This window comes from Blennius ocellaris (genome assembly GCF_963422515.1).
Source record: "Blennius ocellaris genome assembly, chromosome: 1".
In the NCBI taxonomy this organism is placed as follows: Eukaryota; Metazoa; Chordata; class Actinopteri; order Blenniiformes; family Blenniidae; genus Blennius; species Blennius ocellaris.
The window spans coordinates 11,724,244-11,859,407 of NC_137650.1; the positions used below are offsets into that span (position 1 = coordinate 11,724,244).

General features: G+C 42.4%; 3 protein-coding genes across 3 annotated transcripts; all 3 read right to left on the reverse strand.

Moving 5' to 3' along the window:
* Positions 1–10,128: 10,128 nt before the first annotated feature.
* On the reverse strand, positions 10,129–64,035 carry cskl (c-src tyrosine kinase-like; the record flags this gene model as incomplete). The annotated part of the gene is made up of 13 exons (XM_080500407.1): positions 63,795–64,035; positions 33,071–33,154; positions 28,452–28,565; positions 27,232–27,344; positions 21,581–21,800; positions 16,097–16,190; positions 15,480–15,545; positions 15,242–15,341; positions 14,952–15,042; positions 13,337–13,410; positions 12,446–12,641; positions 10,677–10,763; positions 10,129–10,311 (listed from the first exon to the last, which is right to left on the reverse strand). The coding sequence occupies exons 2-13, from the start codon at positions 33,083–33,085 to the stop codon at positions 10,129–10,131; spliced, it is 1,353 nt and encodes a 450-aa protein (XP_080356533.1). The 5' UTR covers positions 33,086–33,154; positions 63,795–64,035.
* Positions 64,036–69,352: 5,317 nt separating this feature from the next.
* Positions 69,353–93,998, reverse strand: LOC308149173 (enhancer of mRNA-decapping protein 3-like; the record flags this gene model as incomplete). Its single annotated transcript, XM_080520843.1, has 6 exons — positions 69,353–70,998; positions 72,188–72,405; positions 74,198–74,351; positions 82,918–83,274; positions 93,348–93,529; positions 93,835–93,998. The coding sequence occupies 6 exons, from the start codon at positions 93,996–93,998 to the stop codon at positions 70,664–70,666; spliced, it is 1,410 nt and encodes a 469-aa protein (XP_080376969.1). The 3' UTR covers positions 69,353–70,663.
* A 2,761-nt stretch (positions 93,999–96,759) lies between these two features.
* cyp1a (cytochrome P450, family 1, subfamily A) lies at positions 96,760–100,163 on the reverse strand. The gene is made up of 7 exons (XM_080507400.1): positions 100,062–100,163; positions 98,786–99,658; positions 98,563–98,689; positions 98,375–98,464; positions 98,149–98,272; positions 97,908–97,994; positions 96,760–97,750 (listed from the first exon to the last, which is right to left on the reverse strand). Exons 2-7 carry the CDS (start codon positions 99,623–99,625, stop codon positions 97,459–97,461), a joined length of 1,560 nt encoding a protein of 519 aa, XP_080363526.1. The 5' UTR covers positions 99,626–99,658; positions 100,062–100,163; the 3' UTR covers positions 96,760–97,458.
* Positions 100,164–135,164: the final 35,001 nt, after the last annotated feature.

The following is a 135,164-nucleotide window of genomic DNA, read 5'->3' on the forward strand; positions in this document are numbered from 1 at the left end:
TATTTGCATGCTCTTGTGAGCTCATTACATTTGTTTAAGGATGAAATGGCAAATTTATTTCTGGCCACATAAAACCCAATGTGACGTCAAGCGGGACAGACGAGAACAATGATTACACAACAACTTCTCTTCCTAATGTTTCTTGTGTTGTTGTGCATTAAAACCATGTGATCTCAAACGAATGAATCAGAACCACGAAGAAAAGTCAAAGTGATTTAGTCTTTTTTTTGATATTTACACTTTGCAAGGTCGTCCCACATGCAGGGACAGGCCCCCTGGTGGGCTGTTTTCAGCACTGGGGTCGTATGGTTGACACCCCTGGTGTGGGGCGTCAAGCTTGTCTGACCTGGAGCAGATCTCCCACACTGAGCCTCCAGAGAGAAATCCAACCCTGGGCGAGTGACGTGTCAAACTACAGTGCAACATTCACTGTCCTCTAAACCATTGTGGGGTTCATCGCATCCATTTTCTGTGTACAGCGTAAAATCGCCCATACATGTAAACATGGATGTCCCAGTGGGAAATACAATGAGTTTATTTATTTGGTATTTTTTAATCATCAAATGTTTTTGTGAATAAACGTCATGTACCTGCTCCCAGTAGATGCTGACCACTGGTGTGAGTGTGCATAAAGGCAAATGTTAGAAAAAAATGTTTTAAATTTGAGGAGAGTTGGAAAAAAAAAATACCCACCACATATAACTGAACTGTTTATTCTCGTAACAATAATGGTAAAAGTCCCAAACGGGTTGTTCTTGGTAAATGTGGGGATAAAAGGGGAACGACTGTCCTGGAGAACAAACTTTATTCATAAATGTTGGAAATCCCTTTTTCACATTTAACCCATCTGCTTCCCAAACCTCGGGAACTACTACACCCAGTGACTGAAATCTCACAAATTCGATTTTAGCTCATCAGGATTTTCTTGTTCAAAAAATCTAAGAAAACATTATAGTTCTACGACTTCATTGAGGCGTTAGGAAATGTGACAAATAATAGATTTTTCAGGACCAACTATCTGTTTTAGAGGTTTTCCTGATCCATCATAGAGATTTACAGTTCCTGGGCATCTACCTCAGGATGTGTGTCTCTTTTCATCGTACAGGTCAAAGTTTATTGGCTCAATCTTACAGAAAAAGTTGCAACAGCATAGTTACTGACTGGTCTTTTTCTTAGGCACCACCATGTTTTGGTTGGTGGAGTTACTCAGAGAGTGCAGCGCTCCAACAGGAAGCCAAGCCGTCATAAAATGGCAGGAACACGAGTTCAAGTGCACGGACGTCCCCTTTTCCACTGACGTCACAGTGTGTGAACTCTCCGGTCCAAAGGATGTGATAAACATGGTCGTCCAGGCTGAGGTGAGATCCAGATTTAAAAGCAAATTTTTTTTTTCCCCTTACCATTGCACACAACCAGTGGCAGGCTGTGATGCCCAGTTTATCACGGGGAAGAAGAACAAGGGAAGTGATAGCCGGGGTGGACCGACGACCAACTGACACCTCTGTCATGGGAAGCAAATTGGGTGAGAGACCCGAGTTATCCGCAGGAAAAGGAGGGCACAGCTGCTCACCCAGCGGCCGGCAGGCGGGCGGAGATGAAGCGCATGCTGGCGGGAGGAGCTTAGGAGGAGAGCAGCAGGAAAAGAGCAACATTTTCACGCTCCTAATTGCTACAGTGAAAACAGTGATCAGTCTCGACGATGGCTAAATGAATCTCCTCATCGACTTCACTCGCTGAGACACCGAGACGGACGGAAAGGGGCCTACGTGAAGCGCAGCGGTCTCCCAATGGTGGCTGAGCCCCGGGGGGCCATCAGGCCTTTCGCCCCCTTCCTGTTGGAATGTATGTCGGCACAGGCCACCCCACGGCGGGTAGCTAGCCAGCCAGCCAGGGGTGGGGGTGGGGGTGGGGGGGGGGTGAAATGTCAAGAGATAAATGCAAATTCATTTTGACAAGCGTTGCAAGAAAACATGTTCCCCGCGACTCGGGGAACCCTTGATATTTCACAAAGTCAAATGAACATGTGGAGCGACACTGCGGGGCAGCCGTTGGGTTATTTAAAGAGGCGGCTGAGAAAGCGGGCCGGCGTTACGTCACGTGTTTACGTGCAGCCCGGAAGACGACGCTCGCCTCCGCCGTGGTCGTTATCCTGCTTCCCCAGCCTCCCCTCCGTCTGGGAGACGTCATGGCGAGACGCGACGAGGGAGGAGACGCACACTGGTTCACATTTCGCCAGCCGCTGCGCTCTGGCCCACTGGGCCCGCCGTGGGCCCTCGTTCCTGTGTGTTATCTGGGCGGCCCCCAGCCCGAGCTTTGATTAGCGGCGGGACACCGATCAGAACGCTCAGGTTGAACAAAGGCTGCACTCCGGCTGCGAGACGCCATGGATATGGAGACGCAACGAGGACGGCTTCGCTGGTTGCTATGCCAACCATGCCTTTTCTCCCCAAAAATGTTTTATGACTGTTTAACACTTATATAAATATAACACCCTCTGCTGTGAAAATGAGAGGCGCAATCTGCTCTAGCTCCTGTAAAGACATTCACACTTTCTGCAGAATGGATTCATTCGGTTTCATGTTTTCGCCCTGCAGCTCCACCGGGAGCCTGACATGTCTGGTATTTGAGTGAAATATGTGAACAACCACCGAGGAGCCGCTCATCAGTTTCAATGACACATTGACATTCAGAATGAGCCCCCGTCGCACACCTTTAATCCACAGTGGACGCCTCCAATCTGCCTTGTCGAGTTTTTCGTTGAATTTTCACAAGTTATTTTTACAGAATATGAGGCAATGAACAGCTGTTGGGATTCACAGGCAATAAAAAGCAGAACTCCTCTTGTGTGACTCACCACATTCATGCACGTCAACCACACGCGTTTCCCATCGGCTTTCTCTGTTCTATGTTTGCCCAGAAACTTCACCGCTCATCGTGTAAATCCAGGCGCGGTGCGGTGGAGGCATGTCAGAGTGGTGTTGAAGTGTCAGATGAAAACATTAAAGATCAAAATATATCACTTCTCCATGTGCAGCTTGCAACTGTCAGAGCTGACAGTGTTCTGCACGGCAGCCTGATTTGTAATTTTGATATTTCCATGTCAAACATACAACAGTTATTAAAGAAAATTTGAGCAAAGTGACCTTTTATACAGTGTCTGCAAATTGATAAATATGACTTTTCAACTCACTCTGAATGTTAGATGAACAAGAAACACAGAATTTCGAGAACCACAGTAAAAGTATGATGGAATAGTAGGAAAAATCCCATAAAGGTTCAAAGGATCAAAAGCCTGTGTGGCATTTTTGTTCAAATAACTACATGAAGTGTGAAAACAATTCCGATTGGATATGAAACCTGAACAGAATCCTGTGTGCAAAACTTTATCTGCCATTTCATTCAAGATGCTGGAGTTAATCCACGGCAGACATAACAAACCGTACAGGGAGAACATGCAAATCACACAGAAAGTCCTTGAATTAAAACCAAAAATTAAGAATTGCAGCGCTTATTGGCAGTGCTCCAGGGGACCCCGCCGTCTCCGAGGTGAACCGACGCCAAAAGAACCGTTGATCTAAACCAGGAGAAAAGACACGTACGCTTTAGCAATTACATGTGTTTTCTTTCAGCTCGTCTTTCAGGAGGACTTGGCATCCGAGCACCAGACACCTTTCACACGTGTAATCTTCATCGCTCTGGGCTGAACGGAGTCAAACTGCTTTTGTTTTAGTGCGTCACTCCGTCTGTTTCCTCCTCTGTGACTCGGCAGGACACCAAAGTCCATCAAACTACAAAAGGGGGGAACTTTGTGCTAAAAATAGTCATTCTGGAAGCTTCTCTTTTAACACACACTCCTGGAGCTTCATATTTCAGAGTTCAGTGTTCAGAGCTGAATGACTTTGGCTCCATCCGTCGTGATGAAACGCGTTCTCTTGCCAGGATCGGTTTCATTGCGATGGAGGCTCGTGGATATCGTCTGAAGCTGAGCCGCAGTAAGAGTGAGCCGATCTCGCACAGAGATCTCAATTCGCGTGTGTGAGAAGGACAGAAGCTTTTATTTGCGCGGATGTTTTTAAGGGTCTCTGATGACGCCCCGACCGCCTCCGAGTGCTTGGCTCCCTCTGCGAGGTCAAGCCTCCTGCAGTCAGACGTGAAAAACACGGCGGCGAGCAGAAAGTCCACGTTGACACAGAAGACACAACACGGCGGCGAAATGAAGAACATATGCCGCATGCAACCGTCGGGGAGGTTGATTCAGGCAACGTCAGACAAGACGCACAATCGGCGTCGCACACGAGGGAGGAGGGGGGGGGGGGGGAACAAAAAGAGTGGCATCAGCGTGTGAAAGGTTAACATCTCCGTCTGTGCCAGCATCCCCAAATAGAAGCTAATTGCAGCAGGAAACAACACATTTCCCGGCTCTTCAGCAAAGTGGCGAGGAGCGAGCAGGAGAGAGGCATGTGATGCGAGCAGGCGATTTATCCATGTGAAAAGCTTTCTGCCACACATTTGACACAGCCGGCCGCACGTTGGCCTGATAACGTCAATATCATTTCCTTCATGTGCTGTCAGCTCGACGCCCGCTCAGCGTCACCGAGACGGTGGGAAGACGAAGGACTCCCACGCCATGCGACAGTGCTGCGGTCGTCTAAATAAACCCCTCGCTGTCAGTAATTCAGGGGGAGCCAGTTTCCAACCTGCAATCTGCCGCGTCTCGGACAATTGTCCTTTGGTGGAACAGTTGGGAGATAAAGGTAGTCATGACACCAGTGCAGACATTTCATAAATACTTGTGGTGAAATATTGGTTTTTGGTTCGACTTGTATCGTATGAAATAGAAATGCAGTCGCATGTCACTCCATCGCAGAGGAGAGGAGGTGAGCGGGCTCGTTTCATCGTGAGAAGCTTGCATGTTTCTTCACGCGTGGTTGTGTAGGTTTGCTCCCGGTCCAAAAACATGCAAACTGCAAGAAACCCAGTTTAGTGTTCAGAACGAGAAATAAATTAATAGTAAACACTGAAACTGATTTACGCCAATTGACTGTTGGTTGGCAAAAAAGTTATTTTTCTGAACTTTCAACACTATTTTAGGTGGTGAGTAAAGTGCAGCTAATGCTAATATACGCTATGAAGCAACAGCTGATATTTAACATTTGTGACCGTGTTAATCTGTCCAATAGAGGTGAACGCCTCTCTGCTGGACAAACTGACGTTGGTGCTTATTTCGGTCTTGCGAGAGGAAAAGCAGACTAGAAGCAAGAGAGAAACACGCGACACCAGACAGGAGAAGACTGATTAGTTTGTCGGTTAACTTTGGTTGATCTGCGTCACAGAATCGACGTCTTGACGGTTTATTTTCAATCATAGCGTCCACGTCTGTAAGGAGGGGAAAAAAAAAAAGCCAGAGCAAGTCAATATATGACTCACTTCTGTCACCATGTATTGAAACTTCCTTGAGTAATTCCTGCAGCCCCCCCCCCCCCCCCCCACCCCCCCCAGCAGCCGAGTAATCCAGGCCAGAGAGGCCACGCAGATTTAGTCACTTCCAGAAATCCACCGTTACTTTAAAGTTAAAAGAAAAAAAAACAAAAAACTAAAACCTGCAAACGTCACCCTCATTCTGTCACACATGCAAATCCATCAGGTGCTGGTTGACATGCAGTAGAGGGGAGATGACACACACACACACACACACACACACACACACACACGCACACGCGCACGCACGCACACACTCATCTTCCTCCAACTTAACTCACTAGGGAAAAAAAAAAATAGTATGGTTGGTGTAATCAGATTAATTCAGGAGCTGATGTGTTACAGTGGGCTTCAGGCCGGCTGCCGGCAGCAGCACAGGTCCATAACTTATCGAAAGCTGATTAATGCATCAATCCTCCTGCTCGTCCCGGCTCAGAGCGCCGAGCCGCACGCTTGTCAGGATTACTTAAGTGTGAACCAAAGACTGAAGCTCCCCGACGTGCAGAGCCGTGCATTAACTCCAGGCACTCCAGCGCTTCATGTTACAACAGACGTCACAGTGATTTCCTCCATTTTAGAACATTTTGAGGATTCACTGTTCTCTGACGCAAAGGAAATTAAGGCCCGGTGGAATTAAGAGTCACAGAAACAGAGGAAGGAGCCTCTGAACTCTGACCTTCATGTTGAAAATGCCAAATGACCAACACCCTGCGCCTCCTCGCAGCTCCTCTTCCTCTCTTCAGAATCTCAGACTAAACAAACTGATTTTCCTGAGTAAACTAAAAGGACAAACTTGAGTCAGGGGGTGGGGAAGGAAACCTCAGCAACAGGCCCGTCTCGTGCAGCGCAGGCAGGCAGGATGGGTAAATTAGAGCTGGCGTGATCGGTCCTGACAGCAGCACAGCCTTGGCCATGAGCGCGAACTGCCTTGCTTACGTAACCAGCCCATTGTTACCGCCCTGTCGCTGCCATTAAAATTCATAGGACTCACATGAAAGTCGCTCGCTGCTGCAGCTGCACAAGACGCCAGAAAGGCAGAGTTTGGTCAAAGTCAAAAAGGTGACACTCGAATGAGCTTAAAGTGCCACAGGCGGGGAAATAAGACGGAAACGAGAAGAGACGTGAGCGAATACCACTGATCTCCACAACATGGAGCCCTCATACTGATGTGACACCGAAAGTGTGAGCTTGATGAAGGAGTCAAAGGCATCTTAGTTTTATAGTTATTAAAAAGACACTCAGGCAAACTGTCTTCCTTATTCTTTGTCTCAGCTACAAATGTATATAAGCGAGTTTGGGACTGGAAACTCATCCTGCAGGAAAAACCCAACTGTGCCTTGAAACGTGCAGTTTAAGGTTACAACTATAAACAGGATGGGTTAACGTGGCAAGGGAATTATTTCTCTACAAGAGGGTCAATGAAGTGACTTAAAATCTCAGTGGCGTGTTACCACATGAGCTCCAATATGTACGAGTTAAAAGTTAGTCATGCCAAGTAGCAGGAAACTAGTCTTCAATATCGAAATACTTTTAAACTTTCAAAACAAAAAAACCTCCCCCAAAATAACACTTTGACATGAAAACTGAACCAAAAGCAGGCATAGCATCACACGTTTCGATATTGATCTTGAGCAGAGGTGAGTGAAGCTTCCACCACTTTACACCTTCGAGGCTGCACTGACAGTCCCCCGCCGGTTTAGAACACCTCCGCCACGGAAGCAGGAGGAGGATATATACAAGTTGTAGCCATGTAACAAGTCAGTAGGTCACAAGTTCACACTCCCGTCTGTCTGGTTATTCTTGCCACACTTCCATTGCCATAAAGTACGTCATTGCCGGTCGGGCAGCAAAGCCTGACGAGACATTTCGGTGACAGAATGTGATGCAAAATATCAAATGTGTGGATCTACTGTGAACGAAATGGCAGGTTAGAAAACAAATTAGATGCAGACACTGCTGATAGCAACTCGCACAATATGCAGTTAACGAAATTACAGCTGCAATTGGAAAAAGTGATGAGCAACCTTCGGTGGAGTTAAACTCCGCCGGGCCGCCGGGAGACGACGCCCACTTTGATCAAGAGGACGTAAGAGGTGAGCAGACCGGGGGGAAATTGACTGATGGCGTGTCGTCAGGTCAGGGTCGGGGTCGGATTTTTGAAGCAGATCAACTGAACATGAGCTGGTTCTCTTACATGGCGGTTCTTCTTGTAGAGCCCGCTCACGTCAGCTCAGAAAAAAACCAAGGACCACATTATGATCTTTGATTGGACAAAACCTTAGTGAGGCTGAACTCAGGTCGAGAACCACACGTGTAGTTTGAATAATTCAATATTGGTTGTGCATTTGTCAAAAATACCCGTTTGAAACTAAATCTAAAGGTGGAGCCAGCAGTCAGTGAACCATATTAAACAAAACGAGAAAGCCTGGTGAGTGTGCAGAGACGTTAACGTGCTTGAAGACCCAGCGGCGAGGCAAATGACACAAAGACTTTGGTTCATCCACATAAACATCCACCCAGTTCACCTCTGAATATTGGTATTTATTGTTCTTAAAGTTCACTCGAGTACTTTTGTAAATGGAATGAACTTCTCTCAACATCCCTCACAACAATAGCAAATGCATGTTATAACATTTCAACCAATTCATGTGAAAGTCTGACTTTATACTATTTTGCTCTTGTGGAAATAAACTACAGGAATGTGTTGGGGCACAACATGCTTTTTGTTTTTCTATAAACGGTTTTTGAAACCAGATCATGGCCCATTCATCAGACATTGTCTTTCATTTTTAAACCTTAATCTTTGCTTTTCAAAATATTTGGGGCTGACCTTTGGCTGGGAGCGAATGAGTCAGGTCTCTGAAATACCTGCTCATGAGGATATATCGTCAAACCAGGTGAAAAACACATGACAAATACAAACGTTGTTTGTGATCTTATGGTTCGGTTATAAACCTGGAAGCTCCACCAAAGTCTCACCATGTAAAACTAACACTCAACTATCATCATCGTCATCAAAATGCCCTTGAGCAGGATGTTTGCATCTTATCTGCACGTGTGTCGTGGAGCCGCTGCCGGACGGCGAGCTCCATGTTGCTCATTACACAAAAACAAACGCCGTGTAATTCCATGAAAGCCACGGCGCCTGAAACCTGCATTAAAGTGTGCATTTTAATCAGCTCGTCACACTCGCACACATTAGTGAGTCGAGGGGGGAGGAGGTGTGTGTGTGTGTGTGTGTGTGTACTCACCCCGACACACCTCCTCTCAATCACACGGGCCGATAGAAAGATGCAGGTGTGTCCACACTGTTCAGATGGAATGATTTATTCATAATCATGGTAGCATAATAAAACAATGAACATTGAAAGCACTGACAGTTGAACCCAAGGCCTCTCACACACAGCATGCAACCCCCCCCCCCCCCCCCCCCAAGCGTTCACAGAGACACTGAACGCCCCCTAACGACGCCGAGGTGATCCCGGCATCAAGTTTGTCACGCTCCGTCTTTAGTCAGTTTTCTCCTTGTTCCTTTTTTTTTGTTGTTTTTTTAATATTCTTTAAATATATTTTGATATAAAAACAAGCCCACATATGATGAACCAACCATGTTTGTGAACCCCCCCCCACCCCTGAAATTGTCCTGCCCCCCACCCGCCTCCCCCTCCCCTCCCCACCGCTCCTTTGGGACATCTTGGTTGGAAGGTGAACAAGACACTCCCCCTCCGTCAAACTGAATCCGTTCTCGTCCCGTTCTCGTGCTCTTCATGAAAAAAAAAAAAAAAAAAAACCTAAACACCCAGTCTGATGTGGGGGTAATGTTGGTGGGGGAGACAGAAAAAAAAATGGTTTAATAACCTCCCTGAAAAAAAGAAAGCAATAAAAAAAGATTGTTTAAAAAAAAAAAAGAAAAAGTAATAAAAAAAAAAAAAAACTGAAACCACAAAAGTCCAATTAAAAAAAAGGAGTTGGAAGGAAGTCTGGAGCTCTGTAGACTGGAGGCACTTTGGCACAGAGCGAAAGCCCCACACCTGACACCGCGGCCGGGGGGGGAGGAAGAGGATGGAATGATGTGGAGCGGGGTGGAGAGGCATGCAGGGCCACACGGTGACACGGACGTCCAGGAATGACTTAAAAAAATAAAATAAAAAAAAAGTAGAGGTGGTGAGGAGGAAAGAAAGAGCACCTGACAAACATGGAGGGAAAAGGCCAGCCTCCCCTCCAGGTAATGCCGTGTTCAGGAGAGGAGGAGGTGGAGGAAGAGGAGGAGGAGGTGGGGTGGGGGGGAGAAGAAGAGCGCTATGGGAGGAGGAGGAAGAGGAGGAGAGAGCGATGGCCCGTGGAGAGAAGAGGAAACTGTCCAGCAAAAGCTATACAACACAAACAGGGAGAACAGTCCAAATGTGGCGGCAGGAGGAGCGGCCGGTGGTGGGGGGGGGCGGTGGTGGGGGGGCGGGGGGAGGGAGGGGCAGTCCTACAGGTCAACGGGTGAGAGAAGGCAGGGGGGGGGAAGGTGGCGAGGCACCCCTCTTCCTCCTCTTTTTCTTCTCCTCTTCCTCAGTCATCCTCCTGCTGGGCTGCATCTGACCCCCGGATCCCCACCCTCCCTCCATCCCTCCCTCCCTCCCTCCCTCCGCCCCCGCCTCCTCTTCACAGGTAGAGCTCTTTGGCTCTGATATGCTGCAGCTTCTCCCTCAGCATGCGGAAGGAGGGCCGCACCACCGCGTCCAGGGTCCAGCACTGCTTCATCAGGTCGTAGACCACAGGCGGGCAGCCGTCTGGGGCATCCATCTTGTACCCCTTCTCCACCCGGGGCACCACCTCTTTCAACGGCTGAAGCACACACACACACACACCGAGGCTCACATTAGATCCTCCGCATCAACATCTCAACATGCCAGGGAAAGGTTACTCCACATCACAAACAACCAAACGTGGACTAATAATGAGGAATAAAGCGTGCAGAAATAATTAAACCCACGTTTTCCAGAACATTTTAAGTCACATTTCATCACCTGCTTCAGTGGTTTAATGGCATAAATCTAATTATTCTGAGGTCAGCGTGGAGAGGAACACACAGGGGGGAAAAAAATAGAAATAAATAAATATATAAATAAACAAGCAGAGGTCCCTGTAGTAAATCCTGCCATCTGCTGGTCTACCTCAGAGAGACACAGGAAGCTGCTGAGGATACTTACAATTCTTGGGTAAGGCACACGCCCAAAGGAGTAAATCTCCCACAGTAAGATGCCATAACTCCACACGTCCGACTTGGTGGAAAACCGCTGTCAGACAGAAAGAGAGCAGCAAGTTCAGACATGAGCAGTCGAGTGCATTCAGTCCAATTAGTCTATATACAAGACGAGCCCCGTTTACAACCTGGAGGTGGAAAAATCTTGTTTTTGTGAAAACTAATTGTATTTTTTCTGAAATAAAGACGATTAAAAACAAAACAAAAACAATTTTTCATTCATGAACACTGGTAATGTGAGATACAGACACATGCACATGCATAACAGGGATGTATTTTCATTACACGGTTATTTACAATCAAAAATCTTCAGTGTTCCTCGTATAGACTTATTGGACCGATAAGTCAAAACTAGAATTGTGTGGCCTTTGAGCCAGCTTCCCCAAAACAAACTCTTTGAAACCTTTTTTTTTTTTTTTAGGTTCAGGTTTTAAACCCAAAATAAAAACACTCCAACCATAAGGTTCATTTGAGTTACTGACAAAACAAAGGAAACGCTTGTTACACCTGTTACTGTAAATCAAGAACGACACTATAAAAACAGGCCCCAATCTAAAAGTTTCATGGGGATACACAACTTTACCCATTAGAACACTGTTTTTTTGTAAATACTCCATTACCAAATGTATTTTCTGAGTCGAACAAAAAGACCCAAACCTTTCCCATGTATGCTCTTAAGAGTCTGTGTGCGAAAGAATAAAGGGAAGGTTGAATTTGCAGTTCAGCTGGTTTGAGTTGATTGAGCCAATTCATACCTGAATATAAGACGACCTCAAAATAAATACGACACGGTCCAGTCTGTCATTTTCATCACCTTTTCCAATCCTTATTAAATAAATTATTATTAGTCTGCCCTTGATTGGACCTTCTTTGGAATAAGATATTGGAGGTGATCGGCAGGTGTAGGAGGTTGTTTAGAAAGCTTCCTTCAGCTCCTCAGTACTGTGGCGTCTCATCGTCCTCTTCATTCTCAGCGGGGTTTTCAGGTCAGGTCGACTCTGCAGCTCAATCAACACTTTTAATGGGAGTCTCTCCTCACTGCCTCCACAGATCTGCCTGCTTTGAAACTGGCAGGGTTGGATTGTGTAGTCTGGATCTATATCTGTCTGTGCTGCCTCTTCATGCTCTGACTGCAGCCTCAGTCTTCTGCTTGTGCAGCGAGTTCACCTTCTTCAAACAGCTTTGCTTCACGGTCTTTCTATCGTCCGTGCTGCTGGTTTGTCTCATACTGATCCCGACGCAGCGATTTGTAAGGTTTACACTGCAGAAATAATGGGACGTATTCTAAAATACTCTGCTATTTTTTTGTTTTGGGGAGATCAAGTTAAAACCAAGTCGGTCGTTGTAGAATAAATGCAAGAATTAGGACATGTACACATTTCCCTTACATATTTAAATAGTCTTTGTGTGAATTGCTCACCTTTCATATAGAACAGAATATTGTAGCTTGGTGGTGCTACGAGTGACCGAGTGATGGAATTATTACCACATAACTTTGATACGTTCAATAACAACACTGTGTGCTGTGCTAAAAGCATTGATGGATTATCGTGGTGGTATTCCTACTTCCTGAGCGCCCAACTGCATCAGTGTTTGTTGGGAAGCAGGCCGACGTCTTTTCAAAGGTCTTAGTTTGACAGAAACCAAGTTAGGAAGAACGCACAAACACCACAAATTTGAAAAAAAGACAAAAAAGCTTTCTATCCCCCCCCTCACCTTCTCTCTTAGCGCTTCAGGGGAAGTCCACTTGACGGGCAGCTTGGCAGTGTCCTGTATGGAGGAGGCCTCCTTGGTGAGGCCGAAGTCGCTGACCTTGGCAATGTTGTCGTCGGAAACCAGCACGTTGCGAGCGGCGAGGTCTCTGTGGACGAAGTTGTTGGCCTCCAGGTACTCCATGGCTTCACACACGTCACTGAAGCAGAGACGTGAGGTGAGTGACGACGACCAACAGGTGACAATTAACTCTTAACGCACCTAACGTGTGCGTGTTCATCCCTACAGCAACCTGCTCTTGTAAGGACACGTCAAAAGAATAACATTTTTTTTTTAATAAAGACTATAATTATCTCCAAAGAACTGTATTAAACTTGATCATTACTCAAATAGCAATATATCTTCTTTACCTGCTTAATAATCATGTGATCATGCGTTAGAGTGTCTCCTTCTTCTTCCTACACAAGTTTAGTCAAGCATTACATGACGCATCCTTAAAATTGAGCACAAATCATTGTGGATTAATGCATTATTGCTTCAAGATCTCATGTTTTATGTGGATTTTATTGCTCCATTCACAGTAACTTGTGCTGGATTACAAAATGAAGTAATTAACTATTGGATTTCAGAGAAATATAGCCTTTAAAAGCCTCGACTTGCAGATAAAGCAGTCATTTATCAAGGCAAACATCCCGCTCAGTTGCTGCTCTAGTAAACAAGTGGTTCCTTTATACTCGCAGTCACGTCTGTGACACACTTCTTTTGAAGTTCAGTTGAAATCCTGACATCTAAAGCGGCCTCGTTTCAGTTCTGTACCCCAAGCTGCGCCGATCAAACACCTCGCTTTTCTGCAAATCTAATAAACCTGCGAAACAAAGATGGAAAAGGACTCACAGAGAGAACTTGAGTAAGCAGTCGCCACCGAGAACGGTCCTTCCTCTGGAGCGCAGGTAATCCACTAGGCTGCCCTGTGGAGAAGTTGATTGAGAAACTTTACATCACTCTGTTCAGTGACATTTTTAGCCTGAATAGCTGAGAAAGAACTTCTCTCCCAACAGGGATAATAATCCTCAACTGAGTTAAACATGTTGAAAACAAATACCGAGAAGCACTCGGCTTCCAGAAACTACTGCGAAAAAGATCATATTAAACACGGGAGCGTCACATTTCCACACACAATCGCATGAGATATGCAGCAGTTTGATATAAAACATTCATGTTATATTATTTTATTCTGAAAAATAGTGTAATAAGCAGCTTCAGCTTTCTTATGTTCCTTCTAAGACACACACTTTAAAGAGATCCTTTCTGTGCACATCTTCACCACCATTAACACAAGGATTATAAAAAACTTATTCTAAGGCTTCTGCTTAAAAACTACAAACCTCCATACATCACTTGAGAAGTCTCTGTTGCTATTTGTTGTATAGTTGGTGTGTGGTATAAAAAAGTAAAGCTATAGAGGTGTTAAGTCTTTTGTTCCTCAGGGCACTCAATCTTGCAGACAACAGATGAGGTATCTGTTCCAGTGTTTTCCTATTACACAATTATTTTGTATGTACTTTATTTGTTCCACACTGTACACTCGTGTCAGATTTTATTTTGTCGTTTATGTCAGCATATTCACTTTTTGCCTGGCTAAGCTTGGTCGAACGCTGAACTGAAATAAAGTTCTTTGAATCTGATTCGTAGATTATCTTATTCGGTTCAAGGCAGAACCTTCAGTTTGCGTGAGGGAACCTTGTTTGTAAATGTTTTATAGTTCAAATTAAGGTGCAAAGGCCCTGTTTTGTGTGGGCAGACTAAAATCGGTATTTTAAAGTGTTGTGAATGCTTTTAGTGTAAAAAGACCCCACAACTGTCAAAAGAGCTTACATTTTATGCCCCTCACATGTATGTTCATTTCTACTTTTGCACTTTAACACAGTGTTGTCCAATTCCAATTTACCTCTCCCAGCTGAAACACACCCATTTGAATCATCTCACCCAGTTATGTCAGTTACATTGTTATTCTCTATGTCATACACCAGTGGTGCCTTCAAGGAAATAAGTAGCATTAACAGAGAACGGTGACTTTATTAACGTAGCAATGGGAAATTGCTCAATTTGGATATAAACGGAGGATCTTTTTAGCTCATTGGGGTAAAATCATTGGGTGATTTTAATCCACGATCAAGGCCATCACCACAGTTGCATGTCTTTTGTCTGGGAAGGCCAAAGTCACACAGTGTTAAACCTACAACATTTCATTGTCTTTTTGCACATTACACACTTTACCTGTCATACAAGTGCGGCTAACTATTAAAGAAGTTATGATGCGAGACTTGCAAGCTTAACTTTCTGAAGTGTCAACATCCTCCCTTTACAAACAAATTACACGTCGTGTTTACCTTCTTTTCGTAACTATGTCTGGCTGCTGTTGGCATTTTCCAAAGCACGGTTACAAATCTTCTATTTGCTTCAGGATTTTATGTTCAAAGGAAAAAGTGGGCAATCCAGTGTGACTAACCTTGGCCATGTATTCTGTAACGATGTAGAGACTGCCCCTCTCCTCAACAATTACCCCTAGCAACTGCACCAGGTTGTTGTGTCTCAGTTGCCTGGGGAAAAAAAACAGAAAACAATTAGAATGCAGAGGCATCAAAACACACTCTCCTCACCTGCTCCGACACACAACAGAATAAAGACAAATAAATGTTAAAAAGCAGCCGCCGACAGGTTGAGACTTCACACGTCCTGTGAAGACAGCAGCGTAATTTACAGGTGGTGTGGAGGACGACGGTTGCAGTCGGATCTTACGTCATCACAGAGGCTTCGGCGATAAAAGCCTGCGCTGTAGCATCGTTTTTGATGCACTTGACCGCCACCTTGGTCCCTCTGTAGTCTCCAACCATCACATCTGACAAGGACACACACACACACACACACACACACGAACAGACCAGGTTTTATTCCCTTCAAGTTTTAGTAGGCACTTCAAGATGACCTTGAGTGCTGTGATTACAGCTCTGATGTAGAGGAGATGAAAGAAAAATACCTCCAAACTCCCCTTTGCCAATGGTCTGGAGGAGTTTGAGCTCCTTTCTGTTCAGGGCCCAGCCGCCTATACGGGGAGAAAAGAGCAACGCGTATAAGTCTAAAAACATGCAACGACGTGGCGATGAGGACAGAAATCTCAATGAGTCGATTACTATTATTAATTAAAAATTATGTTTCACTTTCACGTCGGCTTCTTCTTTTTTTCTTTCCAGGATGACATATGAGCGAGAAAAATTCTTGATTCATTTCAACAGTCAACTTTTCTCATTTCTCAAGTGTAAGAATTAGCCGGGTCAGATGGACGCATGAAGAAGAGGAATGAAGACAGACAGAGGAGGAAGGAGACCCAAATTGACCTTGAAAGCTCGTGAAGCCCTGCAGTCATTTCCCAGACGCACAGAGATTAATCACTCTCAGTAGATTAATGCCATTAGGGACTGCAGTGACAGCGAGACCTTGTAGGAGATTCAGACTTTGTCTGTGTGTGTGTGTGCATGTGTGTGTGTGTGTGTGTGTTAGAGCCTTATTCTTGAGAGGTCAACGCGGTGGAGTTATAAACATGATGAAATGTCCCAGAATCCCTGTAGAGCAGTGAGATGAGTTCTGTGTGCTTACTCCTGGAGAACTCGTCCTGCGCTGCCACTGTTCCCTCCATCAACTTGGGTTTAATAAGCCGGGTACAGAGGCCGTCGGCGTCTTTGGTGTAATGCTGGAGAGACGGAAAGAGAGAGAGAGAGAGTTTGGGAGATTTAGCCACAGTCAAACAAATCACAATGGACACCCAGGCAATCTTTATTGAAATTATATATAAACCTTCAAAATCTTCTCCCGTTTCTACTTTCACGGTGGGCTTATGCTCACTGGAGCATCCAAATATTAGGAAAAAAACTGACCGTTTGTTTAACTTGTTTGTGGAACGAATTCATGATTTTAGAACGGCCAGGATGATATCGCATGAAGGCACAATTGGAAATAACAAGAAATAAAAATAACCACATTACTTTAGTTCATTAAACATTGAGGAGGTCAGGCCGAAATGGGAGCAGAGTGCTAAAACATGCACGGCACGCAGGATGGCTTTTAGTTTGAAATGAAGGGTTTTCTATTGAAGGAGCTCAAGGAAGTCGGTCAATCTGTTGTGATCCAGCATAAGAAGCCACCGTTTTTCTTATTTATATGATCAATCCAGCTGTAGACTTTCTTCAACAGCTTCAGTCCAGATGTGGTAGCTGTTTACGAGAAGACCATAAATCCCTTCAGATGTTAAAATCTCGACACAAGCTTTTTGATATGCGCAGCAAAGGTAAGCTTGATGTTTGGTGCATCAACAGGAAAACATGAAAAAAGCTTTGAGAAATTGATGCTTGAAGATCTGATGTGAGGGAGCCCTCCGTCCACTAAACGGACAGGTTTACTTTTAATCAACATTTTTCACTGGTGGAGAGGAGGGGGTTTGTCACGAGGGATGACAGGATTCCTGCTTCATTTCCACATAAAAGATGCAACAAAACGAGAGGAGCCGACAGCATCAACAAGGTCAGCGGTTTGATTAAAGTTTAACAGCTGCTTATGGAGTGATTTGAGAATGTTGCCCGTCCTCTGATCTGAGAAAACCACATATTTTGCTTCCATGTCTGCTGTTGAAAAGCTGTACCTACCAGTGTGGATGAAACGATTCATTCCATATGATGTTGGATAAAATAATGTTTTTCTAAATGGATACATCCCGTATTTTTTTTCCACACCTAACTAAATATACAGTGGATTTACATGTTTCCTGCAAGACGATTTAGTCCTTTCAAATTACTCGTGGGGTTGATGAGCGCAATCATTTGACAGGCAGCTGCAGCAGTGAAAGAAGCACATGTATGAAATGAATGCACCTCTGCTGGAGATTGAGTGATCTCCATGAGTGATGTCATCCCAAACTGAAGGATCGGATGTACAGGCTGTGCAGTGGCTGCTGGGAGATGTACAGTCCGAGGAGTGTTTACCGTGGGAAGCACGAGCAAGAGGAGGAGTGTGTGGGTGTGAGAGAGGTCAGCGCATCTGACCGGTCACCCTATAGACCCCCCATCAACCCCAGAAACACAGAAAATTGGAGTCGATTTCTGCTCGTCGTGAAATCCCTTTGTGGATGTGGATTCTCTGCTTTGATGCTCCAAATGTGAAAGACGGGGGAGAAAGGTGTCTTCCTCGCAGCCGGTTGAGGTAACACGGGATCAAACGAGAAAAGAAAAAGCTCCGGCACCAAACAAAGCCATCGTTACACAACTGCAAAGCTGACAAGCAAAGGACTGCAGGTTCTCACTACGGCCACCAGGGGGCAGCGTGGTGAAGGGAGGGTGTGTGCCTGTTATTATACAGCAGTGAGCCTGACTGAAGTGGCCACACAGGTAAAATAACAACAAACACACCCATTCAGATCACATCCAGCATTCGTGCTCGATGCAGTTAATGCGCTGTAATGTCTGCTTTAAATGGAATTTAATTATTGCCGATTATGCAACCAAATGCAGTTGCTTAAATTGTATTTAAATGTATATGATTGTATTCAGAGTAGACAGCTATCGTAACCAAATGAAGATCTTCATTTGGTTCCCATGTCTGATTAACACAGACGGTAACACACAAGCACTGTCGCAGACTTGTAAATACCAAACAGAGCTTTCTTTGTTGATTTAATCACATGCTTTGCATCACTGTGGATGCGATGACTGACAGTAGGCAAGCCTGTTTCTGTCAGTGTGAGATTATGCATATAACGTGTAGGTAAAGCCTCCTGTGACCAATGAGAGCAGAGCAGACAGCCGGAAAAGCGTTCAAGAATGTGAGGAATCCTATCATAGGCCATTAGCGAGAAGGAGAGGACATGAGGGACTGCAGACGGGCTCCAGGATAAAGACGGAGAAATGGAGGGAGAGAACGACAGGACAGGAAGAGATTGAGATGGATAACAAAGGGAGGGCGGAAAGCAATATGCCAGGTAACCACTAGGGAGCAAGGCCAGGGACGGAGATATAGAGGAAGGGAGGTGGAGAGAGGAAGCGAAGGCAGGGCCGAGCATGGAGGGTGTGAACGAGAGAGGAGAGGTGAGGCGGAGAGAGAGAGAGAGAGAGAGAGAGAGATTGTGGGCGGCCGATAAGGCGAAGGCACAGGGGATGTGGATGGTCTCTGGGCCAGCTGGCGCATTCCCGGGGTCCACTTCCAGTCTCCCGCAAGGCAAAAAGATGAGGTCCAATTAAAAGCGCGATAGCCGCCAATCCGGCTCATCTTGTTATCCGACAGGATGAAAGGCCCTCTTGCCATCTCCCGTCCTCTCCGCTCTTCCCGCGCTCTGTCCTTCCTCTGAACCGCTTTTCAGATAACGGTCAGGGAGTCAGAGGATCAGACAGCATTGGCAAGGATGTGAGAACTACGTACTAGAGTCCGATTTTTTAGGGAAAAGTCCAGGGGAATACTCTGTGTGTGTGTGTGTGTGTGATTCCAAGCTTTCAGTGTTACATAATCATACTGATGCACGATTAATCACTGTATCGCTAGCTTGTCTTTAATATTTGGAAGGGATATTTTAATATTTCGTATGTGTAAAGGATAAATTAAAGCCAGGTCTTGATGATTTATTGATTCTGTATCACGCCGTCTCATGAGATTTAAAATATTTTCGTAATATGGATATTACGAAATAATAGATCATCAAGTCATGGTATAACTGCTTCTCTTGCAGGCTTTAAAAGCTGCGTGCACAGTAATTGTAGCTATTTATGAACTAACTGTAAACATGTTTTGAAAGCACCAGTAGACCTTCATTCATCACTGCTGAATTATTGATACCAAAGAGCCGACGACATTTGATTTTGTCTATACTTTACCATTTACAAAGGAAATCTGCAGCATGTGAGACAAGTTGCAGAGTAATAAGTATGTTTTACCAATAAAAGAGATTGAAAAAGCCATAAATGTCTCGATGCTTTATGTAATCTTTCTCCAAGGAGCTGAATCGTGGTAATATTTTGGCCCCAGCCAGAAATGTCTTTCTGCACAAATGGGTAATGGATAAGAGAAAATGATCAAACCATTTGAGATGACAACTTAAGTGAAAAAATAAGCAGCAGAAGATGAGCTTCTGGTAGCAGCACAGTGCTGCCTGATGAGCTAGCTCAATGAGCCGGTGTATGAAGGAGCTGTTAGCGCTGTAATCGAGTGATTCCCGCCTCCGGCTCCAGATCAACTGCAGGGGGAAATGCAGCGACACACAGTCGATGGAGAGAAAATACTGCAACGGCTCACCTAAAGCAAAGGAAGACTGCATCGACTTTCCCCAAATAATTCGCAACTTCTAGGGGCGTGTTGATGCGTCAATGGCAAACGAGGGAAGACTGCAACATTTCATGAGAAACAATAGAAAGTTCTACACCAGAGGTGTGCAAAATGTGGCCTGTGGGCCAACTGCAGCACACAGCGCAATTATTATCGACTCCACTTTCTCAGAACAATTTCCAAGAAAAAGATCAATACAAGTATACAGCGGGCAAAATAAGTATTGAACACATCACCATTTTTCTCAGTAAATATATTTCTCAAGGTGTTATTGGCCTGGAATTTTCACCAGATGTTGGCAACAACCCATGTAATCGACACAAACAAAGAAATCAATCCATAGATGTCCATCAATTAAGTTATGCATAATAACGTGAAATGTGACATGGGGGGGGAGTATTGAACACACGACGGAAGGTGAGGCGCAAAAAAGCCTGGAAAGCCAAGACACCAGCTGAAATCAATCAGTAATTAGAAAAGAACCCTGGATCCTATGGATAATGATAAAAAGATTATAGAATCACATTAAATAGCTACCGTTGACTGTCTTCTCAGAACAAGTTCCAAGAAAAACAATCAATACAGTATATATATTTCAATCTTGAAGATTTTTAATAAACAATGTTCAGTAATATTTAGATACCGAGTCTATAAAGGCAAATGACAAGACAGCTTGAACGACGACAATCTGGTGAGTTCTGAAAATGACAACACGTTGCATCAAATTAGCCTCAAAACCCAAAGCAAATATATTATTTGTGCCATAAAGAAACTGTAGTCACATATCAAGATATACTCGACTATCACTATATTGCCCAGCTGTTTATTCAACCCCACAGGGATTTTTTATGTGATTACTTTTGGCTCAATGAGGCCCCCCCCCTCGCAAACACATAGAAACCCATCTCTGACTGAACCAGAGACATTTTCTGTATCATATCAATTTAAAAAATTTTCTCACAAGTCCCTTCTCATTAAAACGGTTGTATATTGCCACCTACTTCCCAGCCATAAACAAAACTTTGTCTCATTTGTTAATCGACAAATGTAATATCAAGCATTCATCAGTATTTAAATTGTTAAGCTTAAATATGGCATGATATCTGGTGACCATGTATCGATTAACAACAAACACAAGTTGCAGGTTAAGTCTTAGACTTAACTCATCTTGGCTTCCTGTTTCAAAGACTTCTTTGGATGAAACCTCTGGGGATATATAACAACACATTATATATAATTAGATCTAATATTGGCAGACCTTTACTAATATAAATCTCAAGCTTTGTCATGCAAGACAAGCAGCAGATGGAAAAGCAAAGAGGGGAGCATTTCTAAATGATTAAAAAAAACAACCTAGCCATTAGTTTTGCGCTGATTTTCTTCTCGTTTTTCAAACAGCTTACTGAAAAAAACTAGTATCCTCTTTCCATCAGCGATTGTTTTTGAGAGAAGCACATGTCTAGGAGCCAACACCATAAGCCATCTCTGACTCTTTCTTTTTTATGTAAGAAGTATTTACGAGCGCATGAAAAACGAGTGACATTTATAGACAGTATCAGAGAGAGCGTGTAAATAAATAAGTTCTTCTTCTTTTGGGTTTTGCAAGAAAGGGAATTTTTCTGAATCAGCCTTTTTGTTCTTTCTACGATTATGCCTTATTGCACACGAGCCAACTGGCAATGAGTGACCAATTATCCTTTTGAGCTGCCATACTGAACACCAAGGGCAATGGGAATATTGAGGATATTATGTAATGGGGAAAAAAAACAAACAACCCACCTCCACCAGCTGCATGAGGTTCTCAAAGTACTCCTCCTCGTCGATGGTGAGCTTGCCGTTGTGGTAGATGATGCGGTAGTGCTCCACCTTGCCATCGCAGCTGACACATAAGGTGTAATCGCCGGGATAGTTGGTGCTCTCCCTCACCAAAAACAAACCCGTTTCCGGGGGATAGAGGAGCCGCTCGGCCTGCTCCCGGGTTATCTTCCCGTGAAACCAGCTAGAGGGAAGAAGAGGAGGAAAACAAGCGGTCAGAGCGGGGAAAGGAAAGAAAACTGATCAGGAGATTTACCACGAGCACATATAAACAGTAGTGGAGTTTCATCTGTGGGCAACAACACCACACGTCGCTTTTTCTTTTTCTTTTTTCACCCCCTAGAAAAGCACCGAGAATCAACACTAAGAGCGTAGGACAGGCCGACATCCTTCAACAGGCACAGGAAGAGCGCCATTGATTTTCATTCCCACCACAACTCATTTGCAACTTCAACCAAACAGAAGGATGCACTTCCACGTCTGGCAGCCTACCGCCTCGCTCTGAAATCAGAAGTGAATAACAAAACTAGGGCGTTGAGGGGAAGCCGGCAGCGGCACTTCCATTCTGCCGGGGTTCGTGAAGGGGCGGGGCCATCTCATCTTGGGGGAAGTCGGTGAGAAAAGTACCTGAACCCAAACAACAGGAAACACGGTGTGCGCGCGCACACGCGCGCGCACACACACACACACACACACACACACACACACACACACACACACACACACACACACACACACACACACACACACACACACACACACACACACACACACACACACACACACACACACACACACACACACACACACACACACACACACACACACACACACACACACACACACAGGGAGTCTGGGGGCAGAGTCGGAAACTGACACACAGGCACTGCAATAACAGGAAAATACTAAAAAAAAAAAAAAAAAAAGGCTCAAGTGAGTAGGATAGAACCGAGTCACCATTAACGAGGTCAGCGGGACTAAGATGGAGTGACCCTTCACAACACACTGTGGTTAAAGGAGGGAGAGAAAAATAACACTGTGGTTCCTCGTAAGCTGAAAAGCTGGTCAGAGTTCTGCTGGTTTTAATGTGCCCTGACACTTACTAAAGCTCTTGCTTCCTGATTTAGACACTAGCGGTGTAAGCCTGCTTCACACTCCCCATATGGCCTCGTGGACACATCTATAGGCTACTAATGGACGGATTAGATGGCCGTATCACACCGTCATCTGCTACTTCATAACCGCTGAAAGGAAAATTATGTAATCTTCTGAAAAAAGTAATAACACATTTCGCCGTGACATGTTGAATCACTCTAGAATCTCGTTCCTGCACAAAAGAAACGGCACTTGGTAGATCAAGAACGTACAAAAAAAAAAAGTATTTTTGTTGCCTTTAGTTAGTTGTTAAAAAGCGCTCGAACAATTACGTGAGGCGTCTGAACATCACATTAATTTACTGTCACTAATTTATGGATCAAAGTGCATCGCATGAATCTTACATGCAGTAAAACAAATTATTGCCTCAATTTTTTCAACTCTTGATTGTTTGTTAGCTTGATTTGTTTATCGAACCATGTTTTGTCATTCCTCATGGGTTTTTTTTCACCAAACACTAGACAATTACTGAAGATACGTGTATATAATTTTTTTTCCCCCAACCAATTCTAAAATGGCGCTTTTTCTCTTGTATCTACTCGGACCAACTCATCTCGCATTGCCTCGACTCTACTCGTCTCAGTTTCATTTGTTTTTTCATTGCAATACAGTACCAGCGTGGCGTGGGAGGAGTCGTCAGAGCTTTTCAAAGTCGTGCACAAGTAATCACAACCGATGCAATCTGTACCCCCTGATGGGGAGCGGACATGCGTTTCGAAGTGGAGTTACATGGATACTTGGATATCAACTCAAGGTATTAATATAAAAAAAAATTTGGATTGTTACGAACATGCTTCATTATCAAGATGTGTTTCACTGTCTGGTGTTTCGGTTTAATTGGTGGCCCTGTTAACTGGTGACTTCTGCCGCCAGCTGTTAGCAGCAGCTGATGTTATAATAAGACAAAGAAACGGCATGATGCTTTAAAAGTTAATGGAATGCAGTTAAACAGCGTTGGCCAGGAGAGCTACAGATCATCTGTGTACTCATGTGCCGGCCAATCAGCTGCATGCTGACTACCGACGTCAGTGTCCAAAATGCAATGGAAAAACCTAAAAGGCGAGGAGAGCCGAGTAGTGGTGGAAAAACGTCAAAAGACAACTTTTCCAAGCACACAGCATACATCTTTTATGAAACGGTTTACTTCATTCTCAACAAAAAAACTGAGTTTGAGATTTTATTTTAACATCTTTAAAGAAATCCTCAGGTCACGATACAGCTAAAATTAAAAAAAGACAACGAAATACACAAAAGTTGCCCTCGATAATAAGCATACACATAATATTAAAAACTGCGAAACTGATGTCTGAGTGAATATTAACAAAAGTGGATGCGATATGTTTCGGATTTGATCGACGCCCTCGGCAGCCAATGGGGCTGCGTGTGTTACACACCACGGCCAGTAGGAGGCCATCATCAAAGTGAGTGCAGCTGTTGGTGCAGAGACGAGCTACATAGCTATTCCTATTGGATGAAGAATTAGGAAACACCCTCCAGTCGAGGATGAGACATCAAAAGACGCACGCACCGTCCCCGGAGTATTCAGAGACCTTTGCAGACTGTAGATTTGTTTGACTAAATTTATTGTAGTGTGGGTTAAAGCTGGCTCATAAAAGTCACAGTGTTTTGTATTGTGGTTTTCTCTATTCAGCTGAATTGATGGTGACAAAAGCTAAAGAGCCACAGTAAGTCAGGAATTTATGATGCTAAAGGTCAAATTAACATTCAATTGTGGAAACGCACAGGGTGTCTTCCCCACATGTCGACCGGTCAATGAGCAGTAATTGTTGACTAAATTGATTTGGCGAGTTTTCCCCAAGGCTGCCTCCATCACTGCCTCCTCCTGCTCCTCGCTGCCCGAGCTCAGCCTCTTCAGACCGCAGGAGCTCCTGTGGCAAAGCCAGCCTAATACGGGTCGAGTTGATTAGATCAGTGCAGGCAGCTTCTCGGATGGACAGCAGCTCTTTAGCTCCCAGTAATCCAGGAACAGGCGCCAAGTGTGGACAGCTCCAGGAGGAGCACACTGGTCTCCTTGCTGAGCCACACTTCCTGCTGAGTCCCGAGGAAATCAACAGCAATTTTCAGAAATTACATCATTTCGACATGAAAGAACAGTCACAAAAATGTGGTAAACAACTCAACGGAGACATCATGGGAGGAGGAAGTTGCTGGCTTGTCTCTGGGGTGGCGTTGCCATGTTGGGGCAGATATTTGCCACACGGGGGCAGCAGATAGAGTTGGGTGCCATTGAGGCACTGCAGAGCATCAACTGGTCGGGGTGAGAGTAGCAACAAAAAGACCACAGCTGAAGCCTTATGTAACGCAGAGGAGAGGGAGAGGTCTCTTCTGAGACATCTGTTCGTGATTCATGACGGAATCAACAAGTCCCAGAGGGCTACAGCTAACGACTCCGGAGGACCGACTTCTGATTGCTCCCACTGCGCCGTGATTACAAAGGCAGCCGTGGAAACATGAAGCCAAAAAGTGAAACAATTCAACATATTCAAGAGCCTAATTATTAATTACAACAATGTCAAAACAATGGTAATGAGTAGCTGAGAAGTTGAGTCATTTTGTTGTGATTTCTTATTTGGAATTTGGTAAGAGGTGCTGTATACAGCTGGTAAAAGGATTGTATGTAATACAATTTTAGTGCACTGGGTGACAGTAGTGAGTCAGAGGTTTTGCCGTTAGCTGCACGTCAAATGTCTAATTCCTACATTTGTTATAATCTGTGGCTTCTTTTGTTGGACTAAATGCTGGAATTGCAATGAGTTGGAGCGACTCAATGCACCACCTGGTGGTAGAAAGTGGATTTGTCGTTGGTTGACTTGGTTAAATTTAGGCACTTCCTCTGCTACATTTCGCATTATTGTTTTGGTTGCTTTCGACTAATAATTCACAAAGTGACAGGACAGATTTTCAAACAAGTTTACGAAAAGGTTCGAGACACAAGAAAGCGCTTACTTACACATCTGGTGAACACATTTTATTCAAAATAAAACCAACTGCATTTGTGATTGTTAAGCTGGAATTTGATAGCTCAAAAAGCTTGGAAATTTCTAATAAACTAAAAGACAAAATAAGTTTAAAGTTGATATAATCAGTGAAAGGGAGACGTTTTACCAAGTGCTGTTTAACAAACACTTATTCATAGCTGCACAGAGCTAATTTAAAGTTGCCATCTGGCCTGCGACGTGCCACACACGGCAACAACATGCCAGAGCTGTGTGACACACTGACCAAGTTCAACGTGGTGTGGATAGACAGGATGAGAGGTGGCATCAGGAGAGGTTAAAGCTTTCAGCAGCAGCTGGTGGACCGAGACAAAGAGGGTCAAAAGGCCATTTAAATGTTTCCTCCCAACCAGACGTTAGTGTCATGCCGCCAACTGCAGGCCAGACAACACCTCTGAGCATTTGATGATCGATCCACTGGCCGATCACGTGATGTTTAGAGATCCCAAAGCGCCTTCACAGTGAGAACAGTTCAGGACAACAACAAAAGTTAATAATTCATAAAGAGGGCTTTCTGTGCTGCGATACAACTTTTAGAAAAGTCAGCAAACAAATGTTTCACATCAGTGCAAGTCTTATAACCACTTCTTACTTTCTGCTGATCTGTAATGTCTGAACACTTGTTCATCCTCTACAAATACTTTGGCAGGTCCCAGAGCTTTCAACATTGCAGAGCTATGTCCTGATACTGTAGCGGGAGCAGCGGCGAGGCTTCGCTGTCTCCGTCAATTTGCATATGCTTCTCGTTAGGATTTCCGCTATTTTTTTTTTCCTGCATAGCTGCAGTTTCAAAGCCACTGAAATGTCACTCAAACGTAGCACACAGCTGGGCCTGGCCTCCGTGGCAGTCAGACACAGACAACAGAAGATGCAGTAAAAAGGCAGAGATGGAGAGAAAGAGCCTCCACCTTTTGAAGCCAATGCTTCACTTCCCCTCGCTGCAGGGGACAGAAGCGAACGACGGGTGCAACAGCTTGTTTGCTCTTAAAGATGCAAAGCAAACGTGGCAGAGATGCACGACGACGGCAACAATCCTCTTCTCATTACTGCTGCATGTCATCAGGTTCTTGCACAACGCCAGACATGGTTTAAATATTGATTCAAAATGCTACATTTTTGCAGAGGAAGCACATTAAGTTCTACTTTGTTATTGTATTCATACTGTGTGTGTGTGCTTGTGTCCATAAAAAGTTTCAAGATCTCATAAAAATGGGGTAATGTATGTAAAAAATAAAAGGATTTTTATCTTTTCACTTAATTTTGTTGAATTGGTACTTTCATTAGTTTTGTTTTTACACAGTATCAACTTGACATTTTGTGATCATAAAGTTCCACATTTACAACGCTCTACACCCATTAAATCAACAAATATTCATGCAAAATCAAAAAGCAGAACACAACAGACCCACAAAACTGAACATCCACTGGTCGTCTGGTACTTACGGCATGAGACTAAGTTTCCCGCCTGACTTGACTCCTTCCCTTTTCTGCACATAGTTGGCTGGGATGGTGCCTTCCCGTCCCACCGTGTTCCTCGCTCTGTACCAGTTTGGGTCCTGGAAGAGAAAACGGCAAAACAAACTGCATTGTCACTCTATACATTAAAAAAAAAAACAAAGTATTGAGGCGTGACACCCCACGAAGGAGGAGAAAGGCAATGCCACAAACCAAAAGTATACCGTTGTAGTGAAAACAAAGTTTAACACCTCCACTTTCTGTGTGCAGTTTGCATGATCTTCCCGTGTGTGTGCAGGTTTTCCCCGAGTCCTGCTTTACCTACTGAAGTATTGCAGGGTGTTCCAAGGTGACTGTGGCTGAAGGCAGGGTGAGACCCTGCACACATCACCAGACCGTCATGAGACAACCAACAGATTGTTACCAGTTAACCGCACTGGTATTGGACCTGCACGCACACGGAAATCATGACTGCTCTTCATGCAAAGGCCCCAAAAGGCCCCCCGAGCGCAGACTTGAAACTGAGATATTTCTCACGTGAGACAAGATTGTTAACCAGTAAACTGCCATGCAGCCCGACTCCCTTTGACGGGTATTAAGTTCCAAACAAGGTGGTATTGTTCAAATGTTTGATTACGGTATTGGTGGGGTGGGGAAGAGCAGTCTGGACTGTTGATGACCAATATCTTCATTTGAAATCACAACAATTCAGTTGCTTTCAATTACTGATCTAGTAGTACTGGACTACAGTTCCGCACCCCAAAGCCAAAACCTGTAACTACTGTTTGGTGCATCAATTATTGAAGTTTAGCTAAAGTTAGTAACTAATGAAAACCCGCACCGTTTCATTGTATTTTAAAATAATCTAACTTTTTGGAAAAGGTGTTTTGTGACAACCTTTTTCATGGACATTTGAAATATAGTTGAGAATGCACTTCTTCACAATTGTGAATGGCACTCATTTGGCAGAAATGTGTGTATTTATACAAATAGTTCATATTTATAAAAAGCACTGCGGCAAATCCATGATAGTAAAGTAAACCTGATCCAAAATTTTAAAAAAGGCATCACCCCTAAATTGAAAGCCTTTAAATATTAGCCAAACCGATTTTTGGAGTAGTAACTTAAGTCGTATCAGAGCTGCCTTCAGGGTGCACGTACAATGTGACTTGTTTACAACAGTAATCCATAGAGCTCTTGTTGCTTACCCTGGTGACTCCGATGATGGTCAGTACATCTCCTTTACAGAAAGGCAGATCCTGTTCGTTGGCAGTCTGGAAGTTATACTTGGCGACACACTCCGTTCCAGTCGACCATGGCGCCTGCGTCACAGGACATAGAAAAGACCCCCACATGAACCACTGCCGGACCAGTTTGAATCGAACAAGGAACAACATGTATATGCATTTTTGTCCCTCACAAACACCGGAGTATGATTGATTAAGTGTTCATCCAGTTAGGCGACTAAAAAATGTACAACCAAGCAGAGTATCTCAAAATTTTTTAAAAGGCGGGGAGGCGGGAGATGCACAGCAGGTGTGGCACAGATTCCAGGCAACAATTTATTTCACTTGAGCTCTGCATGCTAACATCATCCACATCAAAGGCAGAGATTAACATGCCCCAAGGTGGTGACATGAATCTTGGCAAAAGGTTGACGAAGACTGCACTGCCTTACACAGAGGGAGCAGCAAATATTGAAGCGAAGCAAGTTTTCAGGCCAAGATGCCGGATTGCTTAACATAGAGAAAGGTCAGCACTGAATCGCCACGTCCCCCAAACAGGTCCTGTTGCACTGGTTTCAAGCCCCGTCAAGATGTGGTGCAGTGGTGGGAAATGTATTTTATTACACAACATTGTAATGTCAGAGTGAAGTACAATAGTATTGCTTTATGATTTTCTACTTTGGTGCATTTCTGTGAGTTGTTTCTTCTGTTAAGTCGCATCATCAACAGCGGTTTATGTAATTTAAATGTGCGCGCACAACGCATACAATGTCACGTAAAGCAGGTCGAAATGAGTCTGTTATTAACTTCACTAGTTTCTTTAATGGAAAGCAAAGCATATAGTTTATAATGCAATACTTGTGAATATCAGGTGCTATTTGCACTTATCTATACGTAAACTGTCAGGACCTCCTGTTTTTTTGTTGACCAAAAAACCCAATATTTACCAATCATAATGAAATATGTAGTAGTTTTACATATTGAATGATAAATAAGATAGGCAAAACAATTGTTTAATAAAGTCTCACACAGTCTTGTCTTTATTTCTGATGAGAATCAGTTTCAGGGAATCAGTTTCCTGTGACATCGTGATCACATGATCCGCTACACCTTCACCAGCCATCAATAGATTCCCTGTCGAACATTGACACGGTATCTTAACTAAACCTTTAGAGCTCAGCGTTGTAGTTGGATGTGTGTCGGGGAGGGAGGGGGGGGGTAAATGACAGAAGCATGACAGAGGCCCAGTGTATTCCGTCTCTAATGCTGGATCAGCACAGCGCTGTGATCAAATCAGTCACATCAGTGGGATGAAATGACAAAGCCGCGGCACAAAGCAGCAGGTGTGAGCGAGCGACGGGACACGGTCCTTGAACGAGCTGCGTGATTCAGAGTATGGGACTGAACGTGTGTGATCACACTCAGTCAACAGTAGATCTAATCCATGGCTGATTGCTGCTGCAGCAGGTTAGGAAAACACTGAAAATACTTAATTTGCCAGTGTAATTAATCTCCATTTATATATATATATATTTTTTTAATGACTTTTATGACTTTTATGACTTGATCCTTAGTAAAGTGGCATGGTGTAACGTTTAAGACAACAACTCGTACAAAGTATAAAAGAAAGAATCCCATCGTAAAACCATCGCAATCTTAAAATGCATCACGAGAAACATCCAGACTTGAAGCAGGAAAAAAAAGATCCATGAGTCATGGGACAATACTTCAAGTGTGGTTGGAGTTTAAGAGCTTCACTGCCTCTGGATACAAGCTACAGTTTAGGTGTGTGGTTCAGGATTTGAGCTGCGGTGTCTTCTCCATGTGGAGAAGTCTGTTTTGGGTGGGTGGGGTCTTTTCTTGATGTTTAATGCTTTGCTTCTACGTCTGCTGCCATTACTTTTTCCAAGGAAGGCCAGCAGCAGTTGGTTATGTTTTGGGTGGATTTATTCACTTGTTGCAGCACCTTTCCTGTCAGATGAAGTGCAGGTCCCATACTAGGTGGTGATGGGGGACGTTAATCTGGTAGGAGGAGGTCTGGACAGCACTGCTGAGGCCAACAAGCCCTTTTGTGAAAGAGAGGAGCTAAATAGACCTTGAAGGAGGTCATGAATGAAGACGTGTGTGGCCAGGTATTTAAAAGTGACCACATCACAACTGCTCCTCTCTGTCAATAGACAGAGGTTTGTGACCTCGACTCTTTCCTTAGTCCACACCCAACCAATCTGGTTTTCTCTGCACTGATGCAGAAGACATTTCCACTGTTCCAGTCCACCAGATCTTCACCTTTTGTCTGTACATGGAGATCAGTCCAACCGCAACTGTGCTGCCAGAAAGAAAAAACCCCAAAAAACTATATAATATCTTGGGTACAATGCAGAGCAATGAGTGATCAGGACAAAGTTCAGGACACAGTCCTGTGCGGCGCTGATTTTGAGAGTGAAGAGGAAGATGAGACGTGGTAGAACTTGATAAGACTGTGACCCGCTTGTCGAAATGTTGAAGCTCCAGGTGCACAAAAGAACATTCTTTCATCCAGCCGCAGTAGTTTGTGGACTGAAGGCTGCAGGGTGATTATATTAAAGCAAGAGGTGAAGTCAAAGAGAAGCAGTCAGACATAAATCTCTGCTGTCCATGTGGGTGAGAGCAGAATGAATGAGAGCAGACACTGCGTCAGACAGAGACGGGAGGACAACAGTAGTATGTCTAACCTTATGTTACAGGCAGGATGTACAGTATTATCCTACTCGAGTTTATCTCCCGAACTGCATTCATGTGTCTTTTCGAACGCTCATAAATGCACAATGCTGCATCAATGACCTTCTGTTCTCCAGAGTTTAACATGAGCAAGAGGTGAAGGCGCTGCCAGTCTGAACATCGCATCCCACAACATCATCTATAGAAATACACCATCTTTTCTGTGGGAGGATATTCTAATCCTTGTTCTAATAAATAATTTGGCTTGGGTACAATAATGTGGAAATGACTCAAATCAATGTGTCTCAACAGTCAGTGGTGCTGCAGCCTGTTCAGCTGTTACTCATGCTTCATTTTTGCGGAGCTTTAGCTCTCAGGGACTGTTGACCAGGTCACAGCGAGGACAGAAGGAGATTTGTTGGTGTTGAGCACTCCGACTCACAAAAGGTGCGGGTTTGACTCGATTCAAAGAAGATCTGATCTGGTGGAAGTTGGTGGAAGTTTGTTGTCAGACTTTTAAATGGCTCCACGCTGCCATTATTGAGGATAACGCAATTCAATTTAGAAAAAAACTATATATTCTTCTATTGTTGCTTTATAATTTGTCTGCACCAATATCAGAGAACTGTAATTATGTTTATTCAGGTTTACATGGTAAGAATGACGAAGACTCTGAATAGTGCAGAGCATATCCAAACAAAGCTCAGATAAGACGTCTGCATCGACCATATAAAGGATTTCACATTTATCTCAGCTGCTATTCACTAAAATATGTCTTGACTCGTCTCAATACAAATTGAATCAGGTCAACTGGACATCGGTCGCCTGTGTTGATGAACGTTTTGCTTCTAAGTGCTTTCATCAGTTTTTTTTTTCTTTTTTCTTAACATAAACTCTTGGTGGGTTCCCAACAAAGAGAAGATAAGTGACCTGAAGTGAGCCACTTGCACAGAAGAGCAAAACAAAAAACAAAAAAAAGGACCTTTTGAATACGTCAGTGAAATATCGATGCTGATATTTGTGTTAATTGAGTTTTTAAGTCTGCACACGTCTGCGACGCTGCGGTGACACGTGGCACAAACAAAGGGACCGAGGTTTAGTGTCAGTCTTGAAAACAGATCTATCAAATCGAATATGATAACGTTCTGACAAAAGCTTTGACAGATCAAAGAAGGCTGTTGTACAGTGCTGTCTTTAGAGCTCAGCTACACACAACAGTGACTCCTGAAGACAGCTGCTGATGGCAAAATATTAATCTCCAGCAGGGCCAGGAGCAGAGCTCCATCAACAATGAAAGCTATTAACACGTTACGTAAAAAAAAGGACCACACATTTAAAATGCTTTCTGTAGTTTCAGCAGATTATGACGTTATTCCACCAAACATATAACACTTGCTGGCATTATGATTTAATTCATTCCTTCACAAGTAAATTGAGCAGTTCAGCTCAAAAGAATGATATTAGATTACATTTCCAAAATGCAAATACAAAAGGAAAGTACATTTTTCCAACGGTTTAATTGAATCAGTGAAACTCCAATATAGTTTAGGTTTATTATACATAAAGTATATCAGGGATTCGTGTTATTGCTGTAAAATACTATTACAATAGCAACACAATGTTTTTTTCCATTTGTTTTGACCAGAGGCCATAATTAACACAAGCAACATTTCGATAACGCTTGAAACATTTTAGTTTATGTTTTCAGTACAGAAATAACCGATAAAACAATGACAATTACATTCCAATGTTATAAGATGCTCATGCAGTTGTACACCGTTTATCAGTTTTTTTCTGATTGACGATATTATACTCCAGTCGGAAGCTGAAGCTGCACATTCAGAAAATGAATTGGTCTTGTTAGTTTTAAGGAAGGAAAAACCAAAACAAAAAGTCCAACTTACGTGAATCCCAGACATGATGATGGGAGTTGGGCAGCAGGTGTCCTCAGGCAGGTGACGGTCACTTATGAGCTAGTACCATCAGAGCTGAAACGCACACAAAAAAGAGGCGTCAGAAACACAACCGATTTGAATAACACGCGGACAAAGTGTGAATTTACTGCAAGCATGTTCCTGTCCCCAGACAACCGGTCAGCACCAAGTTCCATTATACGTTAAAGACCCATCTTCTATGAGCCGTTCATCCTTCAAATTGTCTGTGAGACATTAGCACCTTGCAAATAAAGGACAAGTAATGCGGAGTTTCGTGAAACAGAAGTGAATAAAGCCAGAGTTGTCCTCTGCAATGGTGTGTTGCATACAGCAACATTTGGGACACATTTGCAGTTAAGTTTTCACAAGGCCCGCACATTATAATGTATATCTGCAAGCTACAATACAATATTATCACAACAAGGTATATGTGCTATATAGTGTGCTCTATTATTATCATTAATACAAGACCCTACGGTGCCATAATTGCACTGTTTTGATTCAGTTTGCAAATTATGGCCTTTTATTATCAAGGATATTCAGTTAATACCCAACTTTTACAGCTCCAGGCGAGAAGCATCAGGCGACACTTTGCCGTACGACTGTATAGTGCAGGTTAAGGATTTTTTTTTTTATACATGAAGATGGGATGCCATTTTCAGACTTTGAACCACATCGCGCCTCCCATGCTGCATCAGGCTTTTCATATTATAAGATATTATTGTTTCCAGCAGTTGGCATCTGTATGCAATAAAAATCATATCTCGTTTGGTAGTTTCCAACAGTTACACTCAAGGTTGTACACACGTTTATTTTGTAATTTCTCTATATTACACTCGCATTCACTGTGGTTCTACGGAGCCGTTTTCAAAAGGTGAAGCATTTTTTTTACCATCAACACACTTCATGCTTGGACAAGGTATCCCTCGAACTGCTCCATCATCTTTGAAAACCACTGGTTTCGGCAATTTGACAATAAATACCTTCTTGAGCTCCTGAAGCCATGCTGCTGTACCTTACCACCTGCTGATCTCTCCCCTTTGTTCACCCGACGGCTTTAAATGGTGGTTTCCTTTAGCACACAATCAAACTCTCTTTTTAACAGCGGCGGGCAGCTGTTCAGCTTTTTTTTTTTTTTTTTTTTTACAGCTTATTGCTAAGCGAAGATCTCATGGTAATTCCTTTTGTTCACCTGAAGAAGACTAACCGACAGGCAATGGTGCAGTGTAATGTCTGGCTCATCCTAGCACAAAGCTGCACTCACACACCTTCAGTATTACATTAACCATGGACAGTTCTTGAATCGACAAGCAGACGGGAAATTGGAAATACTCATTGAACACCACAGCACAAATCAGAACTATAAGGACTCTCAATGGGTGGAACAGCAGAAAGAAAAGAAAGGAAAAGAATCTGATCCAACAGCGACGTGTCAGTGTGTCTCTGCAAACAGGATAATAAATGCAGACACACGTACATGCTGCTTCGGCAGACTGCTGGAGGATGTGAAGGTAAAATCACAAGAAATTGTTTTTATACCTTGCAAATTTCTCCCAAAACACAATTCCCAGCGTTCTGATGCAGTGGAGAGGAGCAAATGTCACAAAACTTCACAAGTGAAACATCAATCACAGCAAGAGGGCATTTATCTCGAGCAGCAAGCTGAAAATGAAAAAAAAAAAAAAAACGGAACATGGTTTCCACATTAACATACGTGTGTGTTCTTCTCTGAATGAAAGCCATTCGAGGCAAATCTAATTCAGTTTTCAGTTTTCAGCATTTAACAGAGCCGATTCCCGAGATACGGTGAATATCGTCTCCCCTCATCCGTCCTCCCAATTTCTCGTCTTGCGTTATTTCCTTTAACAAATGAAGTTAGCCCCTGATAAAAGCCTCCTTTATCTCAGGTCCGACGATGTGGTACCGTAAACAAGAAGGCTGCTCTTTGATACGAGCCAACTGTGTTGCGCATCTTGCTTCTGCGGCCATTTACTAGTCTTTTAAAGGTGACCTTGATGCTGTGACAGAGAGGCGCGAGTGAGAGAGACAGACGGATGAGTGCAGAGAGAGAGAGAGTGAGAGAGATTGGGGGAAGAATGAGAAGGAATGAACTAAAAGGTGTTCAGCTCCATCTCGAGTTTGCTCCTAAACAGAGCTGATGTATGGCTTGTATGGAGGATTGTGAGTGTTGACATATTTGGGTAAATCCATTTATACTGTGCTGGTCTTGCTCGGACACCATGTGTGCCTAAATAACTCGTATGTGTTCGTGGTCTAGTGTGTCGGGGGGGGAAAAAAACAAACAGAAAAAGCGGCTCCATAAATACAATGAGACCTTTTCTGTTCCAACACAATGACCAATGAGAGGCGGCGTGCTGCAACCCAAAATCCTATATACACTCCAAAATCAGACACACTTCAGGGAATGGCCTCGTCGTTTCTTCTTTTGAGCGGTTAAATTTAACACAACTGTATGAAATGCAGCTTGACTAAAGACAGATCGCAGGCATTTCTTCAGGGCTTCCTGTCTTTTCCAATGAATGCAGTGATTTGTCCACATTCTTTGGGATTTCATCATGTAAATGAGGTCATCAAAAGTATTTAGCAATTTCACTAAAAAACAGGATTCTTGAATGACTGAACTCCTTGTATGTATTTCGTGAAAGAATGATTTCGTGATTGGTTCAACATCTTAGCATCCTGATGCAAATTTCCCAAGCTCGCTGTGTCATGTCACAGCTTTTCCAGCTTTGACACGACTGGGTGGAATTCAAAATTCAAAATGAACGACTGCAGCGAGCAAAGACAAAAGGATCACGTGTTGAAGCAGCTACTTCATACTGCTGTACAGCCTCAACCCACAAATGCATGAAGAGGCTTCACAACAGTTATGTAGCAAATACTGTTTGTAAAGAGATAGTTGTATGGATTGTGCCAAAGTAAGCTGAATGTTATCTTTTAAAAAGAAAATAAACGTTTCTTCTGTTTCCAACGTCTACCAATTGGACTTCAACTATTATTCATTAAATACAGGACTCATATGAGTCGCATATCAAAAGTCAAAACCTCAAAAAGTCCCAAGATTGAAAAACGAACAGAATAAAGACTCCCACATTAGCCTCCATTCAAAACGCCATTGTTCCGTCCAGTCTGGAGAACAGGAAGTTGAAATGGGGAGGGTGGAGCGTGGGGAGGAGGAAGTCGCTGACGCATATTTTCCAGTGCTCCGTAGGAAGGAGGGAGGGGTCGGATTTGGAGCTCAGTGTGAGCATGGTTCGTCTGGCCACTGAGACGACATACAACCACTTTTTATGGGGTTTGGTCACAAGCTATCGGCATAAACAGAAAACAAAGCAACGTGAGCAGGAATTGAAGGTTTAAAATGATCTCGCCTCCCTTTAAGTTTCACTACATAACAAGTCACTTTTAGTTCTCTTGGATCAAAAAACTGAAGTTTTGTGTCCCGAATGTGAGCCACTTGTTTTACACCCAACGTGTAAATTTAGCATTTTGTTTAACTTTAGAGCCACGACAACAATACACTTTGTCCGGAGAATTGGGCTCCTGGCATTCTCTCTGAGAGCATCTATGGCCGAGCTACAGAGCACCACCATATCCTGTGTTGAAACAGGAAACAGCCTAATTGCAGGCCAGGGCAGATCTGCATGCACACTGACAAAGCCAAATATATCCGAGGCCGAGCTGCTCTGGTGAACCCAGGCTTTTTTTTTTCCTCCCCCCCCCCTTCATCTCCCTCTTCCTTTTAGCCATCCTTTACATAAAAAAAGCAACACTGCTGGAACCGAGCAGCACTGCTCACCAACCCACAGCCACACTTGCAATCCAATAGAGGACAGACAAGTGAGTGCTATTCTTATCTCGCTCCAGCGCCGAGGAATGCCTGCGAGCTATTCAAGAGCTCCAGCATCACACTGCTCACATCACTCTCCTTAAGTTAGTCAAGTGGCTCTTGGTGAGAGGCTCCGACTTTTGCAATTGAGTTTTCTGTAGTGGACTGCAGAGCAATGACGGCACACGCAAGCCGACACTAATGGTTCCCTGCGCAGAGTAAAGTCCCGATACTGACACGGAATGCACTGGAATACCGTAAGGTGTTGGATACTTGGCGTCTTGCTACTGTGCAATGCGACTTCACTTAAACAATCAGAAAGCACAACTAAAGGAGTTCCTCCAACTTTTATCATGACCCCCCCCCCCAAAAAAAAACAAAAAAAACACAGCTTGTATTGTAATTCATATCTCTTACATTGACTGAAATTACATGGGTATGAGTAATATGACTAAATTTGTTTACGATTGGCCCGACTTGTTTGAAATAATCAAATTTGAGGAGGTGGTGGGAACCCTTGTTTGTAATCCAATCCGAGCTCAGGACTTTCGTTTGCATGTTTATTATATGTGTCTCACCACCTGATGCTGCATGCTGTGTTCAGAGAAAAATTATTTCAACTGGTGGATTCAGTATAAAACCGTGACGTCATCAAACGAGGCACTGCGATGTTTGTCTCATCTTCAGCAGTTTCTTTGGTGGCGCAGTTTCAAAAGAAATACAGAACGAAACACAATGAGCTGAATTAAGCTGGTCACCAAATCTATCTTCAATACTGGCGGGCTTCCAAGGACAAGTGCATGTGAGATCATGTGTGCATGTCACAAATAACAAACACCAGAGTGCAAAGCATTATGGGATTGATCCTGAGACTGAATCAGACTACTTCGTAGGTGCATATAAACCTAAACAATCGAATCACTCTATTCAGTGTTCATGTCAATCGAAAAGCCATAACTCTCATTAGGACAAATTTCAGATGAACAAAAAAGCTGTTTACAAAGCTGTTTACTCTCATTTAATTGTCATTTTTTTCCTCAATACAATTTTACTTCAGTGCATAAACTATGAATTTCAACTCATCTTGATCTGCTCCAAAGGACACCACATTTCCCTATGTGCTCTTGTAGATATAAAAATAATACTTCAGACTGGTTTCTAATAAAACATGGAAAACTGAACACACAGCATAAGGTAGTACTGCACTCCAAGATAACCACCAATGCCCCTTTGTCAGTACCACAAGTCTTGAACTGTAATATTGTAAAAAAAAAAAATTGTAATAGTAATCAAACCTTGCCTATTGAAGCAGACTGGCTATGAGGGAACAATAGCCAGGGGAAGTTTAGCAAAGCTAATTTGGTTAGCTCCAAGTCAGGATATCGTTCTATCAAAATATTTATTTGTGAATAAATTACAAACTTACACTACATTTACAAAATTACAAATTAGCACTTATAGTCTATAGTATCTCAAGGTTATATATAACCTTGAGATACAAAACACTAAGCAAAACAAAATACTACGATAATATTAATATAGTACAACCTGTGTGGGTTAAGCCGTTATAAATTCATTACCTGCAGCACGGTGTGAAGAGGATTTCATAAACTTGGTTACAACAGTAAGTTTGACAGGACCATGACACTACCTACTTAATCAGAGGTCACAATGACATTGGTTAACCTGAGATGGGCTGAAATTGCAGTCACCTCGCAGTGCAAATGATGAAAAGTACAGAATGGCCAAGATATGAAGCATAAAACACGACTTGCCATGAAATAGGAACTGTTTCCTATTCGAGTATAAAATTATGGCAATCGGTGACAGTTGCGAGTGTTGACCCGATAAACACAAAAGGCTACGTTGTTTCAATATCCAGCAAATGCTACAGCTATATACATTAACCCAGCTTTGACCTAGAAGACGCTAAACTACACATTCAACACAATCTCGCCATTAGATTATATTCATGTCAGATTTAAGTGTGAATTTAACCCTACACACACACACACACACACACACACAAATTCAAATCAGTCCCCTTTCAATATTCTTCCTCCTAATTGTCTTTCTGTGCGCCGCGGGCTGCTGGTGAAAGTGTCATGGCAACACACGAAGTGATGTAACATCCCTCCTTCAGGTTTATTCATTTGCTGGGCCAGATGACAGGAATATTACTGCCGTTTTGTGTCCTGTGCCATTTTTGTAATAACCAGCATTGTGCTCCTAATCGCGTTCGTCTCGAGCCGTCCACGCAGGGCTTTGTGATCGTATCAGCCGCCGCCTCCTCCTGCACTTTGATGAATGGAGATTAAAGGGATTCTTGTGAATTGCAGAGATGCTCATCAACATCTACTGTACGTCTGTATGATCTCGTTTCACCACGTTAATATTTCAGCGTGCTGTGCCTCCAGACATGTTTTCTCTCTCTGAACTTGGAGAATGAAGTGATGTTGACTTGTACAGCACCACCATCCAGCAAACCAAAGCCGCGTTGATCTGTTGACCGCAGGACTATCAAAAATGTCCAGGGCTTTCAAGGCTTTGTACAAGGGAAGCCCTTACAAAGCTTCATGGGGGATTCATCCTACACTTGTATAGCAGAGATAAAGCCATCTTAGTGGCTCAGAGATGCAGGAGGCAGATCAAAAACAGGCTTAAGAATAAATAACAATAGCTCAAGAACTGACAGAAACAGAAAAGTGAAAGGCACTCAGGAGGTCATCTGATTAATTCACTCTTCTGCTTGTTGCGTCATTTGATCGCACTTCACCACTGCTTGCTACTTTTCACTTCACGTTGCTTTAATTTGGCACACGTGCAGTTCGGTAATTTCACACAGCTCTACGATGTCAGCAGTGACTCGAGCCATTGACTGAACACAGGGAAAAAAAACAGTGATGGGCTAAAAGCACATTTTCTAGTTCACAGTTGTCAGCAATGCCATGAAATCAAGCAAGATGTGAACGCTTAAATCATCAACCAGTAAAAGCACAAATTATCTCCCACTTTCCTGTCAGCTCCCAGAATGATCTCTTGATAGAGCCAAGACCCGCATGTTTTATTTTTATTTTTTTCTACTACTTTAGCAGCAAGTAACAATTTCAGACATTTATCTTACCATCTAATCCAAACCTGATTAGCCGACACCCAATCCGAAGCCACAGCACTGCTGGTACTGCACACCGACTGAGCGCAAGCGACTGTGCAAATGTTTATCCAGGAAAAGCTGACGGAGCAACAATCGGTAAAATAAAAGCTTCAAGAGAAATCTCCAGAGAAGGCCCGGGTATAACTCGGACTGCTGTTGTCGGTTTCTAAAACTAATGTGACAAAAGCCTTGGGTTATGTAAACAGAAGTCTCTGGACCAAGTAAGGCCCCAGGCCACGGATTACGGTCTGATGCTGGAGGCGGGAAAAGTCCACTTTAACTCGGTGCGACATTTTAGCTCAGACCCAAAGTATGACGGCTTAAATCAGGATGTCATTTCGCCTCCTGAGGGAAATTCAATTTACAGAGATCGCACTAAACAACAGCTCCGATCACACTCAACAAAGGAGAGCATGGAAGAACTTTCCCATTGAATACCAAGATTTTTCAGCCATGGATTGCAACCTGCGACACAGAGACCTCCATACACAGGACACTTAATGGCTTTAGTGTCCCATATTTGTCGTAATGCTGTTAAGTGATGTGTTCCAGAGAAAGCACGCCGTTTCCCTCTTTTTGGAAATCCGTTCACATGTGCATGGTCATGGGAGCTGGAGATTTACTCAGTTCACACTGCTGTGTGTTATGATCTCTGCTTTTCACAAAGAGATGCACAACAACTGCAGACAAGCCACTCCACCTACACAGAGATGTGAATTTACCAAATCGCCTAAACGGAGGATGTTTCTCAATTTTTTGGAGGAAGCCAGTGATCCCAAAGCAAAGACAGAAAAGACCTGCAATACAGACCTTCTTGCTGTTAAGCGGCAGCACTGCAACTTGATACTTGACAAGAACAAGCCAAAAAACTACGTTTTTGGAAAACTGGCACAACCTTCCCTCTTGTTTTTAAATAATAAACTTCACGAAATAAGTGTAGTCCAAGGTTTCGACAGTGTGAGCTTCAGGGTGTCTTACTGTTGTTGCTCTATGTAGTGAGTGCGTAGTGAGGGAATAGAAAGAGTGCATAACATTTTTGGTTGACGCCGTCTTCCGCTTGGGTACATTTCCTATCAGATCTGCAACAGGTGTCTTTTGAGTTTTTTTTTTTAACTCTTATTTACAAATCGAAAACCACAGTGAGGACAAAAACCAAAATATTTGCTTGTGTACAGTCCTATTTGTAACCGACCGTCTTCCTGCATGATCTGACTGGGCACAGCTGGTTGGATGCAAACATGTCTGGACGCCCCCGCTATTCTTCCCTCTACAAATAATCACAATTTATCCTTTAATGCCATTATGATGCATGCATTTCTGAGAGACGACAGGGAGTATAATGCAAGAGTTCTAAACTGTGCAAGAGGCAATTTCAATCTTGTTAATGTCATGTATATCGAGTGTGACAGGTTTGACCCCACTGCTGATGTGCTGTGGCAATACACAGGTGTGACGCTCAATATTTTATCTTTCGTGATAAAAGCAACAGATTTATTGATGTGTCATAATAACATCATGCAGTTGGCATAATGATTTGATATAACAGTAGTAGGTTTTAGCATGTGCAGTAGACACAAATGTGCTTCATTGTTTGAGTTTTTCTCTGCATTTGTTTCCCACAGCAGAGAACTAAATACAACGCTCTTCAAAGGCTCTTCCATTTTTTTGGGGTCTCATTTAACATATAAAGCATTAAGCAAATGCAGTGTGTGTACTGTGTGAAAGTGAATCAAATAAAACTTGAAATGGGGGTTATTAGTGATTTTTATGCTGTGTTGAAATCTGATAGGTTTGGTCATTGTTCCGTTTTACACAAAGGTTACTGCCCAATTAACATAGATTGTAGTTATGTATGAAAAACAAAGAGCAAAAAGAATGACTTCTCAAACAATATGCTTCATGAAGGATCACACATTATAAGCTAAATATGCAGAGAAGAAACACAAACTGCTGCCAAGTTGGAAGAAAACCATTTCTATTTCTCCATTTTGAAAATACATAAATTAATTACAAATGTGATATTGGTTCAGAGCCATAATATCTAACCCTAGTACAAAACATAGCATACACTAAATCAGATAAAGGGATCTCTTTTACAACTCTTCAACACTCCATATTCAACAACTGGGTCATTATCAAACCTCTGCAAATGCTAACCGTTGAAAGGTGTGGAAGTAGACGCGACAGTGTTTTGTATGTCAAACAGGTCTTTCCCTGTTTTTCATAAGACGAATTATAAAAATATGGACACTGAAACTTAAAAACAGAAAAAAAAAACAATACCTGTGGAGAATCATCTGTATGAGTAAAGTTCATTTTCTGCATTTCTTTTAAACATATTTCCTCGAGTGAATATGAATAAACTGGTTATTTTTAACAGTGACATTTAAAAAAAAAAAAAACAATGTCTCACGTGTCCAAAGGGGAATTAACACACAGCTGAAGTACAGCTCATCCATGACTATCGATCCATGACACCAGCTCAGTAAGTTTGTATTGTTGAGTGTTCTGGCAGCTGGTAGATGGCGGGTGGAGGGTGGAGGGTGGGGGTTATGGAAATGTGACCTACTGGGGATGCAAATATACAGTACGGCCTTACCAAAAAAGCTCACGGGGCTGGAGGCTGTGCAGACTGGACAGCGTGGAACTGTCAACAACAAATGAATCGCGGCAGCATCACATTTCCCCGTATGTAAAGCACCTCACAGCACGGCTGTTTGCACCTGCAAATGATACAATGGCAGAAAAAGTATTCAGCTGTGTGCACGGGGAACGCTCAACTCTGCTCAACGAAACTAATTCAATGTTTCATTTTTGATGAAAACAACAAGTTCCGGTATGTGCAATTTTGTCTTCACCTGCTCAAAGTGTAGGTAAGAGCAACAGGCTTATTTACAAAGGAAGACGCTACTTTAATTGGGCAATGCCACATTCACTGTAAAAATCTATCTATTTTTCTAGAATATTGTCTTGAATGTCAAACCCTGCCATGTATATATGTGCCTATATGGAAAGACTGCATGCAAGAGAGGGGAGGTAGGGACCAATTAGCATATAATTCAGGGGGATGATGTGCCCCAGAGATGCACTCACTTTCCCCCGGAATATATTAAGCCTCAGTGTCCCCGTGTCCTTTTCATCTGGATGAGCTGTCTCCCACCACAGCAAGCAGTCACCACTGGGTCTCCATATGCTCCGCCAGCCACATGGCTCTGACAGACATCCAAGTGAGCGGGGAAAGAAAATCACCATCCAACACAGTTTCGCCAAAGTGCAGGGACAAAGTCGCAGAGTGGCCCTAAAGAAGATCAACGTATTGGACCCGAGATGCCTGTAATGGCAAAGACCAACACACATGGATCACTACCATGGATCTCTGAGCAACGCCTTTAACCCCTAAATGCTCCATAAGCACTGCCAAAAAGGTTGCCAAAGGTTTTGTATTTATTGGTTAAATCCTGAAGAAAAACTGTACTATGCGACAAATTCAGGTTTTTAATCATTTTAATAGTGTTGTAGTGGTTAGTTCTTGTGCCTTACGGTAAGAATATTCCCAGTTAAAGTCCAGGCTTTGGGCCTTTCTGTGAAAAGTTTACATGTTCTTCCTGTATTTGGTGACAGAGGCGACAACATTATCGGCTCCTGATGCTGGATATGGTATACCGGGATGTACCCTGGTTGGATCACCTCGGTGGGAATCCTAAATCACTTGGTGACTCCAGGATATACAGCTCATGATACATCCCTGTGCATCAGCTACAAGGTCAACCCTTATGCTTGATGAGAAATGATATGCAAAGGTAGGTTTACAACCAACAGTTTTATGTAAAAGAAAAAAAAAAAGACTTCAACTACCATGATAAATAAACAACACTGCATAAGTTGGGACACAATACCTCACTACTGTATGCTCTTTAGCATGCACAGCAGACGTATCACGCTATTCTTATTGTAATCCTTGTCAGGCTGTTTCTGTTGTGTGACTGTGATGTCTTTAGCGCCGAGGAGGTGACAAACAGCTACGGAACTAAATATGTCTCCACGAACGCACTGAAGCTGGCCGCGCTATCAGCGGGAACATTTCAGCACAAATCCCGCTACTAGACGAAACCTTTGGAACCGATGGAGATTAGAAGCACGCCGATATTTACAAACATAAGCACAGACGCGAGTGCGGGCCCGGTACTCGCTCTCAAAGGCGATTCCTCGGAATCCAACGTGGGAGGGGAGGAAGCTGGGTTCTCCCTGGCAGACTCGCATACTGCTACTGCTCCTTGCAGGGGGAAGCCGAAATCTTAAGTAGAACGGCGAAACGGGAGGGAAGTGAAGGAAGTTAAAAGGGACTTAGTCATCATGACGATGCGGCTGCCTCTGCCATCTGCCACATAAAACATTTCTAACCATCTTCACCTTTTTCTTTTTTTGTTTTTGGAGCTGCCATTTTCACTGTCCCAGAGAAACTCTCTTCAATGGCAACACAGACTAAGACAGCCACACACTCAGACGCTGAGGTTGTTTTGTGGCCTTTTAAACATTTATTTCACTTGGAAACGCTGCTAACGCAACCGCAGATTTATAGCAGCAACCGGCAGCTGCTCCAGAGAGATTAGACGCGAGTGCCTTGCTGAGGGGTACACCAACAAAGAACACTAGGGGAACAAATGAGTTGCAAATTAGATCAGACTTAAGCAAGAACAAATGAATACAGGCTTTACTGCCACCTCAAACCCAGTGCAAGCTTGATATTTTAAACAGTGATGAAGAAATAGTTAAATTACAAATAAGAAGAAATTCTAAAAGCAGCATGAGAGAAAGATAAAAAAAAGGGAGTGAATCTTTTCTTTGGAGTAGATTAAAGGAGTTGTGTCTAATCCACAGCCGTCAGCCCCTATGTGTACCCAAGTGGATGAAAAATAGACGAGCAAGACGGAGAAACCTCTCCCGCGACAGTCAGTCAGTCAGTTCGACAGACAGACAGGTGAGGAGAGGCGGGAGACGGCGCTCCTGCCTCTCTGACATAACAAGTGACGGGCTCTGGGCTCGCCTCTGATGACAGATTACAAAAGCAGAGAGGCAGGAAGTGGAAGAAAGAAAGGAAGAGGCGGCAAGGAGCTCCCCCACCCCCTTCGAGCTGTGGGAGGCTGCTGGACTGGAGAGCGGCGGCGGCGGCGACGGGAGAGAGGGGAGGAAGGGGAGCTGTGACGGTTTATTGTTCGAGCTCTGTGTGCTGCGGTTCCAGTGTCGGTGCACACTCGCCCAGGCCCCGGCTATTTATATCCTCTCAATATCCATGCAGGCCAAGGCAGGCTGCAGTCGTTTTCATCATCGCATACATTATGAAGACGCGGCATCGAGGAGTCTGCCTGCTGGGAGAGCACTGCTTTTATTACAGGGTTTCCCATTTTCATATCTGCAAAATGTTGGGCGGACTTTTACCCTCACGCACTTGAATACAAACCCAAGTACTTATTCAGCCAATTAAAAACATTTTCAAATTTCCACCTGACAATACCCTTGCAAGGTAAATGCTCCAGAAGTCAATGTAGTACACTGGAGCCAGAGCAAAACTTTCCGTGTCGGGTAATCTGAATTGACATTTTCATTTCGACAGAGAAATTAGTGGCCACCAACATCCCGAGTAGAGATTGGCACCTAAAAAAGCTTGAAGAATAACTTCAAAGCTGATGAAATCTAAATAAATGAGCCAAGGACCATCAGGAATAGCATTAGAACAGCCTTGGAACCCAGCATGGGCAAACAAACTGATATAGTAAATGTTGTTTCAATGCACAAAGGCACGGAAATAGTGTTGCTCAATTTGACGAAAACTGCAGTCTGAGTAAAAATAGATATCCTCCAGATGTTTGAATGGCTCAAATATTTGATTGGCTCTTGTCTCTGCGATATAGTTAGAAATCTAAAAGTACCAGTTACATTGCAAGCAGAGCAAAAGGCAGAAGATAATCCAAGTTGTTTATTTTCACCTTGATTTTAAGTAGAATGACAAATATTTGTATAATATGACTGGCTCAAAAAAACAAAAACAAAAAACAATTATACTAGGCACACCGAGACAGATGAACAACTTTTCCATTTGGAATTTTGATCTGGATGATTTATAGAAAATGAGGCTCAAAATGTCTTGTTAAATACAATAATAGTCACTCCGACTGTGTGCCACCATTAACACAAAGCCTTTTGAAGTAAATAAACAAAAAGAACACAACAAAGAATTACGGAACTCAAGGCAACAACAAACAACTTGCAAAAAGTATGGAATTTGTGCTTCGTAGACGACTTCTTTGTTGAAACGTTTCCAGGCAAACGACATTGTACGCCATCAGAAAGACTTTTTATTTCTTCTTTAAATGGAGCCACATGTGAAAGGAATGCGCATTTGTGGGATGAGCGTCAGAGCTGAGCATGTGAACAATTTGCCTCAGTAGCATGTGAGGGAGAGAAGAAAATACACAGTGCAGTTCATTTCTATAAAACTTATCAGACTTATGTGCCTACTCATGCTTCATGCTCTTAGCATACTGGCCTTTTAAATGTCCCAGAGGTCAGGAAATGTTTATTTTGAACAATGCTCTACCTGTACATATCAAACAGACCTGTTCTGTTGACGTTTTTAAAGCCAAGCTGAAGAACCACTAATTTATTCAATTGTTAAAATATTGTTCTTATCTTAAAATGATTTTAGTACATTTAGTACAGTTTATCGCTGAAAGCATCATTAAATATTAATATACGTATGTATAGTGTAGTCATACAGTAATTAAGTCTTCTCCTGTTCAGTCAGGCTTTAAATGAGCGTGTGCTTGAGGTGGAGTCTGTACAAGGGTTTGCTCTTCAGACTTGGCTCCATGTATTGATTAGCCATTAGTTGAGAGATGAGAACACTAGCTTTCTGGTGATGGCTTGGATGTCATGCTTAAGTGCAGAGTGCAGCCCAAAGCTAAAGACTGAGATTCCAGCAGCGTGCACAACAATATGTGAAGGCAGCGGCAACCGGGAAGCTCCAAATGGTGATGGAAGGGTGCAGCATCAGTCTGGAGTGGGTCTGCACTGGTGTGGTTCACACTGAGGACTTGCATAGAGGCATGAGAGCACATGCTTCGCCAATATGTGCCGTCGCTTACATAGATATGCGTACACATTCCTTAGCCATGAGCTAATGCGTGTTGTCCCTTAAAGACACGCGCGGCGTAAACAGAGGTGCCTCGAAAGATTCCAGGACGCCGAGGTGCGCCGCCTGCTGCTTTCACCACCTCCTTTCCTGCTTTCACGGCAAAGCATTGACAAGTCCTCCATTCAGAACGGAGGACGAGACGAGGAGGCAAAGCACGGGGACGAGGACACAAAGACCGTTGTTAGAAACGGCAACAGCAGGGTGCTGGTGCAATATGGGAGCGTCATAAGTGGCAACCGCAGCTCCCAATCTCTTGAATAAAAGAGGCATTCAGTGGCAGTGGCACTGACACCATGGAGGGGGGGGGGGAATGAGGGGGGGGGGGAACTAAATCAGGATCAGTGGACTAAGAAGGAAGCGCGTGAGGGAGATGGGGGAGCCACAGAGGGAGAGGCTGAAGGCAAAATTCAAATTGCTAAATAACACTGGAATAGTGTGGCACAAAGAAAAGATTATACACTCGCACAGTAAGTATTCACGAAATGAGGAAGAAATGGATTTAATATTTGGCACTCCTAAACAGAAGGTAAATACAGGCAGATGCTGCCTGTGAGAAAAATAACACAAACATGAAGCCGTAAACAAGACATGCAATCGTCAGATGTTTACATCGAACCGCAGCAGTCCTAATGAGAGGTCCTAGAGAACTGATCGGTTGTGTTTGATGTGTCAGTTGACGCGAGTTAAATCGCGATGTTTCTGACGATTATAACCAGGACGCCTGAAACATCTAAACAGTTCGGTGTACAGTCCAAAATTTAGCACAATTTAAAGCCCGTTACTTGATCCACCCAAAGCCATTAATCACAAACTTCAACAACTGTATCAGATTCTAAATGCTGCTAAAGTGAGTCAAAGTGTACCTTCACTCTGGGAGGTTAGCGTTTTAAGACCCAGGATGGAACATTCAGGCTAAAATTATTCCAGTCTCTTCCTGAAGTCTAACGTGAAATGGAATCATATCTTACGAGGTCATTGTTGTGATGAGGGGCGTCATCTTCCCAGACGTGGCAGGATAAGAACTTAAACAATGTTTGGGTTGATGAGGTTGTGCATTGTTCCAATGGAGTGATTGTATGCCAAGTTTTTTTTTTGACAGAGTAAATGCTACCTTGTCTTCACTTTCAAGAAGAACACTCATCCAAAACACACTAGCGCTCTCGCCTCTCAGCGATTTAAATGGCTGGGGCCCTCCCGTGTGGCATCAGCATGTTCTTCCAATGTACACTAGGGCGAGTCAGCTGGGTCCAGCTCCAGCCATCTGCTACCCTGAATTGTATGACGCCATATGGTAAAATGGATGGATGGATAGTTTTAGAAGTATTAATCCGATTACAGAAAAAAAACATCTTCCGTCAGATCTCAAATCAGGTATTCAAGCCAAAGCGTGGACAGATGAGACAACAGAAGAGGCGGGAAACAAAAAAGACTGACCACAGCATGCCCAGCACATTTGCTCGTTGCCCGAGGGCAACCTGGACCTGCTGTGAACAGCCAACTTGAGAATTGACAATACAGCAGCAGGAGTGAGTAGATGCCCAAACACAAAGGGTGAAGCGGGGAGCAGATTTAGAAAAGCAGTGGTAACTGTGAGCTCTCAAGTCAGTGGATATGAAGAATTCCCCCAGGGGGCTAATACCACATATGTACAAGAGATCAAACAAAAATTGCAAAACCACCACACAGATAATCGTTTTCTAACTAACAATGGATAAGCACAATAGGTCTTTGGAGAAGAAACGTCATTCATCAGATTTTAAATTAAATACAGTAATTGAAAATTGAAGCTGTGTGAACAAATGCCAGAAAACGTCTTATGGCTTGTGGTTTTAATGGGGGCGATTGCAATAATATCCATCTGGCTCAAACGGATGAGATAGAGTGGACTCACTAATAAAGCTACATAGATGGAGATGTTAAGAGTAGAATCTACATGTGTGTCTGCAGTGACCACTTTACACCTGATAGCCTTTACCAATTAAATCAGAGGACACGGCTTCACTAAACACCTGTTTTGGTAAGGTTATCATCGGTTTGCACAGATTACATTGAGCTACTGGGATGGGATGTGATATTTATGAGGAAGTGCTTTGATTTTAGCAGCATGTTATTAACATTTAGGACCTTTCTCTCCCTTTGTTACGACTGTGGTGTCTTTAGGGCACATCTGTACCCTCTGCTAGGAAAAAATTAGCTAAAAATCTCAGGATACTAAGAAATTATAAACGTAAAGACGCTTTTGTGTAGAGTATTTGGTTCACCTTCTTTAAAGGGATAGAGTCATGGTTTAGCCAAATAAGTATGGGTGCAACAATGAATCGATAAAATAGATTAAATTCGATTATTAAGAGTGTTGGCAACGAATTACATTATCGATTCGTTGTGTCCTGTTTTCCTATAAAAGCGACACTAAAACGGCCAAATAGTGATTATTGGAATATTCAGACGTTGTGGTGTCAGGAGATAAAGTTTTGAGATGTGAATTATGGCCGCCTCCTGCAGCGCAGTGCTGTGTTGTAAAGCTCCTCTCCTAAGTTTCACTTGCCCTTTCCAGCAGGGAACATAAGGCCCGCGGGCCAAAACCGGCCGTAAGAGTATCTAATCTGGTCCCACAAAGCAAGGAGGTTGTGGAAGATTTATACAAGTTTTTTTTTTTTTGACATTTCATTGTATTTTGCACCAGAATATTTAATCAAAATTGACTTTATGTTGAGATTGCAATCATTTTCAGTACTAACTGTTTGATCTTGCAACAATAGACAATTTCATTCCACACACTGTGACCACAACAAAGAAAAACTTTGAAGTGTAAATTTAAAGGTTATTATCGCAATATTTTACCAGTCTGATTCACTCAAGATGAAACTGGTCTGTATGTGGTCTTTGTATTGGTTCAGTTATGTACTTTTAAATCATCACAACATAGTTGGTGTTTGGTTCGTTCATATTCAACTGATCCTACAATTTGAAATGTTTTTAACCGATTCATCGATTAATCGAAAAAAATAATCGACTGATTAATCGATTCTTAAAATAATCGTTAGTTGCAGCACTACAAAGAAGCAACATTATGCAAGCTTGTTGATTCCTGTTTGTATTATTCTTTTCTCTAAGATAACATAAAGGCAAGCCCAAAACCTTTTTAAGCATCTGTTTGGTTCAAAAAATTATTTTAATGCCATACCCCAAGGTTGCAATATTTCAATCCTTTTTGTAGTGGTATTAATATGCGCATCAAATATCTCTTTTAAGAGCAGATTATCACATTAAAGCAAAAACTCAAGTACTGTAGAGAATAATAACTCAGACGGCCATTATTTCCTCTTATTGTTAGGGAACATTTCAGGCCCAGAGGAACAAATGGGTTTTCTGCTGGGCCATATTTCTTCTGCTGCGAAGTTGCAAGCTTTTGTAATATTAGAAAGACGATCTGAAGTACAATCAAGGGTTTTGGAGAGCCGCAGTGAGATGAAGACGGCGAAAGACGACGCACAGCACGATCAGAGACACTCGGAGGCGCGAGGTGCTTATAATACTAAATGAGAGAGAAAAGGAAGCGCACAGATGGAGAGGACAGAGATCAGGAGAGCAAGGACACTGTGAAAAAAGAAGGAGGAGTCAGAGGAGCGGAGAAGTGTGGGGGGTGTTGCTGACAACACGATGGAGGCAAGGAGAAGTGCTAAAAACTGCCCGCTTTCTTGGCCGGGGACTGTATCTGCCGGTTCCTTAATATTAACAGCAGTCATCTGTCGGCTCCAATGCCAACCATGAATAATGGAGGCTCCACCCAGCTATGCCAGCACTCTGAATTATTAATTCACAACCACAGACTTGCATTAGTGCGCACAGTGGGGCGCGGGCACATTTGCCTGCTCGAATTGAATCGTGATGTGTGTGCTCTCGCTCACACACATGCAGGAGAGGAGGTGTGTTCGCGCAGACGTTTTGACACAAGCGCACACACATTTTCACCCAGTGATGGGAAGCAGAATTATAAAGCATCTCGCAGGTTTTTCCTTAGAAAATCTCACCTCATTGCAGGGTGGCCGATTTAAATTTTTTGGGGCGACGGCAAACAGTTGTTGTGGAACAACCATGTCATGCGAGAGTCATGCCACATCTCACTTTCAGATCCAATGATTAATAAACATTGAGAAACTCAATTATTGGTCTTTTCAATGCCAAAAACGCCCCCCCCCCCCCAAAAAAAAAAATATACCAATTTAAAAAGCAATTCAGCATGTGCTCTGATCTTTTGAGTGAGGAACGGCTTAGATTATACTTCATGTGTAGGGAAAATTAACCAGTCAAATATCAATTCAGCCACAATAGTACAACCCCAAGAGATGATATTAACTAGGTCAATGGTTTCTTTTCATAGGCTCGGTTAAGAAATGAAGCCCAATTAGCTGAAAAGAGACCTGACAGATTTAAGTCAGAGCGATGCCACTTAGACTCTAGGTTAGTGGACGCGTGTGTGTGTGTGTGTGTGTGTGTGTGTGTGTGTGTGTGTGTGTGTGTGTGTGTGTGTGTGTGTGTGTGTGTGTGTGTGTGTGTGTGTGTGTGTGTGTGTGTGTGTGTGTGTGTGTGTGTGTGTGTGTGTGTGTGTGTGTGTGTGTGTGTGTGTGTGACAGAAGGGGCACCACTGGAGCACATAATGTCACATCTGATCATATAATAATGCCCCACTTACAGCCCAGCTATACGCAGCACGCACGCAGCCAAAGTTCAGAGTCGTGTGCGCAGACGGCTCTTATTGACTTGGCTTGACGCTCCCCAACACCGGAGGCTGCTCCTCCTCTGCTCCACAGCTCTAGTGATCAAAGCACAAAACAAGTCAGCTTCCACACAGGCAGCCAACAAGACCTGCCAAAGCAGTCTCCGCGGCGAGGAAGGAAAACACAACACAGCGTCAGCCGAAACGGAAAACACGACAAGAAGCTGACGGAGAGCTAATTCATGCCGACTGAAAGAATCTACTGCGTTAAAAGAGTGGGAGTGCTTTCTGTAAATCAAGGTGGAGGCCACAAAAAAAAAAAAAAAAAGTATATATTCGGGTAGAAGCGTTAAGAGTCTCTTTTCAACTGTGAGAGAGAACGAGGGGTGAGAAGGTGACGGTAATGGAGTGGGAGAGAATAACACAGAGTCGACTTTCTGTTAATGCAGAAGCCCAAGCTTGCAGAGGCAGCAGCTGCAAATCTCGCCTGCAGAGAGCAGAGCTCAGGGATTTCTTCAGTAAAATTCATGAAAGCCTGACACGCGCTTTGCGCAACGATAACCCTGTTCAGAGTCGCAACCCACAAACAGACGCAGCCTCAAACACAAGACTGTGTAGATAAGCGCTGTGCACTACGACCCTATATAGAGTATATAGTCATGTGCAATAGATTCATCACAATGCGATGTTGTGCTTGTAGAAAACCTCCTGACCCGACTGTTGTGCAGTTTTCCAGTGGAGAAAAGGACCCGCAGCTGGTGGCGAAGGTGGAGAAGTGCATCGTATACTAGTAACACAGACTCCCTCCTCTCAGACATTTACACTAATGTAAAAAAAAAAAAAAAGGAGCTCAGTGATTCTCCCTGCTGCCGTCTGGAAGGAGATAAACTGTTTCTATCTCCAAGCAGCTGTTCAATCTTAAATGTGATCGGTTCCAGTAATGTGTCAACACAAAGGGTGCTGTCAAAGTAGTCTGCAATGGGTTGTTTTGTTTTGTGATCCACAACTAAAATAGATCATATTTGTACACATTGCATAAATATCACAGCGCACCTTGTAAATTATGTCAGGAGACTGTTTGAAATCATGACTAATGAAAAAAATGTGTGGAATCCAGGGACCACACTCAAATCTGTGATTGTGCTATAACTCTAGCTGAGTCTCCAGGAGCATGTCTGGGATGACCCAAACTGTCTTAAGGAGTAATTATGGGTCGGGAGTGCTTGATCTGAGATTACATCCCAAGGATCTTCGCAGTGCCAGAGTCATCCCCTCCAGGCTCTACAAAGATGAAGCAGATGAGAAGCACACCTCAGGGCATGCGTGTCAATTTCTCCCGTAACATGTCCCCAAAAGACGCTGTCAAAATCTAGTTCTGCCACGGCATTAGGAGTTGTCTGAGGGAGAATATTCAGAGCAAACAACCTCACCTGCGGACTGATGCTTATTTGGTTTTATCGTGACAAATTACCCACTCTCCAAGGGTGAGCCCTGTGATAAAATTCTCCAAACAGCCATCATCAACACAGCAACCTGCGACTTGATGGGGTGTATGTCTGAGATGAAAACAACATGCTGCTGCACATCTGCCGTACGAAGCCTTCGCGCTACTTTTAATCTCTACATTGAAAAACATCATCTTTGCTTAGCAGTGAACTACAAAGAGCATTAACAGCTGCCTGACACTAGAAGTGAGACGTATAAGAAGAGTGAAGCCCCCCAATTACAGGCTATACATGGACAAATAGAACCAATGGGTGAGATCAGTTAACCAAGCTTAGATATTAAAAGGCTGAAGCATTTGTACATATCTTGCACTGTACATGGATAGTGAAATATTTCATTCATACGGCTATAATGCTGATCACTATAATGGTGGGCAGTTTCACAATCAGTTTATCTCTATTAATAGACACTTCCTACACACACAAACTATGTAATCAAAAATATTAATTTTTCAATTCAGAATGGAAAACAGACATGTACAGTAGCTTAAAGAGGTCACATTATACAGGTTTTCAACAATTTCACATGGGTCCTGTTGGTCTCTGATTTGATTGGAGCGCAAACCTTTTAAAAATTGAAACAGAGTGAGATGATAGACTTTCTTCACCTCTGGGGCGTCATTCCCAGGTATGGGGACAAAAAGCATTAGAAAGTGAATTTTCCATAATATGATCCTTTAAACTCACTGAAAGTCTTGAACTTGGGAGAAAACGATCCCGAGCGTGACATTGCCACTGGATCACTGAGCAATGTAACTATTTCAAAAAGGAGTGACAGCCAAGTTTAAATCAGGTTGTCTTGATCTGACCTTTCTGATTGCACCCCATGCGTGGCGACGTGCAGTAACAGGAGACAGGAAGGAACAGCAAAAGACACACCACAGGACCCGGAGCAAACATCCTGACTCCAGATTATAGTTCAATAAGAACAGTGTGTGAAATGCTCCTAAAAAATGCACCTGCAAGAAATGGACCGAGATATACGGCCACGACAGGGTTCAGAAATTGTCGCGAAATGGCATTTTACAATGAATTATACCCGCAGTGGCATTTTGTTCTTGTGATAACATCACAGTGGCAACATGAGGAACCTTGTATGCCAATAACAATACACAATCCTCTGGTTGCGAGCCCAAGCTAAAGGCAGGAAGCGTACTTGGCAAAAGCCATGAAACTAATCTACAGCCTAACATTTGTCCAAACTTTCCCTTGACACAATGAGGTTAACACTGAAACAAGTCAAATTAATACTCAAGGAGGGCCGCGACTAACTTTGATAGGTGCAATATACTTCCCGGGAGAGGCAGGAAGGAGCTTCGCAGAAAAATGAGGCAGGTGTCTGAGCGTTACTCAGATATTGACCAACATGGTCTGTTACTTTAGCACAAATGCCTGATGATCTTTGCGTATAAGAACCTCATCGTGTGTCCGAAACTCAAATATTTGATCATAGTCATCCACAAACTGAGCTTCATTCATGTGACATCATATTGCACCCATTTTAACAGCATTTTTACAAAGACACGACTGAATATTTTATGTCGAAATAATTGAAATGAAGACGCTAATTAATGTGATGCACTTCAAAGTAACAACACCGCCCCTAATATTTGACTTAACATGCAACATTAGCACTGAAAGGCTACATCAGAGCACAGCAACACTTCTAAATGACTATTTTTGAGTTATGAAAGTAATACTGCGGAAAGGTAAAATGGCCACATAATTGGGACACAACCAATGATTGTTCAATTAAACAATCCCAGAATTTGAGCAGAAAACAGAAATAAAAGGAGGTGGGACCAGGATAAAATATATGAGCATTAAAAAAGAAGGATTTAACAGGGTCATACATTGTGAACAATAAGTTTTATGGCAACAAGTAAGCAGAACTGTATATATGAAACATGTGGCTCCTCTTTATAGCAATGACAGACGTTCAGCCCCTATTGACGTATGTTCAGCATCCAGAAATTACTGGTCCACATGTCGAATAAGACTGTTAGAGGGAAACACTTTTGAAACTCAAGGAGAAACTTGTGCATTTTAGCCTTTTTCCATTATCAGGTGCAGCACAAGGATATCAACCATTTCCTCGTATCGGCACTCAGAAGAGGTGTTGTTGGCCTTCCAGTATGGTAATCATTGTTGTGCTCCCAGGATTTTTCATACATGGAAATCAGTGAAGGCCTATTTATCTGCCCGCCTCTAAATCCCATCATTATGCATCTATTATGAATCTCATCCATCCAGCTACCTTACGTCTGGGTAAATCGCTTCAGTCAATCATCTGCGGTTGTATCAGAAACATGGCCAGATGTAGGCCACCGTCAACAATTACCATCGCTACACGGCACAAATCTTCTGGCTTAATCTCGCATTGGAAAACATCCGGAACAGAGAAATGCTGCTTTTATTAAGTAGGAAAAGCCTGAGGGGAACACCACACAAGGGAAAAAGATCAAGTAAAAAAATCTTCTTTTGAAAAGAAAAGTCTGCGTGAAAGTAGACGCAATTCAGGTCACTTAACTCCTCAACACTCAATGTGACATCATTAAAGTGGATGTATTTACTGGATCTTTGGAGTGCATCAGATACCTCAGCTGCAAAGAAACTACTGTGCTTGAAGTAGTTAAAAAAAAAAAAGAAAAAAAAATACAGGAAGCTCTGGAGCCTCCCTGCTGAGACATGATTCTTCACAGTTATCATCATCACTGATTCATGTATTGTTGTCAGGACGACGCGCAAACATGGAGGTAGAGTTTAATATCTCACAAAAGTCTGCTTCAGACAAGCAGCATGGCTTCATCTTTTATTAAATGGGCTTGAAAATGTGACATTTCACTAAACCGGGACAGAGGTGTTGTAGGCAGCAAGACGGGCTGATTAAATGGTGATTGTAACCTTGTGAACTCCCGAATTACAACGTCACAATGGCATCACATGTTTTTACAATCCACTCAGTAGTGTAGAGTATAAGAATAAAGGATAGTATAGATCTGGTTTAATTCTGGGTGAGGGATAGTTCCTGTGCATCTGTGAGTACTCCAGCATGTGAGCAATTTTTTGATTGATTTGTCTAAATTTTGTCCAATGGCGGCTTTGTTTCACTCAAAATCCTACAACCCCAAGTTTGCTATATTGGGTGTAGCAGATGGACAAGTGCTAATACAACAGTTGGCTTGGAGTAACAATTAAAACTATTCCAACAAGACACAAATTGCATCACCCGAGTCCTGCCGACACTAAACTGTAAACACAACGCACGTGTATATTTACAGAGGAGTGTGCTGCTCATTGATGACATTACATTGTTGGCTATGGAGTTGTGTGTGCTATTTACACACAACGGCAGAATGGTTAGTACTCTTAGAGATGAATTTTGACCGAAAGTCTTTCTGCGAAGTGTCTTTGCTCTGCATGTGTGGTTCTTCTTCAGTTACTGCGGGTGATTGTTAGTCGACTTTAAACTGGCCCCGTTTGTGCATGAGTGATACTGTGCCTGTGAAAGATTGGCCACCCATCCAGCGTGCCTCCTGCCAAACATTAGCTTGGGATGGGAACATCTGGCTTTGAACAGGTGTGATGAATCTAAACCATTTCATCACCGTGTCTAAAAAAAAAAAGGAGCAAACCGAGAGAAAGTGGAGTCACCGGCTCAGGTCTTATAATAGGAGAGGCTTTCACTCATAAAACGGAGCATGACATCAACAGTGATAAATCTGCTCCTGGATTCTTCTGCTTCATTCCACTCGAAGAGGAAATGTCCCACTGTTCCCCTCATCATGCATTTCGCACCCTTATTATTTCAAATCGGCTTTGGCAAAACCCAGAACCTGTGTCACCAAAATGGCATTTAAATATTAAACCACTGCACTGTGCAGGTGAGTTGGAAGACAACATGAAAGATCATTTTAATGGTGGCCATTTCCCCTCCATTTTACTTTCTTAGAGTTCAGAATTTTTTTATTTATTTTTTTCCTGAATGATCGCCTCAGGTTGAAAATGTTTATGTGGATGATAAAACATGTCCACTGCGAGTCACGCAAACTGGTGGGAGCCATCAGACTTCTATTATGATGCAATTATCTCCTAAATGTACGCTGCCATACAAAAAAAAGAAAACAGAAATGACAGTCGTACGTTGCAGCGACATTAAGCGGGGGATCCAGTTAAACAATGTCTTCAAACGCCATGCACAGTTCCAGTGTTAACACCTGAACGGAGGAACTATATAAGAAGCGGTCTGCAGTGCTCCCAAAAGAACCTCAAATGTTGGAATAGCATTATGCCTTTTGTCAGGCGGCTCCCAGTGGGAAATCTCTGGAGCCTGTGGGCGTAGTGAAAGACTGAGGCATGTGTCAGGCCTGCAGCACTCCTCATTGCCGACATTGTGCAGGCAGCCAGCAGGCGTGGCGGCAGAAGCCTCCCAGCCGTCAAGGAGTTGTCCAGCCGCTGCCCAGATGGAGAGGCCCCCGCCGAGTTTGCACGCAAGATGGCAGCCACAATGCCGCTATTCTGCTGGGCAACGTGATCGCGGGGAGGGGGTGCGGGAAGTGGGGAAGTGGGGAAGTGGCTTCGATCACGGCTCAGCAGGTGCTGGACAGTGAAGAAGATATCGAAGTGACAACACAGCAGGGGGAAAGAAGGTCTTGGAGCTGAAGATGACAGAGTTTCCCCCCCCCCCCCCCCCTCTATCATTTTAAGAAGTGTTGCTGGTTTTTTTGTTCTTCGCACATTGATTTTATATTAGCAGAAAAACTTGACCTGAAAAAACCTCACATATCGCACAGACGCACCTAATTCATCCATAACAACTATGCAAAAGATAAACAATTTATTCCTAAAGCGCTGAGCATCTTACAGGCCACATCTTTCCAATTCTGATTTTTTTTTCCTCACGTCAGTCCTTCATGACAGTAGCTCATTGAATTTGGCTTATTTAGGAATTTAAATTACGATTAATGAATGAATGAATGAATGAATGAATGAATTCAGAGTATGTCATGAATTCTTTGCCATCCTTGACATTTCCTGTACCATTCAAGGAAGGTATGAATCAAGGTAGAAAATTGCAGAAAACAAAAAAGTAAGCTCAAGTTAATTCATTCAAATTTCTGGACTTGTGATTTCTGTGAAGTAGAGAGTATGACGGGAACACAAAGATCTGGTAAAGCAAACTATATTTGGTACTGTGCCTCTAGAGAGGGGTCATTCAGTATGTTGTCTGCTATGCGACCCCAAAAAAACCGGGACTTCCGATTTTGGTCCGGACCAATCGTTGAGCAGTGTTTCTTCTTTATTTCCTCTCTGGTCAGTGTTTGCTTCAGGTGACAGCGCCCCCAAACCAGCAGCTGTTGTAATTGCATGGCATTTTCCAGGCAGTTCAAAGGTGAACGTGAACGCCACCCGAACCAAACGAAGGTGTGAAAGTGAACCTGGTCCTGGACTATCCGAATGTGACAAGCCCCTCCAATACACTGCTGTGACACTGACCATTCACTGACTCAAACGTCGGCACACTGAGTAGGAATGACTGATACTCTCAGCTGCTCTGTGGGGGTTAATCCAAGCAGATCAACTTCGATATGAGATTCCACGAGTATTTATATTTGCTTAAGAATACCGGCAATGATCTGATAAGGACTATGATAAGCAGTCAGAGCAAGACAATCTTTAACAGCAATGACCCAGTAATACCGTCATGTCTGATCTCTACACAACTATCTGGATCACATGCCAAATGAACGGCAAAAAACATGTTGTACAACTGCATACAGTAATAAAGTTGCAGTATCGTACTCGGGCATTTAAAAAGAGGAAGAGGTGCCCTCTTACAAGTGGACACTGACATGACTTGTTTCTTTGCACTATGCAAAATCCCTCATAAAAGTGCAAAACTCGATACATGCACACATCAACCCACTTTCACACTGTGCATTATGTGTTTCAGTAGATAGATTTGTGTGCTGCTCGTCTTCCATGTGAGGCCATGCTGTCGGAATGCAAACAGCCGTGAAATACGCAACGCCGGCTGCATCTACACAGAGCGGTGCAATACAGCCTACTGTGCAAAGTGTGTCTTGCACCATCTGTGATGTCCTGTTGCTCACGAGCGCCGGTATACGGTTAAGCTCTGCACCAAAGTCACCACAATAAATCCCTCCTCTGTTATTGCACTTGCTGATTAAAGAGACAGCAGGCTTCGGGCGGAAGAGTCTGAAGGGGGAAGGCAGGGAGGACGAAATAGAAGAGAGAAGAAAAAAAAAAAACTAGCTCAACACGGTCATTGTGTTGAGGTCAGCAGGCCCTTGGACGGGCTTCAAAAGTGCAATGAGATGGTCAGTGTACAAGACAGAGGAGCCATTACTTCCCTGCTGAGTGCATAAGCCCCGCTCAAAGCTCAACATGAGACAGTAACGCTGCTCCACGCGGCTTTAAGGATCGACGAGACAGCATGGCGTACGCCTCCCCCCCTCCTCCCCCCACGCCAACCATAACTCATCACTAAATAGAAGACAGTCGACGTGCGGCCCGGGCCCGGTGACTTGTCCTGCCACCTTTGGTCCTCGTCAAGCTGCACCTCGATTAGACCACTCCTGTCCAGCCATCGCTCACTGAGATGGAGAGTGCTACGGAGAATGGGGAGGATAGGGAAGCATGGAACTTTGGCCGAACGGCTGCATTGATGCGGCGTCTACGAACTTGCGAGAAGACTTTACAGAAGCAGCGCAAACTGCACAGACTCGCCTCTCAAGCCACAGTCACATCAGAGGACTGGTACATTTACAGTGCTCAGAGACTTAGGGTGCATCCACACGATGAAAATTTATTTATTTTTTTTCTCCCCAGCCATCTCCCCAAAAAATTCTGTCCGCATCTCACAATGAACACAGCTCAACATGAGGCTTCAGGACATGTAGTACACATGCCAGGCCTTTAGAGGCACTGTGAGTGACCAAGCAAACCAAAAACGCAGAAGACAAAGCACATAGAAATTCAGAAGTAGATTCCTGCTCATAAACCTCTATATAATTCTAGTCCGGGTTTTAAAATGTCCCCACTCTGGGACCAGTGTTCAAAAAAACCTGTATTTGCGCTTCTAAAACACCACCTCATGTGGATGATAAGCGAAAAACAGCATGTTTAGGTTAACCAGTTCCATGGTAACGACAGAACCGTAGCTATCCAGTGAGCTCATATATTGCTTTATTATAGTTTGGATTCATGGGAGTCTGGAGATGATCCCTCCACAGTTCATCACAGAGCAATAATGCATCTATGGGTCAATCCAACTGCCAATTAATTTTGCAATTTGAAATGTGGGAGGAAACCTGCAGAGAGAGCCTTAAGCCTGGACTTAAACCAGGAATATTAATTTGGTTCGACAAGAGTGCTAACTACTACCCCACTGTCAGACATAACATATGGGTCCCAAACATGTTGCAGTGCAGTCTGGTTCACCAGATTCCTTTGGGGATAATGAACGCCCAGCCTCCATGCCCCCACCTTACTGCAACCAATCTCGGTGACAGATTTCTCCAATAGAAAAGCCCAAAGCTGCCTTGTTGCCTCGTGAGCACTCTGCACTCATTTTAGGCTCTCCTGCAAACTCAGACGCGAGGACATTAGAAAAGTATGACTGTCAGAAGGCTGAAATATCCAGCCAAAATGGCATTCTCACTTATTTTCAATTGAAGCCATTCGAATTCCAACATTTACAAATTGATGGTGGCAACTGATTGCAGAGGGCTTTTCCCCATCCGTTAAAGAGAGACTTCAGTTCCCCCCGCTTCTAGAACTGGAGTGAAGAACCGTTGAAAACCATGAGGAACACCCGGAAAGATGGAGGAAAGTTAGAATCTCATTGTCCAACTGGTCTTTAAAGCTGATTTTTTTTTTTTTTTCATAGTGCAGAAAGCACCTCACTTTTGGGGTTTCTGTTGAATTCTGCAATGGTTCCTTGACCCAATTCAACTGAATTTGCATTTTGCATCACCGTCTTGACCACAAGATTAAGCAAGCCAGCACGTGTGCGGAGATGTGCTGTGCTCATTGTGAGCGTTGTTTGCACTGTGAAGCTGTATTCAAGAGGGCCTGTGGCATTAACATTTTTATTGACTCGTGATTGTTTTTCTGTGCCGATATGGGAGTTATTACAATATTGTCTATGTGGAGGAGGGCCCAAGGCAAAAACCATCTGACATTTTCTAGAACCTAGAGAAGATGTGGTACACTGCCTGCTGCTTTAATTTGTCATTGGGATGGAGTGTGACTAACAGTGTTCACTTGCTTGTTTTGGATATTCACACCCCCCCCCCCCTTTTTTTTTTTTTTAAAGGGGCTCTGCAGCAAACAGTATTTCTCTGTGGCTTAAAGTCATGCGGGTGCATCATTGAGAAAAGCTTGTGAAATTCTGCGGCAGAAGACAAATTTACACATTCACGAAGGTGTTCTGGAAAGTGACAACTGACTCCAAAACGTATTTTATTTCAACAAATATTTCTTTGCAGTTGAGTAAGAAAGTGGAAATATCCAATAAAAGGAGTTAAATGAGTAATGCAACCATCTGTTCAACCAGTTCCCATCCCGGTGTTTTTATCCGGATTATGGCACAAAAGCTCACCACTGGTCAAGCCTGCTGAGGCAATCACTTTTTAAAATAGGCAACACACACGCTCCAGACAGATGATATCACCTATTTTGAGCCACAGCGCCTATAACAAGTCGCGAAATAAAACACTAGTTGTAAGATAAACTCCATGAAACCAACCTAAGAGTCGAATCTTGACTGAATACATGTGTAACAAAGCAGAGCAAAGTCAAGTAGAGTAACGATGTGCTACAATGCAGACCTGCTTTTTGTCGATCATGCCACAGCTTGCAAAGGCATGTCGTCCATTTCAACATTTGAGACCGACGGGTACCTTGGAGCACTGAGCGAGGAGACAACAAACAATGGGCACGTAAGTCAGTGCATCTAATCAACCCGCAGCATTTTCTGTCGCAGGTGCCGCACAACCTGCAACAATTCAGATATGTCAAGCACCCACTGAAGCCCTACCAACTCAAAGGTGACTTGGTGAAGCATGCCCTGACCTCTGACTCCCCTGTCAAGCCATGACAGAAGAAAAACAAGTTTCCCTGTGGGACAAACAAATCATCACAGGACTTTTTACAGTCATATGTTGTTGTCATTGTCAACAAGACAACTCTTTCCCCTACAGTTGTTTACAGAGACTGCATTCCCCCCAAAAATAAAATAAATAAACACTGTTAAGGATGATTATGGCGTGATGAATCGAGGGATGTGGACCATTGTTCCCTTAAGAAAAAGGGGCTGAACCCCTACTCCAGTCCCTGTGTTCCAAGTGCAGCGCGGAGGAGGCTAAACCCTGACTCCATTATCGGACAGAACGATTCAATTGTATTACTGGTCTTCACCGTCCACCAACAAGTTGAAACTACCAAAACAAGCGAGATGACAATGTTTTGACACGTCTGATATGCACATGGTTTATTGCGTTAACGGAGCTGAAGCTCCGGTCAATTCCAACAAGCAGGAAAACTCAAACATCGGAGCATCTGCCGTCCGTAACACAATGTTGCTCGGGTTCTTGTTACAGTCGATTGACTTATGATAGAGCTTCCTTACGCCAGCAGGATAACGGTGTTAATAGTAAGAATAAAGTCGGAAAAAATTAATCTGAATCACAAGAAGGAACGTGGGTGTCCGACAATGGAACCATGTGGACGAAAGGGGGGTGACTCGGAGATTTTGGGCACAGCCGCAAAAATCAACAAACAACACACACACAACGATGTCTACTCTGAACCAACAAGACACTTTAAAGCCCTGGTTTGCTGTTTAAAAGTCAGAGATATGTTGCTGAAAGCTGCCATTGTTTTGCGGGATGGGATGGAAGGAAACAGCAGAAAATGTTGTGGGGGGGGGGTGTATATTGTGTCCGATAATGGATCTAGTGACGTTACACTGCTCGTTAACTAGCCGCTAAGGCTAACTCTCCGCGTTAAACGTTAGCACTGCGAGGCGGCTCGCGCTAAAAACAAAGCGCGTCCCCACGAGCAGCGGCGAGAAAAACAAACCGGGGAACCCAGACTGGACCGAAAACCCGGGCCGCCGTGACACTTCACTCCGGCCCCTGCCCCGAACCTCCCACTGCCTGGACAGAAGGCGCTGCAAGCGGCGGACAAACCCGAGACAAAACAGAGCCAGCGGCGGTGGGAAGTAGCGGCAGCGGCAGCAGCAGCTCACCCCAAAGATCCTCCGAGGTGTCGACCAGATGTGGCTACAGATCAGCGCTGAAGGCCCATCGGGATGCGTCCTGCGGTCCGGGGGCATCCAGGTGTCGCGGTGTTAACGTTAGACAATCCCAAACGTGGCTCTGCTGCTTTGACGGGTTGTGTGCGCTCTCCCCGCATATGTGTGAGTGTGTGTGTGTGTGTATGCTTGCATGTGTGTGTACGTGTGTGTGTGTGTGTGTCGGAGCTTTGCAGCGAGGCCTGCTGCCGCTTGCTGGGAGGAAATGGTCTCCGCACCGGGGCGCATGCGCAAGGAGCGCGGCGCAACCACGGGGCTCGCGGTCTGTGAGCACAGCCGTGTGGCCAACAGGTGAGAGGCAACCGATGGACGACTTGTTACAGCCAAAGGAGCCTGGTGCACCGTATGGGTGGACTTAGGGTCACAAGAACCTGCACGGAGGACTTTGAAACCATCATTTCAATGTCTATGTTCAATCCTGTACTGTCTGTTTCACATGATGACATCATAATAAAGCTTGTACAAAAGCCTGATATGGAGCCTTCAATGCAATCAAGTGTGTTGCAACAGAGACCCAAAACATAAAGAACAGTGGTTATTTAGATCTACACTAATAATGCCTATTTTAGGGCAAACAAATGCAAGGCAGATTTATTTGTATAGTTTATTCAAGAAGCATTGCAATTCAAAGTGTTTAAATAAAAGCATAGACAAATGTAAATACAAGGAAACATCTATCTATCTATCTATCTATCTATCTATCTATCTATCTCCAGACAAACAAAGTTGAGGGGGGGCAAAAACAGGCAAAGATTAAAACAATAAACAAATAATAATAAATACCCTTGCCTAGTTCCAAAAGACTCAGAGTTGGAACTATCCTGCAGTTTTCAAGGAGTTTGGATTTTTGGATGATGGGGGGGGCAAACTCCACACAGCATAGTCCTCTAACCCAGTGTTTTTCAATCTTTTTTGAGCCAAGGCACAATTTCTTCTTTGGGAAAATCTCGAGGCACACCACCACCCGAAAATGTTAAAATGTGAAACTCTGTAGCCAATATTAACTATATAAAGTCATTCTCATCAATGCTTTATCAACAGGAATCAAATAAATGCAGAAAAAATCATTTCTTTTTTTTTATCCCGTTATGATGTTCCGGTTGCGTAAATGTATGTTAAAATAAAAGTCACTGGTGTTCAGCTGGCAGAGGAGGATCTCGACTCAGAGCAATACATCCGCAGCGCTCGCCACAGTATTTATACACGATTACTCTGCACACTGCTCTGACAGCGGCTGTGAGAGTAAATGTTATTATTAGAAAAAAATTGAAATTGGATAATTTCCCACGGTACACCTCGCGATGGTTGAAAAACTCTGCTTTAATGTATTTCATTCACTGTGGTTGGTGTCACCAAATGTCACGTGTTGAACGGAGGTCGCTGGATTTTTTTAATGTGAATTTGACAGGGGAGAAAAATAAATTTTGTAAATGCAGGAAAGATGGTAAATAGAAATGTCTGAGATGTGAAAACTTGACTGGGTTGAGGAATGAGATCTCCTGTGTTGGGACACATAATTGTTTGGTGTCATCAATATGAAAAATTCATTTACAGAAGGTTGCGTTGTATCGTGGTAACCTTTATCTAGTCTTTATCTAGTTTTGGTTAAAGTTTAAAGAAGGCAGCGCTTTTTAGCTGCACGTATTGCTTAACCCTAAAAGAAGGGATTTTTCAGTGTGGCTTGATGATTCTTTAATCATTAAACTGGTGTTCAGCTGGCAGAATAGAATATCGACTCAGAGCAATTCTTCCGCGGCGCTCGCCACAGTATTTATACACGATTACTCTGCTCACTGCTCTCACAGCTGGAAGCGGCTGTGAGAGTAAATGTTTTCTTCGAGAAAATGTGAAATTGGATAATTTCCCATGGCACACCTGACTATATCTCGCGGAACACCAGTGTGCCGCGGCACAGTGGTTGAAAAACACTGTTGAAGTCTATATTAACAATATAAAGTCATTCTCAACAATGCTTTATGAACAGGAATCAAATAAATACAGAAAAAAAGTATTTCCCAATTTCTTTTTTAAATTTTTACTCACTCAGTGTGAAACCTGGACCTGATGGATGAACACAGAGCTGACATCCTGGTTAAATTCTTCCTTTTCAAAAACTTCTCCATCACTGTCACTGACACAGTACTTTGATACAAGATGGGAGCAGCAGGTGGTGGTGATTAACCAGACAGACCTCTGTTAAGTTTCATTCCACCGGAAACGCTCTGTGCTGCCATCTAGTGGTGAAGAGTATTGTAGCGATCACGGAGTTGGTCGCTGCAGGGCATGATGGGAGTTCAGGTTATGTGTTGCCGGAGGTTCTTGATGGTTATTGTTGGGGTTGTTGTGTGTGTTGATTTGTGCTTGTGTTGTGTTTTTGTTCCATCTAGTTTGGTTTGGTTTGATGGAGGTTGGTGTGCAACCATGAATGAGAAATGTGTGGTGTGGAGTTTCATCCTGTTATGAACTTCTTGCATGTGTTCATGTCAGAGTAAAAGCTTCTGGTGTTCAACTGGTAGAATAGAATTTTGACTCAGAGCAATTCATCTGTGGTGCCCTTTGAGAGTAAATGTTTTCTTAGACAAAGTGTGAAATTGAATAATTTCCCACGGCACACCTGACTATATCTCGCGGCACAGTGGTTGAAAAACACAGATCTAGTCTTTATCTATTTTCGGTGAAGTTTAAAGAATACAGCGATTTACAGCTGAACTCATGTTAATTGAAGTCGCTACAGAGCATCGAACCATGTGCGACAATCGAACAGACGTGCTATGTTGCGCTAGCAATGGAAGGTTTCATCAAAAACCTGACTTCTTCTGGACTAGTTTGAGTAAAAAATGGGTTTTACACCTTCGTCATTACGCAAGAACGTGGTACGAAAGCAGGTTAAAGCGTTGAAAAAAAGAACTGAATTTCTCTATTGGGGGCAAAAAAATGTGTGGCCTGTATGGGGATCAAACCCATGACCTTGGCATTAGTAGCACAACACTCTAACCAACTGAGCTGAAAGGTCTTTTTTCAGGTGGGTTGTTTATATTACGAGTTGTAGTTAATTATTTTGTCTAGTTTGGTTTGGTTTGTTGAATGTTGGTGTGCAACCATGAGTGTGCAATGTGTTGTGTGGAGTCTCATCCTGTTATGAAGTTCCGGTTGCGTGTGTTCATGTCAAAGTAAAAACCTCTGGTGTTCAGCTGATAGAATAGAGTTTTGACTCAGAGCAATTCTTCCGTGGCGCTCACGCCACAGTATTTAAACACGATTGCTCCCACAGCTGAAAGCGGCTGTGAGAGTAAATGTTTTCTTAGAGAAAATGTGAAATTGGATAATTTTCCACGGCACACCTGACTATATCTCGGCACAGTGGTTGAAAAACACTGATCTAACCATTAAAGCGCCACTATAGCACACATGTATCTTTACCTTTCCCTCCTCACCAAGTCCTAAGAGTTTCAACATATAATTATTGTCTTTTATATCAACTCAGCAAATGTATTGCCCATTATTCACTCTTGAAAATAATCTAGTTTCTGACTAAAACTGTAATTCAAGTCTGATCTGTGTTGTCAAGCATCGACAATGTGTGTATATGACTTCAGTGCCGCTGTCCTGCCAAAAAAGGTTCAAGATGCATTAAAAGTCAGCATATCAATACAGTTTCATGTCATCTTTTTGTTTTGTTTATTAAGTAAGTTGCCCTACTTCTACTTAAGTAGAGATTTTGATTACTTTTGCCACTTTAGCTTGTTGTTAATCTGTCTTTTTTCCCCCTCATTCATATTCGTTTGCATCTTAATTTGACCATTGTTGTTTTTTTATGACATTTTTTGTGCAACTTTAGCTATTTTTGGTATTTTATTATCATGCTGTATTGTATTTCTTGCAGTTTGATATACGTATTCATAGCTTTTTGTTACATTGCAGATCTGTTTCCTTACAATTTTGACACCTTTGTAGTATTTTTGAGTTCTCTTGCAGCGTTGTCGTCATTCTCTGTAACTAAGTTGTGGTTTTCTCACCTCTTTATAGTCACTCATGTCATTTAGCACGCCATTGTGGTCATTTATTTTCTCTTTCAATGTCAATCTTTTGGCAGTGTTTTGTCACTGTGATTTTCCACATTAATTCACATCTGTGTGTCTTTTTTTTTAATCATTCTGATTCTGTGGTCTGTGGGCACTGTGGGACTTTATTGGATCTCTGTTGTGTCAATCTGTTTGGTAACTGTGTGTCTATTTGCAGCCACTTTCAGCTTGACATTTTGCTAAATTCTTTGGTGGGCCTCTTTCTGGTGATTGATTTTCACTCTCTCTGTTCACGCTGTGAGTCTCTTTGGTTATTCTGTGACCTTTATTATTAAATATTGTAGAATTTTGTAGCCCCTCTGTACCGTATTGTGCTGATATTGTTGTTTGCTCAGCTTTTTAGCAGTTATTGGTACATTTTGGTTTTTTGCGACCTTATAGCTCTTTTGTTTCTTTGTGTTGTTTGAGGCCCTTCAAGCCTTTGGACCGATGTGTCTTTTAATCCCTCTGTGATAACTGGTATTAGTAGCACTTATCATGAGGAGCAGAGTAGACAATGTTACAGTAATTCCACTCCAGGTGTTTCTGAATAACAACTACAGATTGCAGAAAAATGAAGGTGGAAGAGGTCCAGGAGGAGGCCCTGTTCATCTTCTCAGAACATGAATTTATGTCTTCTGTTTGACTATATAGTGTTGCTGTGACACATTAACTGAGCTGTCAGTACCATGTAAGCCTGCCTAATTCTGGACATTTACATTTCATGGAATGAGAGTAAAACTAAAGCCACTGTTGGCTCAAGGAGGACAGAAAGATCCTGCATGACAGGGGATCATTTGCCCTGCAGCTCCCTGAATACGACGCTCCCTCCCTGACCACCTGAGAACATAAATCTATTTGGAAATTGCCAATTTCTTTTGTTGTTTTTTTTTGCTTCCATACCTTTCATTTACTCTCTTATACATCCATTAACCACTATAAAAGGTAAACCTATTCAAATAATCATTAAGATAAATAGCTCATGATGCACAACCAAAAGTTTGACTCAATCTTACAGCATCACAGATGCATCAGATTACTGAAATGGGGAGAGGAAAAAAGTACACAAACTACTGAGGAAACACAAACTCTTGTAACCACTCGTTACAACGGAGGTCTGCAGAAGAGCGTCTCTGACTGCACCAACGCATCGAACATGAAGCAGCAGTGTCACTGCAGTTGAGTCTCCATTTCTGCTGCCACGTTTGTCCGTCCTCATGTTTTGAATTCCACATCCGTCGCCTGAATTTCAATGTTGATATACAGTTTCTGAGTAAAACGTGTCCGTGCTCACATCTTCAGCTTTGTAAGAAATGACGAGAGAAAAACAGACGATCAATTCAATTGCATTTTTATTATCTTGTTACAAATATTCTTGCTGTGGACACCAGTCAATCGGGGGAGTCCTCCCCATCATTGGGACACATCTGAAATGTTTTAGTCGGTTGTTTTGTTGTACAAAAGAGAGGACAGCCGGCAGTGGTTCTGAGAGACGCAGAGTAAAAGTCGTTGTGGCAGTTTTCACCTGTGAGGAGGAGTTCAGGGGAATTCAAAATATTTAACGTATTCAAATCTCTAATTGGAGTCTCTTTAAAGCCCTAACCCTAACCCTGATGACAGTTTCTGGTTTGGCTGAAATCTCTGTAGGAAATTCTAACATTTCTCAGAAGAAGACATTTGAAAAGATTTATTTTTCTCCACCATAAACACCTTGACTGTCTTCTTATTGTTGGCAACATAACTACTAAATGAAATCCAACCATCCTATCAGACAGGAGCAAATAAGACGGTCAAAGGAAAGCAATCCACGGACCCGGAAATAGAATTCAATAGATATAGAATGAAGAAAGGCCTCGTAGTTTTCCTGTGGATATTTCAAAACAAAATGAAGGTCACCATACAAAAATCGAGGTGCTCTCCCACAAACATGTCTTGTATAATTTCAAACGTTCACAGCTTCTGATCTAAAAATAAAGATCATATAATGACATTTTAGTAACTGTAACTGAATCAGGCCTGACTACATCAACTTTAACTGCAATAGCTGAAGAAGCTTGCTCGCTATGAATTTCTGTCTCTTCTACACAGATAGGGACATCAATCCACTGATAGCTTTGTGTTGAGACATCCCCTTAAGAAAATGAAAAAAAAAATGGCCTTTTTCTTTAATTATTCCTGAGATGTATCACAAAAAATAAATACAAATATAGAATCTGTATCATATCACCTTAACTGTCAAACACTCTGCCACCATCGGCAGGCCAAGAGCACCAGGTATTGAAAAATCGGACATTTAGTGACGTGCGTTTGGTGAGTGGGGGTCTTCGACTGGCTCTGGTCTGAGCCGCGGTGCCCCGGGGGGGGGGGTCACGGGGTTCAGGAGCGGACACGACATGAGACTCACAGAAGGAAACAGGAAGTGTCTCTCTGCCGCTGTGACCGATCACTGGGTCAGAGGTCAAAGATACACTCACAGCGGTCAGCATTTTGTAAACATGTTCACATTGTCGCGGCGCCCTTATCAAAACATGAAGCACAGGAAGCCTTTCCCTCTAAAAAAAAAAACAAACAAAAAAAAAAAACGTGGGGTGTCGCACGCAACGGTCGCTAATGACGAGGCTCCTGAGAGTGATCACAAACAAAAAGGTGTATGTACACTTCAGCGCAGTTCGTTTTTGGTCACGCGGTTGCTGCTGCGCCGACGTGTGCCGCCGTTTCAGGGGGAAAAGCGGCGGCGTCACGTCACGCCGAGTGCAGGGGGATGACAAATTTACACCCGAACGGCGACTGGTAGCCGATGCCGACCTCTTGGTAGACCTGCTTTGGGATCCCGAGGTCACACAGGTACACTCTGCTCTCCCTCGCTGCTAAAGGCAGCGGCAGTCCTAAAGAGAGTGTCCACTTGGCCTCCACGGTCTGTTGCTCCTGGCCGACCGGAGGATCGATGCTGAGGACCGGGGCCCGGTTCTGGTTGGCCCACTCGGCGGCTGACTGGTACCAGGACTGTCCCCTCAGCAGTGGGTTCTCGTGGCAGTCCAGGCAGTTGATGACCAGGTCGACCGGGCTGGCAGGAAGGTCTGCAACACAAGGCATCGGCATTTTAAAGACACTTGGGGAAATGAAAAGAAATGTTATTGGTTTTCCTGATTATGATCCTGATGAGGAAGAGAGATGAAAACACAACAGCTCCTGTTGTTATTATGCTGGGTGATACTTGATAATGCGTGGAAGTAATTTTAAGGCAGCAATACTGTAAAGAAAAAGCCCATTTGAATATGATGCTCCAGCTCTGTCCACAGAGTAAAACGGTGATTTCTTTCTCTCAGTCTGGGTCTGTTAGAGGATGGGTCACCCCACCTTTTCTCCTGATGGCTGTGCTGAACATTGGCTGCTTCCCACCTTTGTTTACTGATTTTCTTTCAAATAGATTCACATTTGTTTCTTGAAAGAAAGCGTTTTGTCTTGTTATAGAAAAGACACTCCATCCATGGTGGACGTTGCTTCCTGTATTTCAGGATCATGGAGGGCGGCTACAGAAGCTCAAAGCTGACTGTGGGTGACGCCGGGCTTCACCTCTCAGACAAAAAGTTGTTTCATTTGTATTCAACTGCATTTCATTAAATGATATGATATATGAAAATAAGAAAATAAATATTGTCAGGCTTTGTGCAAAATTGTATGTTCCAAAAACGCTGCTTAAGGTTAATATTATTTGAAATTGTGGCTGTACCCAGTAGTGACTTAGAGGTGCACCTTAAATAGTTACTAGACAAAAAATATATATTTAATTCCCTGTTTAACTAAACAGTGAGAACTATATACATTATATATTCATCCATAAAAGAAGGAATTGTTCTATACTAATTTCATTAGGATGCACTTTAGAATAAGATTCATGAAAGAAACAAGTGAAAATATTACGTAATAAAATTAAGTGTGCGCGTATTCCCAAGCGAGAAAATTAGGTGTACAAAGGAAACTAGGCATGATTATGATATATTTAGCTTTAAAACTGGTATGTTTCTCAGAAGAACTTTGATTTAGTTTTTTTATATATTACACTATATTAGTAAAGACCAGTTTTTACATTGATAAAACCGGAGGGATTTAAACGCTAATCTGCCACTAGAGGGCAGCATCTGCTTGTTTTAATCATGATAAGAGAAGCTGAGCTGATATTTTCACTTCTCTTCACTTCTCTCAGTTTGAACAGATCATAACTCTCACAGGTCAGGACTTCACCACAGCTTTGTGGGTGTGCTTCACCTTTGACCCCGGCCGCCTGCTTGCCGCCCGTCCTGCAGTAGAGGCCGAGCTCGCTGCTGACAGCCTCGTGCATCCTGACCAAGTTGGGCAGGTACAGGATGACTTCCACCTCGTGGTTGGCCAGGTGTCGGCCGCAGCTGATGCCCTGCGCTCCCTGGAGGTGAGGCCCACACAAGAAGACCACAGTGGGCCTCTGGTGGACGTTTTTTGGGGTGAGCCTAAGCACAGTGGAGAGATTTCACAATAACGTCACATCTTCTACTATACCTGCACAACCAAACTGTTAAGAAACCATCAAATGGCTCCAGACAGAATGAACTCAGCGTGTGAAAATCCGCTCTGCCAGAACATTAACAGCCAATATATTTTAACGACACATTTTTTTAAAGGGTATATAGAAGGCCACAGCATCACAACTATTTACATTTGCTAAAAAAAAAGAAAAGAAAGAAAAGTAGATCATTATCAAAAGTAAAATTTAGAATTGTAAAAAAAAACTCCTTCAAAACAATTTTATTCATTCGAGACCGGATTGTTTTGATAGACATTTTCACAAAAGCGTGTTTCTGTAATATTGAAGGTTTTCAGAGCTAATCTCACTGTAACGTGACTGTGAAGCGAGAATAATGTCTATTGTAGCTTCATATGAAAATAGTTTGTGTGGCCTATTATCTCGTCATACCAATCTCAGCTGTCCATAAGTTAATAAATACACAGACTCTCCTACTACTCCCTTCACACACACATTGAGTTACACCACATTCTGTTATGAAAAGTGTGTTTTAATACAATAATTGTGTTTCTTACCAGTTGTTGTAGACCTAATTTCGTCTTAAGAATTAGGATCAATGGACGAAATCCATTGTCCAATATTCCAGCTACATTAAATAGGTAATAAATGTATGAAGCAAAAAGAAGATTTTACAAGAGATGTTGCAAAGTGCATACCAATTTGCTCAAAGATTTATCCAAAACCAAAACTCCAAATCCAAATAAAGCGGCTTAGAAATTAAAAATGTGTTTGATTTAATAGTGGCCTGTACGCCAACTGAACTGGTGTCTGTGTTGACTCTTAGTAAGGAAGCAGTTTATTGCGCCAACCTACCAGTGTTCGTTCTGTTAATAAACAGGATTCCGTTCAAAGATTATAATAAATAATAACATGAAACCTCTATATAGCAGTTACATAAAGGTTTCATGTAATAATAAAAAAAAATGAAATAAATCCTTTATATAACTGCTATAACTTTGTCAATATGATTGAAGGCTCTGTGTCGACGTGTGTGCGAACCTAAAGTGTGACGGATGCCTTTGTGTTGCGTGTCATATGGTGATTTATAACCTAAAATAAAGATTAAATGCTTGTGTTCCTCCACATGCTTTCATATGAGCCGACTGACTGAAGGTTGAATGAGTGTTGCCGTCGTTCCGCACTGTTTTAGCGTCGCAGATCCTGGCACTACAATACCAAAACGAACCTGATCTGCGCTCGCCGTGGTTCCAGTGTAAATCGGAGCCGTGCAAGAATTACTCCGCTAAATTGATAAAAGGATCAGGGACAATAAACCTGTTTCGTTATACGAGCCGCCGCAGCGCTTGTGCGTCTTTGATCTGGAGAGAGACTTCGCCGCCCGCGAGGCGGACAGGTACACAAACTGCGTCGCACTGTTGGGATGTTCTTGACCTGCTGTGCGACCACTCGATGTAACGCTTTGCCGAGAAAGGAAAAAAAAAAAAAACCCTGAGGGGGGGGGGGGGGGTGTCAGGGTTAACGCCGTCCAACCCATGCAGAAGCACGATAGTAAAGATGATCGCCATGGAAACCGCCAAACACAACATGACAACAATAAGTTGGACAGAGCAGCTCTAATGACTGCAACTCCTCAGACGGAGATGTTTGGCACACCGCCGCGCATTCTTCTTATTATAATACCAGTGACTAACTTCATTCCTCGTGCACGCTCACCAGCCACCAGACTGGCGAGGCTCTCAGGGCTTCGGATTCCTCACCTGTTCGGCCCCCCCAGGAGCGTGAGAGCCATCTGGCTGGAGCAAACGCCGACGGTCTCCAGCCTGCGCTCCAGGGACAGGCCCCAGCGCTCTGCAGCCGCCAGCAGACGCTGGTGGAGCTCGTAGGGCACGCTGGGAACCACCAGGCCCGAGTCTGCAGGGAGGAAACACAATGCATGTGGATACAGCACAGATTACAGAGGCAAAGCTCTCCCTGGGTGAAGAGGGCAAGTCTTTCAAGAGTTCGTCAGGTCACGACGACAACATCGAAAATAAAAGGAGGGCCCTCATAAATTCAGCACCTTCGGCAATTTACATGTGTTTTCGGGTTGGATTAGGGCTCTCTAATATTTCTGAGAGAGTTAACGACAATATAAAGAAATAAGACTACTGGAGCTGCTGTGGTGGGCTGAGCTCAATTCTGCTGAAAGATGAATATATAATAGTAGTGTGTGAGGTACTGTTGATAAGATACTGTATCTGTCCTGCAGGAGTAGTGTTCTGGGATTCCACATGGGACGTCAGATACCATTGATTCAGATTATAATCCCTGAACATCGTAATAATTTTTTTTCTCCCACAGCCTGACCACACAACTTCTGGTAATGAGGGTGCTCAAAAACAGGCCTGCCAATAAAAAAACTCTTTCTGGACTCACGTGAGGCAAAATTCAGATTTTAAAACCCCTTGTGTTCCCAGTGGAGACCCGGAGTCCTTGAAAACATTGTGCTGCATATCACTGTATGAAAATATACTGTAAATTGAGCCGTTTTTTTTCTTCTTCAACCTCTACACTTTTTAAAAAAGAACAATTGGAATTGAACATGTCTTACAGAATAATAACTTACTTTATCAGTTAAGTGAACAAACTGAATAATCTTAAACTGTTAAAACTCAGAGCTGGAATGAGTGACATGACACTACTGTGACTAAGCTACTCTCCCCCTCAAGCATGTACTTAAATGCCACATATTGCACCTTCAGACGCCCTCATATTTCTAAATTAAACTTGAACAGCAACACATCTGTATCACCTTCCCATCATTTTGTCATTCATCTTCATCAAGCGCACCGTAGAAACCCCAGGAGTTTGAGGATATGTCAACGCTAGAAACCCGACCTGAAACTTAAAGATAAATATTGGCCTACAGATAAACATTCGGCCAGGTTCCCCAGGGGACGCCAGGTATGTGTGAGCAACACAGACCCTTCTTGTGAGTAAACCCCATTCCTGTGGGAAAAGCCCTTCCTCCTCCTCCTCCTCCTCCTGACCTGATCCTGTTCCCATCAGGGATTCTCCATTTCCTCTCCTGTTTGTCACCGCTGTCTCCGGCAACAAAGGCAAGATTGACAGCCTTTTACAAAACATGACAAACACGGGCCAGGCAGAGTGAGACGCCCATTCCCCACAGGCTCCCGGTTCACACGCACCGTCGGGCGGCTCCTGACCGGGCCCTCGCGTTGGAGGGGTTTGTAGCTGGGGGCGGGGGGGCCCGGACCCCCCGCATCGCCGGCTGTTTCAGTCAAAACATTCGGCAGGTTAGCGTGACACAGAGGGGACAAACATCGTATGAACATGAACACCTGCACCGGGTTTCCAACCGCTCATTGTGAGACTGATGAGGAGGATGAAACGTGGCAGAGGCATGCAGGTGACAGAAAGTCATCGGGGCAGCTTTCAACTGTTGATAGACTTCATGAGCGACGGCATTTTAAGGTGAAGTTTATCAAGCTCCCACGTGCAGGGGGGGGGGGTTACTTCCTGTGGATGTTTGGGCAATGCATTTTATGATTAGTATTCAAACTTCCATGCAAAATAAAAGAACTCACAAAGACAGAACTTGCTTGTCTTGCACATTCAGTTGGATGAAACTTGCCAAGTCAGTGACATTAAACGCTGGACAGAAAGAGATGAAGGTGAGGATTGACTTACATTATATGGAAAAAGATCTATTACACTAATGTTTTTCTTTTTTTTTTTTCCATTTCACTTCAGCTTACATCCAGCAGTGTGAGGTCACACAAGAAAGAGTGCTTGTAATTTGACATCATCTCCTGCTGATGAGTTATTAAAAAAAAAAAAAAAAAAAGAAATCCATGGAAGTTTATTATAGACTTTCTCAATGTCATCAACTCCAACCAAGTATTCAGGCCGGTCTGAAGTCCGAGTTTGCTCATCATGTGCTTTAATATGAACTTAATATGAACTTTCACCATATATATATATATATATATATATAAATCACAGGAAAAAACAGGTCACTATTAGGATGCCTATTCTAAAGACTACTACTGCCAACAAGGTGTGTAGTAGCTAGCACTCTCATAAATTGCAGTAAGATATGAACATGAAAAGTTTAACAAAAATTTTTACAAATTCACAAAATAAAAAAATGAATGAACGGAAGAGAAATCAGAATCTCGTGTGGCCGCCCGTCATGTCTTTACATCAGCATCAACTCTGAGGAACACAACAGCACGCAGTTTATCAAGGAACTATGATGGGACCTTCTTCAACATGTGGTAAAAATATATTAGTGTGTTCCGATTGTACTGGGAACTCGGGGGGGAGGGGGGGGGGTGCTGAGACATTTTCCAGGGTTCAGAGTGGAGATTCCAAAAGGCCGACCGGCCAAGATCACGTTTCTCAATGTGATCTTTGAAGACACCAATTTCAGATTTTGCTCCATGCAGTGCGACAGCTCTGCCGAAGCGTTACTTGTGGGTATGAAGTAAGTAAAGTTTTCCAGGATGCATTTATGTTGTTTTCCGAGACAATGAAGCCATTCCAAGTTACATATTCCAGATCCGGATTCAACTGAAACCACAATCCCAGATCTTGGGTGGATCTATGCCAGCTCCGACCGTTCTGTCGGATTCATGTGATCACAGACTCCTTGCTGACGGGGCGATACCATCACATCCATGACAGATTGTTCTTTACGCTGAAGATAGTTTCTAATGAATATGTGATCGTATAGTGGAGGTTATTATACTTCGCTAGGGAACAAACTGTGTAATCAGACACCTCACTGACAGCATCATTCACATGCTGCAGTTCACATGAATTCAATGTGTTCATACAAAAAAAACAACAACAACAACCTTGAATCACATTCAGAGGTTTATCTTCTGCATGGTTAAAATTCTTTGCAGGTTAAGCATTTCGTATATAGTGTATATACAGCGACCACTCACAGAGTGGTTCTAGTCAAACATTCTCCATCTCCACAATGAAATAAACTTTCAATAATCTTCCTTGTCCTTCATATCAACTCACAAACATCTGTCAAAATTGTTCTACTAAGGTCTTTTTTTTAATTTTAATTACTGTATAACATGGTTACAGTTTGACCTTTTATCAGTGTACAAACTGGAGTGTGTGGAAACCCTTTAGAGGAGCCAGCGCTAATCCTCGGCGGTCTATTGCCTGTGACACATTAGAAGGGTAATGAAAGTCAAGCTGGGGGAACTGCGCCGCTCTGGATCCCTTTGATAAATAAAGCTGCTGGGAGGCGGTTAAGTCCTTAATGGCCTCCTACAGATCTCCGGCCCAGTAGCTGAGAATGGGGGTGGTCTCACTGGCGCAAACACACACACTCGAATGCACGCACAGAAACACACCCACACCTACTCTGAGAAACACATTCGCACACAACTTCTCACCCAGGCTCTGACAAAGTTGGTGACACATACACTGGACCATGCACCACACACACACACACACACACACACACACACACACACACACACACACACACACACACACACACACACACACACACACACACACACACACACACACACACACACACACACACACACACACACACACACACACACACACACAAGATAATTACATACAAACACAGAGGTTCATGCCATGCCCTGCTGAAATTCTTGCTTATCTTGAGGTCCTAGCCGTTCCCCTCCCACTATTGTTTTATTGGTATCGCACTAAAGCCTGCTGATGTTTCGGTGGACAACTGAGGTCTGGAACACGCCAATCCTCCCGCGAGCGATAAGCGCAGGAAAAGTCAACTGCTTCTTGTCATGCAAAGTGCAGCTCCGAGTGCCAACACAGAGGAAGTGGGAGCGTGCGCCAATTGCTTTTCCGCCATCCCACCAGGTGCATGTCGTAATGGCTCTGCTGCAGATTCCCCCCCCCCCCCCCCACCCCCACACACTCACCTCCTCCCCACCTTTTCCGGACACTCTCACACGCTCGCAGTGTTTCATGCACACACCCACTTTCGTTTCGGTGTGAACCAAAGAGTCAACTAGCTAAACCAGGGCAGTCGTGAGTATGCATCAGCGCTAGAATAAACTGAGCTGGAAGCAATCCTTCAAGCATGACAAGGAAACTGACGGGACTGAAAGTAATACACGCCGGCTGGAAGCAGGCCATGTGTGACTCAGGCTCGCACTGGGACAGCGAGGGTCAGATGAGGGCTGGTAGCATCCTGCTACACTTGTCCACAGGGGGTACCAGAGGTGGAAAGGTGGGTCAGAGAAGCGGCTTCATGCTGTAATCTGACAGATCGGATTGGCAGCAGCTTTTATTATTGAAACGCTGTCAACTGTTAGATTCCTAACCTGTTGCTTGCCGACAGGATTTGGCAATGGATACTTTGCCAAAGCGCGACGACTGGAGAATTCAGTCTGACGTACTGGTCAACAACAAAATTATCCCATAAAAGTGCATGACAAAGCCTCTCGGGAGATTCTTAGTTCCGTCAAACTCTACAACTCCTCTTTATAAACAGTCACTGAACTGGCAAGCTGTTCCACTTCCTTATATTGTATTCATTTATAAAATTATTTTTGTTTTGTTTTCTATTGCGGCTTTACGTGAAAACTAGAATTCATTACTTCCATTCTAGAAATAAATACCTCTATTCTCAAGAAATAAAAACACTAATCTTTGAGATTCAGAAACTTTCTGGAAAGAACTCCGTCTGCTAGAATCTGTATGTATGCACATCAAATATATATATATTTTTTAAGTGTAAATTCATTATCAATCCACTGTTCGCCCTATCTCCTACTGCCCAAGTTAAATTCATAACATAGATGCCACTTTTCATGCATGATGGCTCCTGGGGCCAAAAGGTTCAATAGGTTTTAATGATACTGAGTGGCAGGGAATACACAAATAAATAATATGACTGGTAAACCAGTCATCTTGCACTTTGTGTCTGCAAGAGGTTTTCACTTAATGATCGCAGGTAAATAAAAGGGACTGATCTTCAACAATCTGCGACTTTTCACCATCAACAATAGCCTATAGAAATCGACCTGTCATATCACAATATCCTCGCATTGCGTCAACCTAACTTGAAGTCTGGAGACTTTGTTTTGCATTTTGTATTCTGCCATTGTTGATTTATCTGTTTACCGGCAGAGATTCCAGGTCAAGAGCACTGCGGGTTTTTTTTTTTTTGTCCTGCTTCAGAGGTGCTGTTTATGTAAGGCCGTACGGCGGCACGCTAATTACAGAGTGCAGAGGATGGGGATTATGATGACAGCCCTGGGAAGTAGATCTGCCTGCACGTTAAGAAAGACGAGGCTCTGCTGCACAGCTGTCTGCTACGCGACACACAGCTGCTGGTACTGTTGCTTGATCCTGTCACCACTGTCAGCTCGACGGGAAGATCCCAAAAGTACCAACAAAGCACTTACCGACTGAATCGGTAGCTAAATGCTAAGCTACTATCATTTGTTTCTCTCAGTCATCCTACCAAAACCAGTCACTCAGGTCTCCAAATACGCAACTCTGCCCATGATTCACATGAGACTAGATCTCCTGATCTATTTGAAGAATCCACAAAGTATATTTACAGTAGCAGTGAATTAGTGATTATAAAATGTAATCTCAGACTTAGTGATGCGAAGGTTATTTAAGTGTGCTCTGGCTTGCTTTCAGCCTTTACATTAGTTGGATCATAAGCTTTTTGGTCTTAACGATTATGTTGAGGCTGAGAAAAGAGCTCAAGTTATGTGATGTTTGTGAGAATTACGTTGCTAAAGAAAACAGTTTTGGTCGACAATCCTAGTTCTAGAAATAATCCTCAATTCTTTGGGGGGGGGGAAATGTAAAGAATTTGAAAAACTTTTGTTGTTAACCAAAAAAAAAATGAAGTTCTGCTGGGGCTTTCTTTTCTAGTATCCTTGGGATGGCAACATGTACGGTTGAAGGTTTGTAATTTGACACCAGACTCAACCCACTGCTTGGCATTCTGTTTGAATTTGTAGAGCGTGGAAAGTAGAATTTATTCTACTTTGGCCCTGGTCGCTTCATCTTTCAAACACAAAAAGGTGAACTTTGACGGGGGGCAGTTGTGGTGAAACAGCTGCATTGATACTCCTACAAAGATAACGGCTGCCTCTCACTCACACCTTGGGACTGCGAGAGCTGTATTTGTGTACCATTTACTTATCGTGTGTCTTTATTAACCAGTTATGCAACGCTCTGAAAGTGAGCTGGCGTGAGAAAGAACAGAGTCATCACTTCTGCACGGTTATATCAGAGGGGGGGCAAGTCAAAGGTCTCACCTATGATAAACAGTAACCAGGGGTATGTGCCGCCAGTCAGCCCGCCCCGGGGTGACCCTTCTCGAGACCACTGGGAGAAATAACTATTATGTGCTCTGTGAGCCCCTCTTTTAGCACAAAGATGTTTTGATAGACAAATGGAGACACTGCAGCACATTCTTTGGATCACCTATTTAGCGCACAGTATCAAGTGATGTTTTCTTTCCTTAAAAAAAAGTGAGTATACTGCAAATATAACCAACAGTTCTGTGTAACCGGCAGTATTACATAACCCACTCGGGACAAAGTTGAATCACAGTGGGGGGGGGGAACAGATGACTGTCCAAAACAAACTGGGCTCACAAAGCTGACATGTTCACTGATGTCCTAAGAGACATGCTTCATGTTCTTATCTTACCTATCTTCTCCCAGATTAAATTAGTGAGGCTGTAGGCAAAATTCCTGGAAAGCATTGGGCTCATGCACGTGAGAAGAGGCTGCTTGAACTTTATTTAAGCTAGAGATCTATCCTATTACACCAAGACCGCACAGAGTCTCATATAATCTGCAAATTTGCACATGAAAAATATCTGACGGTCAATAATCAATAGACTGTCAAGTAAAATTAATGGCAAATACTTGGTAATGCCACAATATAAACAAACAGTTCAGCAGTCTTCATAAAAAAAAAAAAAAAACTGCTTAACTTTAGAAACTGGTCAATACCTGGAGTAAGAAGGGTCTCTGTCAAATGGGAGCATTCCTCCCTAAACTATAAAAGAAATTTTAAAAAATTGCTGCAACCACTGACACCACTGGAAAGTGGTCAACAGCCAACTTGGAAACCAGTAGATCCAAAATACCATATTTATCACCACAAAGTTGTTTCCACGACTATTTTTTGCCAACTTGTTAGATTAGAATAGAATAGAACAGAATAGAATAGAACAGAATAGAATAGAATAGATCAATCGGACAATAGTTACAATCTATCAGCATTCCTTTGAATGCACTGGGCTCCCCTGCACATCACCTAATAAAACCATTCACATGGTACATGAAGATGGAATTATTAGGTATCTTACTCTGAATTAGTTGCAGTTACGATAATTCATCTCTTGAGCTAACATGAAGCATTTTCTTAGTTTGCTGTTCAGTCGTTAAATATTAAAGGATGATGCAAAATGTTATTTGGTGTTCGTTGATACAGCGTCAAACGTCTTATTTTCGAAGTTGGATAGTTTTAGGGTTACCATGTAGTAAAAGGATAAAAATAAATAAACGTATCTATTCTCTGTGAATTACTTAAAGTGATCTTTGCAGCTCTACACCTTTACGTCTGGGAACTTGGAGCACAACTTTTTAAAAGTTTAAAGAAGCCAGGGAGAGAGACAAGCGATTTTCTTCACTTCTCGGGAGTCACTCCTAGGTATGGGGATGCATAAATACTGTTGGAAAACCATTAGATAGTGAATTTTGCATAATATGAGCCCTTTAAAAAAAAAAAAAAGTAACAAAAATCATCAATTCAAAACTGAAAAGAGACATGGAGAAAATTATAGCATGGAATGTAGGCTTAGGAAACCATCTGTATTAAGCATAGATTATACAGTATTTCCATTTCTTCAAGTAAATGTGTGGAACAGACTGACAGCGAGCTGAATCAGCCTCTAAGCCTGAGACAGTTTAAACCGAGGTACAAGCCAATGGTGTTCGCCAGGTACAGGGAAGAAGAAGGGTGTAACACGCACTAGGTGCTTTTACGTATTGTTAATTTAGCACTTTGTTTTCCTTGTTCATTGCCTTTGTATTTGCTTTGTTTTGTGGTCATTTCAGTTCATATGCGATTAAGAAAATGCAAAAGAAGTGGAAAGTAAGAGAAAAAAAAAAAACATGATGCAAACAGACTGCCTGGAGAAAAGGCAAGGTTTAATCTCATGCATCCTTTAATTCTTTTCGAGCATGTTAAGGTTTCATTGGATTCACTGTTTTTTAATACTTTGTATTAAAAAACAGTGTCGGAAAAAAATGGGCCACACAGTGGTTAATGTGTGGTTGTCTGTCTCTCTGGTTTCGCCTTGAGATAGACTGTCGGCGTGCCCAGGGTGTGTGTATGGATGGATGGATGGATGGATGGATGGATGGATGGATGGATAAAAAGATCCCATTGTGTGTAATCTTCTTACCTGTGCAGAACTCTCTGCCTCCACTCTGTGGCACTGAGATCTGTCTGTAAGTGACTGGCTTCCCTTCCAGAATGTTCTCGTCGTGCCGGTAGGATAGAGGCCTCTGCTCGGCCTGTGAGCTGGGACGCTGCGCCCTGTTGCCGTGGTTTCCACCGATCTGGGAGAACACGGCGGCCTTGTCGAAAAGGGCCAGGTTTCCCTCGAAGTCGAAGTCCGTGTCCAGGTCGTTGTCAGTCCCGTCCCCAAAGCACTCGGAATCTTTGGACCTGGCCGTCCCTGCGACGCCTCCGTTCTTCACGCCGCTTTTCCTCGGCGTGGCCTGCGTCACCACTTTGTTGTTAGAGGATCCTGCAGGAGCTAAACAGAATAGAAAAGCTTTGATTCCAGGGGGAAATTTTTGTACGCGTCGCTAAAAAGGTGCAGCACTCAAAAAGAGTAAATAAATTCAAAACGTACGTATATAGAAGACAATGATAGATAGAGCTTAATAGGGCAAATTCAAGGGCTTGAGAGAAAAGTTATTGAACAGGACTGAAAGGAGTTGTTTTTTTTTACAGCTGCATTGCTGCTTTATAATAAACAAAACAAACAAATACACAACAAGCTTGCTCGTCGTGGCATTCTAGATTAAACTAGTGATTGATAATAAGGATGCCATGAACCCACTTTGGTTTTAAACATATATTAGTGTGGATGTATAGTCTATCTGTCAGAGCTGCTCAGATCCTAATCGCCTCTGAAAGAAGCTACGAGCTGTCACACTATACAGCAAGTCATTGTGTTGTAAACGGTATAATCCAGCCACAAAAAGTTCCTGCACGCAGCAGTCTCAAATTCTGACTTGCTGCTTCTCGCTCCTTTCATCTGACGCAGCTCCGGCTCCAAACTCGTCTTCAACGCTCTCACGGTTTGTTACAACTGTCCACCTGAGAACAAAACCCTGGCTGACACACAAAACATACAATGGCCGTCGCAACAGTGCTCAATAAAGTTTACATACATGTAAGCACGCAAAAAAAACAAAACAAAATGAACCAAGAACAAAAAAAAGAAAAGAAAAAAAAAAAGAAAAGAAAAACTGGAAAAACCTGGCCTTCAACCCCAACCATCCACGGCTCTCACGCTAACCAGGAGACGGAGAGGCACAGTCGCACGCTACTGTCAGTGTGACAGCTAAGGTACTTTGGCCTCTCTCACGCAAGACACTGGGAGGCTCAGTCATAGTTGTGTTACTGGTGTCATTACCGCCACTGCTAACAAGCTCTAAGCTAATTTGATCAATACAATGATGGACTTAATTCCGACGTGACGTAGCGTTTCAGCATGCTAGCACAGTTTCGGTACAAATCGTCAGCATCTGAGCGTGTCCTTCTCAACACACACGCTACCTATTCGGGTCCTCATTGCTCACTATCACCAATTATAAGTGATAAGTGGCTGAGGTTGTTGTAACGCGTTGGGGGGAATGCGGTGGGTGAGCGATTTCACCTGTGCGAACAGAGATGAAAGCAAGCGTCCTTATTACTACAAGCCTACAATGTCTTTATTTACAAGGAAGTGTTCAGTCATGCTATGAATCAAAACTCTGAATGAACTGGGCAAAGCTCCAAGTCAAACAGGATAATGAATAACAAATAAGACACACAGTGAACCTCACTGATTGAGTTTAAACAGAAGTATCACCTCCGCGACAGAGGACCTGCGAGAACATTTCCATTGACAGACATTTATTGTTGTTCTGCCACGATTTCTATACTTAATGATTCTTTATTTGGCTGCATCATTGTATGCCCTCCTAACATCCATATTTCTACTGAGGGATGCATATATACCGATACCAATATCAGCGATTGTGACATCCTCAGTAAGCAGCAGGTAGACAATAGAACACAAGAAATGTCCGCTGTTCCGAGACTCTTTAATACTAATGGGAGCGTAAATTGTGTTCTGCTAAAATATGAAGGGGAGGGGTTAAAGCTTGCCCATACAACACCAGCAACTTAATCACCAGAGATATTTGGACCAGCAGAGTTAGTCCAATATATATATCCAACACTGTTTACAGTGGAAGTGGGGAGCTGTTGACCTCAACTGGGGACATTGTTGGGCGGTGGAAGGAATACTTCGAGGACCTCCTCAATCCCACCACCACGTCTTCCATTGAGGAAGCAGAGACTGGGTTCTCAGAGGTGGACTCGTCCATTTCCCAAGCTGAAGTCACCGAGGTTGTTGTGAAGCTCCTCGGTGGCAAGGCACCGGGAGTGGATGAGATTCGCCCAGAGTTCCTTAAGTCTCTGGATGTGCAGGGACTGTCGTGGCTGACTCGTCTCTGCAACATCGCGTGGCGGGCGGGGACAGTACCTCTGGACTGGCAGACCGGGGTGGTGGTCCCTCTCTTTAAGAAGGGGGATCGGAGGGTGTGTTCCAACTACAGAGGGATCACACTCCTCAGCCTCCCCGGGAAAGTCTATTCCAGGGTACTGGAGAGGAGGGTCCGGCCGTTAGTCGAACCTCGGATTCAAGAGGAACAATGCGGTTTTCGTCCTGGTCGTGGAACACTGGACCAGCTCTATACCCTCCACCAGGTGCTTGAGGGTTCGTGGGAGTTCGCCCAACCAGTCCACATGTGTTTTGTGGATCTGGAGAAGGCGTTCGACCGCGTCCCCCGAGAGGTCCTGTGGGGGGTGCTCCGGGAGTACGGAGTCCGGGGTCCCTTGTTGAGGGCTGTTCGGTCCTTGTATTCCCGGAGCAGGAGTCTGGTTCGCATTGCCGGCAGTAAGTCGGACCTGTTTCCTGTCCACGTTGGCCTCCGGCAGGGGTGTCCTTTGTCACCGGTTCTGTTCATCATATATATGGACAGAATTTCTAGGCACAGCCGGGGGCCAGAGGGGGTCCGGTTTGGGGACCACAGAATCTCATCTCTGCTATTTGCGGATGATGTGGTTCTGTTGGCCCCATCAAGCCTGGATCTCCAGCGTGCACTGACACGGTTCGCAGCCGAGTGTGAAGCAGCTGGGATGAGGATCAGCACCTCTAAATCCGAGGCCATGGTTCTCGACCGGAAAAAGGTGGCTTGCCCCCTCCAGGTCGGTGAAGTGCCCTTGTCCCAAGTGGAGGAGTTTAAGTATCTTGGGGTCTTGTTCACGAGTGGGGGAAAGATGGAGCGTGAGATCGACAGGCGGATCGGTGCAGCGTCTGCAGTCATGCGGACGTTGTATCGGTCCGTCGTGGTGAAGAAGGAGCTGAGCCAAAAAGCGAAGCTCTCGATTTACCGGTCGATCTTCGTTCCTACCCTCACCTATGGTCATGAACTATGGGTCATGACCGAAAGAACGAGATCTCGGATACAAGCGGCTGAAATGAGCTTCCTCCGTAGGGTGGCTGGGCGTACCCTTAGAGATAGGGTGAGGAGCTCAGTCACCAGGGAGGAGCTCGGAGTAGAGCCGCTGCTCCTCCACATCGAGAGGAGCCAGCTGAGGTGGCTCGGGCATCTATTTCGGATGCCCCCCGGACGCCTCCCGAGGGAGGTGTTTCGGGCATGTCCCTCCGGTAGGAGGCCTCGGGGCAGACCCAGGACACGCTGGAGGGACTATGTCTCGCGGCTGGCCTGGGAACGCCTTGGGGTGCCACCGGAGGAGCTGGAGGAAGTGTCTGGGGCGAGGGAAGTCTGGGCAACTCTGCTCGGACTGCTGCCTCCGCGACCCGGCCCCGGATAAAGCGGTAGCCAATGGATGGATGGATGGATATATATATTAGTTGAACGGCTCAGTGGATCCAGGAGGATTTTACTCTGAGCCGTGCTACATGATACTTGCTAAGGAGCTTTGGGGTTTACACACCAGCGATGCGGCATGCTACACATGATTGAAGTGTGAAAGGACTGAGCTTTGCTGTGCACCGCCACACTCTCCGTCTTGCTGTTGACGGGTATGTTGGAGGTGCAGAAGATTGGCAGCATATAGCCTTCACAGATCATTTGTTCATGGAGTATAAATGAAGCTTAATGGCATTAATGGTACAACGCTTGTAACGGTACTCAGGATCCGCAAGCAGCTAAAGTTTAGTACTCATATTTGTACTTTAAATAAGTGGTATTGGTGCATTCCTATTATTAAAATTAGTAACTCAACATGACAATCGGAGGAGGTAGAAAAGAAAGAATGGGCCCAATGAACTGTGATGTCAGACATAAACAACAATAAAAGAGAAGCAAACAAAAACCAGACCGACAGCCGTGACACCTCTCAATATTAGAATCCAAAGACACAACACATTTGTCTTTGAAATCTGGAATTCTGATGGGTTTCCAGAGTTGGGAGGAGAGGAAGTTGTTGAATCTCCGTCCGTTTCGGGTCATAATTTCAACTTTGAACTCAAACAACGTCAAGAAAGTGTTGAGAGATTTCAAATATGTCGACACCATCTTGTGCTACGCAGGCACATTCCAGCTCGCTAATGACTGTATCAGTCATATACTAATAATGTTTTAGCATGCAACATCGCTACTGTACAAGCCCCACAACTCGTCAACATGTTGGAGGGCGGGTTTACGTGATGCACCTGAACACATCACTCAAAGCTGTCAGCTACGAATTGTTTTAACTTCTCAACTGCACAGCTTATTTGTTTTGAGAAATACATTCCTCTGAACTGTTTCAGTAATAAAAGAGAACGTTTGTGTCCGAGCTGCAATGTTGGCCCGGTTTTAACTGCAGGAACTGACAGGGGGTGCAGACATGGGGTGGCGTCACAAGATCGTATCTGAGCCGGTGCGCCCCTGTTGAGTTTGCGCTCTGGGCAGCTGCCTACTTCACCCATAGCAAAATCCGCCACCGGGTTCCAATGTATTTGTCAAGTCAAACAGATCTGGAGGGAAAAGGCAAAACTTGGTTAATTACAGCATGTTCACACTGCTGGGAAATGTGACCTAATTCTGAATTTTTGCTCACAAATGACCCACATGTCACCTGTTTTGTGGCCGCGTGAATGCTGCAGTTCCGATTTCGATAATATGTGGTATTATATGGTACCAATTCGGATATTTTTCGACATGCGACGTCCGTCGACGTGTGACTGACGTCACAGATAAGAGCCAGAGGAGGCGGCTTCACCAAAGTGTTATAAGCTGTGCTCTCTTTTTTCCGCATTCTCCTTCTTCTTTCCCTCCTCATTTTTGTGTAGATTTTGTTTGTTATTGTATTGATCCAGCTAGTGTTCACATAAAGATGTTTTTTTTAAGTTGCTTCAGCTGATACACCTTAAAGAATTGAAGAGTGTGCACGGTGCTGTACACTTTTGACAATCTAATCTGGATATGAGGTACAGTTCATGATTTACGCATTATAAATTACTACTTAAATCATAATGATGAAATTGTGGCTGTTGCCACGCAATTGTGAAGATATTTTGCTGTTGTATGATAATTTGCGACCAAAAGCACTCAAGTCTTTGGTAACGACTAAGCAACACATTTGTGTGTTGTGACAATATCCTGGACTACACAGTACATATGCGCTCCGTCTCTTTTCAAAAGACACTGGATTATCTACTCCAACATGTTTAAGTTGGTGAAAGAGAAAAGCAATACATTTTGTGTTACTTTAAGATAACACATCACAAACCAATGCACCAGTTTGAGCAAAAATACACTGAATAAAACGTCAGAGGGATTGTCTTTGTAAGTCTTTGAACCTTGCAACATAGAGCTGGCTAGTTTTTACACATTATGCCGAGGCCCCACATACTCAAGGGTAAAGATCTAGCCCCTATGTGACACACGAAGCACATTTGTCATAAAGAAAAGGTGTTTGATGGCAAAAAGGAAACGGCATCGGTGTTTAACTCGCAGAGATGCTGACAGTGTGAAGCGGATCAGCGAAACACAAAGGTGTTCCTGTGTGCTTAACAGCTTAGGAGTCTAATCAAATTTATACACTTAAATTTTAGGCAAACGCGCCTTGAGTTTACTGTGGTACATGAAGCAGGGATGTATGGGAACGTACTGGCCTGCAAATGGTTTTAATCCACAGATACACAGCAGATAGCATTCGGGCAAACAAATTCTTGTCACAAGGATGACGTGTGTGGCTCTAAAAAAGCTCCTCTAAAAATAATCCGTTTTGGTCCAAAAAAGACTTTAAACTGTGCTCGTTGAGGCAAACACATATTTCACATAACAAACTCTGTTACTAAATTCCCATTCTACTCTCCCAGAAAGATCAGTGGTAGATAGTTAGAGACCAGTTCCTGGGATTCGCAATTTGGTACAAGGAAAAGCCCACCCTGCCGTCCCTGCCGTGGCCGAGGGCCTGGGGAGGTTTCTTTGGGAGTGTGGCATTGCGTGTGAAAGGAGCAGCCCTGCCCAAGCCACTCAGCACTCCAGCCCCTCGCAATTTGGGCATTAGGTCCCTGGCCACCAGCCTGTGAGCCAGAGATTAAAATAAAAAACTCAAAAGGTAAACACTGCTTCCACAATTGATATCGCCTCGGCCTTCCCGAGCACAGTGGGACAACGTGGCTTCCTGTCGGGGGGGTGGGTGTCGGTTTCCTGTCCCGGGCCGGAGCGCGAGAGGGTAAGGAGATGTGGAGAGGGAGAACAGAAGGGCACGAAAGGCTCGGCTTTACGTAACCTCCTCTTTAGGAGCGCGCACAAAGAGGGAGGGGGGGTATGTTTATTGATTTTTGTCACACACATATTGTACAGAGGAACTTTGGTACAAGCGTTTAGCACGCTACGACAATCTGTGTTGGGGGCGATGCAGAGGGGAGTCATTATCGGACACGGTTCAGTCTTGTGTTCCTACAAGAACTGGTCGGAACCCAAACTGCGGTAACAAGTTTGGAGACTTACCGAGACGCACGCGGAATACAATTAAACAAAGAGAGATGAAACCTATTAAAAAAAAAAAAAAAAAAAGTGTTCCCTCTTCTGCAACTTTCATTTTTCCCTGCACACGAGGTCATTTCTGCAGACGGGCTGAGGAATACTATGCACTGTCCCTCAGCCAATTCTCTGACCTCTGACTTCTCCATTGTTTGGTGATCCTGAGCGCGAAAGTAAACCGACTAACCGATTCTGGCAGAGGCCACCGAGCTGTCCCTGCAGACTTCCTGCTGACTGGATGTTAATGAGAGGAAATGCTGTTTTTACCCTTTATCTATTCAGGAAGGTGGAGGAGCGCGTTCAGTTTTGTCGGGGCCAGGAGAAAAGCACCCTGTGCGTTTCAGTGTCATCGCGTGCAGAAGTGTGCATATTTTACTTTCATCAAACCAAATTTTAAAGACAAAGTGATTCATTTGAATCAAAGGTCTTGTGAGGTTGCTGGAGCAGTCGCACCAAACAAAAGGCATTCATACTACAGGTGCATCTCAAAAACATAAATAATGATTCTTTATCATTTTTGCATGCGTCTGAACATATTAGAACATTTCACAAGATCAGATGTTCTCCTTAAAAAAAAAACAACCTAGAAGTGATAATCATCACCAACAACGTTTTTTTTTTTATTATATAGTAATGGAGAAAATATTTAATATGATAATATCGAAAAACTAGGTCTTGTATTAGCATCTATTCAGACTCGAGATTGTCTTTGAGCTCCAGGGTTGGAAAAGACTCCACAATGAGTTGGGCTGCACCACGGTCCTGACTGAAAACTGATCTAAAACTCCACTCACATCCTCGGTCGGCATGAAAAAGTGGAGCAAACTATGTGAAAATTTCGTTTTGTTTGCACTGAAATAGCTGCTGGAAGATCTGTTGCACCAACAAGCTTTCTCATGTTGCCATTCATATTATGCGGGCTGTTTTAATTATTATTTTTTAATTTCAACCTACATAAAATGATATCTGGCATTCATGGACATCGAGGTGTGAACTCACATGAACAATGGAAAAACACTGGATTTAGCTCATTACAATACAAAGTGAGATACACCTTTTCTGCACACTATGAGCTGCAATATAAACAATAACAAAAGCTTCACAATGGTGGAATATTTTACACAAGGCCTCTGTGTTGCGTGGCACTTTTCTTAATTGACTTATTTCATTACATTCATTTTAGAAGAGGAAAGCACAAACAGCATTTAGAACCTTCTATTCCCCTGAAAGGTATTACACTACTTAATTATAAATTATCCCTTCAAAACTATTTTACACCACACCCAAGCAGTGACCGGAGCCTGTTCAGCTCCAGTCTAAAAACACAGTTACAATGGACACTAATGTAATTTCTGAGTGAGATCATTATGAATACAAACATACATTTTACGGGTGTGTAAATAGATATATAAAACTGACTATGACTTCATTTCAAAATCTGTAACAGGTGTCGTAATGTTTTAATTCAAAACAAGTAAAAGTCTATGCTTACCATGACATTATATTTACTCTCCCAGAATCCACACGGGAAAAAAGACAAATTTAGGAGAAGGTTCCCGAAGAAAGATCCCGTTTCTGCACTCGATCCCGATTCACACTGGAAAAACAATCTACGATCCGTTTCACAACATTTAAGACTATTCTCATGGCTTGAATACTCTTTCTTTGAGCTTTTTATTCTGGATAAGTTGTCACTGGAGCTGCTGCAACGCCATCTTTGACAGCCCAGAAACCTCTATTGCGGAGGAGCCTGTTCATTGTTCAGAAAGTTGTCAAGCATTGTCCAGTGATTGAGGACGCGGCCGGGTAACTGCGGCTAAACTGGACGGAGCATCTTGCTGGGCTTCATTTGTTTTGCGTCAAATTTCCCACCATTCCCTACAGAGAGAGTTTTAAAGAGACTCACTCATCAATGTAACACTATTTACCCACTTTATGATTACAGGAACAGGAAACATATTCCTATTGACAACGGGCAGAAGACGGGGGACACGCAGGGCAGGTCATCACTCCATCTCAGGGCAAACACAGGAAGAGACAATCATCAACACAGGCAATTTAGATCCACCAATTATGAAGATTGACGCTCGTCTTTGTATTGTGAAAGGAATCATAAGCACCTAAATAAAACCCATGCATGCAGAACCAGGACCTTCTTCCTTTTCCAGTCAAATCACACAGATACTAACTACAACTGGTTTTAACTACCACTAAATTAGTTTTGTACAAATCTCATTCCTTTCTGGTACTAAATGCATATATAAAAAAAAAGAAATGATCCCACTGTTTCTTGTATATGCAGACCCACATTGGTTATTGTGGACTAACGGTTGTTGGGTTGGGTTGTTGTCGGGGGGGGACTGAACAATTAACCATGGGATGTCTCTTGACTCTGAGTTAATCTCCACTGGTGACATCTCCAGAAAAACTAGACGAGTGATTAAGTAAGACACGTGTGTCACATTTCCTTCAAGTGGCTGAACAACATCCACCGTCAAATATTAAACAGAGGAGCACTGTGCCATAATGACTGTGGTGAATTCCTGCGATGTAGCGCATCACTCCCGACGTGTGCCTGGCAACAACAGTCGTCTTCTGTGACGGGGCAAATCAGAAATGCAACCTCATGGTGAATAAGCAAAAGCCTGAAATAAACCGGGTTTTTCCAAACATATGAAACCTCGTGTCCATTGTAATAACCTGGAACATCATTACTCTCGTCGAGTTGTCGCACACAAGCCGTGCTATTTTTAGGCACTGCCCAATTGTTTTTGGAATCAAATTAGCTCATACTTTGTCATGTGTGAGCGTGTGCGAACGTCACTGGTCTTTTTTTGATTCTCTCATCTGCAACTTCGGTCACAACTATGTCCCTTCCTGGAGAGCATTGTTTAGTCAGAGATGTCATGATGATAAGATCAATCCAGCAGTTTCTTTGTCAACTGGAGAGTTTATTCAACCGTCACCAATATGACATTTGGTGTTTATAAGACTTTTGAATCATAGACCTGTTTGTTGATCCACAGAGTGAAGAATGACGGAAGACCTTTAAATTCATACCAGGGCATACAATAAAACACATTTCTGACTAAAAGATAATAAAAAATAATACCAATGAAAAAGCTTTTTTCATCTCATCATCAGACTTTCACACCTAGAAATTGAGTAAACCAATAAACTTTGTTAGTTTTCTTCTCCTTGTCCCTTCATCCAATCTTTAATTTTCTTTCAGGTCCAATTTGAAACAACTTGGCCTTCAGTGCCTTCAAAAAGGACGCCTTGGGTCATGAACAGGCAGAAACGGGGATGAAACCGTAGTTCATAAGTTCAACCAGATCTCCTCTCTTAAAGCGTGCGAACCTCCTCTCTCATCTCTCATTTGACAAGACATTACAGTGAAGTCACACTGAAGATCATACCAAAAAAAAATCATTCTCTAGTTAAATAAATACATCATGCTGCCAAGTCGCCCCAGTTAACGATGCCAGGATTTATTCTCTGCGGTCTCGACATGATGACTTGAGCCCCGTGTCATACAAACACTTACCTCTGCGTAGGACGGTGATGGGGGCGCTGCTGGACTGAGCGCTGCCGCCGGTTGCATGAGAGCGAGTACTTTTAGTACCGTGGTCGTGGCGTCCTGCTTGTGTTGCAGCCCCCTGCCCAGAGCCGAGCTTGTCAGCTCTCTTCTGAAAATCTAAGAACTTGAGATCCTTGATATCCATGGCACTGGAGAGAGAAAGAAAGAAAGAAAGAAGGAGATACCGACCTTACTCAGAGGTCAAGCTGTGTCGTATGAATGGCATAGGGTAGTTATTTACAGTTCCCACAGTTTCAAAACCAAATACAGATTCATGCAAACATCACACACGTGCAAGGCGACGTTGAACAAACGTGTACATGCGCATCGACAACGGACCAAAATGTAATTATTATCTGCACAGGATTTCTCGAAGGAAATGCTTTCACACAGGGATCGACCCAATTATAACACCTTGTCAGAGATGGCCAAGGTGCTTCTTCTTGTATCTTACCTGAAAGTGACCTCAGGGACTGGACACCTGACCCCATTGTGATATGGCTGTTTGAGTGAGATCGTTTGGCTGGTGTGATCAACAGACGACACCTCTCCTTGGTAAACCCCCAGCGTCTCGCCGCAGTTTATGGACACAACACTCCCCACCCAGTCTGCGGCCATCCTGCTCGCTGTGGTTCAAAAACACAAACAAGGGCAAATAGATAAGGGCGGAGTCTGCATGTTTTCCCTGGGCCTGTGTGGCCTTTCTTCGGTCGCTCCAGCTTCCTTCTACAGTTCAAAACGCAGCCATGAATTAGTTGAAGGTCCCACAAAAACAAATAGAGATTAGGTCTCACTTAACTGTGCTCACCGTGTTCTGCATTAAGTTTACGAGAGTTACAACATCACATTGCCGGACTCGGCCAAGCAGCCGATTCTCATTAATGTTTACTGAGACTCATAAAACTGCATGATGAAAACTGAAGCAATGGTCCTAAATCCTCAAAGGTATTTACAGCTTTACTGAGATATTACATTCACAAAAGAACGGGTATAAAAGACAGCTGGATTGATGCTTACGACCTGGGAGGCTTTCAAAACACGCATGTATTATTGTTGGATTATTTAAGTGGGTTATACACGGGTCCCAAATATAACCATCGAAACTCATTTATTTTAACCTAAACATGAAATATTTTAAGCCGAAGCGAATGGCTGTCTCTCAGGATCTCATTAAGAAGAGTGTCACAGAGACCTGCTTATAAACTATTGTTCATCAGGTTTTGCTTACAAGTAAAAGGTCAAGAAAAAAAAAGAATTTTTATTCTGCTCAGTCAATGCATCAGCCAGTGGGCCATCACAAAGTTATAATACTTCCACTACAGGAGAGATGCAATGTTTTCTGTAATGAGGTGATAAGCATTATATGTAACTCAAAGGAATGAAAGGAGGAATGGAGAGGAAAGGAGGAAACCAGATGTTTTTAAGAATGCATTTTATAGGCAACAGATATAAAGTGACAAAACAAACCAGAATACAATAACGTGAGGCAGAGGAAGAAAAAAAAAAAACACTGAATGTGGTGCGTGCCAGTCATAGTTGTTTCATGATAATCTCACTGAAAATGAATGAGAGAACACTGATAATGAGCACATTCAGAACAACAACACAAAGCCTTATAGAGTGACTTAATTAACTGAATGAGCTGGTAGAAAAGTCATTCAAAGCTGTACGTCTTGTACTTTCGTGTTTAACGTGTGCAGCGGCTCTCTGCTCTCGAGTTGGATGCTTTTTCCGTGTCAACGTGCCTTAGTTTGGCAGAATCTGAGTGAATTTAAATCTCATGTGTGGTGATCCTGCCCTCGGCCATAGTGAGCTGGTATCAGCTTCAGATGGATGGATGGATGTGTACAAGGTGATGGTGTGTGCGTTTACATTTGTGTTGCTTTACATTTCATTGTATGCTTTCTCACAATCTATTTCCATTTAAGAGCTTTTATCCGTTGACATCTGCTAGGCTCCAGTGGCTGAATCAGTATTTGAAGTTTGCGATAAACGCTTTTTTTTTTTTTTTTTCGGTTTTTGAGGATTATGCGCATTTACTACCCCTGGTTGACACATTAACGTCTGAAGGCTGCAAAATGTGCTACATATTTAATGGTTTTTCCGCAATAACTGCATGTAGAACAGTCTGGCTGGAGGTGTGGGACAGGATTTAGGATTTTTGGGACATTATTTTGGCTGAGAATTATGACTTAAAACCGCAGTGCTTCTACGATCTATCAAAGTATTCACAGAGCTTTGTTGACATGTTAGCATGCTGCTACGGTTTATAGTAAAGTAATATTTTACGATATCTATGAACTAAAATCTGACTGAGCAGTTTAGCCTTGTAGTGAGAACAACTCGATGATAACACTTATATGGAGGTTGTATTTAAGAAAAGAATCGCGACATTTATTTACAGACACTGCAGTGCGGCTAGAGTTAGCATTCAAGCTAACACTATTAGCTTCGCTTCTGCGCGGTGTTTTTGGAGGACAGCGGACTGCTACAGACAAGTAACTCCAAAATCACAGTCAAGAACAATGAGCGTTGGAGTGATTTATTTACCTCGTGGTGCAATCTGAAGCCCGAAGTGATATCCCAAAGCAGACCAAAGACAGGGCTGTTGTTTGTGCTGGTTTTCGCGTTGACATAGACGTCACTTCCTTTATCCCCCCACGTGGGTTTGTTATTGTTTTGGTGCCAACAGAGTGGGTGTGACGTTGAGAGCTGCAGAAAATTCAAGTTGTTTCATGATACTCGAATCAAAATATGTGTGTGTGTGTGTGTGTGTGTGTGTGTGTGTGTGTGTGTGTGTGTGTGTGTGTGTGTGTGTGTGTGTGTGTGTGTGTGTGTGTGTGTGTGTGTGTGTGTGTGTGTGTGTGTGCGCGCGTGTGTGTGTTTTGCATGTCCACATGGTTGATGAACGTTTACACTACATATCAGATATTTAGGTACTCCTCTTCAACTTGCTGCAAATATGCGCTCAGCCAATGACAAGGAAGTCTCCAAACTAATTAAACTACCAGGGGTGTTTATTGCAAAATGTATTACACAATCAGAGCATCAGAAAAAGGACTAAGATTGATTTAAACCACTGTGAGAGAAACTTCATTGCGGTATCACCGTTATTTAAACAGGTAGCTTTGAACAACTACTTTAATGAATCCATGAAATAACAATGAAGGCATCTCTTCAGTCAAAACAGAGTCCAGACACGTGTGTTGTAATTTCGAGGCAAGTAAAAGAGCACATTTCTCATCATTGTAGTTTATGTTTTTATTTTATTTGAGTGGCAGATTAAAGGATGCTGTTTCATGCCCTTATACTGCATACATATGCCCATTGAGAAATGAGCAAAATTTATACAAAACTGAACAGCAACATATTACACACAAAAACATAATTCCAACTCTTTTGGTCTCCTGACAGATCAATGCAAAAAACAAACAAACAACTATTTAAACTCTAATAGCTCCATACAAATGCTATGATCATAAAAAAGGGCCTTTATGAAATACAGACTTTATATTCACAACAAAATCACATTCAGGGATAGAAATATAGCTTCAGTGTCTTACATCCACAGTATAGCAGAATACAAATAATTAGCTTGCAAATGGTATCATAAAGTATCTGATTACTTCAGTGTCCCGTGTCACAGACAAAAAGGTAGGCAGCAGGGTCCCATATAGCAATGTCCTTCCTGTAGAACAAATTGTGTCCCAAAACTGAACAAGGCAAAGTCTTTGTGTGTTTTAGAATATCTGAATGGGAGAAGTTTGAACTACACAGTAGGAAGAGGCAAGTGTCTCCCTACGCTTCACTGAGAAGCATCAACCATGTGCAGGAACATCTCTTGGCATTTCCAAAACAGAAATAGACACAAACCAAAACATCTCTGACAATCTGCAAAAAGCAGACGTCATCAATTTGCCTTAGTGTCATTGGTGCTAAAGACCCAATCTGACATCCAGCGCCTTTACATTCTGAGAAAGATGCTTCTCTCACTGACTTTTAGCGTTACTTTGAACTTTACAGTGATTAGGTCAACTTATACACTCTCATGATGATATGTTGCATGTTACAAATAGCTTCACAGCTCCTCCCTCATTGTGGCTCTCAGGTGGCAGCGTTTGTGCTTCATCGTGAGGCCGTACTTGGGGGTCATGTCCAGTGGCTCTCCAGGCAAAGTGTGAAAGTGTAGCCTTTGGATGATGCTTGCTAAAAAGAGGAAGACTTCATTTCTTGCGATGACCTCCCCAATGCAGCGCCGCTTTCCCATACCGAAAGCCATCACCTTCTCTCCTTCCACCTTATTGACCTCTGTGCCATCGGCACTGAGGAAACGGTCAGGGTTGAATGATTCAGGGTCTTTCCACAGTTCACTGAAAAGTGCATAGACAAAAGAAATCAAACAGACTGCCCAAATACAGTGGAAATACACTGAATTAAGGATTTTAAATCTGCATTCAAAGTGGTGATTGATGTGCCTTGATGTTACTACAAAATGTAAAAAAAAAAAAAAAAAAATTCATAACTTACGGATCATGGTTGACCTGCCACTGATTGATGAAGACACACGTGTCTTTGGGAATAAAGTAGCCATTGAGAGAAGTGTTCCTTGTGGCGCTAAAAAAGAAAAAGATGGACAGGTTTTTAAATGCTGAAAAGCATTCTGGTGCTAATCACATAAATATTTCTGTTTCCATCACTGTGTTATTGACATTCCTGTAACATAAAGCACTTGTGATTCTGTCTCAGACCTAAGAGAGATTAACCTCACCAGTGTGGGATTGTGAAGGGCAGGAATGAAGAGTGGCGGAAAGTCTCCAGTATGAAGGACTCCAGAAGGGGTAAGTTGCCTCTGTCAGAGAGACGAGGGGTGCGATCCAGACCAACGTTGTCCTCTGGAAGTGACAAACAGTAATTAATCAATCTTGTAGCAATAGATCGGAGAATTACAGTTTAGCACTGTGGTAAACTGATCAAATAAACAAAGCATTGCTTACTCAGTTCCTGATAAAGCTTCTCCTCAATCTCAGGGTAAGAAACCAAATACATCACAGACCAGGACAGGGCGGTGCTGATGGTGTCAAAACCTTGAAGAGGAACACAAGAACTGTCAGGACACTTGTCTTTTTACCGGTTAAAGTAACTTACTGATTAATCATTCTCCACATAGTGGGATTAAACCTACCAGCTCCAAACAGATCATTGACAATTCCAACTATCTTCTCATCGGACATCTGTACATTGGCATTCTCATCAAGCTTCCGGTCCTCACAATGATCAATAAGTGAGTCGGTGATGTCACGGATGTGATCCTGAAAGAAGATGGTGACACACTCTGAATGAAGCTTATTTATTTATCTGAATGAACAAATCTAGATGGTCAATAATTGATCTGCTGTGTGGTGTACCTTGTCGTAGGTGGCGTAGTGCTCCGTGACAATCTTTGAAACAAACTGGTTGAAGCGCTCGTTGATGGCGACAAACACCTTCATAGTTTTGTTGGGAAGGAACCGGAGGAAAGGGATGAAGTCTGCCGGGTTGCCGCTTCCCACCACCTGGCCAAACTCATCGCTGAGGTTCACCAAATTGAGCAGCTCCTCATCGTGATGCTCGTAACGCCGGCCGAAGCACATGCCACAGATCACGTTGGCAACAGAGACGACGATGTAGCGGAAGGGGTCGAAGCTGCCTTCTGTCTTCATGACTGTGTTGAGCTGTTTGATCAGGGTCTCGGCCTCTTTGCAGATGTGCTCCTCCAACATGCAGGAATACTCTGGGGTCGTCCCATTCAGGGTGGAGAAGGAACGAAGGGCATTGTAGGCCAACTTTCTTCTGGCACGCCAAATGCCAGTTTGGTCCGTACTGAAGGCCAGACTCTTGCCGTCGTTAACGTAGCTGAAGCTGTAGAGATCAGGCCGGCCTGAAAACTCATCACCTTGTTTGACGAGTGCTTGTCGGATGGTTTCACTCCCATTCACAACGACCACGGGACGCATGCCGATCCGGATCTGGAAGACATCCCCATAGCGCTTGCTCATAGAAGTGAGAGTCAGGTAGGGATTGTTGCCCACCTCCAGCACATTCCCAATGATCGGCAGGGGCTTTGGGCCTGGGAGTCGTTGAAGACCTTCGGGAATCTCCTGGGAGAAACGCTTGATAATCATGTAGACCAGGCACATCACTATCAAAGCCACCAAACCCTCAGATATTGACAGAGATCCAATGAATGGTAGTATCATTAGCGCCATGATGACACCCTTTTTTTTTGGCCTCTGCGCAACCTGTAAATTAAATGGGAGGGGCATTAGAGCAGTGAAGGCAGTGAGAGGTGTTGTGCAACATGTTGTCTACATGCACCGTAATAGTTTGCAGGAACAGAGTACCGGGAAATGGCATGCAATGTTGTGACTTTGTATAAATTACAGCCTACAAAACAATGTTTGTGAGCAATAGTTTCCCCAACTTTGCTAAAAAGTGCTGTCATCCAGGAATATACATGTTAAAGTTATAATCACCCCTGTGCATTGACTCACCTAAAGTACAGTAACTTAAAACTGCAGCTGCTAACACCAAATGTAAACTTGTAATAATTGTTCCTTTCAAACAGTCACCTCTTTGCATTCTGTTTTAAAATCACTTACAAATCTATGTGCCTTCTCATGCATATGCAAAAATTAGGCTTACCTTTGTTTAATAAAGAGCCGAGGAGCTGAAGAATGACGCTGTTGATAATGGAGTTGCTTTCCAAAATAGTTCAAGTAGTGTTGGGCACAGGTATTGTCCCAGTTTACTCTCTTGATGTCCTAAAACAGAGAATGGACTCCTGTTTTATAGTGTGCTCCACAGCTTCATTGGCTGCTGTTCATGACGTAACCTCCCTCTCTCTCTCTCTCTCTCTCTCTCGCTCTCTCTCTCTCTCTCTCTTTCTCTCTCTCTGTCTTTCTCTCTCTCTCTCTCACACACACACACACACACACAGGTGTGTGTGCGTGTGTGCGTGTGTGAACAGCACATACTGTAGATGTTTAACAAACTTGTTATGACCATAGTCTTAATGCTTTTGTCTCAATTATGGAACATTTTATTAACAAATAATATTTAGCCATAAAACTGTTTTCTTATAATACTTCACCAACTGTTTTATACACATACACACACGCACATCATGTATGTATGTATGTGTGTGTGTGTGTGTGTGTGTGTGTGTGTGTGTGTGTGTGTGTGTGTGTGTGTGTGTGTGTGTGTGTGTGTGTGTGTGTGTGTGTGTGTGTGTGTGTGTTGTTAACTTCTAAAATCACATATGGGGAAACCTAGTTCTTGTTCAAATCTGGTGAAAAAAACTCATTCTGTAACATTTTCTAATTCAATCATTGTGAGAAATTGATTAATTTATCATCTAATCAATGTTGATAGTAAAGAGGTTTTCATTCTCCTTGATAGCAGCCTGGTATCATTTGATTCAATTACAATACTCAATTTGTCTGTTGCCTCTTTGTTGAAGTGAAATTGTGAGCTGAAGCTGATTTGAGTGATACTCGAAGGATGCGTGTGGGTGTAAAATTAGATTTCTGGGGCCAATGTTTGTGTGCGTGTGTGTGTGTTGGGGGGGGGGGGGGGGGTGAGAGGGTTTAATCATTAAATTCCCAGTTAAAACAAATAACCTAGGACGGATTCATTTATTCTCTAATCTAAAGAGGTGATATTGAAGTAATGAAGAATCTGAGTGGGTGGGTGGGGGTAGTGGGGTGATGTGAGGGGCATGATGGGGGTGGGGGCGCGGTGCTGAGAGCAGGACTGTGTGACAACCTCCCGTGCAGGTTTACGTCCTGATAAAACACTCACAGATGCCATTGCGTGCTTGTACCTGTTAGTTTCTCCGCTGGAGTTAAAGATTGACCAGTTGCGTGAGAGCGCAGTGATCAAACCTTCACCTCCCCTTTGAAGAGGATGCTGGGGAGGGAGAGGGAGAGAGAGAGAGAGAGAGGAGGGCGGGGGGGCTGCTGGGGTCCGAGGGTAGACGGGTGCAATGCCTTTCCTCCCTCTTTGTCCTCTTTTCAACCTTTTAATAAGCACTTTTATTTTTTGTAACGGAGCTTTACTCCAGATCCAGAGCGAACCGTTTGCGCGTCTCACTGCGCGTTTGCTGATTATTTAATATGAGTATTCCTTATAATTTCACTATGAATTGTTGTTGTTGGATAACAAGAGTCACCTTTACACTTTATACTCATATTTAGTTTTAAAATCGCTGACCTATTCCCCATTTACCTCGTGTTCTCGAACCATAGAGTCACGATGAGCTGTGGAAAAAAGTGACTTATGACTTCCTCATTTTATCCCTGCCTCATAATTTCACACATATAACGTCACACGATGCTCCTTAATGTGAACTTGGTATCCACAAGTGTTTTAACAATTTCTGTATGTTATTGTAAATCTTGATAATAAGAATCTAAAAGATTTTTAGTCGTTTTTATTTACCTACAGGCATGGAAAAATTAGGTTTGACTTCATTTATTTCCCCAACATATATTCATAAAGATATTTTTTCATTTACTCAGGTGGACAATGTGGACGGTCTGATTGATTCTTTTGGTAACCTACATGTACATTTCTTAAAATCATACTGTGATCATTATGATGGTGTGAAGTGTAAAATAATATAACTGATGCATAAGCAAAATACCATTGAGACGTTTACTCTTCTGTACAGATTCATAAGTATTTTCCTCTCAGTCCATCCAGTCAGTGAGTAAGCTGTATTGCCTCAAAACCTACTCAAATCAAATGTTGTTTTTTTCATAAACCATATATTTTTTCAAACACATTTACATAAGTCATCTCAAAAGCTATATTGTACTGTATATTTTGAGCAGATATCAATCATGATCTTGTTCTTAAAAAAAAAATTCAGGACATCTGTTTGCTGTGTTTAAATCTGCAGCGTAAAAAATAAATTGTACTTGCAACTATAAAATAAAAAGTATCTTCTCAGTTATAGGAACATAATAGCAGTAACTTTTCATTTTCAACAAATTGTGTATTTCAAGTTTAAAGTGTCACATAAGGACTCTGCAAATATGAGCATTAAATGATATAAAGAGCAGTGAGATTCCTGATTAATATAATTGCCACAAAGTGTTGTGTATTACAGATTTAGTACATTTCTTATTTTGACATATAAATGTTAAATAATCCTAATCCTTTGTGAAGACTGGCTCACTCAAAGCAAGTTACATTAAATAAAGGGTTATTCCTAATTGAAATCTCAGTTTCGGGCTTTTCCTAAACCCACCTTGCGTTTTTAATGACTGTTGGCACATTATGGGTTACTAATAATGTTTCTGGGCTTATAATAAACCGCTTGAACACTGCGATCCAGAAAAACAAGAAGCTACAGAGTCATGAGGACATTTTCAGTTTTAAAACTGTCTGGTGAGGCCCCCAAAATGGTCGTTTTGTTTCATGTATTTGTTTTTAATCCCGGGGGCTGAACGCTGTCCTGACCCTCCGGGGACTGAATGCTGCTCTCCGGGGACGCTCGCCGCCGCGCGCCTCGGCACTGCGCCTCTGGTGCTGCAGGTTGCGTGAGAAGCGGAGCTCGCGTCCAGAGGGGAGGGTCTCGGTCTTCTGGACAATCCTAAATCTGCTTGGTCAAGTCACGCGAAGGCAGCAGCCTCTGGAAAAGACACAAGGGGTTTTAAACTTGCAGAACAAAGAGCGCAGGACGCGGGACTCTCCAGTCCTTTTTTCGCCCCCCTCCCCTCCCCTCCGCTTGGGCACGAAGGTGCACATATTTGCGCGCTATAGCTTCTGTAAATGCGAGGATCTTGGGGCTTTGGAGTCATGCAATCTGCCACTCAGGCTTCATTCGTTGCAGTCATGCAACACGGTGGGGCCGGACTGAGCAGCCACACAGGCGAGGACCAACCAAACGGCCACACGGAGTTGGGAAAAGTGGAACATTGGAAAGTTAGAGAGAAGGTGTTCGTGTCACCCTGCCTGTCACGCAGCGGGGGACAAAGTAAGGTCATTGGGAGGCTGTGCAAGCAGCGCACAGGACAAAACCTTTAGTGCCAGGACAGAGGGAAGAGATGATTTCTATAGAGTAAAGTCTATTTTCCAGAAGAAATTTCACATTCAGCAGAAACAGCTATTTGTTTATGAGAAATGTCCTTCAATAAAATTGAGTATGACAGAAGTTCTGACATTAATCCGGGATCATATTTTACGCCACCTTTCATATGATGGCTCATCCCTTTACGCACAATTACTCCAGCATTTGAAACAATAAATGTATGAAATCACCACAACACCATAATATAGATGTATAGCTCTAACTATGAAAAGCAAAGGCTGGTTTTTAACTTATTTTCAGCACACTCACTGAAATAAATACACATTTTCAACCCAATATTGTTATTTGGGATTTTTTTTTTTATTCACTTTTTGTGACTTGTTAAATACAGCACAATTAAACAGTATTTCACTCTATGGACTGTATGACAGTATTGCAAATAAAATGTCCAAGATCACACATAATTTAACATTTCGAGCTTCAAGAGTCATTGAAATATCTCACCAGATTTCTAGAAAAACATGTACTCTCGTGTTGCTACATCCTTTCAAATCATGAATGTGGTAACAAAAAAAAGCACCACCTCATTGTGACTGATAGGATGACTTCAGAATAAAAACTGATGCTTCACATGCACGTGGATAACGTTTCCAGTCTGAAAGATGAGGAATGTTGTCCTAGTTTATTGTGAATAAATGTCAGGTATGCTGATGTTTCATTAAGCAAACTCCATTAAGCAAAAGTTTAATGCTGAATTGTTGTTCCTTTTCCTGATTTTATTATTTATCTCTTTGCTCAGGTCAACTGTAAAACTTGTCAGCATCAGCAACTTATAAGTTGCCTAATGTACCCCGTGCGGCATGGGCTGAATGACAGTACTTAAGTTTCGTCAATAAAGCTGAATACACATGAAATGTAATATCACTAGATAAACTCCAGTTATCGCTTCTGATTGCTCAAAGCTGTTGCATTTCCAGCTTTTGTGCGTTTGTGTTGAGTGAGCGCTCCCCGGGGATGAAACTGAACCTGATTAAAGATGAATGTGAGTGTGATTGTACACACACCCCCTGGGGTGAGAGCTGCATGCATTGCTCTGCTCAGTGTGTGTGTGTGTGTGTGTGTGTGTGTGTGTGTGTGTGTGTGTGTGTGTGTGTGTGTGTGTGTGTGTGTGTGTGTGTGTGTGTGTGTGTGTGTGTGTGTCAGATCACAACAGGTGAGCAGTCATTTCTACAGCGAAATTAATTTAAGTGTTTTCTGTATAACACATGACAGGTCAGAGGAGATAGTTGGTTGAAGATGTCGGGGGAGATATTTTTCTGGGAAGGAGCAGCACAAGGAGGGAGGATGTGGAAGCCAGAGGGGGAGATTTTGTGGTGAGGGAATTCGAGTAATTCTTTAAAAGATTAAAGGGATTACAGGCTACTACGGGAAGTGATCAGTGGTGCTACTGTATAGATCCAACCTGACCATGTGTGGGGGACAAATCAGTGCAGAGTGCAGAGGTGGACGGAGGCCTGAGGCCGCATGGCTGTTAGTTAGCGCCTCTGTCCATTTCACAAGTTTCAAAAAAAAAAAAAAAAAGCAAGAAAAAAATGTTTTGCCCACAGCCATAGAGCTCTTCAGAAATTCTTGGACATAAAAGCAGGTGTAATGACTGTGAAGGTTGTTAGTTTCTACTCACGCAAAGGTTGTCACGCAAACACACCTTCAGAGCAGGTGTGTTCCTCCACTCCACCGTGTGTGTGCGTGTGTGTGTGTGTGTCTTTCTTTGCATACCAGCCCTGTCAGTAGGTTGCTTTTTCTTTGTGCCTGTTTTTATGATTTAGCATCAGTGGAGGAATGGCTGCACCTCTACGGTGGCAATAAAAGCATAAAACATTTTCAAAGAGCCGGTGTCAGTGTGGCCGAAGTGAAAGAATCCCGCTTCAGGAGATGCTCCAGGAAAAAAAAAAAAAAAAATGCAGTTTGAGACCTTTCTTTATGTTGACGTTCTGAATGTTTCATTTGGGCTTTTACTATATATACACTCTATACCTTCTCCCGCATCAAATCAAGACACTGTTTAATCCGTCTGAGTGATGGGCTTCTCCAACAATGCTCTCTTACACCACCTAATAACTCTCTCAAACAGGCCAGTAGTTTGTATCTGATCCAGGATGCCAGTGCTGATGCACTTCAAGGAAGTGGAAAAAAACAGGAATTTCCCTTCAATTATCAGTGAAATGCCAAATTCTCACGTCACATCTCTGCTGGAGCGTCTCTTCCAGCAATAAACCTCGTCTGCACTTTTGATGATCGAAGGACTCAAGAGTGTCTTTACCTGCTCTTTCTCTAATAATTTACAAGACATTCTTAGATATAAAAATATATTATTGACATTTATTTTCTAGCTATTTTCCACCCCTACAATGTGCCGTTTACTTACTCTATTTTGACAATAAATAATTAAATTCTATTATCCTGTTACCAGATCCTATACAGTCGTGGTCCAGAAGACTCCCAGTTTCCAAAATTTAGTGAAGCCAACTGCTGGTGGACAGCACTCTTCTCTCAAAACATACAAAGGAAGGAACTTTTTAAAGGTCTCTGGGTAGTTTTCCTGGTCTTTCCTATAGCAGAGAAAGTGTTTTATTAGGGTTTTCTTCAACATCTGCAAATGTAATCTTGGCAACCTCCGAGCAGACAAAACCCTGTGTGCCTCTGTGAACCCTGGTTCCCTCAACAACAACAACACACAGCGGTCTTCGTCTCTGAATGATTTGTAGCAGCAGCTTATTTGCCAGAAGTAAAATATTAATGTTGCGCTAAAAACCCCACCGCTGTTGCACAAATCCATGGTTTCCTCTGTTTTTTGAGCCAGAACTGTCTCATTTTCTTTGAAACGTCTATTCATTGATAAATGAAAAATTCATAGGTCGGTGGATTCTACAAGAGCTTGTGGAAAGATTGAAATGTAAAATTGTTAATTTTAATAAGGTGAAGTATTTCCATTAGCCTCTGTATTTCCATTAAGCAATATTTTTTTTGAGACATCCATCAAAACCCATCATAAATATCATAGTTACAAAAAAACTGTTTTATATATGGCAATACCTGTCAGACCATCATTTTATGTAAATGATTAATCATTAATTCTAACATCACTGTGCTGTTATCACAGTTTTCAGGACCAAAGGTAACAGATCAGAATTTGGGGCAGGATGATTACATAATTCCATTAATTCATTAATAATTTATTGAGGCATCAATGACTTTGGTTTTGTCCCCTGTCTTTCTTTTAATTAATTAACTTAATTTCTTCTCACCCATTCTCCTGAAGGTCATTATTTTGAAGCCTACAAGGCACTTTCTTCTCCTCCAGCACAGTCACATAATTTGGATAATATTTGAAGTGTCTAATATATCGTGGTTATGGAAGCTTCTCTGACATTTTCTTGAAGAAGAAGTTTACCTTGATGGCCTCATTAACAGCAATTCTAACTGGAACTGTAAATGTGCCTTGCTCATGAGATCTTCAGGACTTTACAGGGTGCACAAGTTCACTGAAGTTAACCAATGACGAGGTCCTTCAAATCACACAGTAATAGTCACTTAAAAGGAAATCAGTACTTTCTTTTACAGACATGCAGGTGAAAAAACAAACAACAAACTCCTGAAACTCTCAGCTTTTATCACATTTTAAAATAAAATCTTTCGGGAGGTTTCTGTCAGAGCCACAAAATGTTTTTTTTTTCCCATCAGCAGTCCTCATTAAAAGTGATCATTAAAGCCATCATTGTCACCTTTTAATAAATCCCAAAGTTCAATCTTACGCAGCTGAATGGAACAATACGGTGGGTCTTCTGTAACTGGGGAGAACAATAGGTTGGCCAGCAGGGCGTCAGTGAACCGGCTCCTGCCTGCGCCCCATTGAGGCAATATTAATAGGATTATTTTGGGCTGCAGGTCGTGACAGTTCACATGAATATTTCCTAACACAACTCCACCGTACACGGCCTTCACTGCAACGTGTGTAGGAATGACATGGTGAGACTATTTGACGTGATATAGTCTGCTGCTGAACACTCAGTGACACCATGAACTGCTCCTTGCAGCAGACATGTTGTAAAAGTGACTTGATTGTGCCCGCTGGTTACAAAACAGTCCATTTGTTCAAAATGTGACTGTATGTTTATGATAAACTGCCTGCAGTTTAGTCACTAGAATATTTTTACTGTTTAAAAACTGGACTCAGTTCATAGTTCACACGCAGACCTTCTGTGGTACTGGAGAATTTTGTAAAGAAGTGTGGAGAATGAATGTAAAGAATGAAGAATGTAAAAGAAACACAAATTGAAAATTTTATATGCGTGAGCTTTAATGCTCTTTCCACAAATATGACTCTGATATTCTGGGATGGCTGGTTTCTCATAACAGCAGACCAGGAATTCTACTTTGTGGGAAAAGCAAAGTGATAAAAATGAAGGCTGCTATTGTCTGTTTTGTCTTTATATGGTACACATTATGATGGCAATTTGGAAAAATATTTTTGGGAATTTTTATGTCTTAAATTAGAGTGAATAAACAATCTTTTAGTGTTTTCAGAAGTGAAAATGGAAGTTTTCTTTTCAGCTTGAATTGTTTATTTCATAAACAGTTGTAAGATATTTAGTAATGCCAACACATTAAATTGCATGCCATTTTAAAATGGTGGGAAACGTTCAATTTACAGTGAAACTCATCACCATCATCATCATCATCATCATCATCATCATCAACATCATCATTGTTATAAGTCATCCAACAGAATCCTTCATTGGTGCACCATGTAAGGAAACATAATTCTTTCATTACTCGCTATCACATAGTATGCTTTTTTTTTTTTAGCTGCTAAAACATATTTAAGACACAACCTTAAAGTAAAATTAAGGAGATACAGTTCTCATTTCTAATCCATTTTATTTAAATAGCGCCAATTCCAACGGAACATCTTAAAGTACATTTACAGTGAAAAAGCCAAAAACATCACATGAGCAAACATGAAAGTGAAGGTAGAGAGGGGGTTAGAACGTGTAGCAGGAAAGTACAGAGCAAGAGGGGAGAGAGCACAGAATACATGGGAGAGAGAGAGAGAACGAGAGAGAGGAAGAGAGGGAGAGATTGTGTAGATGACAGGAGACAGGCAGGTGATGGTGACATATGGATTTATGGGGATGAGAGAAAAGAAGAGAAGCCTCCTTGCAATCCAAACCTAAAGCAGCCTGACAAGAAAATGGTATTTTGTGGTCTTATCTGACCTTAAATATCAACTTTATCAAATAGGAACGTATTTCAGCATGACCATAAAAGCTGAGCGAGTGTCAGCCTCCCTAACTGACACTGGGAGCTGGAAGCTGAAACTCCTTTTAGAAACTCCTGTTTGAATTAATTTGATCACTGAGATATATCTCCATTTTGATGATCTCCAGCTCATAACAAAAAATTGCGACGAAGATAAAAACATTTTTAAATCCCTCCTGGGATTATAAAGTATTTTCCATTCTATACGATCCTAACCTCCGTCCCTCACCATAGTAACAATTCAAGTCCGTGACCGCTGAGCTCAGAAGCCATAATAGTGATTCATGTGACTGGAGCAACAGGCGATCGCACAGTCAACATGATCTTACAGGTCAAAGCGGTAGACAGGATCAATAGTGCTGAACAAAGACAGGGTGGGTTCGCACACAAATCAGCAGAACACCGAATACCGATACGTCTCCCACACATGAGCACTGACTCAACACAAACAGGCTGCAGCGTCCCTGAGAACAAGGAAGCAGCACTTTTCACTCATATTGCCAGCGTGTGTCGTGTTCGCATGGTGGAGAGACAAAGATTTCGTGTGAGTGAGTGTGTGTGTGTGTTTGGGGGGGGGGTTGCTGGATCACCTTCCCTTCCTCACCAGGCGTGAATACCAGATTAGTAACTGAGCTAATGGTTTCCCCTCCCTCCCATCCCCACAGCCCTCCTCTGTCCTTATGCAAGCCAGTGTATTTGCACTCGTCGGCAGTAACAATAGTTGCGTGCGGAAGTATCTCGGTCATCCATCTTTCTGTCACCTCTCCCTCTCCGGCGGAGCATGAAGGTGTCAGAACTTAGCGTAAATAGGCAAGGCCAAGGAGGCAGAGGCCATAAAGGAAAACCCCCTGAGATAGCGTGTCTAAGTAGAGTCATGACCCACACTGCACAAAAAAGGAGGAGAAGGAAAATCCTGGCCAGACACGCAGTGTTTATGTGTGTGTGAGTGTACGCGTGTCATTGTTTTATTGACTTTGTGGCTTCCAAACCTAAAAGTATACCCACGTTCTCTCAAAGTTATTTTGTTGGAGATGCTAGATTTCATGACTAGTGGCAGTTATAGTTCACCCTGTGGGTGTGTGAGATGCAGGAATATGTATTTAAGCCTTTTTTTTTTTTTTTTAAGTCAAGTGACCTAATTTAGTAACTTCTCACTTTAAAACAAAAAACAACAGGTTATATAAAGTAGTATTGGACATTGGGGAATCATCAGTTTTTTTTTTAAAGTTTAGAATATCCTTACATATAATGAATCTTGGTCAATGTGTGTGTGTGTGTGTGTGTGTGTGTGTGTGTGTGTGTATGTGTGTGTGTGTGTGTGTGTGTGTGTGTGTGTGTGTGTGTGTGTGTGTGTGTGTGTGTGTGTGTTAGCGTGTGTGGAGAATGGGGGTCATTTGTGTGCATTTTGAGCCTAAAACACAAAAATGTACAAAGCTAGAAAAATAACACCTCAGCTGATATACAGTAAATAGTATTAATCCACAAGAGGATTGTTGTGAGCACAAATCACATTATGCAGAATAAAAGCTCAACTCCTTCCATTGAACTATCGTCTGAGTGAAATCAGTGTTTTTCTTTAACCAAGCGTGAAGCCATGATTGGTTGGAAAAGTTTGCCTTTAGTTTTTAAAAATGAATGCATGTGCCTGATATCGGTGTCAATAACACCAAATTGGTTCATGTGAACACACAATGATGCTAGAATTGTCTTTATATTCATGCAATGATAAACTATAAAATATGATTGTGAAATAACAATATTCAATTCTTTGAAATTATGAGTAAACATAATTATTACAACAATAATTTACATTATTAGATTAAAATGATAATTTAGAGGGTTCCTGCTGTCAACAAAGCAGTTTAAAATCTGTAGCTATTAAGGAGATAACACAATATCGACAAATAGAGACGATTTAAACTAAAACAAACACACTGGCATGAGATCAAACAGAGCCTAGAAGCCCCAGTGTCAATGTGAGTGTAAACTGTTCACTGCTGTCAATAAAGTTGATTTAAAAAAAAGGTTGATCAACATATACTTATTTCTTATGTACTTTTAGTAAATCTCTGCTCTTTCTTTTTCTTACAGATGTAGATCTCAAACTTGTGTTTTTCTTGTTTGGGATTTGACAGAACAAGACGAATGCCTGTTTGCGGTGGTGGTTTGGTGGAGATGAGCCCTCGGTTATGCTGACTGCAGACACCATCCATCTGATGCTGCAAGTGAGTAAGTGAGTGAATGAGGGTCGTGACCCTAATTAACTGTCTGGCTATGACCACTTGCTGGCGCCATGCAAAAAAAAAAAAAAAAAAGTTCTCCCATCATGCAAGGAAAATACCTAAAACACCATCAATCAACAGCTTATTTCATTATTAACACTGAATTCTGCCCCTTAAGTATAAAGCTCCCGCTTGCACATGGCGCACGCAAACAGTTCTCGGAGCGTTGCAGACAAATTGACCTTTTACAACTCACATCTAAACGCAGGACAAACTCAACCGGTGAAGTAAAATAAATTGACATGCAAACAAACCATTTCTGGAGGAAATCGAGAGAAAAATATACACTGAGATATTACAAGTGTAACAAAAACATTGGAGTACAATGTACTGACACGTCCATTATGTGGTGGTACAAAGATACTGGCCATAGTCCAAACTATAGAAATGCTGTTACCCTTTGCAGTATATAAACACTGTCCTGATTTTTTTTTTTTTTCAAGGAAGAAGAAAGAAAACATAGAATATTGTTCAAAATGTAATTTCAAGCTAAAAGAGCCAATACGCACCACTGGTAGTTGATCATTGAATTATTGTCCCATTAGTTCTCTATGAGATAAACAGTATGAATTTGCCTGTTTTTTTTTTTTTTCTCTTGTAACCAATCTTTTTTTTTTTTTTTTTTTTCTACGGGGAAATAAGATATGGATAAGCTTGGCACGCAAAACAAGTCATGCATGACACAAATTAACCTTTCCTGCCCTTACACACACGCACACTCATGCACACACACATTGCCCCCTCCGCAACCTTCATTCTGTGCCGTTCAAACCGGCGGCCCGCGAGCCAGCCCGTGATCTACGGGTTAATCCACAGAGCGTGAATCCGCATAAGACCTCTCACTCAACACTACTTTCTGGGAACCACAACAGGTAAATCAAGGCCAACGAAGATTTCAACGAAATTAGGAAAATCCGTATTATTTTCCCCCAATTAAAATACTTCATGATGAACTGTTAAAATATAAAACACACAGAAATTTGCAGCAAAAAAATAAAAAAATAAAAAAATAGGTCGAAGGTCCCAAATGTATAATATGTTTTAACAATTTGCTGCAGCAAAATTAGAAGATAATAGGATTAGGATTATTTTAGATTTTTTTTTAATATGCAAAAATACAGTTAAACAAAGATACCTAGAAATGACTGTAAGGCATCATACTACATCAATTTGATACTATGATACAATGATATTCATATTAATGTTCTTTTTGACTATCAACCATCCAACAAAACACCAGGTTTTTTTTTTATTTTATTTTTTTTTATATATTACAAGTGTTGGTTATTTCTCCAGAAATCTTCTATACCACTTTATTTACTCTAGGAGCTGCAGAGTGCTGGGTGTATCTGGTTTTGGATGATCATTTAAATCACCAGTGTCAAACACAAGGCTTGTGGGTCAAAAGTGTCCCACAGAGGCTCCGATCCGGCCAAACCAACAAACAATTTCTAAAAATATCAAAGAAAACATAGGTTTTCTTCAGAGTAGCAGTCACAGTCACAACTGAGATATAGTTGATGTTGCCATGAAATTTAGACTAAAATTTAAATAGCCTCAAAGCCATGCTTTCAGAGTGAGTTTGTTATTTGGAGATGTCACTGTATTTTGCACCATGAATTTTCATTAAAATTGGCTTTATGCTGAGATTGTAAGTAATTGTGAAAATATTGACATTTTCATCATTTGTGATCTGTGTCACAACATCATCAAAAACAACTTTAAGGTATATATTTGAAGTTTATTAAGGCACTACTTTAAAGGTTCAGTCCACTCAAGATGAAACTGGGTTGTAAAATAGGTTTGACATCCCTGATTTAGAGGATCAAGCAATGTTCCTCAAATGCAAGTTTTTACACTGTTGAGAAAATCTACACATACAAACTACACACAGAAATGTGCCCAAGCATGAACTTGAACCATGGATATTTTCACAATCAAGTGAGATGGCTTACCACTATAACACTATACAGACGTTTTTTTTCTGTGTGTGTTTTTTTTTAAAACAATAAAGATGTATTAGTATGTAACATCTTTATATAAAAAAAATACAATAAAATGGACAGTAGGTTGTGGAAACCCCCAATCATGGTGAAGTAAAAAGGATATCAGCATGCTGTGGGCAGTAGACTGCGACTCTGTTCTTGCCTGCTGAGGCATTCCTCCCACAATAGACGATCTACGGGTTAATCATTGTGCATTGCGTGCAGACTGTGTTTGCTCGGACAGAGCCAAGGGTCGGGAGGTTGTGTACAGAAAGAGCTGAGGGAGGTATCAGCCACCCTTTTCTATCAAAACAATCATCGGCCGTTTTTTTAGACAGCACGCAAAGTCGTGCGGAGAAAAAAAAAAGGAGAGTAAAGGGGAAAAGTTTGCATTGATGGATTTATGCAATGTCCATTCCTGCAATACTTGTTGCCATGCAAAAGTTAAAATAGAAATACAAGTTTCTTTCCCAGGCACATATGTGGAAACATATTGGATCTTTATCAGCCCATTTAGGAATAGATCCAATATGTGATCTATATGTTATTTTGATATAATAAAACAATCTAAGTTCAGGCACAAAAAAAAAAAAAAGTTATACACTACAGCTCTCTGGTAAAACCATTACTTTTATATAGTTCACAGGTTGTTATAAAGCCAACGAGTGATTGATGCAGTAGCTTTTTGCTAAGACCATACTGCCTCTCCATAGAAAAAAAAAAAATTGTAATGCTCTGACAGACAGGAAAGCCACTTTGTTGCTCACTTTACTGTAAAAGCACTTAACAAGAGGCTGAAGCTCACGCTTGCCAAAACTAACACTAAAAAGCACAATCAGGTTGAGTTCAGTCTCAGCTGCCGAGGTGCTTCAGCTGATTCAGTTGATTCAGAAAAGCAGATGATGAGAGCAGAAAACTCTTGGAAATCTTTATACTGATATAAGATCAAAAGCATCACTTCTGTTATCAATCTGTATGTTTGTTTTAAACCGTTTGCCAACCTGAGGGCTGTGAGCGTCGTGTGTGAGCCACGGATGACATTGAGACCCAGTTATTTGCCTTTTCTGCAGTTGTCAACATTCTATTTCTCATATTTACACTGACCCATGTATGTTTGGGTTCATTATAATGTTTTTGCATATCAGAGCTCGGAAGAGGGTTCACAGCTTTTATTATTCAAAGGATCCGTCATTTACATACAATTTCACCTCTCGGCCTGAATTCTGAACATCTGTATTGCGCTGAGAGAGATAGAGAAAAAAACTCTTTTCACAGCGATTAAATAACGCACACAGACACTAAGCTGTGGAGCACGTTTAGATATTTTATAAATGGAAGGTGCTTTAGAAATATACTGTATGACTGTTACTGTTATTGATCTGTCAGACCTGTTTGTTCGTATCGTCTCCTTCAAAAGAACAAAACAAAGAGAACCGTGCGAGTACATGAGGGATTAGGATCATGTGAGACAACAATAGTGTCCTGTCATGCTGCATTTAGCAGAGTCACCATCTGATGTCATTTTCTTCACCGGGCTGCTGATCTCGCGGAAGAAAAAGTGCAAAACTCAGAGGTTACATGCAAATTGTAGCTTAGAGTAAGATCATTCCTGATGTTTATGTTTGTCTTCAGCAGAAAGATCCTCCATTCAAAGCAATAAGTTACAGTTTATAAAACTTATGAACTTATGAAAGCTTATGAACTTCAGATCCATTGAGACTTAAATGGAGTCAGGTTCCTCATGTTCTGTGGCATTTTCCTCACGTACAGTCATGGACAGAAAGAAGTTAAGTGCAATTACTGAATATCTACACTTTTAGTCTAGTTCACCATGATTCCTCTGGAGCATTTTGTTCTCGGTGTTTCACAGCAGTTAGTCGACAGCTTGAAGACGGGTACACGCCGTGTGACTTCAGACTCTCACAGACGAGAAATAAGCAATGATGGTTCATAGTCGTGTAAACAAAGATAGCCTGAGAACATCTTCAGCGTTAGAAAACAACGATCAAAGTTACACCAAAACAACAGTTACCAGATTCCTACACATCAACATAGCTTAACCAAAGGGGTAAGTGTTTTGTTCTTCCCTGCGTCCTGCTGCCACGGGGCTGAATGAGGACAGGCAGAGAAAGCAGGCCCGCATAGCAATTTTTCAATTCATTCACTTCAATCCAGTTTTATTTATAAAGCACCAAAGTCACAACACAAGTCCCCATTGGACACTTTACATAGCGAGGCCGAGACCTTGGTGTGAAAAAGGAAAGAACCCAGCAATTCAACAATTCCCCCAAGAGCGAGTGTGGAGAGTAAAAACTCCCTTTTTTGAGGGAAGGAACGTCACACACAGTCAGTCTGGGGGGGGGGGGGGGGGGGGGGTCTGTCTGCCTCCACCAGCTGGGGTAACAATCTGGGTCAACATAAAACACTCCAGATCAGTTCCGAATAATTCAAAGAAAATCACAAACACTTTTATTAGTGTTGTTATGATTCCTTGTAACCCTTCGTAGATTTATCATTGCAATTTTAGAAAAGAAATCGTGACAAATTATTGAAACTTTTGACAAAGACAATTTTTCATGAAGCATAAGCCTTTGGTTGGATGTGCAAACACTTGATTGAATGGCTTTTATCAATAAGGTGCAACTGTGCGCACTAAATCCACTGTGATTACCTTGATTTAAACTGGCTCAACCGCCACCACGCTCCTCTAACACGCCGTGGTGTTCGGGCTGCTGTGTACGTGCGGCGCGGCCATGTCGTCATGAAGGAGAAGCCGGTGCAGACTCTCCGCTTAGTTCCGCTCTTCCACTGCACAAGGGCTCCGTGTGGACGGTGGCGATTGTCACCAGCGGCACAGATACAATTCTATATCTAACAATGTACGCTAATGACTTTCACCAAAGCTCACCTTATCCCCATGTGGCCCATAAGAGTATGGTGTGAAATATCATTGGTGAGTGTCCATGCCCAGAGTAAGGTGTGTACTTTGTTTATTTGACTGTGACTGATCCTTGAATAAGCACAATCTACTTTTGCAGGGTGTGTAGTGCACAACACACTCATTTTGTATCTTAGTGTATTTATTTATTTTTTTTAATTGTTTTACTCTTTTCTTGCCAGTCATTAATAAAAAAAACTCTCTGCATCTACTTGTCACGGATCAAAACACCTCCACGATGCGATATGGCACGAAAGCAACAGTCACACCGGGGGGCTCAACACGGAAAGTTAATTTTATGAGCAGCACATGCACTTATTTCTGTCTTAAGAGGTCACAGGACTCCGAACAGAACGATCTGCAGAGATAAATAATTACTTTGCGTGAGGAACTTCTGGTTATGCAGGTACATGTGGAGCACTCAGGCTATTTTGTGCCAAGTTTTATCTCCTTAATCAGTTCTCTTTGCCACCAGTTAATCATTTGTGCATGCCAGGGCTCAGACACATTGGATTCATTACACGCAGTGGGAGAACAGAGGCAGGATGACGACACCGTGGCTGATAGTGCTGACATAGCTGCTGGACAGTGGTGTAAATTACACCGCCACTGGCTGTACCGTCTTCCTTTTTTTAGATACCAGTGGGACCAGACCTGATTGTGTACATTCAAAGCGTGCCAACATCTGCCAACATCTGATCCGTCTGTGTCCAGACATGCATTTTTATGCGTGACGACGGCGGCAGATATCAAGAAACGTGTGACACATTTGGCGACTCGCCCTCTTTCTTCGTGTTTGTACTCCTGCATGTGCGTGCAGCGATGATATGCAAGGGGTTTTTTTTGGACTGGTGATGAATTGTGAAGGAAAAATGAGCACAAGGAAAAAAAAGAAAAAAAAAACCCCACACACACACACTTCTTTTATGCAACCCAGGAACAGGCTGGAAAATAAAGTAAACAAGTGCTGCTGTGTTGCCGTGCTGGCATGTGTGGTAAGGCTGTAATCCAGCAGCGTGTTAGCTCGCAGGCCTCACACAGCAGGAGATTAAAGATGGTGATCATGATTCGGGAATGTTAAGGAGACACGACAGAAACTGCTGAAGGAGCCGCCACACCTGCCTTACCTACTGTAATATGGCACAATGCTTGGCGGGTCTGCGTGCTGAGCTCTGGATGCATGTGAGCGGCAGACATGAGAGTGTGTGAGAATGACAGAGAGAGGAGTCGAGCTGTTTGCTGCCAATGGGTGTAACCTGGCTTAAATAAATTTTGATCCCTGCAGGGCAGCGCGGTTGGTCCTCCACCCACCTATGGGGATGTGAGTGCCTCGTAAACATCTCATTTTCTAATCTGTGTATTTACATAAAAGAAGGAGAAAATAAAAAAGGAAACAAGAAAAAAAAAACCCACACATATTTGGGTTAATCTGACATCCATTCTTAATCTGCTGGAGTAATTCTGAATTATCCATTCATCCTCTATACACCCAGAGTCATTACAGCTCAGGGCTTGGAGGAGGGAGGGGGTCCCCAGAGAGGGGTGGACATTGATCAATATCAGGTACGATGTCTTGTAACTCCTGTCTGTAACAATGACAATATTGGCCACAATGAAGATCAACTCTCTATCGTTGTTTTTCTTTGTATAATATAAGCAAAGATTTGTATGCATCTTGCTCGGGGCTCTGAGAATGCAACAACAACAACAACAGTAATCACAGTGTCAAAAACAACAATATAAACTAAATGTCGAGAAATATCCCCTCTGTCCAATTTGTTGTTGCAGTAGCTGCTCCTTCCTGGCGACGAGTGAAGGCAGGATCCAGGCATACAGAGACAGCTAACGACACACTCACATTCACACCCAGGGACAGTTGAGGGTCACCGATCAGCCGCAAATGCATGTTTATTTTGTCTGTGGGACAAAACCAGAATATCCAGAGCACAATAATACATCTCTGATGAGAGGACAAACCGGCATCACTTGTGACAGTGGCCACACGTGATGACCACACTAGGACACTAGGACGCTATAAAAGGAGCTGCCAAAAGAACATTATATGGCGAGCCAGGTGAGATGATGCTCCGATATGATCTCAGGCCAATTCACAGCTTCTAAATGTATTTAAAGAGCAATCATAATGGATGAGCTAAAGAAATTACTGACGCGTTAATTTCCCCCCCCCCACAGTCGGTCAGCAGCTTTGATGTTAATTAAAAAAAGTCTTATTCAAATATATTAATATGGAACTCTTGTAAAGAAAATAAAAAGATGGTCAAACTACAGAGCATTTGCTGTGAACACTTTTTGGATGGTAAACTTCAGTTAATCTGTAATATTGTTGCAGATGGGGAAAGTTTTTCTTCAGACTCGCCTCTGCAGGATTTAATCTGTGCAGTTGTGTTTTTTCTGATTGTAGGCATTGTGACACAAACTATTGTAAAAGGAAAGGGCAGATCATGTTATGAAAATTAATTATTCTATTGCTTATATTTTTAATCCTTATTTTTTGCAGAATTCAGTGACTTTAAACTGCTCAGTTCCTGAGGCACTCAAACGACTTCAAGCTTGTCACCACAAGTAACTAATCAGTTGGTTTTTTTCACTATTGAAGATTCCAGAATTATTGATTTTCCTATGTAAGTACGGACACTTGTGTAAAAGGCACATTAATAAATATATAAGTAATGATTCAACTTACGTAATTAAAAAGTACAGGCTTTATGTGGTTAAGGATTTATATAATAAGAAGGTACACAATTATTTATCAAGGTATTCTGGTACTGGGACCACTAGATGGCACTGTGTGAATTAATTTATAGTCCCACTGAAAAATCTCCACGATTATCGTATATGATTGGCAAAGCAAACAAAATAGGACAAAAAAAGAGGAAAACCAATAAACTTCTAATGATAAAAAACAAAGCGATCTAGAGCAACGGCACACTTGTTACAAACTATTAAAATGCAATTTGGTTGAATAATGGTTGGTTAAATGTGTGACATATTACAGAAAATACGGTAATTTCTGTTAGTACACCCTTTGTTAAGCCCCCTTCAATCAATAAATCCTCGCAAATTCCTTTGAAAATGTTTAGTTTTCAAGGAAGTCTTGGCATCCAACCATCGCCAATGCTCCCTCTTAAATATATCACCTTCTGCAACTTCTTGAGCAATAACTGTTACCATCGGCTCATTTGAACTTTTCACTGGCTGTGAATCGTTGTATTCACTTTGACTGAAACACGAGATGACCCAGTTTTAAGAATGTTAGGAGGAGAAAGTACAGATGTTCGTGTTCAAATGTAGGGAGTAAAAGAGTAAAAGCAAAAAGTCATCAAAAAAGACAAAAAAACTCAAGTTAAGTCGAAAGGCCTAAAATATGGTTTGAACTCTGTTGGCTGGTCATTTTCATTTATTGGCCAAATATATCAAGTTGAGGATTACATAGATTTTATTTTTTATTTTTTGACGGGTTTTTTTTTTACGAATGGAAAATTTCACAAAAAATGAGGCGTTTATTAAAACCTTTTTGGATGGATGGATGGATGGATGGATGGATGGATGGATGGATGGATGGATGGATGGACGGACAGATGAACATCTACACGTTAAAGCTTATGTGTTCAGCAATGGACTAAATCTTGATGCCTGATATCCTCTGGCATCTTACACAAAGCATCTCTACAACATGATGCTGCCACCACCATGCTTCACAGTTGTCGGAAGGCTGCTTTGGCTTGTAAGCCTCACCATTTGTCCGACAACGAACAATGGCCTTGACAAAGTACGACATACTTTCAGTTCGAGGAGACAGGATATGTCTCTTTCCCGAGTGGCGTAATCACTATGCACTCCTGCAGTATGTATATTTGTGTTCTATTGTCTCTCCACATGAAAGTGGCACCTTCATTGATTTGAAAATGTTCCTGAGGCGAACCCAGACTTGTTAAGGGTGATGATTCTTTTTTTTGGGGGGGAGGGTTCTCGTTTTTTGTTTTGGTTATTTTTTTTTATTCTTTTGATCGTCAAAAAAAAACCCAGATACCAGAAACACTGAGCTTGTAGGTGGGCAGCAAAATGCAGACATAGCAGATCAAATAACTAAGATTTTGTCAGTTTGTTCAAAATTCTCAGGCATAGTCAACTTAGTTTACATAAATCTTTGACCCACTGGGTTTGTGATAAAAGCAATTAAAAGTGATTTGATCTATCTGCAAACATTAGTGAGAAAACTGATGTTATTACTTGATGAGTTAGTAACAGACTTTTCAAATCTCTTCATCCGGCTGCTGACCAATCCAGTAAAGCAGATTTAACATGAGCAAAGATTGTGTGTGTTATTTAATGTGTCACATAAATGTGGCCTTTTGTTGTACCAAGCTGAACCAGTACTGACGTCAACAGCCAGTGAAGACAATGAGAAAAGTGTAGAAGACACTGACAATTGTCTGTGCTCAATAATCTACTCTCTCTCTGCCTCACCTCACCTGAAACTGAAAATCTTGTTTCAATTTCAGTGCCGTCAGTAGTCTGTTATAAAAGATTACTGCTGTTCATACTTGCATAACACTCTGAGGCAGCAATATTGTCTCAATGCAAGTTATTTAACTCACATGCAACGAAGCAGTTTTGTTTAATATCGTAATATTCCTTTGTTAGAAAAGTGTGACTTCATGTTGCCGAGCAAAAGAGGAGGGGGAAAAAAAGAAGCTTAATCACTACATCAACATCCATCATCACGGTGTCTGCATGTGATTAGATGAAATGACTCCCCACACATACAGGAGCTGCCGTTCATGCATGATTCAGCCTCTAAATTAGACTCTGCAGGGTCACGATCCCTCATGCCATAAATGACACAATGGCAGCCGTTATGCAACAGGTCAGTGGCGCAGGATCTTCATCTGTACGGGCTGATCACAATGGATTGACAGTCGCTATTGTTCAATAATGCACAAGTTTACAGTGTGGGTGCCCTTTACAGTCACTGTACTATTCATTGCTGACTTTAATGGGTTTCTGAAAAAAGCTCATTAGTGGATTTGCAAGAAATTAATTCTCAATGTATGCATGGAAAACATCTACAGACCCGTGAAGCAGTGAGGTTGGATTACACATTGTGTTGTAGCGATTGCAACAGCAACACCGTGCACACGCTGTGAATCCGTGCAGCAGGCATGAACAGGGCAGCGAAGAAGAGAATAAAGAGCAGAGATGTCCGTGCATGGGTGTGGTGCAAAGCTATGTCCTCGCTAAGTACATGCCTCAGTTTCATGTGCACAAAGGCGAGTGAGTAAGTGTGCAGGTATGCCAGCTTGCATTCCTGTTCCCACAGCGTGACTCATACGTTTGCTTTCGAGCAATCGGTACATATGTCCTGGCGTTTGCACGTAACTCTTTCATGGCGCAGACACATTTCGTGCAAGGAGAAGGGGAGGGATTCAGCTAAATGATGAGCTTCCTTTCAAGGCTGATGGTTTAGCAGTGATGCACAGCTTCGTCTCACACAGAGGTAAAGAGTCGAGTGATCCACAGCCTCGTCACTGTCACCGATATTCTTGTTTCAGTCCAGTTCGACATCATTCATCTTCAGGCTCAACACTGCGCGCATAAACAGTCCTACAGACACTCCCAGCTGCAGATGAATGAACTGTTTTTGTGAATGACGGCAGTTTTTTGAGAGGAGAATTGTAACATTATGCCTGTTGTGTGGAGGAGAAGCAGTTCGCTTCAGTTCTTATAAAGGAGGGGGGAGCGTACAGACATGGACCTCAGTCAGGATGAGACTGAAAGAGTTTACTTTTACTGGACTTCTTTTATGAATAGTGTAGTTTATTCAGCTTCATCTCACCATGAGAGAAGTGTCTACTTGCTGTTTGGGCTTCTGTAAACACATTATGGAAAATTACATTTATAATAAAATTACATTTAATTCAGTTGAAATGGTGAAAAGATTTGTATGTCAGATGCGAATTCTTCAAATTTAGGCTCCATGTACCCTTTTCTGCTTCATCAGTGTCAACATGCATCAGCATAACAAACAACAAAGCAGAATGAGTGAACAGCAGGTGAATGACTGTGATTCATTCTTATGCAAGAGGTAAATATCCGCACAGTGATGAATGCAGCCCTACTGCACAATAAGTAAGGGTTGAATGCAAAACAGTAACGACACTGAGAGCAGTATCGGGTTTAATTACAAGCTGTTGTTTTAATAACAAACTTTCATGAACTGACAGGTACAGCTTAAGTATTATCAACAGGACAGGCAGTGTGTGTGTGTGCATGTGTGTGTGCATGACCTTGTTCTTCTTGATTTATGTAACTGTGGGAATATCGATGCATTTTTGCATCAAAACATCGTTTAAGGTCCAACTGCGGTGAGGCTGACTTCAGAGTAAGCCTGTAGGAAATGACTGCACGTCTCTATTACACATCGTGGATGTGTGTGTGTGTGTGTGTGTGTGTGTGTGTGTGTGTGTGTGTGTGTGTGTGTGTGTGTGTGTGTGTGTGTGTGTGTGTGTGTGTGTGTGTGTGTGTGTGTGTGTGTGCGCACAGATCCGACCACGTGCACATGTGAATGTTTGTGCACGCATGTGTACTCTCCACGTGCTTGTGTACTTTACTCCTCATTATTATCACAAAAAAGCACAACTGTCAATGATCTTTTCAATCATTAGCATCCCACCAGCTGTGGCTTCTTGTGATTTGCTCACTATGTTTTCTCAGCCGTGAGCGTGATGGCGGATTCTGCTGGGGAAATGCCACGATGCCTTCAGGTTCCATCCATCAAAGAGGCGAGATCAAACACCGCCACAGCCCGTCTATGGTTCCTGACTTCCACCATGTATTATAAATCAAAACTTCTATTTAACAACCTGTCAAACATCTTCAAAAAAAGGGAAATTTTCTGCCTAGCAGGGACAAGTCGTGTCCCAGCGTCAGTCTTTACACCTGCGAATGAAAGTACATCAGCACTCTTTTACACGTTGCTGGGAATCATACTGAACATATTGGACATGTTTTCCAGACATTGAAGAAAACAGTGTCTGTTCATTTTAATTGTATTTCTGTCGAAATAATACTTAGCAAACACATCACGTTACAATACACTGATGAGTATTTGGTCCTCATGCCCTGGTGAGTTCCCATTGGTAAACATAACAGATAACAGGTGAAACCACTTCTTTGGAAAAATACACAAACACATTTACTTAAATGAAATCTAATCATGGGACAACCATTTGATTTAAATTGACTACGCTAATGATTGAGTGGATAAAAGCATTTGTAAACCAACAGGTCTGGTGAGGTGTTCATGCAGGGTGGATGATAATCTTCCTCATCTAGAGGACAAACTACATGTCAACCTCAGATTGGAGTCTCCAGTTCTATATAAGCACGTATCAGGCAGGTCTCGAACCTCCAGCTCTGGAACCACATGTGTTTTTTTTTGTTGTTGTTTTTTTACTTTTTTGAAGTGGCTCGCTGAAGTTTTCACTAAATCATACCCAAACAAACAGTTCATCTTCTTTTTAATTTAATTTAATTTAATTTAATTTAATTTAATTTAATTTAATTTAATTTAATTTAATTTAATTTAATTTAATTTAATTTAATTTAATTTAATTTAATTTAATTTACAAACCAGTCATTTTAAACATGACTTTTGGATTTTAAAAAAAGTCACAAAAAAGGAATAAGAACTAAAATGGAAAAATTGCTTTAACCACAAGGAATGGAAAACAAATGCTAAAATGACTTGTTGCCTTGTACATATTAATATTTAAAACATACTTTCTTAACTTTAATGAATTATAAATCAATCAATCTATCTATCTATCTATCTATCTATCTATCTATCTATCTATCTATCTATCTATCTATCTATCTATCTATCTATCTATCTATCTATCTATCTATCTATCTATCTATCTATCTATCTATCTATCTATCTATCTATCTATCTATCTATGTCTAACCAGTCTTATTTGATATTCAACTTTCTTTCTATTTATTCTGAGTGAAGCCATGATTAGAGGAATATCCTGTCTGGGGTAAATAAAATATTTCTGTTCTATTCTATAATAAAATGTCAAACTTGTCAGAAAAATGTTGGAAAAGAGATTGAAACAGCTAAAATCAGGTACAAAAACTGAAACTTAATAAAGGCAACATGCAGTTTAGACTTGAGAAGCTGCGTTCAGCCTCATTTTCAAGGTTAAATGTGTTTCTTCACCTCCAGGTACAGTACATTTGATTCGGTAGAAAATAATTGCTCTTTTGTTCACGAAGGTAGCAGAGCCCTGGTCTATACTGTTCAAGAACATTAACAGGCTTCAGATGTGGACTTGGCCTCTACATTTCCCAGATCTGAATCCAGTGGTGCCTCTGTTAGGATGTGTTCATAACGTCATGGACACAGGCCACCTGTTTCATCAGGTCACTGCTGTTAAAACTTTAAGCCAAGTGGTCCTTATGTTTTGTCTACAAAACACAATATGAGGATGTTTTTAAATACTTTTTTTCATTTGCCCTGTGTGAAAAACAAACACCTCTGTGTATTCTGCATGAAGCTGTACTCGCTACTGCTCACATGTCATTATTACATAACCTTCAGAAACAAATACAGAAGTTGGTAAGTGCAGCTGGATGACCTCCACATGTGCAAACATGGTCTCTGGCACGATCTGCAAAGGTGTTTTTAACTCTTTATCTCGTCATGCGCTGATGAAAGGTCATTAACATCAAACCCTGAATGTTTGGAAATATTTTTACAGACAGCGGATGTTTACTGGAATTAATGCTGTTTGTAGTGGTAGCAGTGAGGATGAACCCAGTTTATGTCCAAGTCGGGTCTTTCTGTGCAATGATTGCATGTTCTCCCTGGGTTTAGTCCAGCTATCCTTGTTTTCCTTCCACAACCCTTAAATATGCTATAGGTGTTAAAGGCAATCCATTTAATATGTTTGCCTTCATGGACACAGAATATCAAGATGACCAAAATAGATTGAGCGGTTTGTACTAACAGATGACCGTTTATGAAACAGTGGCGCAAACTGGCTCAGACCACAGCAGTACGGTTTTAAAGCTTTATTAAAACAATATTTCATGTGTTATATTTTGATTTAGCGTCTAATCAACTCAGGTCTGTTTTGATAAATTCCGATTCATAGTATGTACTGTAAGGCTCCAAAGTATTTCATTTCACTTCCAAAACCACAAATACAACTCTACATTTATGTGCTGGAATTGGTTGACCGCAAGCAACTTAAAGTTACTGCAAAAACCTTATTTGAATACTTTAGTTTACATGCCACTTATGGTGCCTTTCTTAGTAATTCTGGAATCTTATAGAATCTTATTAAATGAGGCCTTTAGTCTGATTAAAAAAAAAAAAAAGATATGTAGAAGCAGAAAATATAAAGCTGATGATTTTTGTTCTTTTTTATATATTGACTGCAAAGATTTGTATCATCAGTTGAAGTGCAGATTCACATCTGCTTATGTAAACTATCAAGCTCACAACAAACAATACCTGAAAAATATAAAGCATTTTATGTGGTAAGCCAAACTGACTTTCACATATTTGGTTTCCTTTCACATACTGTGTAATAAAAAGAGTTTAGACAAGAGCCCTGATTACGCCTATAAAACTGGAGGAGCAGTGTTGATGGTGCTGCAAATGTGTTGGCACTCAAAAGGCACACTCACTGACAAGCTCAGACTTCTGTGTGGTTGTTCAGATTAAAATCTGAGGTCGATTTGTTTGCTGATCTTGTACTTTTGGTGCCTTGCCGACTGTTGAAATATTGACTTCAAACAGCGTAACGGCACCGGTGTGCTCAGTTTTTGGCTTCAGCGAGCTGTCAACCTCACATGAACACCTTTTTAATATAGTGTATTATAATACACTTTAATTATCGTGTCAGTGAGGTATGGCTGAAAATTTATACAAGGTGGATTCAAGAAAGGAGCACCTTGATTAAACAGATCTCAAGTCTGTGCAAGTTTTCATAGAAAATATCAGTGCCTGGAAGGATGGAGGCTTAAACACCTGCTGTTAAGGGAAATAGTCAGACTCCAGTCTCCATGTCGCTTCCCACCAAGTTCCAGGCTGCCGCTGTCTAAGCAATACCTTTGTTATGTTGGGAGTCATTTTGTAATATTACTAGTGTCTGCCAACCTTTGCCAAGCTCTAATTGAATTATCAGCCTGTTTTCCAAAGCAAGCCACTTGGAAATTCCACCATTACACACGGCGCTGTCCTGCCAGAAAGCGCAGTGTGCCAAAAACAGCACTTTATGAGGCTGTGTTGTAACGTGCATGTGTGAATACACCACCAGCCACAACATTATGAACACTGACGGGAGGGAAGGACATGACTTTTGCCATCTTCATGACATCGGTACATACAACAAGTAAGCATCTTGTCAGAAAAGTTGCTGTCTAAAGCACAAAAATTGGTTAAAGGATATGAACCATGGTGACATCAAGGTCGAGGTTACTTAATATCCCCGATGGGCATGTTTGTTGTACATCCAGCAAGTAGGACATTAATGTAAACAGCATTCTGACAACACACAACACTGAAACACTAATTTACAATAATACAACAAAGTGGTGTCACTAAAGAAGTCCGGCGACGCGTCCGGCTGCTTCACTCTTCAAACTGATTGAACTCTGCAGGTGCCAAAAACGACATTTTGGCACAAACGACGTCGTGTTTTCTCGGCATGCTGCTACAAATGTTCACGTTTGGCATATAAGTGATCATTCGTCCTCAACGTTCAGACAACACGTGATCGGGAGGCAGGCGAAGGAGATCAACGGCCGTCACAAAGCTGCAGCAACAAATTAGCAAGAGATGTTACGACTTGCATCTGATTTGAAGAATGCAAAGACTGTGGGGACGCACGTCATCAAAGTGTTATTATTTTCTCAAATCACAAAATGAGCCAGCGTAAAACACTGCTATTATGTCTCTAAAGAGCAAATGATTGGCAGCATGAATCTGTGCAAAGAGTGGCGGCTGTGAGAAAACAGTCCTGCATCCAAACATTATTCAGTGTTCAACATGCACACATAAACACCTGTGAGATTGTGAAATGGGCGCAGAGATATTACAATGAATCATACTGAAGACCTCATTTTAGAAACAAGAGTCAAGAACAGCTCAAATGTTGTGTAAAATGCGGAAGAATAAAATAAGATATACAATATGAAATGCATTTGTGCAAACAAACTCGTGCATGTTAGGAAAACAGGAGCATGGAATATGGAACATCAAAAGTTCAATGAGATCTGCAAATACAACTTTCAGGTGTAATGCAAGCATCATGTTCCATAAACATTGAAACACAGGCCTGTTGATAACTTGGCTGTGACACGTTTTCTTCTAACCTCACTCTAATTGAATTGAGGAGTCTAAATGATGTTTATGAAGGCTCCGCTTATTCAACGTTTCAACTGAAAAGCTATTCTTGTTTCAGAACAGTGTCATGTTTACACAGCAGCTTTTTAATAATGTTGTTGTCTTCATGTTGGGCCACTAGTGGGTGCTGTTGCTTGTTTTTTTGTTTGTTTGTTTTTTAAAGAAACCACAAACGTGAGAACAGAGAACAGTACGCTTTACAAGTTAACAATGTCAAGTCCACAGACATTCCACATTCAGATGATGATGTTGGATTGTTATTACAATGACTGTCACCTATAAAACTACTAGCAGAATATGGAGTGGGAGTCATGACACTCTGGAGGAAAACATTGTTGTTATTGTCCATCGACTCGCACATGTTCGGAAGAACTATTCACTACGGCCGTGGTGCACATGCACAGAAACGTTTCCTTTGCCTCCATTGACATGGAGTCAGAATCAGAGGGTTTTTAAGAAGTTGCCCCGTTGTTGTGTAAATGTTCTCCGTTTTAATTTGAAAGTTAAGCATTGAGAATAAAGTATTATTATTATAACAGTCACCCCCTCTAATTTCTCAGCAACACAGTTATACCTGATGACTAGTATGAAATTGGTCATGCTTTTTTGGCTAATGAACTTTCATTGGGTTATATTCACTTGTTGTATTTGATTATAATGAAGTCAAAAAATAGAGCTGCTTTCACTAATTCCACAACATGACCCACTTTACAGAGATGCTGCTGAAGGCGTCTGATTCTGGTTTACAGTCTTTAAATGTTTATTTCACTTCCTACAAATCATTCTAACTTATAGCTAAAGTTGTATGTGTCTAATGGTAGTATTTTAAAGATACACCGAACCTATTGGAGTTGTATTTTATTCTTTTTCATGTATTCTCAATGTTACCAGAAGTCATTGATGTGGAGCAGGTTTTGCCCAACCTGAAGCATCGATGCAGCAAATGGCTGATTACAACATGTGTGTACAAATCACTGCGTGAGGCCACCATTTAGTCTCAATACCAAAAGTACCACTGTATGCTTAAACCTGTAATCTTTGGGAGAATGATATTATAGGCTTCCTGTTCTCATCGTGTCCTAACAGCTTATACAGCCATGTGAAAATTGCTTTGTTGACATATTTGTTTTAGAAAATCCCCTTTGAAACGGTGCCTGCAGATGCGGGTGACGTACTTGAACACAACCGCAAGAATAATTAGTCTTTTATCAACACTTTAATCAAAAATATCCATTAACGGCTCCTCTTTGAGGAAAAGCTACAAAACTTCCATGATGAATTAGTATTGCTCCCTTTTAAAATGTTATTGCTTCTTGTTTTGGATTTGCAGACGTCCACCAGAGTGAGAAATCAACAATGACAATCATTTTGTTTTCTTCTTCAAACCCCCCCAAAGATTAGCTTTCGGTCCAAATTAAACTGTGTGACAGAGGCACTAGTTTTATCTGTATGCTGTCTGTATCAGTTGGAACAATGACTGCAAGCTGGAAAGAGGTTCTTCTTGACATCAACACTATCTTCATTTCTGAAAGACTTTATTTATTGCCAAATGTTTACTGAAAACGTGTACTGCCATGTTCTATATGGAAAGGAAAACCCTCTTATGTTGACTCTCCTCTGAGGCAGGTCAAATTCATGCAATTTCTATCAGATTTTAGACGCATACATTGTTCTCAGGACACATTTGAGCATATATCCTTATTAAATAAGTGATTCCAAACAAATTGAAAGTGTTTCTCCAACCAATGGCCGATTTGCAGTAATCTTCAAGTCCTTACAGGAAATCTTATCGGGGCTCTTCAGATCTTTATCAAACTTTTATAACAGAGAGAACAACAAAGGCTAATTGTTCAACGTTTAAATACGATTTAACCAAACAAGATTCCAAGCATTTGTACTTGATATGAAACCTTCCATCCATCCATCCATCCATGTTACCAGTACATCACAGAGAATTTGGAAAAAAAAAATGCATTTGGAGTCACCAATGAACCTTTTGTGTAGATATTTGCAATGCAAGAGGAAAACCCATTAGGCATTAAGAACATGCAAACTTCACACTATGAGCCAGCGGGAATTAAGCCAAGGTTTTCTAATGGCAGTGAAGTAACTACAACAAGACCGTACAGCCTTGATATAAAACATCTGATACAATTTTTTATTTAAATTGAAAGGTTTGCTAAACGCAGTGACTTACATTTTCCATGTGGCTGTTCTCATGGTTGTGCAAATCATTCCACATTTCCATAATTGATTTAAATCTCTTTCCATTTAGTGGTAAAAAAACAACAACTTGCTAATATTGATTTTTTTCAATCTTGCTGTTTTTCCAGTGTGCTAAATTAGTCAGCCCTACACTTTCACCTTCTTATCTAAAGTATGCATCACTTTCATTAGATGTTTGTCACCTCTGGCAGCTGACATGACAGATATCCCAGTGAGAAATCGCTCCTTGTGGCAAAAAACAACTCACAGGCCACACGCAGCTCGCTTCACGAGAGATGACGGATCTGTGCGAGTTCAAACAGTCAACTTTTGACGGAAATATATGCTCGACATGGCAAAGTGACTAAATGCAGTGGAGCCACGGACGTCCTCCCAGGAGAGCGAGCACCAGGTATCATCTCTGTCTGAGGAGGAGAGAGTTATCTGAGGCTCTTGGGACAAAACTAGATTCCTTCCGGACCCCTGGAAAAGAATGGATGATGAATCTTGACCTTTTCCCTTCGAGATTGCCAAAACAACTCTTCCACCAGATGTTGTAATGCTGTCCACAGCTGCTTTTAGCCCCGCATCACTGCGTGGGGTGCACCCTGGCAGGAGGGGATGCCAGTGCCACGTGAGCTGAAGCAACTCAAGTACTCAGAGTTGGTTGTGGAGTGCAGTAGAGGGAGGTAAGTTTGAAAATTTGGGGCTTTGTGGTAACAGTGCTTTCAATGAGCGAGAAAAGGACATAAAGGGAGATGCCCCCATGCAGTTAATGTCAAACCACTTGATTAGAATTCGGAACGTCTGCAAGAAATGGCACCACAAAAAGTGACGCTGACCTCAGTTGAACTGTAGGAGTTGCATCAGGAAAGCTGCTGAGTATGAGAATATCAGATATCATGAACAGCCTGTTCATTCAACACAACAGAAGGTCATCTTTAGGATTTTCGGTCATTTGGATTTTTGGTTGTTGCTTGTTGGGAATAAAGTTCACAAGATCACGAAGAGATGCTGGAAAATCCAAACACGAGAACACAGAAACAAAGGAACCCAGACAGACCAACAACCAGAACACACAGAAGACCTCCGCCATATAGCCCACTATCACCAGGTGAAGACAATCACACACTCAGGCACAGGTGAAACGCATCAGAGCAAGGAGCAGCAATCAGCCATGAGGAGGGGAGGTCAAGGAGCCTGAAACAGGCCACGTTTTCGTGTACCAAAGTTTTTCCCAAAACGTATATTTCCCCCTCTCGGTTTACAAAAAAAAAATCTTCATATACCGGTACACCTGATCGTTTACAAAAAAACTAAATTTGCATGGACCCGGATCGCATTCACCTTGCTCACAGCTAGTATGGGCATGTCAAACCTATAGGGGGCAGTGTAATGAAAAGCATGAAGCCATGACAGCCAATCAGAGTTATGGAAAAGACATGATGTCATAAATCGCATCATTTTGTGGCACCAAGTCTCTAAATCGACATGTGATGAACATGCCAGCCCACAACTGCACAATCTTTGGTTGACTTTCCTCTTCTTAGATGCTATTTTCCAGTTGTTGACTCTGGGTTGGCTTGTTGGAGATTGAACACGCAGCGTGTACGTTGCTTTCGGCTGTTGCTTGTAGTATCAACTATACTGGCACGAAGCCAAAAAATAAGTTGAAAGATGTAAAAGGTTTCAGCTGAAATTTATTCCACAATAAATGTAATGGTTTACAGTGAACATATTCAACACTTAATGGATGGGCAAGGTTGTTATTTTTTTAATGAAAATTTTGAAAAAAAGAGAAGAAGGAAAAAGCTGAGCAAAAAAACTATGTAAAAACAGAACACAAAAATCTCAGAGGCTTTTAAACAAAACTTATTTCCTGGCGGACTCACTATGAGGCCAATAGTAAGTACTGTGGATGTATTTACATTTAGAAATGAAAGGTTGAGGTGAAATGAAAGGCTGGAAGATGAAAGCAGACAGGATCTACCTTGGGAAACACATGATGTTTTTGTGCTTATTTCTGAGCAACTGACTTAACCCAGGGAAACCTTTGCTGCACATATATAGAGCCGTTAATGCCAGACATGCCAGAACTCTTTGTGTCCATGGATTAGGGTAATTGTAGCTTTGCCGTTACATCTAAAGCATCTACAGCTTTAAATAACACTCGGGCAAACAATCCAAGACCACCTAGCTGAGGGTTCGATCTCTAAACAGAAACCAGTGCTTTATAAAGCCTGGGCTCTCCTTGGGGAGGCGCCAGAGAGCTTCAACGGAGCAGCGGCAGGAAACATCTGGGAGTCATGGAGATGCCATTTCCCAACATTTTATATTCATTTTTAAGGCTAATTAAGAATAAATAAATAATAATAGAGACAAACACAAATTAGCTTTAGTGTGAGAAATCATGTGCGCAGAGCTGTAATAGTACCAGAATAGACATTCGGTGTTGTGTTGTGTGGTGTGGTGTGGTGTTGTGTTGTGTTGTGTTGTGTTAGCTTTAGACCTAAGAGCTGATCCCAGCTAACAATGGGCAAAGACATAAAGACCACATCCACACTTAGGGGCAATTACCTACAAATACATGTTTATGGTCTGTGGAATAAAACTGGAGAACATCCCAGCATGCACAGGGAGAACATGCAAACACCCCACAGACAAAGACCCGGGACTCGAACCCACAACCTTCTCAATATGAGGTGAGAGTGCTATGCCTTATGTGTCATACATTTGCAGTTTTGATAAGTCTGCAGGATTTATGACTACAATATACATTTTATTTTGAAATGTAACAGGCTGAAATCAGTAAAGAAGTCCCTATTGAGCATAAGAACTTTATTTATATAGATAATGTTTACTGACTCAAACTGCTGCCGACAGTAGACCTGCATTTATGGAGTTTTCTGATCAAAGTACAAAGTTTTATCTGTTATGATAAGATGTTCCACACAGTCACTAGCACGCATGTTTACACCTGTCATCGAGACTTTGTATGCCTTTGAGCGTGCAGAATGAAAATAAAAGCACGTTGTAAAAGTGCTGCTGCCACAGGCCAGATCAGGAGGTCGACAGAAAAGATGAAGCTGTTGTCCTCACGCAAGGCAACTCTGCAACCGGAGGCAACACTTCTTTTCCCCCAAAAGACAAGAGGGCTGTGGACTTGCTGATCTGGTTTTTCACACTCCTGGCCCTGCTGCGTGCATGCGAACAGCTTGTAAATGACAGAGGAAGCCAAGGTGTACAGAGAGCGAGCGCCTCGGGCCAGGGGAGTTTACACAGCGTGTTGCCATTAATCCGCCCTCTCAGATTTTTCTATCCAATTCTGCCATAACGATGCCAATCAAGTGCAACTTTTCTGTGAGGCTGAGGGAAAAAAAACAACAACTTTTGGCTACTATTTCATATGCATTCCTGACAGATGTGATAATCTTACTGTGTAAAAGCTGCCAGGAGGCACTACTGTGGGGAATCAAATCATGCATGTGCCATTCGCATGGTAAATACATCACACTTTTTTTTTTTTAACTGTGAGAAAATAGGAAAGGGTTGTGCAGTGAGGACTGATTAATGTTATCCCCCCCACACCAACATATAACATCTTACTTTGACATTACAGTTCTGCGCATGTGAAAAACACAAGTGTGTACAATTTCACCATGTGATAAAAAGAATAACCACTGTCGTAATGTCAGGTCTTTATTAAAGGATCAGTGCTTCTGAAAGAGCCTCATCCACTGGCTTCTTGCACAGACACCTGCAGGACAACAGATAATACATACTGATCATGGGATTGGTGGCATGCTTTTGACACAGCTAATAGGTCCATTACTCATCAGACAAACTCCAACTCTCAGGCCTCTTAGCAGCTCCATTATGAGCAGAGTGACAGAAGTCGGCCTACAATCGGAAGAGGGTGTGCCCAGAGAGGACTGGAAGAGGAACAGGCTTCAGAGAGTAAACTAGGGTGCTTAGCGCCGGGCCTCAGGCACGTTAACTCAGATTTAAGAATGAGTTAGCGTGTCAGGATAGCGTGTCTCGCAGCAGACCACGCCTGCACCTGTCAGGTGTTCTGTGGCATGCCTGGGTTTCGTGAGGGAGATCAAACCTGTGTGCGTGGCTGCATGCTATATGCGTGTGTTCTCTCTCGACTTATTGCACGCAGCTGAATACCCCAAATTTACCACGGAGTGCAAACACGTATCTGTGCTGAGAGGCGCAGCGGATCCAGACACCTTCCTCGCCCCTTGGCTGACACGTGAAATCTGGTTGTAAAAACCTTTAACATTTCTGCATCGGCTCCAACTATCCCAATAAGCTGCGCCTGTTGCTTTGATTCCTGGATTCCTGCCTCAACTTGTTCTGAAATTGAGCAATGTTAAATATTTGTAGGTCACAAATTATCACATTACTTCATCTGTGATATCATAAATTAGTGGTGTAGGAAAACACTCAGAGGGGAGGCGCTTCTCATAACTGTGACTGACCTCACACTTCTAGGTCACGAATCTATTCTGTGTAATTTCTGTACAAAATGCAGATTAAAAGCAAAAAAATGCAGTGGTGCTTTGCTCCTTGGCGAAGCTGAAAACACAACACTAGAATTTATAATCCTCTAATCTGTAACAAACACTTACATCACAACATATGTAAACAAACCTGCTGCAGTGTTCGCAATCATTTGGAGTCAAATCTGTTCATGAAATCATCGTATTACCAAATAAAGTCAAATCCAATCTGCTCTTTTCTGCATTTGTCAAATTCCATATATTTTCTCCAGACAAACAGCAAACCTGTCAAATCAGTCAGTCACACACACACACACACACACACACACACACACACACACACACACACACACACACACACACACACACACACACACACACACACACACACACACACACACGAAGGACATATATATGTTTGAATCTGTTACTGTACTTGTTCCAGTTTATTTCAACATTTAAAAGTCAGTGAACTCATCTATTGTTGTATTATTTTGTGAATATTTAGAAGATAGTGCACCAGTGACTCTCACAATTTTGATTAATGTCAATAGTTTAAGGCCTCCATCAGCAGGTCAGACAAAAGCAAGACGCTTTTTTGTTCTCAGTTGTCAGATTCAGATGTGGACAGGTGGACTGTGAAGTGTTTGTTTTTGTTTTTTTCTAAACTTGGCTATAGAAAAGCTACAGAGTGATTGGCTTTGATGGAGTCTGATGAAAGTGTGGCTACAAAAGCATAACCATCAATTTCATGCATGGCAAATCAAAGTGTTGCATTACATCCCAAATCTCTGCAGAGCAAAGGGAAGCTGCACAACCTTCTGATGTGTTCGCCAACACAAGCCGGACTTTACAGACATTTGAATCGCTCAAAAACATGAGCATTTTGTTTCAAGAGCTTTCGGAGAATCTAATAATCCTGCAGGTATGATAGTCCCGCGCATGTGTCTCAGACCTCTGACGGCCTGTAACCTGTCCTGGAGAGACCCCTTCAGGGCCGAGCGGTTCCCTGATCCGATCTGTCCGGTTCCC

Excerpts from the sequence above, each read along its gene's own strand:
- cyp1a (XM_080507400.1), bottom strand. The coding sequence starts at position 99,625 with ATGGCGCTAATGATACTACCATTCATTGGATCTCTGTCAATATCTGAG. Across the intron at positions 98,690-98,785 it reads ACTACGCCACCTACGACAAG|GATCACATCCGTGACATCAC; the intron begins GTACACCACACA and ends ATCTTCTTTCAG. Across the intron at positions 98,273-98,374 it reads GAAGCTTTATCAGGAACTGA|AGGACAACGTTGGTCTGGAT; the intron begins GTAAGCAATGCT and ends TGTCACTTCCAG.